We start from the raw sequence: 144,179 nt of genomic DNA, 5'->3' as shown, positions 1-144,179 counted from the left end.
CCATCTGTAAATAGCCCATCCAACTACCTCATCCCAATCCTGTTATTTATTTATTTGCTCCTTTGCACCCCAGTATCTCTACTTGCACATTCATCTTCTGCACATATATCACTCCAGTGTTTAATTGCTAAATTGTAATTATTTCGCCACTATGGCCTATTTATTGCCTTACCTCCCTTATCTTACCTCATTTGCACACACTGTATATAGTCTTTTTTTCTATTGTGTTATTGACTGTGTGTTTGTTTATTCCATGTGTAACTCTGTGCTCTTCTCTGTGTCACGGAGGCTCTCCGCACTGCTAAAGCTAATTCTCTCCTCTGCTCTCATCCTTCTAGACCTATCTGCTGCCTTTGATACTGTGAACCATCAGATCCTCCTCTCCACCCTCTCCGAGTTGGGCATCTCCAGCGCGGCTCACTCTTGGATTGCATCCAATCTGACAGGTCGCTCCTACCAGGTGGCGTGGCGAGAATCCGTCTCCGCACAACGTGCTCTCACCACTGGTGTCCCCCAGGGCTCAGTTCTAGGCCCTCTCCTATTCTCGCTATACACCAAGTCACTTGGCTCTGTCATATCCTCACATGGTCTCTCCTATCATTGCTACGCAGACGACACACAATTAATCTTCTCCTTTCCCCCTTCTGATAACCAGGTGGCGAATCGCATCTCTGCATGTCTGGCAGACATATCAGTGTGGATGACGGATCACCACCTCAAGCTGAACCTCGGCAAGACGGAGCTGCTCTTCCTCCCTGGAAAGGTCTGCCCGTTCCATGATTTCGCCATCACGGTTGACAACTCCATTGTGTCCTCCTCCCAGAGTGCTAAGAGCCTTGGCGTAACCCTGGACAACACCCTGTCGTTCTCCGCTAACATCAAGGCGGTGACCCGATCCTGTAGGTTCATGCTCTACAACATTCGCAGAGTACGACCCTGCCTCACACAGGGAGCGGCGCAGGTCCTAATCCAGGCACTTGTCATCTCCCGTCTGGATTACTGCAACTCGCTGTTGGCGGGGCTCCCTGCCTGTGCCATCAAACCCCTACAACTCATCCAGAATGCCGCAGCCCGTCTGGTGTTCAACCTTCCCAAGTTCTCTCACGTCACCCCGCTCCTCCGCACACTCCACTGGCTTCCAGTTGAAGCTCGCATCTGCTACAAGACCATGGTGCTTGCCTACGGAGCTGTGAGGGGAACGGCACTTCCGTACCTTCAGGCTTTGATCAGTCCCTACACCCAAAGAAGGGCACTGCGTTCATCCACCTCTGGCCTGCTCGCCTCCCTACCTCTGCGGAAGCACACTTCCCGCTCAGCCCAGTCAAAACTGTTCGCTGCTCTGGCACCCCAATGGTGGAACAAGCTCCCTCACGACGCCAGGACAGCGGAGTCAATCACCACCTTCCGGAGACACTGTCACGTCCTGACCAGTATTAGGGATTATTTGTAATTGTAGTTTGGTCAGGACGTGGCAGTGGGTATTTGTTCTATGTGGTCCGGGGGTTATGTGTAGGTTAGAAGGGTGTTATATTTATGTGTTCCGGGGTTTGGGTGTATGTTCTGGTTTTTGGTTGTCTAGGGGTTTTCTGGTTTGTGTATTTCTTTGTTGTCTGTGTGGCTCTCGATCAGGAACAGCTGTACTTCGTTGTTCCTGATTGAGAGTCATATATTAGGAGCTTGTTTTCACCTGGGGTTTTGTGGGTAGTTGATTTTGCACTGCTGTGATATAGCCTGTAAAACTGTCGGTTTGTCCTTCGTTGTTTTCTTGTTTTTCCGTGTTCTCATTATTGAAATAAATATGATGTTGAGCACGCAACACCCCAGGGAGCTGTGACGGTGGTGCCAGAGCCCTGCCCCATGGGACAGTGTAAGACAAAACAAATAGCATATTGTGCCTTGAATAACATACACGAGTCTAAATGTAACCTATAATCTCCATTATAAACTGGATGGTTCGAGCCCGGCTGATCGGTATTTTATTAGGATCCCCATTAGCTGTTGCAAAAGCAGTAGCTACTCTTATTTGTGCCCACACAAAACAGGACATAATACAGAACCTTAATAGACAAGAACAGCTCAAGGACAGAACTACATACATCGATTTTTTTAAATGCACACATAGCCTGCATATCAATACATACAAACTATCTAGATCAAACAGGGAAGAGGCATTGTGCCGTGAGGTGTTGCTTTCTGTTTTTTGAAACCAGAATTGCTGTTTATTTGAGCAACATGAGATGGCACAGAGTTCCATGCAATAATGGCTCTATGTAATGCTGTACGCTTTCTTGAATTTGTTCTGGATTTGGGGACTGTGAAAAGAACCCTGGTGGCATGTCTGGTGGGGTAAGTGTGTGTGTCAGAGCTGTGTGTAAGTTGACTACGCAAACAACTTGGGATTTTCAACACATTCATGTTTCTTACAAAAAGAAGCGATGCAGTCAGTCTCTCCTCAACTCGTAGCCAAGAGAGACTGGCATAGTATTTATATCAGCCCTCTGATTACAATGAAGAGCAAGACATGCAGCTCTGTTCTGGGCCAACTGTAGCTTAGCTGTCTTTCCCTGCAGCACTCGACCACACAACCTGACAATAATTAAGATTAGACAAAACTAGAGCCTGCATAACTTGCTTTTTTGGAGTGTGGTGTTAAAAAAAGCAGAGCATCTCTTTATTACAGACAGACCTCTCCCCATCTTTACAACCATTGAATATATATGTTTTGACCATGACAGTTTACAATCTAAGCTAACGCCAAGTAATTTAGTCTCCTCAACTTGTTCAACAGCCACACCATTCATCACCAGATTCAGCTGAGGTCTAGAACAGCCCTTAGCCGCGGTATATTGGCCATATACCACACCCCCTCAGGCCTTATTTCTTAACTATAGCTTGTACAATCTGTTCTGTGGGACAAGGAAATGTCATCATTCATCGACCCAGACCTCTTCCAGTCAATCATCGCCATCTAGTACCTCAGCAGTGAATTTGAATAATTTAGCTAAAAGAGAAAAAAAAGAATGACAGTTTAATTAAATAAATTACAACCCATCACATGTCCATCATTGTACTAAAGGGATATACTTTATTAAAAAATATACATAATTCACTCTTCAGAAGCAAGCAAGAAAAAACTATTTGATTATGATAAAAAAGACCCAAACTTAGATGTTTATCAAACATTTTTAAAGCAATTATTGAGCTTGTTAATTAATCTCAGTTAACAAAAAAATCCTAAGGCTGATTTAGCTTTCAGTAAAATAAATGTCATGCTTACGGATAGTCTTTATAGGGAGAACCTAATAGGCTTGTTCTGAGCTAGTCTGGTGAGTCCCTTTCACCGGGTCATCCTCGCCACCTCGTCATAGTAGTAGATGACATCGTCCTCCTGAGGCTCCTTCTCACCACCTCTCTTCCTCAGGAACATGAGCAGCAGAAGAGACAACACTGGAGCACAACATAAACACAGGGCTTTAACACACTAGCACTTCACTGTGTATTAACAATTACATATGTACGCGTCGAGGACAGCATTTACTAAACACATTAGTGCCGGGTTAAACAAATTGACAACTTACATAGGAGTAGTAAGACTGCTCCTAGAATTCCCAGAATGCTAGATGCCGAAGCCTGCTACAGCTTTATCGGTGCACTGGACATCCGCTCCTTTGCAGTCACAGACGGAGGCCTGGATGGTGCTGTCATGGTGCAGGCCCTGGTTGTCAGACACTCTCAGGACAACCGTGTAATCTCCACTGTCCAACATAGTCTTCAGAGTCAGGATAATACCAGTCTCTGAAATGGAAAATGGGTAACATTTAACAACACAATTGTTTTAAAAGGGGGAATAGTACTGTAGTTCTGGGAAAAATCAATGCATACTTGTGTCGTTCATTCTGGCAGTCCAGCTAGAATCGGACGACCCCTGAAGCTGTACGGTGAACGGAGCAGCGAAGCCCGCACCGTCTTTATCAGTGACTGACAGCAGCTGTGGGGAGGACTCCTTGTTGCAGACCCTGATCACACTCTCGTCAATGGTTGGAGCATTATCATTCACATCCTCCAGCTCTATGATAAGGGTGCCAGTGCCAGTTGCTGGAATTTCATCTGCAAATCCAAATTAGAGCACTGTCACTCAAAGGGTCAAGTTCAGGGTGTGGTCATTTACTAAATTTTAAATATTAACATTAGAAAAAGGGAACATTTAAATACCGTTGTCGATGCCCAGAACAATAACAGAGTATTTGTTGTCTTGGACAAAAGTGGATTCTCTGTCCATGAGGCTCTTGACTTTGATCAGCCCAGTGTCTTTGTTGATACTGAGCCATCCAGCATTATCATTGCGTATCTTGTATCTGTGTAGTAAATATATAAAAAAAGAGCATTGCTTACAACCTTTACAGTCATCACTTGAAAAAAAAATTCCTCTTCAAATCTTACAAAACATAAGAAATTGTAAATGAAGTTCTAATCTTACGTGACTTTCTGATTCCTTGCAGTGTCTGGGTCTGTGGCTGTGTACAGAACCAGGTCACTGTCAACAGGGAGGTCCTCAGGTTTCCTGATAATCTTCTCCACTGGGGTGAAGACTGGAGCTTCATTCACATCCTCCACATTCACTACAACAGTAGCAGTGGAGGTGGGCATGCTGATTGTGAATGGGACTTCATTCTGCACAGTGACCAGCAGAGTGTACTTGTTGTTCTTCTCAAAGTCAAGCGGCTGTGTTGAAAGAATAGAAAAGCCCATCAACATAGGAATCCTTCAGACATTATAGAATCAGGATAATGGCGTTTATATCTACAAGCATACTCTCCCCTACACATTTATATGGACAGCGTAGCCAAAACATTTTATTTTGCTCTATACTCCAGCATTTTAGATCAAATGTTTCATATGAAGCGACGGTACATACTGAAACTTTTATTTTAGGCTCTTTTCATAAATATGTTTTACCGTTTATAAAATGTAAGCACTTTATGTATCTAGTCCCCCCATTTGAAGGTGTCATAGGTATAAGGACAAATTCACATAGTGTATTCAACTTGTCATAAGTATAGTATTTGGTTTCATTTTCCTAGCACGCAATGACTACATCAAGCTTGCGACTACAAACTCGTTGGATGCATTTTCAGTGTGTTGGTTTTGTATTGGATTATGTTGTGCCCAATAGCAATTAATGGTAAATAAGAAATCACTTTTATTGTAAATAAAAAAAATTCTGAACAATATTACATTAATGTGGATGCTACCATGATTACGGATAATCCTGAATAAATCGTGAATAATGATATGAGTGAGAAACATAAAGACATTACCCCCAAAACATTCTAATCTGACTAGGCATCCCCCTTTCTTTTCTATTCTTTAACGTCTCACCATTACCAATAATAACAGGGGAGGTTATACTTTTTTTGAGGGGGGTATGAGGGGTATGATATTGAACTCTCACTCAAGGGGATTCAAGATTTAGTCATGATTATCCACAATAATGGTACCATCCACATTAATGTAGAAGCGTTCTATTCTCATTTACAATAGACTCATAAATGACAATACATTACTTACCATTCATTTCTATAGACCCCTTCGGGCTTCAGGCAGCCTAGTGGTTAGAGCGTTGCTGGACTGAATCCCTGAGCTGACAAGGTAAAAATCTGCTGTTCTGCACCTGAGCAAGGGAGTTAACCCACTGTTCCCCAGGCACCGAAGACATGGATGTTGATTAAGGCAGCCCCCGCACCTCTCTGATTCAGAGGGGTTGGGTTAAATGCGGAAGACACATTTCAGTTGAATGCATTCAGTTGTACAACTGACTAGTATCCCCCTTTCCCTGTTTGCCAACATTGTTGCACATGTGCGATGCGTGCAAGTTGGTGGCAGAACAAGGGGGAGTTCTTATAGAACGACAGCAAAAAAAGCATCTCTACATGTTGCTTACGAGTGCAATTCACACTACTTTTGGATTATAATTGGACTCGTAGGAATGCCTGCTTAATATGTTTGTGTCATCATCGCAAATCAACTGCATTATACTTTTTTTTAAAAACACTTAAAACGTCAACCAGTAAAATGGCTCTTTGGCTAGCTTTTGCTACAGCCTATATCAATAAGCGTTAGCATTCTAGCTAACAACTGCTGCATCCAAAATAGATAATTTTGCAAAGACCACAATCAAATATAACCTTAACGACTGTCCAAGCAAGACAGTGTTTATTTTTTTGGCTTGCCTGTTTTGCACTTTATTATGACATTAATACGTGTAACATATCAGTTTGTAAACAATGTAAAAAAAATCTAATTGATTTCTTTTCTTGAGTAAGGCAGCTCCAAAATGCAGGTGTTCCTGCCTAGCTCAGTGCTTTCTGCGGTGGTGGGGCAGCCAATGGAAAATACAGAGCGTAAAGTAGGTGTTGGTAATGTTCTCTAGTTGTGCCGTGATTGGCTCAGTGTTCGGTCACTAATGGGGAAACTACGTCACCTCCAAGTCTAAGGGTAGAGCTCGAAAATTCAAGCCCCTTGGGGTGCTGCCATAGAGTTACATTAGAAGTGTCCATCCAAGCAAGCTCAAGGTCATTGGCCATTTGATAAATGACGTCAAATCATGTTATATCTACAGTAGCTTTGATTGGACTGATTATACTTACAAAATCTTAGCTAGCGGTCATCATCATGAATCAAGTTGACAATTTACTGGCAAATCCTTTTTAATCCTTGTCATATGAAGGGAAATTACAGATAAAACGTATCGGTGCTCATCGGCCAAACATTACACAACAAGTTGAAATGGCAAATTCAACAATGAGTGGTTTGGAAGGAATCAGTGGCTAACTGCAAGCATTACAAAGCAATCACTAGCCTGCTATTCAGTGGAGTGTCTGTGTGGTCTCAAGTCTAGGATTAAGGGTTTCTTTTCCAAGCTTAAAAAGATAAACATTCAACATTGGCCATGCTGTCAATGAAGCATGATTTGTGCCACGCTCAAAACTGTTAACTCGCTAAAGTGAAATTTGACTTTAGTGATTTCAAGACAACTAGGAAGTTGGGGGGGAAAAAACAGCTCCGACTGGGAAAATACGTTTTTTTACGGTCATCCAACTCGGAAATGTAAATCTGGAACTTTGGTCTATTTTCACCTCTTATTTTTGACTACTGTTCTGACTTGGTGGTGCACATGTAGCCTATAACCTGTTTTAGAGAAATGTAATCATTGAATATTATAAGAGCTTTCATTGTCTGCTTATATGCCCCTTTTATTTATCATTCGGTTCTGACTTGGTGTACAGGAACAACACTATAAGAACGGCCCATGTTCTGAAATCTGTCGCTGTACATTTAAAAAGTGCTGATCAAATAGTTATATTGACTATGTCCGTCCTAGCTTGCTCGTTCATGTCTTAATCAAAATTACGGATTGCTTCTTATCTGCTTGTCATCCCCTTATGCCATAGTTTGTACATCTCAATTGTCAGTCGAAACCACATTTGTTTAAGCAAGTCAGCCTGATTTTTTTTAAAGGCAGTAAATGTGGCTGAATGAACTGTTCGCTGCCAGACAAGGCTCCACTGATAGCCAGGTGTAGCAGTGATAAGGTGTTGGGACTGCTGATGGCACTCTGCTGTTGGAACAGCTTTATGTAGGCCCTAACAACATGGTCACCGTTATAGCACAATTCATGTATTGTGTTGTGTAGTTGCTTTGCTGGCATGTATCCCACATTTTTGTTTTGATTGCCCACCAAGATGTACATGCTAAAATCGCCACTAATTGTAAGCGTATGAGAACCCCAAAACGTGATTTTGTTTAGAAGTAATAAAAATGTAAATCTAGGCCATGTTGAATTGGCACAGATGGCGATGACTTTCTTACTGCCGCCAAGAGTCGCGCGCAACTCAAGGGTCTATTGGGCACAACATAATCAGAAACAATGAAAACAAAGTAGAGTCAAACTTAATGTAATTATTGCGTGCTAGGAATATGGGACCAAAATACTAAACTTTTGACTACTTTAATACACCATTAGTGAATTTGTCCAAATACTTACTACACCTTCAAAATGGGGGGGACTAGAAACATAAAGTACTTTCATTTCTAAATGTTAAAACAGATATGTATGAAAATACCCTCAAATAAAAAGGTCACATTGTGTACTGTCGCTTCACAAAACATTGGATCTCAAATAAAAAAATGCTATAGTATAAAGCCAAATTAAAATGTTTCAGCCTTACAGTCCAAATAAATACGAAGGGGAGTGCAAGATAATTCCTTCAGGAAATCATTCCAGAGTAGCAGCTAAAAAGCTACATTGACAGGCTGCTTTTGCTACGCCTCCAGAGTAGCAGCTCAATTATATCTATAGGAAAGGATTTCAACATACCTTGGCTGTTGTAATGATGCCCTCCAGCTTGCTAGGGCCTGTGCTCACACTGAAAATGCCTTGAGGGTCCCCGTCAACTATCTTGTAGGTGGTGGAACAGGTAGAGGAGTGAGGCTCATCTCCATTGTCATTGCTGTCCGTTACTGTAATGATGGCTTTGCCAAAGCTGGTAAGGCCATTTCCCTCCATATCGACAGCTTGGATTGCCAAAGTATATTTGGGAATTTTCTGAAACAAATTAAGTAGCAAATTAAGTCAGGGTCACAAATGTAATGCAAGTAGAATGTACACAATGAATAATAAATGATCGACAAGACTAATGATTTGATAGGAGACCAACCTCTCTGTCCAACCCAGGTGCATTAACCCGAATCCCTCCAGTCACAGGGTTGATGACAAACATGTTGGGGCTTGGTAGTGGAGGCTCCTGACTGAGAATGGTGTATCTGACATCAGAATTGACAGAGCCCTCCTCATCAGCATCAAGGGCAGTTACCCGCATGACCTCGTCACCTGAACAGAGTGAAAATAATTATAGCAAAATCTAGCATCATTTTCCTTCAAAAACATCACATCATTAAGTATTGTAAATACTGAGTGTGTGTGAACAACATACCTGGTTTTGATGCTTCAGGAACTGTTCCCATAAATGGATCTTGGGTAAATACAGGTTTGTTGTCATTCATATCGATGACTTTCACAATGATCTCCATGGGCTCCTCAGCTATACCTGCACCCACTGCAACAGCATGGGCTAGGAGCTAGAGAGAAAGGTAACGACAAACAGTTTAAAACTACATATAAATCAGTTTTCAATTAAGTCAAGGGAAGAAAATTAGGATACACAAACCGTACAATGTATTTGTCTTTTTTCTCCCTGTCCAAGGGCTCGGTCACATAGAGATTCCCAGAGTTTTTGTCCACAGTGAAGATTCCCACAGGAGGTAGGTCTGCCCCAGTGCCAGTGATGCTGTACTGGATCTTCACCTCTTTATCATTGTTGGACCTGATCTGGTTTACAAGGATAATAGAACTCACGTCAATGACGAAATATCCAACACTGATATTAGAGTAACGGAAAAACGATCCTTAACCTACAAGACACTTACCTGCACCATAATCTTGGGGAAGGGGCCTCGGTCATTCTCTGGGAAGTTGATGGGAGGAATGACCCAGTCCCTCTTCCTTCTTTTCAGACCTCCTGAAGACTTGGGGAAGTTCAGAACAGGTAGAGACAGACTTGCTCCAGGCTGTGGAATTGAAACAAACCATGAAATATCAAGTCTTTGGTTTTACAAGCACCAAAATACATACATGGAGCATTTTACAAAAACTGCCATCAAACATCATACCTTAACATCAAAAAATAAATACAAAATAAATAAGTTTCAATGACAGAATATTTCCAGCTATTTTGCAATGACCACAACCAAATATAACCTTAGCGACTGTTCAAGCAAGAATCAAAACATCATTGTAAGCGTATGAGAACCTCAAAAAGTGATTTTGTATAGAAGTAATAAAAATTTAAATCTAGGCTGAGGAATGGGCGCAGAAGGCGATGGCTTTCTCTGCCGCCAAGAGTCGCGCGCAACTGTGTGTGACGTCAGTGTGTCATGAACTGGAAAAGGGTCTATTGGGCACAACATAATCAGAAACAACGAAAACAAAGTAGATTCAAACTTGATGTAGTCATTGCGTGCTAGGAATACGGGACTAAACTTTTGACTACTTTAATACACCATTAGTGAATTTGTCCAAATACTTATGACACCTTCAAAATGGGGGGACTAGAAACATAAAGTACTTTCATTTCTAAACGTTAAAACAGATATATATGAAAATACCCTCAAATAAAAAGGTGACATTATGTGCTGTCGCCTCATAAAACATTGGATCTCAAGTAAAAAATGCTAGAGTATAGAGTCAAATTAAAACGTTTTAGCGTCACTGTCCAAATAAATACGAAGGGGAGTGAAAATTGCTTCTTCCAGGACAACATTCCAGAGTAGCAGCTAAAAAGCTATATTAACAGGTTGCTTTTGCTACGCCTCCAGTGTAGCAGCTCAAATATATCTATAGGAGAGGATTTCAACATACTTTTACTGTCTTAATGATGCCCTCCAGCTTGCTAGGGCCTGTGCACACTTTGAAAAAGCCTTGAGGGTCCCCGTCAACTATCTTGTAGGTGGTGGCCCAGGCAGAGGAGTGAGGCTCATCTCCATCAGTCACTGGCATTTTCACCACCAAGGCATCCACTTTATTCTCTGGGACTGACACGGTGTACTGCAAAGGAGAGAAGCATGATTATAAAGCAACAAAGAAAGGGCAATTCCATTGCGTGTTAAAACAGTTGTTAGTCTTCAATTTTAAATCGTCTTCAGAAATGTGCTTACCGAAGGCGTCACAAACTGTGGCGCGTTGTCATTGCTGTCCGTTACTGTAATGATGGCTTTGCCAAAGCTGGTAAGGCCATTTCCCTCCATATCGGCAGCTTGGATTGCCAAAGTATATTTGGGAATTTTCTGAAACAAATTAAGTAGCAAATTAAGTCAGGGTCACAAATGTAACGCAAGTAGAATGTACACAATGAATAAATTATTGACAAGACTATTGATTTGAAAAGAGACCAACCTCTCTGTCCAACCCAGGTGCATTAACCCGAATCCCTCCAGTCACAGAGTTGATGACAAACATGTTGGGGCTTGGTAGTGGAGGCTCCTGACTGAGAATGGTGTATCTGACATCAGAATTGGCAGAGCCCTCCTCATCAGCATCAGGGGCCGTTACCTGCATGACCTCGTCACCTGAACAGAGTGAAAATAATTATAGCATAATCTAGCATACTTTTCCTTCAAAAACATCACATCATTAAGTATTGTAAATACTGAGTGTGTGTGAACAACATACCTGGTTTTGATGCTTCAGGAACTGTTCCCATAAATGGATCTTGGGTAAATACAGGTTTGTTGTCATTCATATCGATGACTTTCACAATGATCTCCATGGGATCCTCAGCTATACCTGCACCCACTGCAACAGCATGGGCTAGGAGCTATAGAGAAAGGTAACGACAAACAGTTTAAAACTACATATAAATCAGTTTTCAATTAAGTCAAGGGAAGAAAATTAGGATACACAAACCGTACAATGTATTTGTCTTTTTTCTCCCTGTCCAAGGGCTCGGTCACATAGAGATTCCCAGAGTTTTTGTCCACAGTGAAGATTCCCACAGGAGGTAGGTCTGCCCCAGTGCCAGTGATGCTGTACTGGATCTTCACCTCTTTATCATTGTTGGACCTGATCTGGTTTACAAGGATAATAGAACTCACGTCAATGACGAAATATCCAACACTGATATTAGAGTAACGGAAAAACGATCCTTAACCTACAAGACACTTACCTGCACCATAATCTTGGGGAAGGGGCCTCGGTCATTCTCTGGGAAGTTGATGGGAGGAATGACCCAGTCCCTCTTCCTTCTTTTCAGACCTCCTGAAGACTTGGGGAAGTTCAGAACAGGTAGAGACAGACTTGCTCCAGGCTGTGGAATTGAAACAAACCATGAAATATCAAGTCTTTGGTTTTACAAGCACCAAAATACATACATGGAGCATTTTACAAAAACTGCCATCAAACATCATACCTTAACATCAAAAAATAAATACAAAATAAATAAGTTTCAATGACAGAATATTTCCAGCTATTTTGCAATGACCACAACCAAATATAACCTTAGCGACTGTTCAAGCAAGAATCAAAACATCATTGTAAGCGTATGAGAACCTCAAAAAGTGATTTTGTATAGAAGTAATAAAAATTTAAATCTAGGCTGAGGAATGGGCGCAGAAGGCGATGGCTTTCTCTGCCGCCAAGAGTCGCGCGCAACTGTGTGTGACGTCAGTGTGTCATGAACTGGAAAAGGGTCTATTGGGCACAACATAATCAGAAACAACGAAAACAAAGTAGATTCAAACTTGATGTAGTCATTGCGTGCTAGGAATACGGGACTAAACTTTTGACTACTTTAATACACCATTAGTGAATTTGTCCAAATACTTATGACACCTTCAAAATGGGGGGACTAGAAACATAAAGTACTTTCATTTCTAAACGTTAAAACAGATATATATGAAAATACCCTCAAATAAAAAGGTGACATTATGTGCTGTCGCCTCATAAAACATTGGATCTCAAGTAAAAAATGCTAGAGTATAGAGTCAAATTAAAACGTTTTAGCGTCACTGTCCAAATAAATACGAAGGGGAGTGAAAATTGCTTCTTCCAGGACAACATTCCAGAGTAGCAGCTAAAAAGCTATATTAACAGGTTGCTTTTGCTACGCCTCCAGTGTAGCAGCTCAAATATATCTATAGGAGAGGATTTCAACATACTTTTACTGTCTTAATGATGCCCTCCAGCTTGCTAGGGCCTGTGCACACTTTGAAAAAGCCTTGAGGGTCCCCGTCAACTATCTTGTAGGTGGTGGCCCAGGCAGAGGAGTGAGGCTCATCTCCATCAGTCACTGGCATTTTCACCACCAAGGCATCCACTTTATTCTCTGGGACTGACACGGTGTACTGCAAAGGAGAGAAGCATGATTATAAAGCAACAAAGAAAGGGCAATTCCATTGCGTGTTAAAACAGTTGTTAGTCTTCAATTTTAAATCGTCTTCAGAAATGTGCTTACCGAAGGCGTCACAAACTGTGGCGCGTTGTCATTGCTGTCCGTTACTGTAATGATGGCTTTGCCAAAGCTGGTAAGGCCATTTCCCTCCATATCGGCAGCTTGGATTGCCAAAGTATATTTGGGAATTTTCTGAAACAAATTAAGTAGCAAATTAAGTCAGGGTCACAAATGTAACGCAAGTAGAATGTACACAATGAATAAATTATTGACAAGACTATTGATTTGAAAAGAGACCAACCTCTCTGTCCAACCCAGGTGCATTAACCCGAATCCCTCCAGTCACAGGGTTGATGACAAACATGTTGGGGCTTGGTAGTGGAGGCTCCTGACTGAGAATGGTGTATCTGACATCAGAATTGGCAGAGCCCTCCTCATCAGCATCAGGGGCCGTTACCTGCATGACCTCGTCACCTGAACAGAGTGAAAATAATTATAGCATAATCTAGCATACTTTTCCTTCAAAAACATCACATCATTAAGTATTGTAAATACTGAGTGTGTGTGAACAACATACCTGGTTTTGATGCTTCAGGAACTGTTCCCATAAATGGATCTTGGGTAAATACAGGTTTGTTGTCATTCATATCGATGACTTTCACAATGATCTCTATGGGAATCTCAGCTTTACCGGCACCCACTGCAACAGCATGGGCTAGGAGCTAGAGAGAAAAGTAACGACAAACATTAGTTTAAAACTACATATAAATCAGTTTTCAATTAAGTCAAGGGAAGAAAATTAGGATACACAAACCGTACAATGTATTTGTCTTTTTTCTCCCTGTCCAAGGGCTCGGTCACATAGAGATTCCCAGAGTTTTTGTCCACAGTGAAGATTCCCACAGGAGGTAGGTCTGCCCCAGTGCCAGTGATGCTGTACTGGATCTTCACCTCTTTATCATTGTTGGACCTGATCTGGTTTACAAGGATAATAGAACTCACGTCAATGACGAAATATCCAACACTGATATTAGAGTAACGGAAAAACGATCCTTAACCTACAAGACACTTACCTGCACCATAATCTTGGGGAAGGGGCCTCGGTCATTCTCTGGGAAGTTGATGGGAGGAATGACCCAGTCCCTCTTCCTTCTTTTCAGACCTCCTGAAGACTTGGGGAAGTTCAGAACAGGTAGAGACAGACTTGCTCCTGGCTGTGGAATTGAAACAAACCATGAAATATCAAGTCCATGGTTTGACAAGCACCAAAATACATACATAGAGTATTTTATAAAAACTGCCATCAAACTTCAATTGACCTGAAAAAAAAAAAATCTGTTTAAATTACAGAATATTTCCAGCTATTCATGTCATTGAAACACTTCCAGAGATGCAGTTTCCCATCTATCCACTAGAGGACACCATAGTCTCATTAATTTAACCAGTCGTATACCTTGGGCTGGGTGGTCATCTCATGGTGATTGTGGTGGTGGCCATGTCTGGCCTCATGCAGCACTCTGACTGGAACCGTGATCTTCTTGCCCTTGGACTGGGTAGAGACATAGAACTCCTTATGTCCATTATGCAGAGTCAGCCCCCTCTCCAGTTTCAGCGTCCCGTCGCCATCTACTTTGAAGTGTGAATCCTCGGAGTGAAAGAGAAAGCTGGTAAGGCTGGTGCAGTCATCAAAAACCACTGCAAGGTCAAAGAGAAAGGTGGTCAGAGGATATCATTTAAAAAATAATATCGCAACCATAATACATGTGGGCCTAAAAAGTAACCATTGAAAGCAATTCAAATACAGGAGCAGATTTAAAGCACTGTTGCATTAATTTCAAATTCATAACAGGAGCCTTATTCCATCGGTGCCACAGACTCTCTCAGTAAATGTATAAATGGAATACTGGTCATAGTAACAAAGCAGCAAAATGGCCTTCTAAAAAAAACATAGGCCTAGTCGCCTCATGATCGCAGTCCTGATCTGCTGCAAAGACATAATGCAGGGCTTATTAGTACAACAACAAAAAAATGCATTGTATGAAATGTATGTATTCGCTACTGTAAGTCGCTCTGGATAAGAGCGTCTGCTAAATGACTGAAATGTAAATGAAATATTATTTGCACAATGTAAAATCCCACAACATGTCGGACTTGCAAAGGAGTAAATTGACCCATATCCTCATGTATCTATTAACATGACATGTATAACTAGTACTGTGCAACTTAGAACAATATACAATGTACCAGGTAGAGATTAAGCTGTCATGGTATACAAGTAGTCTACCAGAATCATCCTGTGTGGACAGAGAGCAGAGTTGACTTGCCCAGCCCTGGGTTGAGACTCAAGGACAGGCAGGCAGCAACATCTGGTTTCACATGACTACTATAAACATCCTGAGGCATAGGCCTAGCTCTACAAAGAGGTCTGAATGTCTCATTATGCCCCTAATATTTCTGCTTTCTGCTCATTATATTGATACAGTGGCTTGCGAAAGTATTCACCCCCCTTGGCATTTTTCCTATTTTGTCGCCTTATAACATGGAATTAAAATGGTATTTTAGGGGGTTTGATTTACACAACATGCCTTCTGCTTTCAAGATCCAAAATATTTTTTATTGTAAAACAAAGAAGAAATGAGACAAAAAAAACTGAACTTGAGCGTGCATAACTATTTACCCCCCGCCCCCTTAAGTCATACCACAAATTCTCAATTGGATTTAGGTCTGGGCTTTGACTATGCCATTCCAAGATATTTAAATGTTTCCCCTTAAACCACTCGAGTGTTGCTTTAGCAGTATGCTTAGGGACATTGTCCCTAAGCATACTGATTTAGATGCACTATTGTAAAGTGGCTGTTCCACTGGATATCATAAGGTGAATCTACCAATTTGTAAGTCGCTCTGGATAAGAGCGTCTGCTAAATGACTTAAATGTAAATGTAAATGTAAATGTCCTGCTGGAAGGTGAATCTCCAGCCCAGTCTCAAATCTCTGGCAGACTGAAACAGGTTTCACTCAAGAATTTCCCTGTATTTAGCGACATCCGTCATTCTTTCAATTCTGACCAGTTTCCCAGTCCCTGCCGATGATGTTCTTGGAGTGATGAGAGATGTTGGGTTTGCACCAGACAAAGCGTTCTCCTTGATGGCCACTATGCTCAATTTTAGTCTCATCTGACCAGAGTACCTTCTTCCATATGTTTGGGGAGTCTCCCCCATGCCTTTGGCAAACACCAAATGTGTTTGCTTATTTTATTCTTTAAGCAATGGCTTTTTTTCTGGCCACTCTTCCTTAAAGCCCAGCTCTGTGGAGTGTACGGCTTAAAGTGGTCCTATAGACAGATACTCCAATCTCCACTGTGGAGCTTTGCAGCTCCTTCAGGGTTATCTTTGGTGTCTTTGTTGCCTCTCTGATTAATGCCCTCCTTGCCTGGTCCGTGAGTTCTGGTGGGTGGCCCTCTCTTGGCAGGTTTGTTGTGTTGCCATGTTCTTTCCATTTTGTAATAATAGATTTAATGGTGTTGCGTGGGATGTTCAAAGTTTCTAATATTTTTTTTATAACCCAACCCTGATATGTACTTCTCCACAACTTTGTCCCAGACCTGTTTGGAGAGCTCCTTGGTCTTCATGGTGCCGCTTGCTTGGTGGTGCCCCTTGCCAAGTGGTGTTGCAGACTCTGGGGCCTTACAGAACAGGTGTATATATACTGAGATCATGTGACAGATCATGTGACACTTAGATTGCACACAGGTGGACTTTAAATAATTATGTGACTTCTGAAGGTAATTGGTTGCACCAGATCTTAGTTAGGGGCTTCATAGCAAAGAGGGTGAATACATATGCACGCACCACTTCTGTTTTCTTTTTTCTTTTTTTGAAACAAGTAATTTTTTTCATTTTACCAATTTGGACTATTTTGCATATGTCCATTACATGAAATCCAAATAAAAGTCTATTTAAATTACAGGTTGTCATGCAACAAAATAGGAAAAACACCAAGGGGGATGAATACTTTTGCAAGGCACTGTAGTTAGGTACTAGAGAATCAGGTAGGTAGAGGTACAGCAACTACCACTCTTTAGGCAAGATGGAGGTCGTCAAAGATTTGAACCAATTAAAGAAAGCTGCTGGTGGTAAAGCGGAAGTCCAGAGCAACAAATAATCAGGCCACCTGTCACAAAAACATTTGTTTTACAACTGGCTGTCTCGTCGATGTTGGTAAAACAGGCCTAACACTGTTGTTGTGTCTGCAAACTCGATGATTGAGTTGGAGATGTGCATGGCCACGCAGTCATGGGTGAACAGGAAGAACAGGAGGGCGATAAATGGAGATTACAGTGACTCAACGGTCAGGTGGAGCGCGGTCATCTCACTGCCGGTAATACGATCACCACTACAGCCTTAGGTATAGACTACTCACCATATAAACTTGTTTCCTGAAAATATCTTCGGTACATAATTAGTCTAGCCTATACTCCAAAATTAAACAAATTCTAGTAATCGTGTGGACTGTATTATTATGCGAAGTGGATGGACTGGCTACCTTATGTTACACTCCAAACTTTCTATCCATGACTCAAGGAGAGAACGTAAAGGCCTAAGTGATGAATAGCCTCGTAACAGGGCATTTTCATAAACAATAGCCTGACATTAACTTTAGCTACAGAATCTCACTGTGCATTTCCATCTCCTCCCCTCTCATTGATTTCATTCTCGAGCGTGCATAGAGAGGGGCTGTCAACAGTTTAATGAAATATGTTTTGTTATGAAAACATTTTACTGTCGATGTTCCCAAACAGATTTCACTTGTTTCCAAAATTAAGCACTAGGGAGCTGCAGGAGCTGGGTTGGAAAGCCCATGGCAGAAAGTTTGGGCGGAATATCACCTGTCGCACAGCAAAAGGCTGCATGCTCCTCAAACAGTGACTGTTGCAGAGTGAAACTAGTGTTCTTATAAACCCAGACATTTCTATATGCAATCACATGTGAAAGCAGAGTTGGTTGACGCTAAAAACAGGACGATCCCAGCTGCTACTATATGTATTTCTCAGCTGCTAATATTAAGCCGGAGCAGACTACCTGGCAGGAGTGAAAAACGAACTGCGGGAAAGTGGCCTCCAGTCACTATTCAAGTGCATACAGATGACATCTATTTTTTCTCCTGCCAATTTGATAATGAACCATTCTAAAGCAAAACAAATTTGACATATTTGTAAAAGACAAGATTAAATTGAGAATAGTCTGATGGGTGAAAATATGATCTCTTGAGAGAACAGTGTGTGCAGCCAGAGGAAAGCTTTTTAGGACTTTATCAAATAATTAATAGCCTATAGTCGCATCAGGGGTCGATTTAGAGTTCAGAAGTCTGCATATTCAAAACGCAGACCATCAACAAACAAAAAAACTTGCATTTTAAACCATGTCACCTGCATTTTATATTGAAAGTCAGTGTTTTTTGCTACAATAGAGTGATCAGGGACGTGCAACTATAGTTTTCATTCACAGAAAACTGTCACGTCCTGACCAGCAGATGGAGCTGTTGTAGTAGTTTGGGGGTCAGGACGTGGCAGTCTTGTGTGTGTGTTTGATTGTTCTGTGTGTCTTGTGACTCCTGATCAGGAACAGCTGGGGATCGTTGTTCCTGATTGGGAGTCATATATGTAGGAGTTGTTTGTCACTGGGGTTTGTGGGTGGTTGTTCTTGCACTGCGTTTTGTATGCATGTAAGACTGTCCCTGGTGTGTTTATTGGTTTTTCAGTGGATGCTTTACTCCTTTTTTTGAAAATTAAAATATGAGTTTCCATATTCCCGCTGCGCCTTGGTCCTCCTTTCAACAGCACGAAGGATTTTGTGACAAAAACACAGTGTCACACGACAGAATATACTTTCATTTTGATCAGATGAGAACAGAAGTGCAATGCTATTTGGCTAGCAGCCATATAAGTAAATGAGCTTACAATTAAAAAGCAAGGACGATGCATGGCCATCATATATAAGATATTTATCATAGAATGTAGCCAGCTACATTTAATGTTTTGCTTGAAGTTAATCTTGCATTTAAGACAAAGTAGGCTACAATGAGAAACGAACTGGAGAAAAGTAGCTACACAGTAAAATAACCGTTTGTGAATTCTCACTGGAGTGGAGAAGTGCAAAGGAAGCACAAAATTAGTCTGATGCCGAGCAGAAATGACAAAAATAACAATTTTAGATCTGCGTTTACAAAACGCAGCAAGATACTTAAGCATTCTTTTTTTCCTGGTGTGAAAAATGCATAATTCTGCACTGAGACCCCTGATCATGCAGCCCATAAAAAAGAAACATCCACTCACTGTCAACTGCATTTATTTTCAAACTTACATGTGTAAATATTTGTATGAACATAACAATATTCAACAGACATAAACTGAACAAGTTCCACAGACATGTGACTAACAGAAACGGAATAATGTGTCCCAGAACAAAAGAGGGGAGGGGTCAAAATCAAAAGTAACAGTCAGTATCTGGTGTGGCCACCAGCTGCATTAAGTACAACAGTGCATCTCCTCCTCATGGACTGCACCAGATTTGCCAGTTCTTGCTGTGAGATGTTACCCCACTCTTCCATAATGGCACCTGCAAGTTCCCGGACATTTCTGGGTGGAATGGCCCTAGCCCTCACCCTCCGATCCAACAGGTCCCAGACGTGCTCAATGGGATTGAGATCCGGGCTCCTCGCTGGCCATGGCAGAACACTGACATTCCTGTCTTGCAGGAAATCACGCACAGAACGAGCAGTATGGCTGGTGGCATTGTCAAGCTGGAGGGTCATGTTAGGATGAGCCTGCAGGAAGGTTACCACATGAGGGAGGAGGATGTCTTCCCTGTAACACACAGTGTTGAGATTGCCTGCAATGACAACAAGCTCAGTCCGATGATGCTGTGACACACCGCCTCAGACCATGACGGACCCCCACATCCAAATCGATCCCATTCCAGAGAGTACAGGCAAGCGCGAATCCGACCATCACCCCTGGTGAGACAAAACCGCGACTCGTCAGTGAAGAGCACTTTTTGCCAGTCCTGTCTGGTCCAGCGATGGTGGGTTTGTGCCCATAGGCGACGTTGTTGCCGGTGATGTCTGGTAAGGACCTGCCGTACAACAAGCCTACAAGCCCTCAGTCCAGCCTCTCTCAACCTGTTGCGGACAGTCTGAGCACTGATGGAGGGATTGTGCGTTCCTGGTGTAACTCGGGCAGTTGTTGTTGCCATCATGTACCTGTCCAGCAGGTGTGATGTTTGGATGTACTGATCCTGTGCAGGTGTTGTTACACGTGGTCTGCCATTGTGAGGACGATCAGCTGTCTGTCCTGTCTCCCTGTAGCGCTGTCTGACGCGTCTCACACTACGGACATTGCAATTTATTGCCCTGGCCACATCCGCAGTCCTCATGCCTCCTTGCAGCATGCCTAAGGCACGTTCATGCAGATGAGCAGGAACCCTGGGCATCTTTCTTTTGGTGTTTCTCAGAGTCAGTAGAAAGGCGTCTTTAGTGTCCTAAGTTTTTATAACTGTGACCTTAATTGCCTGCCGTCTGTAAGCGTCTTAATGACCGTTCCACAGGTGCATGTTCATTAATTGTTTATGGTTCATTGAACAAGCATGGGAAACAGTGATTAAACCCTTTACAATGAAGATCTGTGAAGTTATTTGGATTTTTACAAATTATCTTTGAAAGACAGGGTCCTGAAAAAGGGACATTTCTTTTTTTGCTCAGTTTATATGTTTGATTTCTAAGACATTCTAAAAGGTTTGTATCATTCACAACTAAGTTACCAAATAAATCTAAATCTATCGTATAGGACTGGTTTCAAATGATCACTTTTACGCTCAACATAGCCACTTCATATGCGAAAATCAGTCCAGAATGGGAAAAGTATCCTTTCTATTTTATTCAGCTGAGCTCAATCACACTCACCAGTTTATTTGGTACATCTAGTACCAGGTCAGACCCCCCCTTTCTTCCAGAACAGCATGAATTATTCGGGGCAATTTTTTGTTGAAGGTTCAAATAGATATTTCCCAGTCGGAGCTTGTTTTTTTCCCCAAGTTTTGAACGCACTGAAGTCGGAGATTTCCGAGTTCTCAGTTGTTTTGAACGTGATGTTAGCATAAGACAGGGCAAAAATGTATGACAGTTAGGAAGCTACCATTAGTTAGTTCTTACCTTTTCCAAGACTCCGGCCACTTTGTAAGTGATTTCTTTCCACTTTGAAAATGTACATTTCTGAATTGAAACCTGGAGCACATTTTGACTCCTCGGACAACCCTGGTTTGATAGCCTTACAAAAGGAAAAAAGCAAATAAACATCAGTTTTATTATTTACAATCAACTGCACAAAGATTTCCATAGAAATGCAATTATACTATCACAATGACCATATTACAGATGCATATTTCCCTCAGATTACACAGACCCACAAAGAATTCTAAAACAAATCCAATTGGGATAAACTCCCATATCTATTGGGTGAAATACCACAGTGTGCAATCACAGCAGCAATATTTGTGACCTGTTGCCACAAGAAAAGGGCAACCAGTGAAGAACAAACACCAATGTAAATACAACCTATATTTATTTATTTTCCCATTTGTACTTTAACTATTTGCAAATCATTACAACACTGTATATAGACATAATGACATTTGAAATGTCATTATTCTTTTGGAACTTCTGTAAGTGTAATGTTAACTGTTAATTTTTTGTTTATTTCACTTTTGTTTAGTATTTATTTCCCTTGCTTTGGCAATGTAAACATATGTTTCCCATGCCAATAAAGCCCCTTAAATTGAAATTGAACTGTAGCCAATGTATTCCCAGGTAAATGGCATAGCCTACATTACGTGTTACTTTTAAAGTAGAATCAAAACAATCTTACCTGGAGAAATAATATTAATACGCACAACTCCACGAACCAAGATGCCCCCATTTGTTTTGAATAATTTCTGACCAGTCGTTCCACCAACAGTAAAAAGTAATCAGTTTACGCGTAGAGGGGAAACGTCTCTCTCGTTCAAATGTATGCTTTCTGGGTTGTCGCTTAAATAAGAGAAATGAGCTTCAGGAGGTAGTGATGTATGCAGGCAGGAGACCTCGCCCATCCATTCGCTCCAAGTATGGGCATGGTGAAGAACGGCTCCTTATACCCGCACCTGTGAAACACAGGTATTGTGATAATCCAGAAACCCACAGCAGGGTCCTATGTGCCAAATAATTACACAATAATGTGAGAATTCCGATCGAGAGGAAAAGCACTGATGAGGAAGAATGGGTTCAGGATCAAACACGGATGTCAGTCATTCCATTTCATGATCAAAGTAGTTTAAAATAAAACAGTCAGCAACACTGACAATTTGTCAAAAGCTATAATTTGTCAAAATAAGCTTTACATTTTAACAAATGACTGATAAATACATATATTTTAATCATGGTAAAACATTTTTTTTTTTACCATCACTCCATTTAGCCTAGTTGAAATAAATGCTTTAGATATTCTTCACCATACACTTCCTCAGCTTGTAGTAAAGTCTGTGTGTCAATGTGAGAGACCCTGTACTATCTCTCAAAGGAACCATTCATTTTGCTAGTTTGACCACAGACTGCATGATCCCAAAGCATGTCCAGTTGGGGAATGAGACTGGGACACTTTATTAAAAACAACCCAATTTCAAAAATACATCATAGTACTTGAATACTATTTATGTTGATCTCACTTTTACTCCTCAACGCTCATGCTGCTGTACTGTAGTTTACATGGCTGCCCTACACAACTAAACAGAATCATAATGAGTAGCCTAAACATCTCCAGTCAGCAGAACATATCAGTACTAAAATGATGTATTGTTGATGGGCTTTACCACCTGAGGTTTTCTGTGGATCCGATTGGCTACAAATACAGGTAAAATTGCATCAGTAAGTCCTCCATGCATCCTCTTTATCACATCTCCATCATCCTCACCTCAAACATGGTGGCAGAACAATATTACAGATCCTGCTTGTTTTGGATTCCCAGCAGCCTTGTGAAGCAATGGTTGAATGATAAGGGATGCGAGTTGACTTATAAGTCTATGGTGTTACCTTGTAGAAACAAATACGTCCTATAGACCTAGTCTTCGGTAGTAAGTAACCTATATAATATCAATCAAATTATTAAGATATGGAGAGACCGGCCTGTTGGAGAAAATAAAAGTGCTTGAGGGTTCCAAAGAGAAGGGAAACTATGACATGCAAGATATTTCTTTATCCATTCAGTCAGTGACCTTAGAGTACAGATAATATTGTGGATCATGAGTTTCAAATGTGATCAGTTCATGACCCACATCCAAACATCACTTCCTTCACTTTAAAGGCTTTTACTCATGATCCACAATATTGGTATGCATTGCTAGCTAGCATAATCATAACCTCCAAAGTTGTTTTGTCACACCCTGATCTGTTTCACCTGTCTTTGTGTTTGTCTCCACCCCCCACCGGGTGTCTTTCATCTCCCCTCATTATCCCCTGTGTATTTATACTGGTGTTCTCTGTTTGTCTGTTGCCAGTTGGTTTTGTTCATCAAGCCTAACAGCGTTTTTCCCCCCTTGCTCCGGTCTGTTCCTAGTTTTCCCGGTTTTGACCATTCTGCCTGCTCTGACCCTGCCTGCCGTCCTGTACCTTGTCCCACCACACTGGATTATTGACCTCTGCCTGCCCTGACCCTGAGACTGCCTGCCGTTCTGTACCTTTTGGACTCTGATCTGGATTACTGACCTTTGCCTGCCCTTGACCTGTTGTTTTGCCTGCCCCCTGTTCTAGTAATAAACTTTTGTTACTTCGATACTGTCTGCATCTGGGTCTTCCCTAAAACGTGATAGTACTACTGGCCATGACCGACCCAGCAGACTCAGAACAGCATCACAATGCTGTCTCCCTGTAAGGAGCCACCATTGGATGACACGAGGAGTTACTGCAATGTGTTATGGAGGGACTCCATACCCTGGCTGAATGCCATGACAAGGCGTTCGAGACTTGCTGGAGCAGCCTACCCCAGTGTCCCGAGAACTTCACTTACCTCCTCCAGAGTGCTGCGCTGGAGATTCCGGAACCTGCCGGATTCTCTCTCACAGTGCTCCCTCATTTTCAGGCTGCGGTCTTCTTCGTTCCCCTCGAGGATAGCGTACATCATAACACTGATGTCCGGGAGAGCACTCGCCTGGGCTACGGCGGTGTGGGAGCAACAGTCCGCCGTCTGCCTCAGTCTAGAGGAGTTTGTGAGGTGGTCAAAGATGAGCTTGCAGCCCCAGAACTGCCCATGGACATTAACTTCCTCATAGCCTAGACCATCCGGATCAATGGGCGGCTTCGAGAATGTAGGAGGGAGAGGGAATCTGTGCCCTGCCACACTTGTTCGCTCTCGATTCCAACCTTGCCCCACAAAGAATCCCGTAGACCCCCGAAGTCTAAATGTCAGAGTAAACCCAACGTCAACCGAGTTCTCTCGGGAATCCCTGAGGGCTGCCGACTCGCCTCCTTCGGAGTCCAGGCACATGGGCAGGGCTAGATTGACTCCGCTTATGCCAACTCCACACCCAGAGCTGTCTATATTGTGGCGCTACGGGACATTTCGTAGCTACCTGCCCATTAAAAAACAAGGCTCAGCAAGAAGGGGCGAGTACTCTGGTAGGCCTTATGGAGAACTTTTCCTCTCCCCTTACTCACACCCCTTTCCATGCCATCCTACTGTGGGGGAACCAGTTGAAATCTCTCCGGGTACTCATCGACTCTGGGGCCGATTAGTTTTTTTGGACGCTACCCTGGTGTCTGAGCTGGGCATTCCCACTCAGCCCCTCTCCATTCCCATGGACGTTAGAGTGCTGGACAGGCACTCTATAGGCCAGGTCACTCACATCAACCTACGAGTGTCAGAGAACCACAGCGAGGCAATCCAATTTATGCTGATTAAGTCTCCTCAGGTTCCCGTGGTATTGGGATTATTTTGGCTCCAGCGACCCAATCCCATCACAGACTGGACTGCTGATGCCATTATGGGTTGGAGCCCGTTCTGCCACGCCCATTGTCTGAAGTCAGCGTAGCCTGCCCCGGGATGTCTTTGCTTCTGCCGCACTGACCCTATGACCGCGGGATCGAGCTTCTCCCAGGCACCACTCCCCCCCGTGATGACTGTACTCAATGTTTCCTGGGATTCTGCAACTTTTATCGCCGCTTTATCCGGGGTTACAGCACCCTGGCTTCCCCCTGTCTGCACTCACCTCTCCCAAAGTTCCGTTCACATGGTCCCCAGCTGCTGACTGGGTGTTCCGGGATCTCAAACACAGTTTCACCACAGCTCACATCTTGGTTCATCCTGACCCAACCCACCAGTTCATGGTGGATTCAGACGCTTCAGATGTCGGAGTGGGGGCTGTCCTGTCCCAGCGTTCTGCCCTGGACCTCAAGTTACATTCCTTCTCCCATTGCCTTAACGCCATGGAGAGGAACTACGATGTGGGGAATTGTGAGCTACTCGTGGTGAAAATTGCGTTGGAGGAGTGGAGGCACTAGCTGGAGGGGGCGGAACATCCGTTCATTGTGTGGACCGACCACAAGAACATGGAATATCTCCGCACAGCAAAGCGTCTCAATTCCAGGCGAGCTAGGGGGGCCCTGCTCTTCACCCAGTTAACCTGTTGGGGTGTAGGGGGTCAGTATTTTCACGGCCGGATGAAAAAACGTACCCAAATTAAACTGGTTACTACTCTTGCCCAGAAACTAGAATATGCATATTATTAGTAGATTTGGATAGAAAACACTCTGAAGTAGTTTCTAAAACTGTTTGAATGGTGTCTGTGAGTGTAACAGAACTCATATGGCAGGCAAAAACCTGAGAAAAATCCAACCAGGAAGTGGAAAGTCTGAGAATTGTAGTTCTTCTTTTGATTCTCTATCGAAACTACAGTTTCTGTGGGGTCACGTTGCACTTCCTAAGGCTTCCATTGGCTGTCAACAGCCTTCAGAAAGTGGTTTGAGCATTCTCCTGTCACTGGGCAGATAATAGGAGCTCAGTTACTGAGTGGACTGCCTGGCAACAAAGGGATTGGATATGCTCGATCCCGCGAGCACGCCGTTCCTTCTTTTTCTTGTTGAATGAATATGCTATTGTCCGGTTGGAATATTATCGCAATTTTACCTTAAAAATACCATAAAGATTGATTTTAAACAGCGTTTGACATGCTTCTAAGTACGGTAATGGAACATTTTGACTTTTCTGTCTCTGGTTCTGCGCTCGCGCTTTATGCCTTTGGATAAGTGATCTGTACGCACGAACAAAACGGAGGTATTTGGACATAAATATGGATTATTTTGAACAAAAACAACATTTCTTGTGGAAGTAGAAGTCCTGGGAGTGCATTCTGACGAAGATCAGCAAAGGTAAGAGAATATTTCTAATACTAATTCTGAGTTTAGGTGGCCCCGAACTTGGCGGGTGTCTGTATAGCTTGCTGTGATGGCTGAGCTATGTACTCAGAATATTAAAAAATGTGCTTTCTCCGTAAAGCTATTTTAAAATCTGACACAGCGGTTGCATCCAGGAGTAGTCTATAATTCTTTAAATAATTGTTATTTATTTTGTCAATGTTTATGATGAGTATTTTTGTAAATTGATGTGCACATTCACCGGGGGTTTTGGTGGGAATACATTTTCTGAACATCACGCGCCAATGTAAAATGCTGTTTTTGGATATAAATATGAACTTTATCGAACAAAACATACATGTATTGTGTAACATAATGTCCTAGGAGTGTCATCTGATGAAGATCGTCAAAGGTTAGTGCTTCATTTAGCTGTGTTTTTGGTTTTATTGACACATGTCCTTGCTTGGCAAATGGCTGTGTGATTTTGTTTGTATTTGTACTCTCCTAACATAATCTAATGTTTTGCTTTCGCTGTAAAGCCTTTTTGAAATCGGACAATGTGGTTACATCAAGGAGAAGTGTATCTTTAAAATGGTGTCCCACGTAGCCCGTAGAAGTTAAACTTCTCCCTCTCCTACCGACCAGGATCCAAGAACATCAAGCCGGATGCCCTGCCCCGCAGCTACACCCTCGGACCCCGAAACCATCCTTCCTCGTGTATGGCAACGATACTCTGGGGGGGGGGGGCAGATAACCAGATGTTTGTGCCTGGCACTGTCCGCTCCTTGGTCCTTCAGTGGGCCCACTCCTCCAGGCTTGCCTGCCACCCGGGCTCCCGTCGCACTCTGGCCTTTGTGCGTCATCGCTTTGGTGGCCTAGCGTGGTCCTGGACATCTCTGCCTTAATCGCCGCCTGCACGGTCTGTGCGCAGAACAAGACTCCTCGGCAAGCTCGGTTCGTCTTCTTCAACCATTGCCTGTCCCTCACCGTCCCTGGTCTCACATATCCCTGGACTTTGTCACGGGTCTTCTCCCATCTGATGGCAACACCGCCATCCTGACAGTAGTGAACCGGTTTTCCAAAGCCCCAAGTAACCCTTTGCCAAAGAGATGGCCCAGCACGTCTTCCCGATCCATGGACTCCTGGTGGACATGGTCTCCGACCGGGGTCCTCAGTTCTCGTTCCGGTTCTGGAAGGCATTCTGCATGCTCATTGAGTCATCGGCCAGTCTGTCCTCCGGGTTCCACCCCCAGTCCAATGGCCAGTCGGAGCGAGCCAACCAAGTCTTGGAAACGACTCTTTGCTGCCTGGTCTCCACCAATCCCACCACCTGGAGCCAGCTACTAGTGTGGGTCGAATACCCCTGCAACACCCTTCCTTGCTCTGCCACAGGTCTCTCGCCCTTTGAGTGTTCTCTGGGCTATCAGGCCCCGCTCTTCCTCGAGGAAGAGGTCGGCATGCTGTCGGCCCAGATGTTTGTCCGCCGCTGTCATGGTACCTGGAAGAGAGCTCGGTTGGCCCTTCTCAAAACCACAACCAGGTATCGATAACAAGCGGACCGCCACTGGACCCCGGCATCGTCTCGGCCAGAAGGTATTGCTGTCCACCCGGGATCTGCCCCTCCGGGTGGAGTCCCGTAAACTTTTCCCGGTTTATCTTCCCTTTCTCCAAGGTCATTAGCCCCTCTGATGTTCGTCTTCTGTTGCACCGTACCCTCCCACTTTTCATGTGTCAAAAATCAAACCTATGTCTCACAGCCCTTTGTCTGCCCCCTGTTCTAGTAATACACTTTTGTTACTTCGACACTGTCTGCATCTGGGTCTTCCCTAAAATGTTATAGTTTAGCAGTCCCTCCCTGATAATCCATGATTGCCATGGCATAAGTAGAGGTACAAAACCTACGAACAAAACTACTGACAACCCAGTCTCTCATTATGTACTATATGTACAAAGAAGCACGTTTTAATGTACTAATAGCACAAACGTATGGCGCATCAAACTTAACACCAGATACCTCTGATGCCACACCCCTTCTGAATCATTTTAAACTTGATGCGCCCTGAATTTGTGCTATTAGTACAAATAAACATAACTGCTTATTAGGTTGAAGCTAACCAGCTATTTTACATTGAGAACGATGTAATTTATTGGACAAGAAATGACAAATAATGTAGTGTTTTCTATATTTCGGCCCGCATAATTCTAAACTCTTTTATTTCAAATCAGTTACGTATATTGGTTCATTTTGTAGACAGGAAGTGATATTTATTCGCTCTGGCCAACAGTATCTTGTATGCTAGGTTCCTGCAGGTTGCAACACCAGTGAACATTGGGCCTTTTTAGCTAGCTGCTCGCTGTTATTAATTATGTAAAAAGACAATATCAATCATGTGAGCACATGGAAACGCTTTAGTGAATTATTGAGGTATTTATTTCATGATTTAAAAGTGTCTGGAAGTGAGTGACGGACTGTGAAACACAATCTCCCATGATTCCGTAGTACCGGAACTGACGTTTTATAATTTGTACCGGGAACTGACCGTTGTGTTCCTTCTTATTGTACCTGTGGTTGCGTTGAATACCGCTCCCAACTTAAAATAAACAAACAGTTACTCTGCATAGAATACATAACATAACAGAATAAACTATTTTGCTTTTTAAATTAGATCTTTGACGGCGTAGCTAGTTTATCTAGTTCATAAATAATAATAGCATCTTTGTTCGCACCTGAGATGTTAATGAATTAAAGCAGATAATAACAAAAACCTTTGAGTGTTATGTCACGACCTGACCATAGTAAGATGTTATTTTCTATGGTAGAGTAGGTCAGGGGGTGTTTTGTGTTTTTCTATGTTTTGTATATCTATGTTTAGTTCTAGTTTTCTATTTCTATGTTGTTTTTTGGGATGATCTCCAATTAGAGGCAGATGGTACTCGTCTCTAATTGGAGATCATACTTAAGTAGGGTTTTTTTCCACCTGTGTTTGTGGGTAGTTGTCTTCTGTGTAGTTTATGTACCTGACAGAACTGTGCGCTTTCGTTTTCCCTTTGTTATTTTTCCTGTAGTGTTTTGAGTTATAATAAATATTAATCATGAGCAATCAACACGCTACGCTTTGGTCCCCTCTCTACGACAGCCGTTACATGTTAACTGTGGAGGCCTTGCCTTTTGTTTTGCACAATATAACACACTTCCCACGATAATGAAAATCAACCATCCACAATGTATACCAATTTGCCTCTATCATGTGTGAATCTATATATATATATATATATATATATAAAATTGTGTCTCACAGTATAATAACACACATTGTTACTGTTTTTCTATGTTAACATACAATAATGTTTATGTTCAACCAAATAGAGAAATGAGCTTGAGCAAAGAGCAGGATGTGGCACGGGTGACATTTGAGGAGGCTCTTAGAGAAAGCTATCGCACAGCATTAAAATTTCAACATATGTGATATTGCTTCCCATTCCTGCAGTATATTTTTAGGGAAGTTGAATTGTGGGTACATACAACAATGTTGTTGTGTTAGAATGGGAATCTGTCTGTGATTAAAATTATATGTTTGATTTGAATAAATACTTTAGGATCAGAAGGAGGGAGCTGCAAAGTGACAGTCACCTGCTCCTACCACTAGTCTTGCCCCTGTCCAATGGATAGAGAGGGACAACATAATTCACAAAAAACCTGGACAAAAAAGGTCTAAGAAGACCTCACGACATGGTAAGTTCTATGTACCTGTAACCCTCTCACCAGGCTCGAATTTGACTCTCACGATATTACCTTACGTAGAATCTCTCAACTACATGGGATGTTAGCTGAGAAGGACATCTCCAATAAGAATCCCTATTGTAAACTCTTTAAGGTGATGACAAATAGGCCATTAACTTCAGATGGAATGATTATCAATTTTTGTTATTGTATAAGGATATGCTTTCCCATGCATTAAATGAAATTGAAACAGGAAATGACTCCACCAAGGCAACATACATAAGGTTCAAGATGTGTATTATTACATTTTCAATGCACCACAAAATATAAATAATAAACCCCAATGAGTCGTGCACAACCCATGTCCAAATTATTTCAAGCTTGCTTAACCACGTTGGCGCACATTGGAGCTCAAAAAAATAAATAATTACGACACACAAAGTCCCGAAGCACCCCACCGTTGTGGTTACTCACTACTCGTAGATATTCCCTCAGCGAAGTATAGCAGTTCCGTGCAGGTTTCCTCACAAGAGCCACAGCAAGCACAGCTATCAATGCAGACAGTACTCCTTAGCAGTAACCGATATCCCATGGAAACATGAACTCGTAAATCTTCCCCAAGCAATTCTCTCGGTGTTGCACGATGCTAGGCTAACCTCAAGGCTGTCAAATACCTCCACGGTGAGACGGTAGCTTCAGTTTTTACTAAATCTTTAACAAAATGATAATAACTCTTATAAAATAAACTCTGTATTTCCCTTCAAAACTCATTAGGTATGGGTTTTGTTCTTTTTTTATCGTCTTCTTTTATAATTTTTCTTCACCAACGGTCATAATATAAATGTACATCCTTTTCTCAATGTCTCTATCCCTCTCTTTTTTCCCCAGGCCTTCCGTTAACCAGGTCAACTCTCCCATTGGCCACAGCGACCTTATTGGTCAAAACTTAAACTTGAAAGTAAACCAACCTATTCACTTGTACATTACCAATTAATTATAACAAATAAACTCAATACTTGGTTCTACCAAGGGTATTACATACCTATTTAGTTGTGTGTTTGTTTACGCATGTAAAGTGTAACAATTTTTTCTAAATCGATAACATATGCCAGTCCTGGCTGATTCATGTTAATTGTATATTGTTGTCATCAAAAGTCACAGTGGAGGACATGGACCTTACCGGAACAGGTGACCATATTGCAGCTAATGGCGAAGGTGAGTACCGCCTTAAATAGAGCTTGACCCTGGAGCATCTGACCGTAAAACAGGGTTTCCCAACCATCTCCACTGGCCCTCCTCAGAAGTTTCACATTTTAGTTTTAACCCTAAATTGCCACACCTGGTTTAGTTAGTGAAAGGCTTGATGATTAGTTGAATAATTCAACTTCCTGAACATTCGAGACGTGTAGTCCACTTGTCATTCCAATCTCCTTTGCATTAGCGTAGCCTCTTCTGTAGCTTGTCTACTATGTGTCTGTCTATCCCTGTTCTCTCTCCTCTGCACAGGCCATACAAACGCTCCACACCGCGTGGCCGCTGCCACTCTAACCTGGTGGTCCCAGCACGCACGACCCACGTGGAGTTCCAGGTCTCCGGCAGCCTCTGGAACTGCCGGTCTGCGGCCAACAAGGCTGAGTTCATCTCAGCCTATGCTACCCTCCAGTCCCTAGACTTCCTGGCGCTGACGGAAACATGGATTACCACAGATAACACTGCTACTCCTACTGCTCTCTCCTCGTCTGACTACGTGTTCTCGCATACCCCTAGAGCATCGAGCCAGCGGGGTGGTGGCACTGGAATCCTCATCTCTCCCAAGTGGACATTCTCTCTTTCTCCCCTGACCCATCTGTCTATCTCCTCATTTGAATTCCATGCTGTCACAGTTACCAGCCCTTTCAAGCTTAACATCCTTATCATTTATCGCCCTCCAGGTTCCCTTGGAGAGTTCATCAATGAGCTTGACGCCTTGATAAGTTCCTTTCCTGAGGATGGCTCACCTCTCACAGTTCTGGGTGACTTTAACCTCCCCACGTCTACCTTCGACTCATTCCTCTCTGCCTCCTTCTTTCCACTCCTCTCCTCTTTCGACCTCACCCTCTCACCTTCCCCCCCTACTCACAAGGCAGGCAATACGCTTGACCTCATCTTTACTAGATGCTGTTCTTCCACTAATCTCATTGCAACTCCCCTCCAAGTCTCCGACCACTACCTTGTATCCTTTTCCCTCTCGCTCTCATCCAACACTTCTCACTCTGCCCCTACTCGGATGGTATTGCGCCGTCCCAACCTTCGCTCTCTCTCTCCCGCTACTCTCTCCTCTTCCATCCTATCATCTCTTCCCTCTGCTCAAACCTTCTCCAACCTATCTCCTGATTCTGCCTCCTCAACCCTCCTCTCCTCCCTCTCTGCATCCTTTGATTTCCTCTGTCCCCTATCCTCCAGGCCGGCTCGGTCCTCCCCTCCTGCTCCGTGGCTCGACGACTCACTGAGAGCTCACAAAACAGGGCTCCGGGCAGCCGAACGGAAGTGGAGGAAAACTCGCCTCCCTGCGGACCTGGCATCCTTTCACTCCCTCCTCTCTACATTTTCCTCTTCTGTCTCTGCTGCTAAAGCCACTTTCTACCACTCTAAACTCCAAGCATCTGCCTCTAACCCTAGGAAGCTCTTTGCTACCTTCTCCTCCCTCCTGAATTCTCCTCCCCCTCCCCCCTCCCCCCCTCCTCCCTCTCTGCGGATGACTTCGTCAACCATTTTGAAAAGAAGGTTGACGACATCCGATCCTCGTTTGCTAAGTCAAACGACACTGCTGGTCCTGCTCACACTGCCCTACCCTGTGCTTTGACCTCTTTCTCCCCTCTCTCTCCAGATGAAATCTCGCGTCTTGTGACGGCCGGCCGCCCAACAACCTGCCCACTTGACCCTATCCCCTCCTCTCTTCTCCAGACCATTTCCGGAGACCTTCTCCCCTACCTCACCTCGCTCATCAACTCATCCTTGACCGCTGGCTACGTCCCTTCCGTCTTCAAGAGAGCGAGAGTTGTACCCCTTCTGAAAAAACCTACACTCGATCCCTCCGATGTCAACAACTACAGACCAGTATCCCTTCCTTCCTTTCTCTCCAAAACTCTTGAACGCGCCGTCCTTGGCCAGCTCTCTTGCGATCTCTCTCAGAATGACCTTCTTGATCCTAATCAGTCAGGTTTCAAGACTGGGCATTCAACTGAGACTGCTCTTCTCTGTGTCACGGAGGCTCTCCGCACTGCTAAAGCTAACTCTCTCTCCTCTGCTCTCATCCTTCTAGACCTATCTGCTGCCTTTGATACCGTGAACCATCAGATCCTCCTCTCCACCCTCTCCGAGCTGGGCATCTCCGGCGCCGCCCACGCTTGGATTGCGTCCTACCTGACAGGTCGCTCCTACCAGGTGGCGTGGCGAGAATCTGTCTCCGCACCACGTGCTCTCACCACTGGTGTCCCCCAGGGCTCTGTTCTTGGCCCACTCCTATTCTCGCTATACACCAAGTCACTTGGCTCTGTCATATCCTCACATGGTCTCTCATATCATTGCTATGCAGATGACACACAATTAATCTTCTCCTTTCCCCCGTCTGACAACCAGGTGGCGAATCGCATCTCTGCATGTCTGGCAGACATATCAATGTGGATGACGGATCACCACCTCAAGCTGAACCTCGGCAAGACGGAGCTGCTCTTCCTCCCGGGGAAGGACTGCCCGTTCCATGATCTCGCCATCACGGTTGACAACTCCCTTGTGTCCTCCTCCCAGAGTGCTAAGAGCCTTGGCGTGACCCTGGACAACACCCTGTCGTTCTCCACCAACATCAAGGCGGTGACCCGATCCTGTAGGTTCATGCTCTACAACATTCGCAGAGTACGACCCTGCCTCACACAGGAAGCGGCGCAGGTCCTAATCCAGGCACTTGTCATCTCCCATCTGGATTATTGCAACTCGCTGTTGGCTGGGCTCCCTGCCTGTGCCATTAAACCCCTACAACTCATCCAGAACGCCGCAGCCCGTCTGGTGTTCAACCTTCCCAAGTTCTCTCACGTCACCCCGCTCCTCCGCTCTCTCCACTGGCTTCCAGTCGAAGCTCGCATCCGCTACAAGACCATGGTGCTTGCCTACGGAGCTGTGAGGGGAACGGCACCTCCGTACCTTCAGGCTCTGATCAGGCCTACACCCAAACAAGGGCACTCCGTTCATCCACCTCTGGCCTGCTCGCCTCCCTACCTCTGAGGAAGCACAGTTCCCTCTCAGCCCAGTCAAAACTGTTCGCTGCTCTGGCACCCCAATGGTGGAACAAGCTCCCTCACGACGCCAGGACAGCGGAGTCAATCACCACCTTCCGGAGACACCTGAAACCCCACCTCTTCAAGGAATACCTGGGATAGGATAAAGTAATCCTTCTAACCCCCCCCTTAAAAGATTTAGATGCACTATTGTAAAGTGGTTGTTCCACTGGATATTATAAGGTGAATGCACCAATTTGTAAGTCGCTCTGGATAAGAGCGTCTGCTAAATGACTTAAATGTAAATGTAAATGTAAATAATTGAACCATGTGTGCCAGTTAAGGGTTAAAACTCAAATGTGAAATGTCTGGAGGGGCCGAGGAGAGGTTTTGGAAACCCTGCCCTAAAGGAACCCCAACGGAGATGCCAAGAGTGAGATCTCCCTTGGGGGATTTCTTAATAGACTTATCAAGGCTAGAATCGTTACACTACTCCCTTGGTTCAGAAAACACAACCGGTGCTTCTCTATCACAATTCCCTCACGCCTTCATAGGATTTGCTTTTGACCCTCATACACTATCCTACTTCTGCTCATTTGACCTGAGGTAGGCTTGAAGCCAGGTCGCTTGACCCTAAGGCAATCACTACACACAACAACCCCCACTCCACACAACAACCCCAATAGAGTAAGGGCCTCATCAAGGCTAGAGTCGTTCAACTTGTCAGGCAGCATGACTACCATTTAGGCCATTTCTAACTAGTACTAAATGCAGTTGCAATATACTTACCAATTTTAGCTGGCTCATTGGCTTTCATTTCAATGTGGGATTGAATACAAAATGGTGGTATACAACTGATTGACTGTAACCTAAGCCTTTGTCTTGCAGGCATGAACTCTTAGGTTGCATGTATTGAAAATAGATTCAAAATCCTCCTGCAATACCCATGCTCCTGCACCTATCCCCCCATGATACAGGTACAGTATGCTAGAACACCAAACAAATACCGTGCCAACCTTAAAATGTAATACAGCCAAGCTATTATTTTCATGAGTTCTCCCTGATGCAGGACCTACAGGAGCTGATAGGGAGTTTCACAGGGTCAGATTGTCATGTAACTCCAAAGGTGACTTGGGCAGAGGGGCAGGCCTTGTGTGCATACAAGTGGCGGGGAAAGAGAGAGGCAATGGTGGACAGCATGCTTTCTGCTGAAGGTACTGTTTTGGGCCAGTGTCAGTATTGCAATAGTGAGGATGCGGTTGTGCAAGAGATGACTGCCCAGGCATCTTCTCTCTGCCACGTGACAGCCACCCACAGCACCAAGGTTTTGTACAACAGAGAGTCTCTGTTTGAAGGGTTTGATTGCCCCTTGTCCCCAACCACCGTAATTCATCAAGATGATGAGTGGTCCCTTACCTTCCAGGAGCAAGGTGTGCGTTTATAGTTTTGCTGTTTCAAATTAAATCTGATAGCACCTCCTGCAATACCAACTTTTTTGTCATGCTGCACAATTTAATGCATCAGTCCAAATATATAGAACAATTTACTTGTGATTTTTTGGTGTCACATTTTGGTTTCTAGTTTGTCTTTTGCCACAGCTGTGTGGTTGTGCCCCCAGTGCCCTGACAGTGATGAGTGGCAAACAGGTCATCTTGATTGGAATAAAATGGTAAGTATGTGGTTTTTAAGGACTTTAATTCTATTCACATGTTATTAAAGAACATAATTAATTACTTCCTAATAATTACTCCTGACTCAGGGAACTACAACCTGTCCCTTTCTGCTCTGAACTGCTCTGGGTGTCTGAGATATTGGACAGTGGGGGTGGACGAACTTGAAAAGAGTGGCTACTGGCCAGCCACCATGACACACCGGACCATCTTCACAGTGGACCTCTTCAAGTCCTTTGAAGACATGAAGGTGCTGGCCCCAGGATGCGCCCGTCAAGCCTTTGTGGGACTGCTTGACGGAAGAACAAAGCACTTTGGTAGAGTAAGTGTGTATATACTAATCAAATTATAATTTGAATGAGTCGTTAATATTGCCCTTTACTTATACCTCTACGTTTTGCATGTTATTAGAGTGGAAAGATGTGTCGACACATTCCAGAAGGCATTCCCTGAATGGATGTATGGGCGGTTGGAAATAGACAAGCTTTGTGTAAGCGATCTCCTCTATTGTCCTGCCTGCTGTCATGACTGTCCTGTGAGGATCCAAATAGGTCAGATCAGCTTTGCAATAAATAACTTCAGCCAGACCCCCTTTCACCCGCAGAGGAGTGAGAAGGGAGCTGGTGGCGGTTGACAGCTCACGCCCTGCTGTAAATCAAGGACAGAACATTCAGCTCTCTCGCGCTCCAAATTCACCGGAGGAGTGTGCCTTTGTTTCACAGATTTTCCCACCGAAACTCTAACACGTTTTAAAGCGAATACTGGAACATTATTTATAATATAGAATGAGAGGAATGGTCAGAGGCGACCTAAAAGAACACGGATGTTGGTCTGGTTGTTATTTTGTGATGTCATTAAAAACAATTATAAAGGAAATACTGTATACACACTACATGTACGAAGATCCCATCCTCTACGTTGTGCATGAAATATGAAAACATTTTGTTAAGAGAGGGACATGATTTTAAGAGTCTGAAATCTCAACACGAGGTAGAGGCGATAAAGTCAGCTCCAGGACAAATCACTGGTACGGCTGATTAGCTGGCCTAAGTAAAGTACCTAGAAACATTTATTTAAGTGGGACCATTCTATTAGTCTGTTCAAACCATCATAATCTACTACTTTCATCAACCCCCTGGGAACTATCTTCAAAGAAGCATCTTCCAAAGCGAATGGAAATAGAATAAACTCTGTTGTTCTGTTCAGGACTACACGACAAGTCACTGGATACCGGACGACTGCAGAGGAGAACAACATTAGAAGACGGGTGGGGACCCCTCTAGGACAATCAGAGCCTTACAAGCGTGCCGCAAAAAGGCCCAACACCCTTTCCAAAAAGGCCATGTAAAGAGAGAAACCAAGGATTTTCACATAAATAAATTAATGATCTCTTACTCCAAGCAGGCAGTGGTTCGTGTGCAAAGTGAAAGTAGTCTGTAAATGTAACAAAATTAAGTGTCTGTCCCTCCCTCGCTTTCCCTCCATGTACTTTTGTAACAAGCAGCCATATTGTCAGTCTGCTAGGGACCGGTTTCTAATGTATTAAGTGTATATGTTTATGTTAACATTTAGTTAGCTAGTAAATAAATAATTCAACCAATTTGTGTAGTACTGAATCATAAGGCTCAGGTTTTCACATATGCCGGAGGTTACAACTGTTCAGAATGATGATATGAGGTTATGATTAATAAGTTGTTTATAGATGAAATAGGTAAAGACCTTGAGTTTAATTTGGGAGATGGTAACTCTTTAAAGAACTGCTCTCGTGGTGCCCCAAATCCTAATGGGTTAATTGTTACATAATTTCAAATCAGGTAACAACTAAACATAGTTAGTTGATTAGATAAATAAGTCAGATTAAATGTTAAAGTAAAGTCTCCGCACTGCTCACGGGAGATGCATGCTATATCAGTGGGTAGGAATCGCAAGCAATACTACTTCCGGAAAGCCTCAGGGTTTGTACTACCTTCTGTGTTGATGTTTTGTTCAGGGTATAATTACACCTTCTTAAAGTGCATGCTGGTCTTCTTTTTGTTATGAAGTATATGTTTGTGATGTTATATTGTGGGACAGTGATTTGTCTTTTTGCTTTATCTATATCCCTCCGAGACACACACACACACACACACACACACACACACACACACACACACACACACACACACAGAGGTTGGAGCAACACAATCAGATGTCTGGGACTTGAACCAGCAACCCACCTCTCTAGGCTACTTGCCACACCCTGGCGGTTTGGTTTTATGTATAATTTTGTGATGTAATCTTGCAGTCTGACTCTCTATTTAATGTTGAGAAGGGCTTCTATGATGTTGTCTTTCTGGTGAAAGACGATGTGTCATCCTTCGTCAAACATGTCCATACAAAGACCAATCCCAGTTTCTAAAGCATAGCTTAATGTCACCTAGTTTAGAACTTGTTTATTTTAAGTTAATCTCTGCACCACTGTGATTTTCATGTTGTAGACGCCAGGCAAAGGAGTGTGTGGCACGTCAGAGTGGACAGCAGCCAAAGAGACTTCGGGAAAATCATCTGCCAAAGTAGATGAGGGCCTAGAGATAGCAGTTTGCCACACGGCATGCTCCTTAAGGCCCTCAATATGTACAGAGGCGAAATATATGCCTAAGCAATGTACTTGCAGAAGGAGCGGTCTTCTACTGGCATGGTGGGCTTTTTCTGCTGCGATGTTGCATGCAAATACTGGCTATACTTGCAGAAAGTTGTGCAGGCATGCCCAGAGTTAGAGGATCTTCTAAAAATGCACCCTCTCCGTTCTGCATGTGACTGGGTGGAATTGCCACCTTGCATGTCTAAGATAAACACTCTGTTGTTATGCAGAAACACAATAAGTTCCTCTCACTGGTGTTGTCAAGGCCTGCCTAAGTCTAGGACCCTCATGGGCATGGAAGTGTGTGTGTGGAATAGGACTGTAGTCAGATGCTGCCCCCCCCAGCGTCTTCTCTCTTTAACTGCTGACCTTATCTCAAGTTGATTTCCACATCCCTCATTGTCCTAGTTCCACAGAAACTGGCCTGCCTTATCAGGAACTGAAACCAAACTGCTACCCTTTGCCTCCTTCCTTAGAAATATTAATATTCAGCAATAAAATGTTTGAACAGAATATGAACTTCCTGCACTTCCCCCTGTCTTACTCAGCAACTTTCTATACCCAAAGTTCCTATTCACCCTTCATTAACCCCTAAAATATACATTTCTTATACCTGTAAAGTAATCAATACTTTCTAATATGATGATAGGAATTAGTATATTTCAAGCCAGATTCCAACAGGTAGAAAAGGGAATGTTTCTCTGACTCAACTTCATAATTGCATTGATGTCAGTGGATTCATGTTTGTAATTTGCCCTGTTTGACAGTCACACTTCAGACAGGGCAGACGGAGCATCTCCAGAAGAGGTTTGAGTGGCTTTACCTCAGTGTGAAACAGAGGAAACACTACCTCTACCGTTTGATAATGAATTAAGCACTAACAGCTGTGTGTGTTTCAATCGATTACATAGTATGAATGTATTATTGATGTAATAAAGTGTTGGTGCAGCATGTTGTAAGTCATTGCTACCCCTTGCATCATTGTAAGTACAACATCTTTCTAATCTGATATTGAGTGGAAGGTACTGTTGCCCAACCCATATAAACTCAGCAAAAAAAAGAAACATCCCTTTCAGGACCCTGTCTTTCAAAGATAATTCGTAAAAATCCAAATAACTTCACAGATCTTCATTGTAAAAGGTTTCATCACTTGTTTCCCATGCTTGTTCAATGAACCATAAACAATTAATGAACATGCACCTGTGGAACGGTCATTAAGACGCTTACAGACGGCAGGCAATTAAGGTCACAGTTATGAAAACTTAGGACACTAAAGAGGCCTTTCTACTGACTCTGAAAAACACCAAATGAAAGATGCCCAGGGTCCCTGCTCATCTGCGTTAAAGTGCCTTAGGCATGCTGCAAGGAGGCATGAGGACTGCAGATGTGGCCAGGGCAATAAAATGCAATGTCCGTTGTGTGAGACGCCTAAGACAGCGCTACAGGGGAGACAGGACGGACAGCTGATCGTCCTCACAGTGGCAAACCACATGTACCCATCCTGTGCAGGTGTTACATGCGAACATCACACCTGCGGGACAGGTACATGATGGCAAGAACAACTGCCCGAGTTACACCAGGAACGCACAATCCCTCCATCAGTGCTCAGACTGTCCGCAACAGGTTGAGAGAGGCTGGACTGAGGGCTTGTAGGCTTGTTGTACGGCAGGTCTTTACCAGACATCACCGGCAACAACGTCGCCTATGGGCACAAACCCACATACTCCTCCCTCATGTGGTAACCTTTCCTGCAGGCTCATCCTGACTTGACCCTCCAGCATGACAATGCCACCAGCCATACTGCACAGAACGAGCATAATTCCCTGCAAGACAGGAATGTCATTGTTCTGAAAGAGAGCCAGGATCTCAATCCCATTGAGCACGTCTGGGACCTGTTGGATCGGAGGTTGAGGGCTAGGGCCATTCCCCCCAGAAATGTCCAGGAACTTGCAGGTGCCTTGGTGGAAAAGTGGGGTAACATCTCACAGCAAGAACGGGTAAATCTGGTACAGTCCATGATGAGGAGATGCACTGCTGTACTTAATGCAGCACGTGGCCACACCAGCTACTGACTGTTACTTTTGATCCCCTTTTGTTCAGGGACACATTATTCAATGTCTTAGTCAGATGTCTGTGGAACTTGTTCAGTTTGTCTCAGTTGTTGAATCTTATGTTCATACAAATATTTACCCTTGTTAAGTTTGCTGATAAATAAAACGCAGTTGACAGTGAGGGCGTTTGTTTTTTTGCTGTGTTTAATTCGCACTGCATCCTACACTATCATGTGTCATGTTAAAGCTTAGTGTCTGATGACGAAAAATAACGTAGCATGACTATTTATAGCAGCATATGATTTAATAGTTGTTTCACCATAACAAATTGATGTCAATTGATATATTCATGGTATAAAAAATATAATTTTACATTAGAAAGTTCAAACTATAGCCTACTAAGAGGCACCTGGCGCAAAGCTAATTGATATACGGTGCAAGAAAAAGTGTGAACCCTTTGTTAATTACCTGGATTTCTGCATAAATTGATCAAACTTGATCTAACCATCTGGGTTGATAAATTGGATTTCCATTGATTATTTTTGTGTGATTTTGTTGTCAGCACATTCAACTATGTAAAGAAAAAAGTATTTAATAAGATTATTTCATTCATTCAGATCTAGGATGTGTTATTTTAGTGTTCCCTTTATTTTTTTGAGCAGTGTATATATATATATATATATATATATATATATACTACCATGCTATTATGTTTATTACCTCACGTTCATTATTTTGTAGGCTACCACTGCATCACATTGACATACGGCATATTTTCCTACAAGTACGTTTATCTGCTTGGGTTCTGTGGGCAACTTAAAGGGACATATTTTCTGAAGGTGAAAGCCAAATCATGGCACAGCTGCTCTATTTGGCTAGGCAGTGAGAAGTCAGCGCATTATTGTCTTGCTTATCAGAAATATGCTGTGCTGAAGACCATGGTAACAGGTGTGGTTATGGCCATTATGCGAATAATGGGTATAGAGGTTAAACGGCCATATAAAGAGTGTAGAATGTTTAAATAGTATATTTCCGAGGATCTCAATGCTCCAATATCAAGATAAAAAATGTATAAACATTTACAAACACTTGTTCTGCCATGATGCTCTATACACTGCTAGAAAACCATATTTTTTAACAAGCCATGTCTGGTCATGGAATCCCCAAAATTGTATTTTGGGGTTTTGGTAGCTCAGACTATATTTGTGGTGAAACAGACATTTGTGCAGTCCCATACCCCTGGTGGCCATGGGGTGCTCAGTAGTAACCCCCCAAAGGTGCAATTTATCCAAACTTGAATGATTCATTAGTCAAGAACAGATGAACATATTCAAACATTATTTGACATGAAGGTTTACTAAGGGACCCTAATTAAATCATGAGGTTCCCCATTAAGATTAAAATGTGTTTGTCCTTCAAATGTAAAAAGTGCACTACTTTAAACATCGAGCTGGCATGTGCTGATGCAGCACAGCATTATGTAGGTTTTAATGAAGATACATATCAATTTACAGGCATATTATGATACGAAGCCAATTAGGGTTAGGAAAAGACACTATAAGAAGTAAGCATATTTGTAGTTCACAACTTATTCGGTTTAGGGAAGAAAATGTGCCATTATTCTTACATAAATGAATTCAGAAAAATGGATATTGCATAAGCAAACATCAACGCGATTCAAAATAAAGACCGATGCAATTACTGCATCCAAATTATCACAGCAGTTTAGAAACTGCAGTAAAAGTGCATTAACTGCAGTCGGTCTGTCTTGTGTTTGTTTATTCCCTTGCCTGCTGAAAAGCCAATAACGAAAGAGGAAGTTGTACATTTGGTGTGCAAGCCACCCTTCATTGTATATTGGTTTAACACAGCAACATTTTGAGAGCGAAGTTAGATAACCTTTGGGTAGTGCAACATCATTGGTTATAAGCTAAGTAAAGAATATTTGTGTTAATCTGCATCCATCCCTTATGGCACATTTCCTTATAGAGTCATATGTCTGTAAAATGCTATGTTCTCATTGCAATATGACATGTATACACTTGCATTCTTAAAACACATGGGAAACAGAGTTGCGGTTCTTGACACTCACACCCGTGCACCTGGCATCCTGTTTAAAGGCACTTCAATATTTTATCTTCTCAATAAGGGATCATAGCTTTCACCTGGATTTACTTGGTCAGTCTGTCAAGGAAAGAACAAGTATTCAAAATGATATTACACTGATTGTACAAAACAAGTATACTTACAGTAGAGTAACTTCTCAAACACAAATCTAAGGCCAGTGTGAGCCACCGTCTCCTCCTCTGACAGGTCCCTAGAGGTGGTGAGGACCTGGGCTTTAAACCGCCCCAATGTGCATCTTTAGAATCTGTCAATATGAACACAAAATCATAGGCTAATTGTTTAATATCATAAGAATTCCAGAATGAAGTAGTAAGTAGAGGGTTATTTTGGATATTAAATTGCCCACATCAGGAACAAGATCAATAAACTGATTAAGGCTGATTCAGTTACTGGCCTGACTAGACTCTGGAGGTCATGACATAGCAGAAAACCAGATAGAAACTGGATCTGTATAGTACTTCAAATGACCCTAGGAGTACTTTTAACTGGTTTGTAATGCCAAAGTGCTCAGAAAGATTTATGAGGTCCGTTTTACCTAATGCAATAGTTTATGTTTCTATGGCCGTACTTGAGGATCACGCACACACGCGCTAGATCATAAAGGAACAATTGTCCAGAGTATTGAGCTTACGAATTCACAGTTTGTTAACCACTCCACACAGGCTACTGTTTGGCTGTAGCCCATGCCAAATAAATGAAGGATACCCGTATAAAACAACCTTGACCATCCTTATTTAGACCAGTCATAAGATTGTTCTCTATGGCTAAACATGTGTCACGTCCTGACCAGCAGAGGGAGTAGTTGTTTAGTATTTGGTCAGGACGTGGCAGAAGTTGTGTGTTGTATGTAGTTTCTAGTTGTTCTGTTTCTGTGTTAGTCTGTGTGACTCCCGATCAGGAACAGCTTGATATCATTGTTCCTGATTGGGAGTCATATATTAGGTGTGTGTTTTTCTCCTGGGGTTGTGGGTTGTTTATTTTACACTGCTAAAGTATCTGTATAGCCTGTAAAACTGTTACTAGTCGTTATTGTTTTCCCGTGTTCACTTTATTCAAATATAATTAAAGATGAGCATACATATCTCGGCTGTGTTTTGGTCTATTCAACACGGCTACATTCGTGACAACAAGGCCTTAAACTTGCGATTGCCCCCCCCCCCTTCAAAATCTGACTTCAAATGATTTTGAATTATTATTTATCAGCAATTTCTGATAATCCATGATATATTCTGATCAACTGGCTTGTTATTGTGTCAGGAAACCATTACAACAGATCAAAGATGCTTTACCAAATTCATAGTTACTGTATTTTGCCTTCGTAGGGCAGTCTTGCAAAGTAGTATAGTTTTATTGTTTGCACTATTGCTGGATCACATCTCTGATGCCCCTGTAGACTTGGACAGTGAGCCTTCCCAGTCTTCCCATACAAATGGCGCCCCAAAGTACTTATTTTTGAGTGTACTACTAAGGCGCAAAGGATTTCCTGTTTTTTTTCTTTTTTCTGATCAGTTTAATGTTGTGCAGACAGGACATAACCCATTTTTTTTTAATGGACACATGCTGGCCAATAAATTAACTTGATACACTGTCAGATCTAATTAAATTGTAAAATACAAGTGTTTCTTCTATTATATGCAGAGTAATAGTTTTTCCTTAAAATTAAGTTCGGTGCGAAATAAAACAAATGTATTAATTATATGGTCAGTTCCGGTACTATGGAATCATGGTCCGTCACTCACAGCACACCACTTAAATCATGTGTCAAATAATTCATTTTCTAAAGACTATTTCCATGTGCTTACACAATTGATATTGATTGATGAGAACCTCACAAGTGTCTTCTAGTCCAGTGACTGGAGTTAACTGTCCCTCCAGTCTGACGCAGATGGTTTGGGTCTTTGATATTTATTATAATCCAAGAGAATGGTCATGGACAAGCAAAAGGTCAAAACCAGTTCAGAGTGCAGGAGGTACAGAGTGGCCGGCAGAATGGTCAGGCAGGCGGGTACAGAAACAGGCAAGGGTCAAAACCGTGAGGACCAGCAAAAAGAGAATAGAAAAAGCAGGTGCATGGGAAAAACACACTGGTTGACTTGAACATACAAGACAAACTGGAACAGAGAGACAAGAAACACAGGGATAAATACACCGGGGAAATAAGCGACACCTGGAGGGGGTGGAGACAATCACAAGGACAGGTGAAACAGATCAGGGTGTGATACCAACTTGTTAGGCAATCACATGTACCTACGGGGGAAGGATGGCCAGCCACACAGGAGGGTGATTTTCAAGAAGTAAATTTGCACTGCTGTCTTTCTCTTTCTGTTTCTCACACTCTCCATCTCCCTGTCTTTCACTCTCTTCCCACCTCTCTCTCTCCATGGCAGGTCTATGCACAAGGACTACTTTTAACAATTTCCACAGAAAAGTTTACAAAAACACATTTACTTGAAGATCAGTACAGATACAAGGTTTGGTAACAGAAGAACGATTTGTGCTTTTTTTGCTGTAATTCTCTTGCGAACCTTGGGTTGTTTAACTTTTCAATCGTTGAGTTTTGTTTTACATACATCTTCAAGTGAAATATCTGAGTGTCAGCCTCACTCAGTTATTATGGAATTGCCCCTAACTAAACCCTTTGTTTTTGCTTTGTTCCAGTCAACAAACAGCTGGCAGACGAAGAGAGAGTGGCCGCTGCACTCGAGAACTCCCAGCTTCTGGAGGTGGTCAACCAGTGTCTGCTATCCAATGCAAGGACACGCTAACCCTCCTGATGGACCAATAGAAAATTCTCCTTAGTCCAGGAGTAGGCTTAATGTTTCTCTCCTGATATGCTAACTGGACTGGTTGTTCAGTTTATGTTGAGTAAATGGCAAATGTATCACCTATGCTGCCATTGTATTATTTTCATCTAACAGAATTCCCTTGTATCATGTTTGAGTCCATGATGAAGGCAGAAATACTAAAAACACACTATAGTTATATCTTCACTAGATTCCTGACATCTTCAGTTTTACACAATTATAGACAAGCATTGTATCCTTTATTATACAAGTAAAGCAATAAAATATACTTATTCTGCCATTGAAAATATATCTGATATTAATGGTATTTGCAAAGAGAACCAAGAAAATGCATACATCTCTAATAAATGAAGTGATCTCAAAGTACACGCCAAAAGACTGGGGAAGTGGCCCTGACACTGAATGAGAAAGGCCTTAGATAGTATAATACTTGCACCATTTGGATTTCCTTCAAATACTTTATTACATGTTTTTCATAAATACAGTAAAATATGTGAATCTGCATTTGAGTTGTTTTTTTCTCACTTATCTTTCATGTGGTTCAAAAGAAAATAAATGACTTGATTTAAAAACTATTTTTATTTTAGACAAATGAATAAGGTAGTTTAATGATGTACATTTTGTCATTAGATTTGTCTATACTTATTTTACTATGGCAGTGGAAGGAGTATTGTTATTTTCAAAATCTCCTCAAGGAGCCAATAAGAACTTCGTTGTATACACCATAAACTCATCCGACATGATCAAAAGCTACATTTCAAATACTACATCCCCTCCACCGCTTACCAGATAGCAGAGTGGCGCAGCGGAAGCGTGCTGGGCCCATAACCCAGAGGTCGATGGATCGAAACCATCCTCTGCTATGTGTTTTACATGTGGACAATTCAGCGAAGGAAAAACACAAAGAAGGTAATATAAAAAGCCTTTATGCAATAGAAATGATACCTACATACAGTTATGATTAGACAAAATAAAAGGATAACTTTGTTTTCAAAGAATGCGTTAAAATGGTATTTTTAAGCAATACTATAACTTATATAATATATCAACTATAAAGAATGAATGGGTGAGTTAGACCACATTAATATTGCATCATCCTGAAGGGTAAATACCACCTTCTCATGGACAATGGATGAAATAACAGGTCATTTTATCTGAGTAGTTCTAGAACTTCCATTACACATTGAGAGCCTGTGTCTGTTAGCAAGAAGACTCCAGATCAACTGAGGCTCATTTTCGTGCCTGTCGTCAGTAATTGGGTTAGCCTAATTTGAACAAAAATTCTAACTAAAAGTATGTGTGAGTTTGTCAGGGGACCAGCAGGTGGACGCATTGTCTTTCTAGCAGTTTGACAAAGAACGTGTGTGTGATTATTCTATCCATGTGGGGGCATTTGTCACTCGCTGTTGGAGAAAGATTAATAGAAAATATTCATGATCCTAAAATCAACTGAATACACCAGACAGCCAACCACACACACTCGTTAGAATAGTTTTTGGTCAAATCAATCAGGGCGGCCGAAATAGCTCAGTTGGGAGAGCGTTAGACTGAAGATCTAAAGGTCCCTGGTTCGATCCCGGGTTTCGGCAGGAACTCATTTTGCGAGAGTTCGATATTCGGCCAGGACAACGGAAGGTTGCAGATTTGAAACAGGTTCAATGGGAAAATATCGGTTGGACAAAAGGCCAAACCCTCCTCAACTCCTCCATTTTTTCTCTGTGACCCAACCTGTACTCAGAGCATTTCATATTATTCTGTATGTATATCGAAGATACTCCATTTAGTATGATATGTTACGTTTCATATTGTATGTATTATTTGGGAATGTCCATCATCCATTTCGTATGATATGTTATGAATTACAATTCGTATGATGTTACGAATTTCCGAAACGTACTATACATTATGAATTAACAAAATGTACAATATGTTAAGATTTTGCTAAACGTATGATATGTTACGAATTCCAATATGTCTTTCACAACTGACTTAATTTGTTTTTATGACTTTACACATTTATTTTGGGATCCAACACTGTAAACGTAATTTGCCTGATGACGCGCGAGTGGAGAAGGAGCTTCTCATTACAAACAAACATATTGTCGTCCACGTTGACTCTCCTTGCCGCCACTCCTCGATTAAGTTTGACCTTTTCCCAAAGGAGGCGAGAGAGGACACAGAAGAGAGAACGCAGGACTTGAGCAAATCTAATTGAGAAAAGGCCAATTAGTTATTAGGCGAACGGAGGAGTGCTCTCGCCTTCTCGATTGCCTCCTCAAGAGTATCCTACCTGAGTCCTTCGCGGAAGAGTTTTGAGATCCGCTACACCCTCTTTGAATCAGCTGTTGTTTACTGGGAGGAGAAAAGCACACACATATTTTAAAACAATATACTACTTATCCTTTTATCTATAAAATGTCTAGCAAAACTAGCTACATGTATTTTTACAACTTTACACATAACATTTGTGATTAAACCCTTGTAGCCTAAACGTAATTTGCATGATGACGCTTGAGTGAAGGAGTCTAATTTCCTACAAGAACATTTGTTTCCACATTTCCTCTCCTCCTCTCCTTGGCTATCTTTGACATTTTTTCAAAAGGAGGCGAGGAGAGAATGGAGGAGTACAGCAAACCAACTGAGAATTCAAAGACTGACATTAATAGATCAAAATGTAATTAGAGCATTCAGATAAGGGCTTTTGTGAGTGAATTAAGAGGAAGGAGAGAATACTGTTGAGTAATAAATACATGAAAAATTATACTGTATAAGCATGAAAAATAGTAATACAGTTAAATAAACACCACAAAGGGGCAAACAAAATGAACACAAATAATTACAATGATATATAATTAACTGAAAATGGGGAGACTGATTGCTGGCTCTGCCAGGCCATAAGAAGGACTAGGGGCTGACTGAGGGACAGCCGAGCATAGTATTAATTTGTGGATGTCTATCATCCATTTCGAATGATGTGTTACGAATTACAATTCGTAAGATATGTTACGAATTTCAGTTCATACAATTTGTTATGAATTGCAATTCGTGCAATAAGTTTCAAATTTGCAAAATGTACAATATGTTACGAATTTTAAAAACGTATGTTATATTACAAATTAAAATTTGTTGTGGCTAACGTTAGCTAGCTGGCTAACATTAGCTAGGGGTTGGGAATTAGGGTTAAGGTTAGGAGTTAGGTTGAAGGTTTAAGGTTAGGGTTAGCTAAAAGCGTTAAGGTTAGGTTTAGGGTAAGTAGCTAAAAAGTAGTAAGATTCTAATTAGCTAAAGTTGTCCGTGATGAGATTCGAACACGCAACCTTTGGGTTGGTAGACGTTCGTAACCTTATGTCTTATGTAACCATACTAAATGTAACATACTCGTTTGTGTTTCCCTGATTTATGTTTACCATGTTATGTCTGGTCTATGAGACCAGTCTGCAGACAGACGCCCAGCTGGGCACAGATGTCGAGAGCACGGACCAAGAGGCCCAGCTGGGCACAGATGTCGAGAGCACGGACCAAGAGGCCCAGCTGGGCACAGGTGTCGAGAGCACGGACCAAGAGGCCCAGCTGGGCACAGGTGCTGAGGGCACGGACAGGGCCGATTAATTTCTGCTATTGAAATAAGGGCGAAAGTTTGTAATTACGGCTATAAGATGTAACATTTCATCACAGTGAACAGATCGGATGTATAGATGGAACATTAAATTAATAGTGTATAACCTTTAGCTAACATCTAAACTTGCTCAGCACATTAGAACACACACACAAGCATACGCAAGTGCATGTGTATTCAATATCAACAGCTAGCTAGCTGTAGCATTTGTGAAGTAATTTTTAAGTATCTAATGTTAGCTAGCTGGGTGTGACAAAACATAGGCCTACTATAAAATCACACAATGCTTTTTGCCTAGTATGGAAATATTGGGGCAGCCAAAATAAAATCAAATTTCATGAGTCACATATGCCGAATACAACAGGTGTAGACCCTACAGAGAAATGCTTACTTACGAGCCCCAAACCAACAATGCAGTTTCAAAAAAATACGGATAAGAATAAGAGATTAAAGTAACAAGTAATTAAAGAGCAGCAGTAAAATAAGAGTCAATTTGCGGGGGCACTGGTTAGTTGAGGTAGTATGTACATGTAGGTAGAGTTATTAAAGTGACTATGCATACATGACAACAGAGAGTAGCAGTGGTGTAAAGGGGCGGGGGGGCTCCGGGCCAATTGGTGTTAAACTATGCTAGTTAGCCTACCCCTTCAACGCAGGTAGGCTATAACTTATTGAGAGTAAATGGCCGAATTACTCTGCAATATAATTACATCAGTGGCATGATGGCATCGCATTGCAGAAGAGGTGTTTCGGTCAGCTAGCGTAGATGTCACTGCAGCACATTGCTTTCTGACCCTCATGTCCACACTGACCAGCTGTCCTTCTAGGTATGTTGCTGGACATGATTGGCATCCTGCTAGTGTCTGGAAACTGGGCCTCAGACTTTGGAGCTATATTCACACACACAACAACACACCATCAGTGTGTGTCTGGCAATGTTTGTATGCATACCCATGTTGTTTCCATTATGGCTCCTACAAAACGTGTGTTTTCTCCCTGCCTGCAGCAATATTCCAAACCGCTCCACCTTTTCATGCCCATTCTGTGGAGCCCGCAATCTGGATCAACAGGAGCTGGTCAAACACTGTATGGAGAACCACCGCAACGATCCCAACAAAGTGGTCAGTCTGCTATGTTATAGTCTGAACTGAGTTCACTGTCCTAGTCTGAACTGAGTACACTGTCCTAGTCTGAACTGAGCACACTGTCCTAGTCTGAACTGAGCACACTGTCCTAGTCTGAACTGAGTTCACTGTCCTAGTCTGAACTGAGTACACTGTCCTAGTCTGAACTGAGCACACTGTCCTAGTCTGAACTGAGTTCACTGTCCTAGTCTGAACTGAGTTCACTGTCCTAGTCTGAACTGAGCACACTGTCCTAGTCTGAACTGAGCACACTGTCCTAGTCTGAACTGAGTACACTGTCCTAGTCTGAACTGAGCACACTGTCCTAGTCTGAACTGAGTACACTGTCCTAGTCTGAACTGAGTTCACTGTCCTAGTCTGAACATGGACACTTTCCTAGTTTGAACATGGACACTTTCCTAGTCTGAACTTGGACACTGTCCTAGTCTGAACATGGAAACTGTCCTAGTCTGTTCATGGCCACTGTTCTAGTCTGAATTTCCTCAAGCATTTCTGTGCTGATATGAAGTGTTATGCGACGTTGACGTCACTGCATGAAAGTGTATCCTAAACCAACAGAGATTCTACTGCATTCTGATTTGGTGTACTAGTGATGTAATGGCAGAGTTGTTGATTGGTTGGTATGCTTCCAGGTGTGTCCTGTATGTTCAGCCATGCCTTGGGGGGACCCCAGCTACAAGAGCTCCAACTTCCTCCAGCACCTGCTTCACCGGCACAAGTTCTCCTATGACACGTTTGTGGTGAGGATAAGGGTTGGGGTCTGGGCTCTGTGTCATCTGTTCTTTTGTCAATAATCATATTGTCTCAGCCAGCAGCAGCAGCCTCTTCACTTCCTGTATACTAGGGAGGAGGGGAGCTTGGCCTCCAATAAATGTTGCAATTCAAAATCACTGCAATGCAAACCAATGGCCATTTTTATTATTCGCCAGAAAGCATGAAGGTTCCCAAAAATAAGGATTTAAGGTATTTTCTTTGACTATATTTTCACTGTTCAAATTAAACGTTTTCAAACTCCAGGAAAAAGCCATCACATTACACACGTTCTGGTAAAAGTGGCACAGATTAGTTCTGTTAAAGTTTATTCTCAAGTGCATCGTTTGATGGCTTTTTGATTAAGAGGGACTACAGTTGAATGGCTAGACCTCATTCTCAGTGTGATAACCTTACCACTAGGTGACAGTCTAGACCTGACCAGTTAAACACAGAGAGTGAGGTCATTCTTACATCCCCATCATGACAACAACACACTAACATTTGCAACGCGAATCAAAACAAACTTTCAAATATCGCCTTTTTGTATTCAGAGTTCTTCTAAATACTTGCACTTGTCACATTTTTCTACATAATTGAACTATAGATTGTTCTTATTTCATAGTTAAGAAACAGAATTATAGTACTGCATTTATTCTTCACACGCTGTTACTCTGCTGATATTTTTATGAAGCACCAAACAAGATAAAATATATTTTTGGAAAATGTTTCTGTTTCAAATGGTGTACAAATAATAAGAAACATGTTTATTGGAGATATGTTTGTGGTTTTAGCACCTTTTTCAAAGTACCCATTGGTACTGTACTGCTGGCATCAAACAGTTGTTTGCAGGATTTTAGGGCCTATGTGTAATACACTGTCTCAAACACAAGAGGGCACCCCAGTCTCAAAATAGACCGGGCACATGTCAATAGTCATTCAAAGCCGTGTTCTTCAGTCAGTGTTACTCCAAGTCATCATGTTTATACCCATGCACAGTATTGTGAAAAATGCCCATGTGTTGCCTAAATGTATGACCTGTTTGGTTTAGTGCCCACTAGGAGAAGTGCAAAAAGTGAAATATTATGACGTGAGTATTGTTGGATAAGTCTATCCTTGTGGTGGAATTGTTTGCTGCCCCATAAGAGTCCAGTTTTATGTTAATTATTGTCTTGAACACCAATGTTGGTCTGATAGTAAAATGCAAATGTAAAAGTGTACATTGCTACACTGTACAGAATCAGTGCAATATTGCTAGGCCATTTACCTTCCAGGATCCACACTGCTCCTGTCTCAGTGGGGTCTCCCCAAAACCCATTGGTCAGAGCTGTGAAAATATGTTTGAATATACCATACACATTCCAGGCCTGTTACAATCAATATGTTCCAATGGCTTCTTGAGCATAGGACGGTTGAGCTAACGTAGGCTAATGCGATTAGCATGAGGTTGTAAGTAACAAGAAAATTGAAAAAAAGGGGTGCATCCTTAAGCGGTTAATTAAAGACATCCACTTTTTGATAGCGCAGTAATTATTCAAGTTGGATTTAAACAGAACTGTGCAGAATATCTGCATATTCAATCACATGACATCCATTTCTTTAAAGGCACTTTGCTTCAAAGGGATAAAATTATAAAATATGTTGCCCCAAAATAATGTCCAATTAAAAGCCATGGTTGAATAATAGTGTACCCGTTGAGCTAGCATTGATCTATAGCAGTGGAGGCTCCTCAGAGGAGGAAGGTGAGGACCATCCTCCTCAGTGAAATTTCATTTTTTTTAAATAGTGAAAAATAAAAATCATTTTTAGATAAAACTATACTAAATATATTCATATGTCACCAAATAATAGATTAAAATACACTGCTTTGCAATGAAGGCCAACAGTAATTGGGGTAGCACCACGGTGTAGCCGGAGGACAGCTAGCTTCCGACCTCCTCTGGCTACATTGACTTCAATACAAAACCTAGGAGGCTCGTAGGCCTCACCCCCTTCCATATACATACATGGTAATTATGACCACTTCCGGAGTACGTCCTCCAACCAATGAAAGCTTTTTCAGTCCATCCAATCATGCCACAGAGCATTATGGGGGGTTCTATCTATTGAGAAGCTTGGTGACATTGTTGGAAAGAGATTAAGAGTGATATTTCAGCATTTTGGGATATTATTAAATTCTAATTTGTTTTTTTCAAATTACTGGAGATGAAGGAGGTATATTATACATTGTTTTCTTGGTTTTAGAACTTTCTTTTTGTGTCCAGTTAGTGCAATTTATTTACATTTGCCCTGCAAAACAAAAGCAGGGAGCATATAAATGCCCACATCAGATTCAAGCTTCTGGGAAAAAGATTATGACAAAGGTCTGCGTATTCAAACTTCGCAACACAATGAGAAAATAAGAAGAAACAGGGATGTTCTCAAGTGGCTTATCAACACCACTGCGTTTTTGGGCATGCAAGAATTTGCTTTTAGAGAACACAACGAGCGGGATAGTTCCACCAACAAGGGCAAATATAAGGAGCTTACAGAGGTAATTGCGCGTTACGATGCTTTACTTGCTGAACATATCGAACTTTCGAATGGGATGTCGAAAACAATTCTGAATGATTTGATAGCTTCCATCGCATCATCCATTAAAAGTTAGGCTCTGACTGCGTAAAATGACATACCCAAATCTAACTGCCTGTAGCTCAGGACCTGACGCAAGGATATGCATATTCTTCATACCGTTTGAAAGGAAACACTTTGAAGTTTGTGGAAATGTGATGTAGGATAATATGAATGTAATGAAATGAATGTAAGATAATATAACACATTAGATCTGGTAAAAGATAATACAAAGAAAAAAACGTGCATTTAAAAAAAAAGATTTGTACAATTATCTTTGAAATGCAAGAGAAAGGCCATCATGTATTATTCCAGCCCAGGCACAATTTAGATTTTGGCCACTAGATGGCAGCGGTGTATGTGCAAAGTTTTAGACTGATCCAATGAACCATTGCATATCTGTTCAAAATGTTGTATCAAGACTGCCCAAATGTGCCTAATTGGTTTATTAATACATTTTCAAGTTCATAATTGTGCACTCTCCTCAAACAATAGCATGTATTATTTCACTGTAATAGCTACTGTAAATTGGACAGTGCAGTTAGATGAACAAGAATTTAAGCTTTCTGCCCATATCAGATATGTCTATGTCCTGGGAAATCACATTAGCCTACGTTAGCTCAAGCATCCTGCGGGCGGGACACCGATCACATAGATGTTAAAGAGCCTCCCGAGTGGCGCAGTAGTCTAAGGCACTGCATTGCAGTTGTGCCACTAGACATCCTGGTTGGAGTCCAGGCTCTGTCGCAGCTGGCTGCAACCGGGAGACCCGTGGGCGGTGCACAATTGGCCCCGCGTTGTTCAGGTTAGAGGAGGGTTTGGCCGGCAGGGATATTCTTGTTCCATCGCGCACTAGTGACTCCTTTGGCGGGCCGGGCGCAATTCACGCTGACACGGTTTCCAGGTGTATGGTGTTTTCTCCAACACATTGGTGCGGCTGGCTTCCGGGTTAAGAGCGCATTGTGTCAAGAAGCAGTGCGGATTGGCTGGGTTGTGTTTCGGAGGATGCACGGGAGTTGCAGCGATGGGACAAGACTGTAAACTACCAATTCAATACCATGAAAGAGGGCAAAAAAAAAACGTTAGATTAAAGAGAGAGGTTCGCGTGTGCTTAAGTAGGCTTTCTACTTTCCTCCGTTTTATTTAGCAAAGATGATAACACGTAATCAGACACAAGCAAAAACTCATGAAGTGTTGCAGCAGCCTAGCCTACACCTTATCATTAGAAATCTGACATGCTTTATGGGATGAAAACGAGACAATTTTTCAGTCTGGTCATCTGTAGGATACTAATAAGAGCACCTGCATTCAGCGTATGCGCCCTGTCCATCTGGTCAGGGTGAACTAATTGGTAACGTTATGTATTTATAGTCCATTTGTGTGTCAGGAGAAAATGTGAATGTGATCAAATTTAGTTTATATTCAAAATTGGGCTGGCTAGGCTGCCTATACGTTTTTAATCCAAAATTATTAACGGGAATTAATCAATTAACATAATAGTGATGACAGATGTGAGTGCATTTTTTATGCAAACATGCATAAAGCAAGCTCAGCACTGTAAGTTCTATTATCTATCAGTTGTTGTCTGGGTAGAGGAAATCCCCCTCCTAATTCTAGTCTAAATATAATTTATATTAAGAAATATAAGGTAGCTGCAGTTGGACTGGGTTTTCATTCTCCTCAGAGCCAGGAGTTTTTTTCAGGAGTTTTTTAAAACCATGTGACCTGATTAGGAAAAACTGGTCCCATCATAGCCCATATAAAACCTTTTTACAACTGATTAATCACTGTCATTCCTTATAGGGTCCAGAGTTTTCCTAGTTAGGTTAACGAATAAGGAAAAAGTCCAGGCCCCAGGGGCTAAAAATTGCCCCACCGCTCTGGGACCTATGGTGCCACCAGTCTGCTTGCAGTTGTCCGTTATTGTCAGGTATGTGGATGATCAGGTCTTTTTTCAGGAACGTTTCTTGGGCCACTTTGATGTGTCAAGTGGGCGAGATGCGCAGTCTGTGTTTGACTTTATGAATTTTGAGATGTCTGAGTTTAAGTTCATAGAGAAACTCGTTGTCCCAACCTAAGATGGTGCAGCTGTAATGGAATGTATCTGCTATTTGTATTTCCAGCTAAGTCCCCTTCTGTTCCCTGATTAAGAGGTGATGACTACTCCACTCCACTACCATTATCAACTTTCTCCTGACATGATCTGAAGCCTCGTCTCATGTGCCCACTCATCCACTGGCACATTGAATATTTCCCCTCCAAGCACTGTGAGTACCCCTATCAATTTTCTCTCGTTACTGTATGTAGAGTCAATCACATACACATTCATATTATTACACATCAATGATTATACTCCTTGCTTGGACTAAATCATTCTTAGACAAAAGAGCTAACTGTGTAGTGTGTTGTGTTATTGTTTTTTGTCTTCCCAGTCAAATCCTGTCCTGCACTGGTCAAGCCTGTGAACACCTCAACTCATGCCTCATTCAATCACTGCTGTGATCCCTTTCCAACACTGTGTAAGTAGCCGTCTCATTCCCATTCCCCATAATATTGTACTATAAATGTCTTTATTAAATGCTTTAGCTTAAAATAATTAGTCTTTGATGATTTTTTAAACACTTTGTCATCACCGTGGGTCTCCCATCCTCCTCAATTTGTCAAGTCAACAGCCTCCATTGCCAAACAAGTTGCCACATTGCCAAACAAAGAAGACAAGAGTTGTTGAAATACTGAAGTCTAAGTACATTTGCACTGCTGTCTTTCTGGTAGAAGAATTTCTATGTTTAAAGAGAATGATTAAATAATTCTACCCTGAAACCTAATTATTAGTGATATGGTTTATGTAGCCTGTATAATGAGTAACTAAAATGTTCAGCATAAATCTAACTAGGTTGGACTGGGGAAGAGAGGAATGTTGGTCTGTGTGTTTAAGTAAACACCAAGAATCATTAAACTGTGGTTGACCTGCCCTAGCTTGAACTCTGAGGGTTTAAGATTTGAGAGGGAGGACCCCTCAAGGTTTCCCTAATCTCAGAGGAATTAAACTGTCGGCTGGGTAATGATCTACAGTGTTGAGGGTTCTGGGGGAGAAGATAACAAACTCTCCTTAATGTTCGTGTGTATGTGTGTGCGTAAATAAGGAGCCTAGTATATAATAGATGTCTTTGTACAATGGACTTCAGAGCGCCCTCGTGAATAAACATTTTTGACTATTGTAAACTGGGAATTCTGTCTGTTTTATTTAAACCAGAACTTTACGAACTCTGAGTTGCAGACGGAGTATTTTAATTGAAGTTAACATTGAGAACATAATTCTCTTAACACTTTCTCTTTCTGTTTCTCTCGCTCTCCATCTCTCTCTGTCACATTTACATTTACATTTAAGTCATTTAGCAGACGCTCTTATCCAGAGCGACTTACAAATTGGTGCATTCACCTTATAATATCCAGTGGAACAACCACTTTACAATAGTGCATCTAAATATTTTAAGGGGGGGGTTAGAAGGATTACTTTATCCTATCCCAGGTATTCCTGTCATTCACTCTCTTCCCACCTCTCTCTCTCTCTCTCTCTCTCTCTCTCTCTCTCTCTCCATGACAGGTCTATGTACAACTCTATGCACAAGGATTACTTTTAACAATTTCCACAGAAAATTTTACAAAAACAAATTTACTTGAAGATCAGTGCAGATGCAAAGTTTGGTAACAGAAGGACGATTTGTACTTTTTTTGTCGTCATTCTGTTACGAAACTTTGAGTTGTATGGGTTGTTTAACTTGGGCAATCATTGGGTTTTGTTTTACATATATCTTAAAGTGACTGATATCCAATGCAAGGACAGGCTGATCTTCCTGATGGACCAATAGAAAATTCTCCTTAGTCCAGGAGTAGGCTTAATGTTTCTCTCCTGACATGCTAACTGGACTGGTTGCTCTGTTTATGTTGAGTAAATGGCAAATGTATCACCTATGCTGCCATTGTATTATTTTCATCTAACAGAATTCCCTTGTATCATGTTTGAGTCCATGATGTAGGCAGAAATACTAAACACACACTATAGTTACATCTTCACTAGATTCCTGACATCTTCAGTTTTACACTATAATATACAAGCATTCTATCCTTTATTATACAGGTAAAGCAATAAAATACTGGGTAATGTCTTATTATGTAATTGAAAATATACCTGATATTAATGGCATTTGCAAAGAGAACTAAGAAAATGCATACATCTCTAGTAAATGATGTGATCTCAAAGTACGCAATGACATATAAGCCCAAAGACTGGGGAAGTGGCCCTGACACTGAATGAGAAAGGCCTTAGTTTATATATAACCTGTACAAAAAAAATGGGGGCGGTGGGTGATAGATAGTATAATACTTGTGCCGTTGGATTTCCATCAGATGCTTTATTTCATATTTTTTAAATACAATAAAATATGTGAATCATCATTTGAGTCGTTTTTTTTCTCACTTTCATGTGGTTGTAAATAAAATAAATGACTTGATTTAAAAACAATTTTTTTTTTTTTGACAGAAAATGAATGAGTTAGTTTAATGATATACATTCTATCATTAGATTTGTCTATACTTATTTTACTATGGCAGTGGAAGGAGTATGGTTATTTTCAAATTCTCTTCAAGGAGCCGATAAGATCTTCGCTGTATACACCATAAATTCATCCGACATGATCAAAAGCTACATTTCGAATACTACATCCCCTCTACCACTTACCAGATAGCAGAGTGGCGCAGCGGAAGCGTGCTGGGCCCATAACCCAGAGGTCGATGGATCGAAACCATCCTCTGCTATGTGTTTTACATGTGGACAATTCAGCGAAGGAAAAACACGAATTAAAAATATTATATAAAAGCCTTTATGCAATAGAAATGATACCTACATACAGTTATGATTATACAAAATAAAAGGATAACTTTGTTTTCAAAGAATGTGTTAAAATGGTGTTTGTAAGCAATACTATAACATATAATACATAAACTATAACTAATTGAATGGTTGAGTAAGACCACATTAATATTGCGTCATCCTGAAGGGTAAATACCATCTTCTCATGAACAATGGATGAAATAACAGGTCATTTTATCTGAGCAGTTCTAGAACTTCCATTACACATTGAGAGCCTGTGTCTGTTAGCAAGAAGACTCCAGATCAACTGAGGCACATTTTCGTACATATAGTCAGTAAAAGGTTAGCCTAATAAAATTCTAACTAAAAGTACGTGTGAGTTTGTCATGGAACCAGCAGGTGGAAGCATTGTCTTCTAGCAGTTTGAAAAAGGGTTTCGGCAGGTGTTCATTTTGCGAGACTTCTAAATTTGACCTGAAAATGTAGGGCTGCTGGTTTGAAACACTGGTCGGGAGATTATGGGTTGGACAAAAGCCCAAACTCTCCTCAACTCCTCCATCCTTTCTCCATGACCCAACCTGTACTCAGAGCATTTCATATTATTCTGTATGTATATCAAAGATACTCCATTTAATATGATGTTACATTTCATATTGTATGTATTATTTAGGAATGTCCATCATCCATTTCATATGATATGAATTACAATTTGTATGACGTTAAGGATTTCCAAAACGTACTATACATTACAAATTAGCAAAATGTACAATATGTTAAGATTTTGCTAAACGTATATGTTACGAATTCCAATTTGTCTTTCACGTCTGACTCAATTTGTTTTAATGACTTTACACATTTATTTTGGGATCCAACACTGTAAACGTAATTTTACCTTTTTCAAAAGAAGGCGACAGAGGACACAGAAGAGAGGACCCAGGACTTGAGCAAATCTAATTGAGAAAAGGCCAACAGAGTAGTGGCCTTACCTTCTCGATAGCCTCCTCCCAGAGAGGAAGCACAAGAGTATCCTACCTGAGTCCTTCGCAGAAGAGGTTTGAGATCCGCTACACCCCCTTTGAATCAGCTGTTTTTTACTGGGAGGAGAAAAGCATGCAAATATTTAAAAACAATATGCTACTTATCCTTTTATCTATAAAATGTAGCTACTGTACATGTATTTCTACTAGCTACTGTACATGTATTTTTACTACTTTACACATTTAATTTGTGATTAATCCCTTGTAGCCTAAATGTAATTTGCATAATGATGCTTGAGTGAAGGAATCTCATTTCCTTCAAGCGCATTTGTTTCCACATTGTTTCCACATTTCCTGCTCTCCTTGACAGATGATCGGAATAGTTTGTCACATTATCATCAAAATAGTCTGTCAGCCCCAATATTTCCATACTAGGCTGAAATCATCGTGTGATTTTATAGTAGGCCTATGTTTTCACACCCAGCTAGCTAAAATTAGATAGTTTGAAATTACTTCACAAACGCTACAGCTAGCTAGCTGTTGATATTGAATAAACATGCACTTGCTTATGCTTGTGTGTGTGTGTGTGCGTTCTAATGTGCTGAGCATGTTGAGATGTTAGCTAAAGGTTAAACACTATTCATTTAATGTTCCATCTATACATCCGATCTGCTCACGGTGATTAAATGTTACATGTTATAGTCATAATTACAAATAGCAGACATGAAGCGGCCCACCTTCAAAAAGTTGCCAGATAGGAGCCTTGTCCTGAAAGACACCAGCCTTTATCCGTTGTACGTGCCCTCAACACCTGTGTCGGGCTGGGCGTCTGTCTGCAGACTGGTCTCATAGACCAGACGTAACATGGTAACCATAAATCAGGGATACTCAAATGAGTATGTTATATTTAGTATGGTTACATAGACATAAGGTTAAGAACTTCTACCAACCCAAAAGTTGCGTGTTTGAATCTCATCACGGACGTAACTTCTTACTACTCATCACGTAACTTCTTACTACTTTTTAGCTACTTACCCTAAACCTAAGCTAGCCCTTTAATCTAACCCTTACCTTAAACCTTCAGCCTAACTCCTAACCTTAACCCTAACTTTAATTCCTAACCCCTAGCTAATGTTAGCCAGCTCACTAACATTTGTAACTTTTGTATGAACTGTAATTCGTAACATATCATTTGAAATGGATGATATACATCCAAAGAAGAATACCAAATAGATGTACCAGATTTACGCACAGAATAATATGAAATGCTCTGAGACCATGTTGCTGTCTGTGATCTCCACACATGTGCCAGGTTGGGCCTCTGTCCATCCTCCATGACTATGCTCGGCTGTCCCTCAGTCAGCCCCCAGTCCTCCTTATGGGCTGGGCAATCTGATGGAGCCAGCGATCAGTACCTCCCCATTTTAAGTTAATTATATATCATTGCAATTATTTGTGTTCAATTTGTTTGCACCTCTGTGGTGTTTTTTAACTGTATTACTATTTTTGAAGCTTATACAGTATAATTTTTCATGTATTTATTACTCAACAGTATTCTCTCCTTCCTCTTAATTCACTCACAAAAGCCCTTATCTGAATGCTCTAATTACATTTTGATCTATTAATGTCAGTCTTTGAATGCTCAATTGTATAAACTACACTGAATAATAATATAAATGCAACATGCAACAATTTCTAAGATTTTACTGAGTTACAGTTCATATAAGGAAATCAGTCCATTTAAATAAATGCATTAGGCCCTAAGGTAGGAGCATGGATCTGAAAACCAGTCAGTATCTGGGGTGCAGCGCGACACATCTCCTTCGCATAGAGTTGATCAGGCTATGGCCTGTGGAATGTTGTCCCACTCCTCTTTAATGGCTTTGTGAAGTTACTGGATATTGGCGGGAACTGTAACACGTTGTCGTACACGTTGATCCAGAGCATCCCATTCACGCTAAATGGTGACATGTCTGGTGAGTATGCAGGCCATGGAAGACCTGGACCATTTTCAGCTTCCAGGAATGGTGTACAGATTCTTGCGACATGGGACCCTGAATTATCATGCTGAAACATGAGGTGATGGCGGCAGATGAATGGCACGACAATGGGCCTCAGGATCTTGTCACGTTATCTCTATGCATTCAAATTGTCATCAATAAAATGCAATTGTGTTCGTTGTCCATAGTTTATGCCTGCCCATACCATAACCCCCACCGCCACTATGGGGCGGTGGGGGTTATGTCAACGTTGTTGACATCAGCAAACCCCTTGCCCACACGACACGATACACGCTGTGTATCGAAGGTGAGCATTTGCCCACTGAAGTCGGTTACAATGCCAAGCTGCAGTCAGGTCAAGACCTTGGGGAGGACGATAAGCACAAAGATGAGCTTCCCTGAGATGGTTTCTGACAGTTTGTGCAGAATTTCTTCAGTTGTGGAAACCCACGTTTTCATAAGCTGTACGGGTGGCTGGTCTCAGACGATCCCGCAGGTGAAGAACCCAGATGTGGGGGTCTTGGGCGGTCATGGTTACACATGTTCTGCAGTTGTGAGGCCGGTTGGACGTACTGCCAAATTCTCTAGAACGACGTTGGAGGCGGCTTATGGTAGAGAAATTAACATTTAATTATCGACAGCTCTGGTGGACATTACTGCAGTCAGCATGCTCCCTAAACTTGAGACATCTGTGGTATTGTGTTGTGTGACAAAACTGCACATTTTAGAGTGGCTTTTTTATTGTTCCCAGCACAAGGTGCACTGCACAAGGTGTAATGATCATGCTGTTTAATCAGCTTCTTGATATGCCACACTTGTCAAGTGGATGGATTATCTTGGCAAAGGAGAGATGCTCACTAACAGGTATGTAAACAAATTTGTGCACAAAATGTGAGAGAAATACACTTTTTGTGCATATGGACATTCTGGGTTTTATTTCAGCTCATGAAACATGGGACCAACACTTTACATGTTGCGTTCATATTTCTGTGTGCTATGTGCACCGATTTCAAACAATTTGAGTATATTTGTCATTGTCACGGCTTCAATTACTTCCTTGGTTTACATTCAAAACAATTTCGCTAACATTAAGTTTCGGTGTGAAAATGATCTTAAATGTATAGATTAAGCCCTTTCTCTTAATTTAAATAAACAAGATTGAACTCCTGTGGTGTTTAGGCTTAACACATTTACCCTTTAACAAGTTTGAATCCTGACGAGGGAGAGCAGTTTGATGAAAATAAACAGGTTTTCATATTTAAAAAGTTATGGATGATGATGACAGATTTACGGGGTAAGAGTCGCGAGAATTGTCAGAAGAAGCCCAATGCTTTTCTACTGTCAGATTTTCACAGTAGGAAAAGAAAGCATAAAAAACAAAGATTCAAGTCTAAATACAGCAGCAGTGTCGGGATTCGATACAGGGTCGGCATCGGCGAGTATATCCATTCTTGGTAGAAAATACCCCCTGAATTCGCAACACTTGTAAATTCCTGGTGGCAAAACCTTGTCTAATGAGCGATATCATTGGCGCAGTAGGGCGTTAGACTGAAGATCTAATGGTCTCTGGTTCGGTTTTGGCAGGTAGCATTTTTCAGGCAGCAGCAACCTCAAGGGTTGCAGGTTTGAATCCCAGGCCCAAAGGGAAAATCTGGTGGGGAGCAATCCTAGACCTAGATGCCATCTCCTGACAATTGAAACGTAAAACAAGACACATTTCTGTTTTCTGTAAACACGGGCAATAAAGTATTCTTCTTTTAAGATGTTACACTGAGGATAAAGTAAACCATACCTTTTAACATTGCATGCTATGTTATTTAGAGATACATGCAGTAGTTAATTTAGAACTAGCCTACTATGATTAATAAAATGTGTGATATAATTTGTTTGAAACAAAGCAAAATTAAATGAAGTTGTAGAAATATTCTGGAGTTATTATCCCCGGAGACTTCTCTCAGTTACCACTCAAATCTGCTGCCATTGCTGTGTATTAAAAATGGATGAGTGATACGGTTTCTTCTAACTGTAACAGAACACTTTTCCAATGCTGTTCCATTTTGCCCATTTAAAGACCATCTGCAATTCCCTGAGGGTTGTCAGTGCCTTCCACCAATATAGCACCAAATCTATGCTGTTACCGATACACACAACCAAGCTATTTGTCTGAAGTCATTTACCCATATAGAAGTTCACTAGTTTGTGTTCACCTGAAAGGCTGTTTGTGTGAAGGGTCATCAGAGGTCAGGAGGGGGTCAGTGTGGCGGGCTAAGGTGTGGAATTTAAAGGTTACCATTGCCAATACATTGTCAGCTAACATGTGGTGTCTCAGATTGGGGACCAGAGAAGAGTTGTTTCAGACTCCAATAGATACAATCTGCCTGATCTGAAGTAGTCTCCTCATTGCATTGGAGATGACTGTGGTACCCTATCCAAGCAGCATTGGATGAGTAGCATTGAACAAAAGCAACATGAAGATTTCTTATATACAGCTGTCAAGGGTACTCAAGGAAGCAGGAGGGGTGAAGTCAGGCGCAGGAGACTAATGTCCTTGAACACACGTTTAATAGGCACAATCCACAACTGCAAAAAACAGGTAAGGCAGGGCATCAATACAAATAACGGAATGAGCCCGAAAACAGAGTAGGGGCGCAGCCCAGAACTCGCAGCCTTACAAACACAAAGGCAGAGGAAAAAAAACACCTAACCCCAGCCTAACAAACCTGACGAAAACAATCACGCACAAACCCAAACCTAAACAGAAAGACTAAATAACCCCCCCCACTAATGAACTAACACAATACAGGTGCAAACCTAAACTAGACCTAACCAAAAGAAAATGAACAGAGGATCGGTGGCAGCTAGTAGGCCGGCGACGACGACCGCCGAGCGCTCCCTGAACGAGGAGAGGCGCCACCTTCAGTCGACGTTGTGACAACAGCATAGCTGTGTTCGAATTCTCATACTAACCGCACTAACCGTACTATTTGTGACGTGAATTGAGTATAGAGTATTCTTATTGGTCATAGTATGGATATAGTTAGTACGCCAAAAGTTCCCGGATGTCGTACTAAATTCGCCAAAATATGAAGTATACATGCAGAGGACACTATTTTCGTACTGTAGGGCCCATAATGCAATTCTTCAGGAAATGAACATTCGGGTGCTTTCGTAAATTCGCTCTGGCTATCTACTCCGATTTTAGAGCACTCTGTCTGAGTGTACCAGAGTGCAGAATAATGAATATACGAGCACTCAACACCCGTTGAATACGGCCGGTGTGAGTAAATATCTGCAAAACAGTGTAATTAAATTGTTGCTAGCAGCACAGTTACTGTCACCAATGCACTGGATAACATGAAAACAGCCTAACCAGCTCTGCTAGGGTGAGTAAAATGGTCAGAGTAGTCTCATTTGTGTCTGGAAGTAGCTAGCAAGCTAGCCAACATTAGCTTGGGTGCTTGACTGCCGTTGTAAGGTCAGAATGCTCAAATCAACCCTACTCTTCGGCATGAGCGCCCAGTGTGCGCGCCAAGAGCGAAACGCTCTGAATTTACAAACAGACAATCTGACAATGCTCTGAATTTAGGAGCGCACTCTGGCACTCCACATTGAATTTAAGAACACACCCCAAGTCGTAAAATGTCTAACTAGTAATTTGTTAAGCTAACTAGCTAGCAAGAGGTTGCATAGCAACAGCATCAACTTCCAGTAGACAGGCGAAAAGCTAGTACGCTCAACTGAAAGCACACTGTTCGTTTATAGTATACTAAAATGAACTAATAGTATATAGTATGTAGTATATAGTCATTAAGTGTGTAGCATACAGTATGTTAGTATGGGTATTTGAACACAGCTCATGTCTCAGTGGAGATGACTATTCCTTGCACTTACTTACTCCTCTTCATTCCCTATGGAACATTTAAGTACATAAGACTTTTCCTTGTGACATTGGTTATTATTGTGTCATTACCATTTTACCATTTATTTTTTAAGTAAATACCTGACAATTCCAGAGCCAGGCTGCAGAGCCTTATACTACGAATGTAGTTTGAGGAGTTAGCGAGGTAACTTTGGTCAACTCTGAGTTCAACTTGGGATAACTGCTACCAATAAAGTGGCTCTCCTTTTAGCCAGGTAAATGTAAATGTCACTGTAATCTTCAGAACTAACCTGCTCCAGGGCAGGCTAACTCAGGGCTAACTACATGTATCATGAATGAAGTGTCTGAGCCACAAGTTGAGGACCAATTAAATCAGATTTCCCCACTCTCACAAAGATTGCGTTGTTTTTGTGTGCTAAAACATAGTAATGTTAAAATACCGATGACATTACACATTTAGTAATGACAAATGCATTTGAAACTTCACACACAGTAAAACTTTTGTACAACTTAATACAATTATTTTATCATAGGAGAGGGAAAAAAGGTGCTAGTGCATTGATAACCACACCAAAGTAATAAAATAAAGACGACACTTCTAAACGTCTATTTCACACGATAGCCTGCTGAATTTGCAAGATAACTTATTTTAATTTCAATTTCGGCACAAATTAAAATGTGCCCCTGACTTGCCCATGGTTTGAAGTTTCAGCATTGTTTCAATGAAGAGTTCGGCGTTGGACTAGCCAGCCACGTGCGATATGCACGCGCAGTTACAATCCTGCTAGAGTTAGCGGCAGGCAGACGAGCAATATCCACCGTTGTAGCGCAGATAGAACAATGACACAGATATTTCACCGGATGTATAAATGTGAAGAATCCGCTTGGCGTTTCTACTCACTACCAAATATGGTAGTGAAGGTAACCCAGTGCCGGCCGTGGGAGAAGATGGAACGAGATGGATTTTGGCCGACAATTTTCTCATCGATGAAACATTTGATCTCAATACAGATTTCTGTTCCCAAAACTAGAATATGTTTCGAGCAGAGTGGACTAAGATGTGTTATTTAGGAGTGCGTGGTTTAGGAGTGCAAAGGCGAATTGTGATATTGCACACGCACACTTCACAGAGTAGGCGTTTCCTAACGGAAATATGCAAATGTATTTCTGTAAATAACAACAGCCCACAATCAGTGAACATCACTCAGACCACTCAGCAGGCTTCAGTAGGCTACGTAAACACTGACTGATCTATTATTCAATGTTAAAAATGTTATGCTAATGAAACTACAGGAGCAACCCAATATAACTAGTGAGTCACTGAGGACAAAACAGCTGGTAGCGTAATGTGGACTTTGTTTATAAGAATGGAGAAAAACATCTCCACCTCCACACTGTTCTGCATGTGTATGTGAGTGATGGAGACAGAAGATAAAAAGTGCAAGCTACCACTGAGTCAGAGCCACCCAGTGAGTCAAACACGTTTCGTAGACCACCAAAAGAAGCCCCGACAACAAAGAAAAACATCAATCAATGAAAAGATCTTACCAATATATGTTTTTGGAAACATTGTGCTATTCAACTGAAAACCTTTGGTAACTGTGTGAAAGTCAATGTCACTTGAGAAGGCGTTTAACATTAGTCTGTCCACCAATACACCACCCAATGACTTTATGCATTGAGCATTGTCTCCAATCATGAGGAATGAGGCTTGCCAACTTGCCAGAGATAATAATGAAGTAAGCTTGAAATTCTTCCTTTGTCACTGGTCTTCTCTCCTTCTCAGGAAGCAGAATGGTAAAAGACAGACCTTGCAGTCCCAGGAGCCTACTATAACATTGTGCATTTCACATAACCACCATCAGATGGCGACTACAGACTAGGTTAACTAACCTCAATCAGACTGGTGCAGGTGAAATCATGATTATTTTGGATCGCAATGGTTTTCTTTCATAGTCTTTCTTTCCTGTCGCCTGCTGAGTCCTTTGGGATACATGTGGCCCCAGTGATATGTCTAGGCGTAGTTTTAAGTAATAATGTGTCTTATTTCTGTGGTGAACAGCTGCTTTTTTCACATTAGCCTCATTCACAATTCGTGTCACCAAGGCTACGCGACCTATGGGCCGAAATGCTGAGAAGCATCCATTAGAAATGCTTGATGTCGAAGATGCTCTTGGCTAATCCACGGACAATTTGTAGCAGATCATTTATCAATTACAAACAAATCGTGTTATTTAAAAGTATTGATTGAATATGGTAAACCTTGCGAATGGCTGGGAACACCACACCTGTCCATATACATTGTGGCGCGCGCCATCACAAAGCACGGAAGCCCGTGTCAGGTCAACTCTCCATGGCTCTGGGCCAACTGTGGTTAACACTATGCTAGTTAGCCTACACTTTCAACGCAGGTAGGTTATAACTTATTGAGAGTAAATGGCCGAATTACTCTGCAAAATAATTACATCACTGGCATGATGGCATTGCATTGCAGGAGGGGAGAATCCCTCTGCCCGCCCGCGCATCATTTCCAATCACGTTTCTGTGGAGCGGTCCTCACTTCCTCCCCTCCCTCCCTGGCATGGTGTTACGTACCACTATAATGAGAAGAGACGTGACTCTCAGAGGCAAACCTCATGGTGACGTCACTCGCTCGGCAACTAGATAAATATGGAGACCCGTACAGTTCACTGGATCAAACCGAAACTTCCCTTCACCGAGTGACCACGCGAAGGAAAGGATAGATCACAAGTGGATTGTCTAATTCAGGATTTTGGAATACCACAGACGCACATCAAATGTAAGTTTGCTTATGGAATTCAATGATTTTGCAGTCGTGATATTACATTAAGGCTATGGCTGTTTCAAATCATTTGCGTTCAACTTACATTTTAACATTGCTCAATGCTCCATCAAACCGTAATTAATATTATAGGATACAAGCACATGATTGTATTAAATGAATTTGTTCAAATAAATATGACACAAAAGTTCATATAAGCTGTGGCCTAATAAATGATTTTTAAAAACTCAACATCTAGGCGTTGTGATAAGAAATGCATTCTTTGTCAGAGTTGGCTGCTTTTCATGTTAACCGCAGAATCTTACTAAAGAGCGCATCTATTTCACAGACCAAAAAAATCATGACTTTGAACAAAGGTGACAAATTGCGGAACATGGACAAAAGGAGAGGGAGCATGCCGTTTCCTATGCACCTGCAGAACCTTCACAGAAGGAGCATGCCAGTGGACGACCGCGAGATGCGCAAGGTGCAAACTGGAGAGCTGTCCAACCTCATGCGCTGCACGTCCTACACCCCCGGTGAGCCTCACCGAGACAGCTGTGTATCAGACTCGTCCGATTCCGTTATCTCCTCCGGCAGCGACTCCGAGGGACATGTGTACAAGGTGGTTCTCCTCGGCGAGCAGGGTGTCGGCAAGTCTAGCCTGGCACGTATTTTCGGTGGAGTCGAGGATGGTCACGACTGCGACGAGGCAGGTGTGTACACGTCTGATGACGGTTATTGAAGATGATGGTGTTGAAGTTTATATAGCATTGAGAATACACCAAAAAGCAATACTTTTTTTTAAACAAAGAAAATAACTGTTTGACTGTGGCTGTTCTCAGCACCCCATTAGAGCTAATGCACATACTAAGTAAATATAGGATTGGTTTCCATATCATCTTGGCACACAAGCTGAAGTACATTGATTATTGCTATTTCCATCCAGTCAGTAAGGCGCCACATATATCAAAGTACTGCTGTTGACATATACAGCCACAGAGGTAGTGGATGGGAGATATGAAAATCAATGACTGAGGGAAGGAGACAGTAATGCACAGTAGTACCCATCACAGATATAGGTTAATTGAGAGTTAATAAGCTGTACTAAAGGCATCATGAAATGGGCAATAGAAATGGGCAATAGTGAGTGAGACTTCACACTCGACCAAGTTAGCGGGTTTATAGGATTTTGGCCAGGAGTATTTATCTGTCTGCTTGCGTTTGTTTCAGGAAACACATATGACCGATCGATCGAGGTGGACGAGGAGGAGGCGTCCATCTTGTTGTACGACATTTGGGAACAGGTGAGGCATATAATGCAAATCATGCAATTTCAGTTTGACCCTCAGTAAATAGCATATAATTTGATGTAATGTGTAGTGCTCTAATGCTGGTGTATAATATCATATCTCACTATAATACTTTTTATTTGAGCACCTGTAGCTTTTGATTAGATAAGCAATGTGGCTAATCTAATACTATTTCTCTTCGCCTACAGGATAACAGTCAGTGGCTGAAGGAACAGTGCATGAGGATAGGTGACGCCTACATCATCGTCTACTCAGTGACAGACAAGTCCAGCTTTGAGAAGGCGTCAGAGCTACGCATCCAGCTACGCAGAGCTCGCCAGTCTGAAAACATTCCCATCATCCTTGTGGGTAATAAGAGCGACCTGGTGCGGTCCAGAGAAGTCTCTGTGGATGGTAAGTGACGGTGATCTCTTCTGTCCAAGGCATCTCTGTATTTGCATAGTGCTACTTATTTTAGAATGTTAAAGCTAGTATCAAAGTGTTATGCAAAGGCATAATGGTGAGGGTGAAGTCACTGTCCCCAGGGAACACTATAGATACTCACCTGCGCCTCCCCTCTTTTGTTTTTAGAGGGCAGTGCCTGCGCTGTGGTGTTTGACTGCAAGTTCATCGAGACCTCAGCCAATCTCCACCACAACGTCAGGGACCTGTTCGAGGGCATCGTCCGGCAGATCCGACTGCGCAAAGACAGCAAGGAGGAGAATGCTCGCCGTATGGCCAACTGCAAACGACGCGAGAGCATTGGCAAGAAGGCCAAGCGTTTCCTGGGCCGTATGGTGGCCCGGAAGAACAAGAAGATGGCCTTCAGACAGAAGTCCAAGTCCTGCCATGACCTCTCGGTCCTCTGAGAGTACAGTATCTGGACTGCTGTTTTCTCTTTGGCCTTCAAGACCAGACGCTGTGTGTTTTTATCACTAACCCCAAGGACTGTTAGAGTTGTACAGAAATTATATATTTTATTATATTAATTAAACACAACAGACATGTTCATGTTAATGATCTGCATGAGGTTAAAACATTTTTGGGTCTGCCTTATGTATATTAAATCCACCAAGGCTTGTTATTTTAAACCATGAGTTGTAAGATTGCCTTGATAATGGGGGACAGTGTGTTTGGTTCTACTCCATTTAGTGTTGGTAGTGTTGTGTATATAGCCCTCATGAAATATTAGATTATGGTACACTGTCCTGAATAGCAATGGAACTGTAAGCACTATGAGTGACTCATTTTTACTTGAAACTGGGTACGCAGGTTCGTACTTTGGCCATGATACTGAGCACATGAATAATGTGTAATGGGGTTTAGGCCAGGTTTTGAAAAAAAATATTATTCTATTGTCCTTACCTTCAGTCCAGATGTGAATGAAGAAAGCAATAATAAGTTATATTTGTGTGAATTGAATGTTTTGCTTTAAATACAGTTGATTTGCACTTCCTTTTAATATTTAATAATTTTGTTATGTTTACATTTGAATTTTTTTAATAAAAAAATGAAATACAACTATTCCATATTTTTTTCTTACCCAGATCATAAAACAATTAGGCTACACCAAAAACGAAAGTTAAATATATTTAAAACAGACCTCCTTGTTACTTGATTTATGTCCTCATAAATATTCATTCATTAGATTGTTCAGTGGACTGGAGTCTTGTTGACCAACAGAATTACTGGAAGGAAACAAGGTAGTAAAACATTAAACTGGAGAGTCCTGCAAACGCACTTCGTTTTTCCACACTATTCAAACCGTTCTCCCACCTTCATAGGGAACACGCACATGATTGAGAGAAGGTAAGACAAAAGAAATATGACGTTTTCGAATGAAAATTGAATTATAAAAATGACCGTGGAGTGTTAGATAACTAAGTGATGTTTGCCAATCATTTATTCAGATTTTGTGAGGTATAGACTTATTCTGGCCTACAGGTTGAGAGAGTGAGTTTGTTTTCATTCGCCGGTCTCTGTAAATCATAATAAGACATGTAAATATTGTTCCAAGCGAATGGCCCATGGGTGTTGTGAATTGCTGTCTGCGGCGCGATGGGCCATCAGAGAGGCACAGAGGTTCCTACGACTTGTACCCAGCATAATTTTATTTTGGGGTGATTTATTGGAATGCGAAATCTCATCCTTAACTCTTTCTTGTGCCAATTGCCTTCTCCTTTGTGACCATATAACACATACTATAAATTCATACTATTTATTTATTTATTCTTGTTGAGAGAACAATTCATTGCTAGGCTGTTTTGTGTCGCAGGTGTAATCGTATGCTGGAAACAGAGAGTGCAGCCTGGTCTCATAGACTAGACGTGACATAGTACACTCAAAATAGTATGGTTTCGGTATGGTTACACAAGACAGAAGGCTACTTAAGGCAAAAACTATATGAGGGTTGTTGGTTGGGTGTATAACTTTGTAACATACTTACTACTTTTTTGTGACTTTGCAACTACTTAGCATGTTAGCTAACCCTTCCCCTAACCCTTAACCCCTAACCTAGCTAATGTTAGCCACCTAGCGAACGTTAGTGTTAGCCACCTAGCTAACGTTAGCCAAAACAAATTGGAATTCGTAACATATCATTCAAATTTGAAACATATTGAACAAATTGTAATTCCTAAAATATCACACAAATTGTAATTTGTAACATATAGAAATTGTAATTTGAAACATATCATACTAATTTGAGTGAACCAGATTTTAATTTACTATGTTACGTCTACCCTTGAGTCCAGGTTGCAGGGTTAGTTAAGCTTTTAAGTCTGTGAATGTGATGAGACATTAATGTACCGTGTAGGCCTACTGCCTGTGGCTACTGAGTATATGTTTAACCTAACAGGCATTTAAATGCAACATTTTCTTGCACAGGTGTAGGCCTATTGAAGTTGTATTTACATTTTACAGATGGTTGATTCCGCAGATTGGCAGGTCTAGTTTTTTTTAAACAATTTAAAATATTAGTGAAATAGAATAGTTGCACATGCAGCATTCACACAGTTTTTTTCTCTGTCGTTCTCTTTCTCCATCTTTCGTTCTCTGCTTTATAACAGTGAGAATCAATCAGTAACAAGACAGAAATGATAGAAACCATGTGTACCCAAACGTAAAAGATAACCACTGTTTGACTGGAAATGTTGTGCATCCTGACTTTACAGATATACAGTTACAGAAACACATGACTAGAAGATAAGTTATGTCCATCTTTATCATAACACTGACTGTAAGTATGCTTCCTTTGAATGTGGCCTTCACAAGTTATTACAGCAATCTCAGATTATTACAAAAAATGTATACTGTTTTTGTGAAAACAAACTTCAACTAAATTATTGAAATTCATGCTGTCCTTTGTCTCCTTGGAATTGTGTAGTTGGTGGTACTTCAGACTCCTGCACAGTGCTCAGGGGCCAATCTTAAAATTGGCGTCCCAGAAAACTATGATGGTATTTTCCCATGGTACCTGGCTAAGGTAAGACTTTTCAGTTAGATTGACCATTTATGCAACAAAAAAAACAACATTTACAACAAAGCAGCTTGCTTATTGGGAAATAATAATGAAGGAATAATTCTCTCCATATTGCTGCCAGTCTGTGTGATGCATCATACCCTGGGCCTGCTGAGATCGATGTATTAATGGCTGTATGCAAGTTAAAGAGAGAGAAGGGCCATAAAAAGTTTCGCTCTTGCACTACACTCAGTGCTCAAGATATAATTATGACGGAGCTACTCCCGCATAGCCCCCTCATCACTAGACAAAAATTGGAACGGATCTGGCTGTCTGCTCAATGCTAGACCATCAGCCCTGCATTCATGGCAGGAGGATTCTTTTCAAAATGGCACTTACAAATCATCAGGTTTGTCCTGGCTGTGCATGTGTTTGACACTGTAATTGGACGCCTTTTGAAGCTGCGTAGTCCAGTCAATGTTCTTCCCTTTTGCATGATGTATGATCAAAAACACACCTCAGATTCACTCTAATGGTGGACATGGTGGAGGTCGGATAATTGGCACGACTTTGTGTTAGGGTGGAAAGGACAACATTATTACTTAAAAATATATGTTCTTGAGCAGAAACGGCACTGTCAAGAGTTTTACTATTTGAACGGCTCTGAACTTCTCAGATATTCTGCTCTGGCACATGATAGCTGTTTTGTTTTATTATAACATGAAAGTAAGAATTAAAAATAGTGCATTTCTGTCATGAAAACATTTGCATTTCATGCCAACACATTAGAGGCATAACCAGAGAATGTTTGGTGTGAACGATTAGCTACTTTGTCAACCACTGCATAGCCTTAAATATAAACTTTTCAGCCTGTTGGTCTAAAATTAGGTTATGGAGCAGTCAAAAAATAAGTTTCCCAGGCCAAATCAAAACGTTGGGTTCTCGGGAGTTAAATGCATGCTGAGATCATTGGCACGGCTGTGGCGGCTGAGAGCCAGTTGCTATGTGGTATGTGAAGCCGTAAAACATGCAGTGCTGATTGGAAACACGAGATCACCAGCATGCTGCTGTTTCATAGGCTGCTCTAGCCATGCAACAATAACACCATACCAGGCCAGGCTGCATGACAGTCCTCTACGGCAGACAGTCACACAGCACCATGACTAGGATACCCATTCATACCTGACCACGGCCGGGCCAGACACAGGCATTGTGGGTCTGAACCAGAGGGCGTCTGTTTCGTGACAGCCCCTCTGCCAGCAGCTTGTGACACCCTTGAGAACAAACTGTCAGCGGTGAACACGTTTTCCATAAGGGGGAAAATATCAACGGTCATTATGACACATAACCGCTCACTCAAAAGATTCAAAAAGATTGCCAGATGGAGCTATACATACACATACTCAACCATTTACACATCATAGAATGGGTGAATGTTCAATTGACCTTATATGAGCAGAGCAAAAATACATTACACAAGGCCCAGAGATCTCCTGTGCTTGAGGTGACATATAGTTATCTTTTCAACTTTGATGTAAAAGGTCAACATTTGCCCACACACAGTAAGCAGAAGTTTTATTTTAGCTGCACATGTGACTCTTGCCGAAAATACTAAAGTTAAAGTCTAATTGTATTGAAGATATCAAGTCACAAGGCGAGACCCAGATGCATACACAGGAGGCAGATGGTTGGAGTCTTACAATGTTTATTAATCCAAAGGGGTAGGCAACAGAATGGTCGTGGACAGGCAAAAAGGTCAAAACCAGATCAGAGTCTAATAGGTACTGAAGGGCAGGCAGATTCAAGGTCAGGGCAGGCAGGATGATCAGGCAGGCAGAAAAGTAGTCCAGAGTCAGGCAGGGGTCAGAACCGGGAGGACTATAAAAAGAGAACAGAAAAGGAGTACAGGAAAAACACGCTGATTGACTTGACAAAACATACAAGACGATCTGGCACTGAGAGAAAGGAAACACAGGGATAAATACACTGGGGAAAATAAGCAACACCTGGAGGGGGTGGCTACAATCACAGGAACAGGTGAAACAGATCAGGGCGTGACAGAAGAGGGAATTGTAGATTTAATTCATATTTTTGTACTTGTCCAACACAGCTCCCTAACCTCCCAGCTACCTCCACTGACGTGGTGGTGACAGGGGACGATGAGGGGATCTTTGGAGTTGAGGCAGGATTTCTTTACGCCTTGAAGCCTCTGGACAGAGAGAAGCAGCCATCTTACTCTCTGCAGGTTGACAGTCACACATTTATGGCATTATCTAAGCATGTAGGGATATGTTTACAATACATATGATTATGACCTATGAGACTGCATGGATGGAACGATATTGTCATCATCCTCATCAAAAATACCATAAAATTGAATGCAATATATTGCAATGATTTGTTTTAATTGGGGTGTATTATCTCTGGCTTGAGAGAAACAATGTCCTCAAACAATGTACTGTCTCGCAACACCAAATGAGACATAGACTCCTTAGTTAATTCCAATCAAATTAGATCTTCAGGCTATGTGTCTTTATTAACTTATATTCGCCCTTCATACTTACAGATGCATTTACTTTAAGCTGGAAGTGAGTTTTTTTCCCCCAACTTCTCAGCTGTAATTGCCACTCGAGAAATTAATTAGCACAGGAAGTCAAGTAATGTCACCCACGTTAGCCCAGGACTGAGTGACAGGCATAGCCAGCCATTACAGGAACGGAAGACAGACCTAAATTAGGAAGTCAATATTTTCCATTTGAGTAGCAGTCTGAGTGAAAGAATGCTATTACCTCCATGCTTAATTTAGATCTCTGTACGACATTCCTAATATAATCTTTCAATTTTAGATTGGAGGAGATTGGTGAGAAATATTGTATATGTAAAAGTGAGAGACTACAATGTCTTCATATAGCATTGGAGACATCTTTAGCGGGTTATGAGGGGCACGTTTAGATACAAAGTGCTTGAAACCTTGTGTGCTTTTCGCAGGTGTCCTTCTCAGCATCCGTGCAGTCTCAGAGCTTTATGGTAGAAGTATGCGTCATAGACAAAAACGACAACGTGCCTGTGTTTATCGAGGAGAGCATGAGAGGCAGTGTGCAGCTGGGACTTCTGAAAGGTTGGTTGTACTTGCCAGAACATAGAGCCCATCCACCATTCAGGAGAAAACAAATACCGGAGTTCACAGAAGGGATTTTAATTTGTGACACATTCATGAGTTTATTTCTCAATACATACTGATGAGTGATGTTTGCATTGTCTGAATCTTTATGACTTATACAGAAATAGTATCACCTGAACTATCCGCATGGCTCTAGTGAAGGACATGTACGGTATGTGTATTAGAAGTAGAGGTGATGTGCTTAATCTTTTTTCATTGAAGTCTTACTACATTCTGACCTTGGGCTATTGTGGGGTAGTTCTTTGAGTTTTTGCGTCAGAGATGACTCAAGCGTCTGGATTTATGTCACTGAGGGGACTCGTGTTTGAGCGGAGGGAGCTGTGTGCGTGTGTGAGCATCACACCACCAGATAATAGTGGGTTACCATTGATTACATTGTGACATGACCTTCAGGAAATTATAGAGCAGACTTTACATTGAGAGGATATTATATTAATAACCCCATAAAGTGTGCCTCTATTCAAATGAACTACAGTAGATACGAATATGTTAACAACTAATGTTTTTACCAAATGTAAAGTTATGTAAAATTATGTTAGAATAAAGTCAGAAGGTTATCATAATTAAATCAAGATTGTCCAGGAGGAATACTAGTATTTGAACTGAGTAAGGATGTTTCACTATAAGAAATAGGCATTGTCATCCTAGTCAAATCATAGTGTGAATGTACACAGCTGTACAGAAGCTTGTCTATCGTTCTCTTGGCTAGGGATCTCATTCATGCAGGTGGGGGCGTCTGACCGTGACGACCGTAACACAGCCCATGCTGACCTGCGCTTCAGCCTGATGGACCAGACCCCCAGGATCCCCTCCAGTCACATGTTCTTCATAGACTCTGTGACCGGCGAGGTGTCTCTCACTGAGGACGGTGAGTTACAGGCCCCTCACTCAACTGCCCTGTTTTATTCTACATGGTATTGTCTTACTTTTCTCTGTTCACTGTTAAATGAATTACTTAGTACACCCCTTCTCAATCCACATACACACACACGCATGTACACACGCACATTCCCGTACACACACACACACACACACACACACACACACACACACACACACACACACACACACACACACACACACACACACACACACACACACACACACACACCACACACACACACACACACGCACGCTCACACACACCCCCCCCCCTCACCACACCCGTACACCAGTTAACTCTGATTTTAAAAAGTCCCAATTTGGACAGTGCTGGTGTTATTTCTGGATTTATTGACTATTTCTGCACGGTGCTGGTGCCCTTGTGTTACAGCTTGACTGAAGCTAGACAACACTAACAACCCCAATCCACCCCATTGGCTGCCGCTATAGGGCCATTTAACTGTGAAATTGCCTAATTACATCATTATGATGTACTTGTCAGTGGATTATTAACAATGTTTTCCCACTTTTTTCAACGTGCTGTCTGTGAACAACGTAATGCAGCTCTCTGATTGTAATATATTGATGTGTGTGTGTGTGTGTGTGTGTGTTCCAGGGGCTTCCACCCTGGACCCAGAGATGTGTGGCCGCTACAAGCTGTCAGTGATGGTGAAGGACATGGGGGGGAAACCCAACGCTTTCTTCTCCACGGGCATCGTGACAGTGGAGGTGACGGGGAACACCTGGGCGTCACCGGACCCTGTTCGCCTCCAGGAGAACCTCCCTGGCCCCTACCCCATCCCCATCTCACAGGTAGAACCTCCCTGGCCCCTATCCCATCCCCATCTCACAGGTAGAACCTCCCTGGCCCCTACCCCATCCCCATCTCACAGGTAGAACCTCCCTGGCCCCTATCCCATCCCCATCTCACAGGTACCTCCCTGGCCCCTACCCCATCCCCATCTCACAAGTACCTCCCTGGCCCCTACCCCATCCCATCTCACAGGTAGAACCTACCTGGCCCCTATCCCATCCCCATCTCACAGGTAGAACCTCCCTGGCCCCCACCCCATCCCCATATCACAGGTATAACCTCCCTGGCCCCCACCCCATCCCCATATCACAGGTAGAACCTCCCTGGCCCCTATCCCATCCCCATCTCACAGGTATAACCTCCCTGGCCCCTACCCCATCCCCATATCACAGGTAGAACCTCCCTGGCCCCCACCCCATCCCCATATCACAGGTAGAACCTCCCTGGCCCCTACCCCATCCCCATATCACAGGTAGATAATCCCTGGCCCCTATCCCATCCCCATCTCACAGGTATAACCTCCCTGGCCCCCACCCCATCCCCATATCACAGGTAGAACCTCCCTGGCCCCTATCCCATCCCCATATCACAGGTATAACCTCCCTGGCCCCTACCCCATCCCCATATAACAGGTAGAACCTCCCTGGCCCCTATCCCATCCCCATCTCACAGGTATAACCTCCCTGGCCCCTACCCCATCCCCATATCACAGGTATAACCTCCCTGGCCCCTACCCCATCCACATCTCACAGGTAGAACCTCCCTGGACCCTACCCCATTCCCATCTCACAGGTAGAACCTCCCTGGACCCTATCCCATTCCAATCTCACAGGTAGAAACTCCCTGGCCCCTACCCCATCTTACAGGTGACACACAGTGATGCTTTCAGGGATCACAGAGATATCTGTATATTCCTGCATACATTAATACTCAGGTGACCTTTGCCTCTTGCATAGAATAATGGAAAGGGGTCATCTGACAAATGTCAAACACTGTGAACTTTCATCCAATATTTTATTTGACCGTTCATTGTAAAATGTAATTATGTAATGGAATGGAATGGGTGAAGCAGGTATAATAAGGATACTGCAGTTGTGTTGTTGTCTTTTTAGTCCGCCCCCCCGTCCCCCCTGGGCTTTCCTAAGAGACCAAGGTGTGCATTATTAATGTCATTCATACCTCTAGGCTTTCCCCTGCCTGAGTCACTGCAGCCTGAGGTTCCGTTCCCGCTGTTGGTGTGTGTGTGTCTGTGTGTGTGTGTCCATAATGTTGACGATTGTTCAATCAAACCTCACACTTTGTTTCTGACTTAGCGGTTGTGATTGAATAGGGATCAGTCTCTGTGTGGGGCCAGTGTCTCTGTATCTGCACCTGGTCTCCTTTACAGTCTGACCTTTAGCTTGTTATTCAACATTTATAATATTAGCCACAGCCCAGTGCTTGCATCAGCACCAAATCACTAAAGCTGTGTAAATAACTGGAAACATCTGACATTATCAGAAAGAGGGAAACAGGATGTTCTGTAACTGCTCAGTAGTATGGATCTTCTCTGCATCTCTATCAACATTTATTAGTCGGGAAAACAATAGTCTGTTTTCTATATATAGGTGCTTACAACAATGGAACATGGTCAGAAATGCAAACCCAAGACCTCAAGACAGTAACGCAAACTCGAGAACATAAAGTCATGATTTGCTGCGAATATGTGCATTTCTACATTTCAGTGTGGTCTGTGGGTGTCGCCACAGTAACTCCCCTCCTCCTCCTCCTCTTCCCCCTCTCCTCCTCCTTTCCTCCTCTCACTCACGCCAGTGCCATCCGCCCACTGAAAACGTGTGGACTCAAAACGTGGGCAGATTTGATCTTTTTCACATTTTCCATGCCAATTTACCATCATAAAATAAAATCTATCCGAATGTGGACAGGCAAAATCTCAAGCAAATCCTACTAATCTCTGCCGGAACATAAATGTGTGTGTCTGTGTGTGTTTGTGAGAGAGATAGAGAGAGAATGTGCTAGAGGTTGTACTCCAGAGCTCTTCACAGCTCAGAGGCAGGGTCGGGGAGGTGGGCTGCTGACAGAAAAGCATGGCTCAGGTTTAAAGTATAAGATGACTCTCTTCTTGAGATTCTCAAACCCTCATAAAACTGTAAGCTTTTTTAAAATCTGATTGCAAAATAATAATTATATATGCCATTCAGCAGACACTTTTATCCACTGTCATGCGTGCATATATTTTATGGATGGGTGGTCGCGGGAATCAAACCCACTACGCTGGTGTTACAAGCGTCATGCTCTACCAACTGAGCCAAGAGCTACAAAGGACCACAAATCATCATGATGTATACTATTTTATACTGCGATGTAAAGATTATATTGGCTATTTCTTGTGTTTGTTTTGTGCATTTACTTAGTAGGAATCTGTTTGTCAACATGCTATTACTATATTACAATTATAGTTGTCGGGGCAGCACATAACACCACATCTGCATGTCCAGATGTACATGTACTGTGCCTACATGATGGGAAAAGCCTCTCTCCACCCACTCTGCATTTACCACCATGTGTATGTAGGCGGTAGGACTCACAGCTGTGCTGTTACCAAGCAGATGGGGAGGTCATGTTGAAAGACTGAGTATGGCTGGGAGCCCTTTACTATCAGCAGCATGGAAAGTCATGTTTCTACTCAGTAAAATGTTGTGAGACACATAAAGCGTTATGCTGATGGGTTTTTCTTCTATTTATGCATTTTTCTTTCAAAATATTTTCCTTCAGTCATTGATATTGATATAGGTGCACTTTGGTTGTTGATCTCAAGAAGCATTGCTCCTCTTTGGTCGTTTTCGGGTCTTTTTCCAAAATAACAATTAGACTAAATCAAGGCAGGAGAATTCCACATTGTGCATACTTCTTATACATGTAAGTCAGATTTGTGAAATAAAATGTATCTATTAGAAATACAGTAGTTGTGCACTTAAAGGGCAATTACCCCATTTTCAACCTTATTTTCATTATCTCCAGCACAATACCAGTGTCTACAAATGTGAAAACGGCGCATTTCTACGTTTTGAAGAAAAATATACAAAGTTACAAAGTTCTACCCGATGACATCATCAAAAGTGAAAACATAAAAAAAATTGTGATTTTCAAACACACTATGAGAATTTCTTTGTGACGTGAGGAGCAAGAAAATACCCTCCCTCTGGCTAGAAACTCGTTGCAGGTTTTGAAAATCACTGATGTCACAGATACATTTTTAGGACCTTTCTTCTTATCTTTTTAACCACAGATCATAGAAACGCACCGTTTTCCCCATATGTAGACACCGGTATGGTGCTGGAGATAATGAATATGAGGTTGAAAAGTGGCGGCATTACCCTTTAAGACTGCTTATTCACAAGGTGACATAGAAGACAGAGCGTGCATCGCAAGCTGTTAAAAAAAGCACAGAAAGCAAAACATTACATCAGCTACAGTGTACTCTACTCATATCCATTTTTAGAACAACCAAGTCATTAATCACATTGTTATATACTACATCTATTCAAAGCACTGAGGCCCTGAAATACCATGACACTCGGAGGACGGCAGTCGTGAGAAGAGGGGCTTGTGTATACACAGCCTCAGCGTTTGGGGAGCCAGCTCCAAAACAATGGAGTGGAGTGTGACAGTGTGTTGAGGAGATGCACATGCCCCCTGTGTCTCTGCCGGCGACCTCTCCTTCTTGGGCGCTGTTTCATGGGGTCCTCTGAGCCAATCATACAGCTCCCTGTCTGGCCCTGTGCTTTAAATCAGTGGAAGCTCCCCATCCAATATGTATGAGCTTTTGCTTTGGCTGAGGTCTCTGGTCCTCATCACTTCCTGTACATTGACTCAGCACTTTATCATTTAAACACCTCACAGGTATTTACTAAAGGTCAGGGTTTCCCTCTCTAGTAAAGCCTAGGTACATGCGAGACAGACAGAGAGTGGGAACAGCGGAATGGGGGGCTCAATCCTACAATCCCGCAGTGCAGAGAGAACGTTGAATTGACCATGTTCAGTTTATGAGCTGTTCTGTGCCTTCCCTGCTTCCCTATGCTGTGTCTAGGTGAAGTGGAGTGGAGGTCTGGTAGAGTATAGCCTGGAGGGGGAATTCCCAGAGATGCTGTTCACTGTCAGCAGAGAGGGAGTCATCTCTCTCAACGCCCCACTAGACAGAGAGACTCAGGACCAGGTGAGTGACCACACAGTTTTCATTAATATTGTATCATACCTCCTGTCTTTATCATATAGTAAGGACGTGTTAGGGCTGTGAACGCATAGTCATGTCATGTGATGTACAACATTACACTGTAAGGACAGAGGAAAATCGGGGTAAACAAGAAAAGGAGCGTCATGATTCAAATCCCAACGTGTCTTTTTTCCTCCTCTGCAGTTTGCCAAGAAGCTAAGCTCCAAAGCTGTACAGGATTAGATAAACATCACTTTTTGGCACAGGTTGACTTTGGGGTCATTCTGCAGAGTAGCAAGCAACGTGTCTGGCCAGAGACCGTACTGCTCACTGGTCTGACACAAGGAGAAATCCGTCACTGTATTGGATGTGCTGTTTCTACGAGAACTATACCTATAGAACAGTAATTATAAAGCCAGATACACCCCCTCTTCCCTCTTTCTCCTCTCTCCCTACCTGGCAGTGACTGTCACCTATCATGATGGAGTTGTCATGTTCCAGCATGCATCACACTGAGTCACAGCCTATCGATCCACCTCCTCACACAACACAACACAACACAACACGAGTGAGGCAGTCCAGGTTCCCTGATTGCGATGGTTCCCCGCTGACTGACTGAGACTCATATGTCAGCGACATGTGACTCTTACAGCTGATGGAGGGAAGAGGAAGGAGAGGAGGAAGGGGATGCATGCACATATGTACAGTACCTCTCGCTTGGTGTTGACAGAGTTGCGTGCCCGTATAGGGTGCAGAGATGAGGAATCATCTCTGGATGTGTCAAAAAAGGCGCTATACAAGCAAAATGCCTCAGTTCTGTGAGCTGAGTAGCAGTCCAGGAATCAATGGACACGCTGAGTGTTAGCACTGTCACTGCCTATCGTTAACCTAATGGCTTCATCTTCTAAAGACAGGTCGGAGTGAAAGGGGGAGGGGGGGAGCAATCTGCACTCTAAAAAAGCAACAACTTGTTTAATTCACACACATACACCCCACACACCTCCCACCCCCCATCTATTCTAAGAAAGCTCAATAAATAATGAATACAAAATTGTTGTGGCTTCATCTCAGACTGTGGTCCCAGTGTGTAATTGTGCCATGTTCAATGCAGAACATGAAGATCTTTCCTGGCTGAGAGCTGGCGCTTTGTGTTATTCCAGTGTGTCTGTCTGTGGTCTCACTGTGTGTCCAGACAGGGAGATTTGATCTGGACACTTTGTAAAAGCACATGACCCCATGTGGCTCTGTCTGTTAGTTCCAGATCAGCATCGTGGTGGAGCGTCCGGACGGCAGGGAGATCGCCAAGCCTGTGGAGCTGAGGGTGATGGTGGGCGATGCCAACGACAACAGGCCCACGTTCCCTACTACACAGTACCACACCGTGGTCAAGGAGCTCGCCCCACGGGGTGAGGCACAACCCTCAGAACACTCATATAACACACTCCTACAGACAACTCCGGAACATACTGGATCACAAAGGCCTTTTGTTTACGCTTGAAACGAAAACCTCCAAAAATAAAAAACCATGGAGATATTCATCAGTACGCTCGAAATAGGATTCTGTGTTTCTCACTTGAGGGTTCAAAGAAAATGTGCTTTTTCCCACACACTAATCTGTGAGGACTTTGCTCTTTTCCCAGGGACGGAAATCCTCACAGTTCAAGCAGCCGACAACGATGATCCGAAAACAGATAACGTGAGGATCTTCTACCGGCTGGTTGGCCAGATCCCAGAGAGCCCTCGTGCCTTGTTCCGGGTGGACCGTGACTCTGGGGTCATCTCAGTGCAGGCAGACAACCTTGAGGGAGCCGCCCCACAGTACACACTGACCATCACTGCTGAGGACGCTAAAGGTGACCAACAGTACTGCATGGCAATGTGGTTCTGTGGTGTTAGGGAGAGGGGTGAGGGATTAATTCCACAAAGATAATGTATACATAGTACAATGTAAAGATAATCCAGAGATACTCTATAGTAGTAACCTATTGTGATATGTAGACACGGGTGCAGTGGTAGTGTAAATGAGTTTTAGACTAGCAGATGCAACGTTGGAGGTTTTCCCTCTGCTTCCTTTGAGGAGAATATTGTTTAAATATGACACTACAGTGACTGATGATCATGATTAAGACTGAGGGCAGCAGTATGAAAGAGGCATGCCAAACTAAGTGACTCACTAATGGAGCCTATCTCTCTCTGATGATGATTTCATTTGCAGGCTTAAACAGCTCCTGTACTGTGGTTGTGACAGTGCAGGACGAGAACAACAACCCGCCCGTCTTCACTCCACACGAGGTACCTTTACACAGGCTGAAGAGGGAACTGACAGTGTGATTTTGGGGTTTGGGGGATAGAAGTGATTCAGAGCACTCATTGCACATCTCTCTCTTATTCAGTATATTAGATGTTTCTCTTCCGTTGGATGGCTGCTGTGTGAACTCTCCCTCCAGGTCACTGATTTGATTTCCCAGAGGGGAGCGAGATGGAGTGCTTTGAGGGGGATCCAAGCTTTAATCTCAGGCAAATACAAATGTAGGACCTTCATTTGAGCCAGTTTGCTACAGCAGGAAAGTAATCCTTCAGCAACAGAAAATGTGAATTATTATGTGGATTATAATTAATGGACAATTTTTCGTAAGGGAAAATCAAGTCTGAAATTTCAAAGTGGAAATTACAAACTTCAGAAGCATTTTTAAACCTCAAATACACTACACGTTTTACATTTCCTGCATTGCAGGAAAGTTCTCCTACAACAGGGTGATCAAATTAATATCCTACAACTTTAAAGATGGAACCATATTATTGTAGGGTTTTTTCTCATTGTGCTCCAAATGGACAATGTTCTCTGAGTTAATCTGAATAAGCCTCAGATGAGGCCTGTGAGAATCCTTTATTTATAGAATAGGCAAATCCACAGCGTCGCCATATAAAAGCTCTAAATGATATCCCTCACACATACAGCCGTCGGAACATTTCACATCTTTATAGAAAAATCATCGCACTGAGCAATATTTACTATTATGTCTGAGCTGACTGGTTCAAAAAAGCAGTTCTAGATTAAATATGAAATACTTTGTTAAAAGTGAAAAATGCATCCCTTCTAGTACAGAAATGAACTGCGTTGTTCTGGAATTTGTCATTAAAAAGCCCTTAGAAGTGACTCATAAGAGATCTCATTAGCCGCACAGTGTCGTCATCTCCTCTGTGCCTACTAATGAAAGGGACCTTAGTCTTAACATAAACACTATTTTTGATCTATGAGAGCATCTTTGGGGACAGTCAGTGTTTCCAGCAATCTTTTCCATAGTCGATCCTCATGAATAATGAAGTCACCGCTGAGGTGACAATGAGACAACATTGGGTTAGCGCTGGCCTCAAGGTATGCAGTATACGGGCCAAAGATAGACCATTTTCTCACATACTGTTCCAGAATGGAAAACAGTCTACACCCACACCTCCTGAATAATGCAGGAGACAGGATAGTTGTGAAAGATGTGGGAGCAAATCGTCATCTTAAGATGGGGACATGTGACAATGAAGCACAAAGCTCTTGTTGTCCTCACTGGTGCTAGACTAAGTCAATGTAAACCCCAACTGTGCTTATTATGTTTAGATGCTCTCGGAGTGAGAGAAGGTACTGTTAAGATACAGGAGATATATTAATATTCTATTGTTATTCCAGAGTCATCCAGTTTGTTCCTCATTGGGTTCAAGCCATGCCAAAAGATTTACAGCCATTCTCATTTTGTATTCTCTATGCACCTCAACAATGCTGTCAATCATTTTTTGAGTCGATGCCAGCCCCAGGCTCATATTCTCTCACTCTGGCACACACACACACACGTACACGCACACACACACACACACACACACTGAGGTGGAAAAAGCTCTTGAGTGGGTCACGCCAGAGTGCCCATGCTTTTTCCAGCAACATGTGAACGGGTTTGTAGGGAGCTGGCAGGTGAGTGGTGAGACCCATGGTATCAGCGACCCTCTAGCCCGGGCAGGCAGATCAGAGACACAGCCGTTTCAGTGGAGGGCCACAGTGAGTGGCTGATTAAAGGACTCCCAAGCAGAGAGATAGGAGGTATGTGAATGAAGGTCAACAACACAGGGCCACAGGGGACATGCCTGCATACACACACCAGACCTGGGTCAAATACATAACCTAGATTATGTCAAATATGTTCAAATATTTGAAATGCACTTGATATAGTTAGCTAGTCAGCCTGGAACAATGGAACCAATGGAGTAGTCCCAAAAGTGTAAATTCCAAGCTAAATCAATCTAATTCTAAATAATACACTTTTCAACTATTTCACACTCAATCACATTTATTTTATAAAGCTCTTTTCAACAGTTGTCACAAAGTGCTTTACAGATACCCATCCTAAAACCCCAGAGATATTTTATTTTTATTTTTTTAACTAGGCAAGTCAGTTAAGAACAAATTCTTATTTACAATGACAGCCTACGCTGGGTCAATTGAGCACCGGACTCCCAATCACGGACCATTGTGATACAGCCTGGAATCAAACCAGCGTCTGTAGTGACGCCTCTAGCACTGAGATGCAGTGCCTTAGACCGTTGCGCCACTCGGGAGCCCAAAAGAAAGCTACGCAGATGTAGTAGCCCCTGCTTCATTATCTTTTTCTTCTCCCTGTCCTCATCCCCCCCTCCTCGCTCCCTTTCTCCTCTCACCTTTCTCTCTCCCTTCTCCCCTTCTCTCTTAGTACGGCCCCTTCCACCTGGCAGAGGATGCTCCTTTGGGAGCCACGGTAACGGCGGTGTCAGCGTGGGATGCTGATGAGAGGGGAGGAGACAGCTGGCAGGTGAATTACAGGCTGGAGTCTGGCAACGAGGAGGAGGTGTTCACGCTGGTCACAGACAAGCAGACCAATGAAGTTTCACTCATCCTCTCCAAGGTATGGCAATCGCCTTCATTCAACAGTCTCTATTCTCTCTTGTTCATTCACAAATAAGACACAACCCAGAGAGCCCTAGACGTCGATGAACAGGATGCATTTTAACATGATCTTAACGTGGTAATAATATCTTCATAGAAATACGCAATATTGACTCTAATAATTATGCATTTCGTTAAGTAACCATAAGGAAAAGATACATGCATATCGAATCTTACTTTGTATATCACTTTCCATGTCTTTTCATACACACACACATGGGTATTTCAATGACACGTGTCCCAAAAATAAGCCATGACAAAAATAATAGTTTATCCCCAAAATAATCTGAGCCCATCTCTGGGGTGTCTCTTTGGCTCTTCCCTGGTCTCCTGTAATCCCCTCCACCCTCCCAGCCCCGCCCTGCCCCAGCTATCTCCCCTGGCCTGGACAGGAGGGCTTTGGAGACAAAGAGGGAGTGTTTGTCATTGTTTGTGTCCCCATTCTCTGGAAGCGGGGCAACTACGTTCTACCTCTCTATGGGAGTAGAGGAATGTTACCTATATTCCACAGAGGTAAACCAGGAGTTGCCTCCGGTATGGTCTAAACTAATACAGGACTGGAGCACATCCCCTTTGCATTGTGTCTGATGAACCCTGCCATACAGGAATGATATGCCGTATAGGGCTCTGACATAGGCCTACTGTAGCTCATTTTGAAGCACCACATATGGTGTATATTTAGTGCAGCAGTTACAGGCTCAAAGCCAGCCAACGACCGTCCTGCTGATAAAATAGCTTGTAAGTACACCAGAGCCTGCTCACTAATATGTGATCTTGTGGCGAGACTGAGTCAACCCAGAGGGTAATCTCGTTGTCTCAATAACAGCAGCTTGCACAAAGTCTAATTCATAATTACACAGTGCCATTAGTCTGTAGAAAGTAATTACAGTTTACTCACCATATAAACCACATAGGCAAGGCACCGCTAACTAAAGACTAGCTAATCTGTCTCTCTGGTGCTGTGCAACAGTTGTTGTGAGAGCATGAGGATAATGTCACAGAGAATATTCAGCTCCTGCTGTGCTGTAGGCGGATGTGTCTGAGGTTGTGTGTAGCGTGCTAATCCATGTGACCGGATCAGGAAAAACTCCAGGCCTTTTACCAGACCCATGTCAAGCATGTGTTCTGTTGAAATGTCTCCTACATGCAGTACCTGCCGTCATGAATGGTGAATGAGAGAGGACGGCGTAAAGAAGTGTGTGGTCAGTCGCCTTGAGCTGGGTGGCAGGTGCACATAGCTGATTCCATCCTTTTCAGGGGGAAGAATAGAGATTACAGACAAACACACACACACATACCATACACACACACGCACACGAACACACACGCACACACACCCACATGCTGGACTAATGCTTTGATCTTATTATGATCTTGCGATGAAAGAGGGGATCACAGGTAATCGTCTCCTTCTTTTTAAACCCATTCAGCTGGAGACTATCATGCTTCAAGTGTCCCCATTTAACCTAGTGGGCCGCCCTCCACACAGCAACTTAAGGCCAGCAACAGCAGCTGAGTGGTGGTTGGATTCTTCTGGTTGTTGCCTGATACAAACCTGCACTTCACTTCCAGTCAACACCATTAGTCACTCCAACACTGAACAACGTCTGTGTTTTCTCTCTGGCAACAGAGGTAGCTATTTGGGCCAGGCGACATGTTATTAGCAACAGCAATCGCTTCATTTCACCCGAACGTAGACAACACAGGGGATACAATCACGGGCTGTGAACTCACAGAGTAAGCATAGCAACGGCTGTCCACTAACGGGATTCTCTGTCACAGGCAGGATTCATGTCAGGTGACACGTGAATCAAATGGCCGTCCCTGTCATTCCAGTTTGTTTTACAATGGAAATAAAACTCCTCTCTGCCGGTAAATCAGCTTGTCTCACATGCAGGTGACGGTATTATAGAGGCCTTTTTTAGAGTCACTGTGCAGTGTTCTACAACCCTCTCCTTTCCAGTAGGATCAGCCTGTAAATCTGTGGAACACGTAGATTCCCAGCAGATATATACTGGCTCTTTCTGACCTCCTGTGTTTGCTCCATGAGCGTAATACAATCCCATGCCTCTGTTGGAGGGGGCGGTTGGATATGCTGCTCAGTCTAAATGAGCAGCCTGTGCGTCTCATGGAGTGCTGAAATGGCACATTCACAACACATTCACTGACTGCTTTTATGCTCTTTAGATAAAGTCTGCTATTTTCTGGGAAATGTTAGTAAATCCCTCCCATGATTATTTTCCTGGTGTTCATTCTTGCCCTGTAGAACACTACGTTCCCATGTTTCACAGCTATTCGAACACTACATGTATGTAGTTGCATGCCCTTCCATATGAGCAGCATTTCTATGGCAACCTGTATGCATGCAGGTGCTGGACTTTGAGCGGGAGAGCGAGTACATCCTGGTCCTTAGTGCTCAAAACCCAGTGGCCCTGGTACGAGGGAGGTATGGCCCAGCGTCCACGGCAACCGTCTCCATCTATGTGGACGATATCAACGAGGGCCCCATCCTGTCCCAGAGCCACTACGAAGTCACCGTCAGAGAGGGGGAGGAGCCAGGACGGGTTATTGCCACTATTCGTGGATATGACCCAGACTCACACCCAATCAGGTGAAACATCGTTCATTGGAAATAATATAAAAATAAACATTAATTCACAGTTTAAAGGCATGGATCATTGTGTTATCCCACCCCGTCTATACTTTGAAGGAATACGTACTAATGGTTTGGGTTTTGTTTTTGTCCAGATACTCGCTCAGAGGAGACACAAAGAGGTATTTCTCCATTGGGAAGTACTCAGGTGAGCTGAAGACCGTCCAGGCCTTGGACAGAGAGGAAAACAGCACCTACACCATGGAGGTCATGGCTGAAGATGGTCGTAAGATGGTTTTCTGAGAATAATGTCTACTTCTATAGCTTTCCAGACAGAGGGTCCAGGGCAGCTTAGACCTCGGCCTTCTGTTTGTCCCAGGGGGTTTCAACTGTAATAAGGCAAGGCTAAAGCAATACTTACATTGAGAATTCAAGACCACGCAGTATTCACTGACAATGTAATAAGCAGGGAGTGAGTCATGCGAAGTGACAGCCAGTGTGTAGCTAGCTAGCTGGTGGGTGTAGAGTGGGAAGTGAAGAGGGGGTGTATGTTGTATAGAAAACTCCAATCCAATCCTCCCCCACACTAGTTAAGCACGACTCAGAACAGAAGACAGACTTGCAGAGTCTGAGAGCTGCACACGGCACCTCTCCAATTACCCGCTGCCCTTATCCCTCGCATGCACTTATCATTTCGAGTAAAAAATCTATTCAAATGGGCCCATTACCCACAGAATGGGGGCTCTGACTCACATCTTGAATCCACACCTATAGAGGTTAGAGAGGACATTGGTGTTAATTGGTGGAGGAGATAATGTATTATGTTGGTTGGATCAAAGTGTACAGGTATCAGAAAGATTTTAAAATAGGCTTTTAATGTCCCTCTGTGCTTGTCAAAGCCAGGCCAGCAGCACCCAATACGGTACAACATGAGGACTGTTGTTACCAATGATTCAATGGGTACTAATGTTTATCAAAACTGTACTGTTTGCCTCCCAGGGAACTCTTCTCTGTCAGCTTCAACACTGGTCACAGTCCATATCCTGGATGTGAATGACAACAGTCCTGTGTTGGTGGGAGACTACTCCTGGAAGTATCTGTGTACCCCTCGCTGGGAGGACCAGGCCTTGGTGCTGGCATCCCGGGACAGTGATGGTCCCCAGCACGGTGGCAGGCTCAACTTCTCCCTCCGCAGTGACGCCACCGTGCGCGGCAACTGGAAACTCACCCCCATCAATGGTCTGCCTCATCATCCAGATAAACTATCTTCCATTTTTTCACTAACACATTTGTATTTTATCTTGACAAACAGAAAGATCAACACACGCTCAAACCAACCTCTTAGCCCATCAGATACTTTCGTAACCAATCCAGCAGTGGAAATTGTTGTGACTATTGCCATGACAATACTGTAGGTGTAGTCACTGTAGTAGCGACATGGTGACTCAACGCTATGACATTGTAGGCTAGCACCATACTGTAGGAACTAGGACCCAGGAAACATTAACCTCTCTGCAGGATCAATCCAGATCGAGGTGTTGGATTGGTTGAGTCATGTCTGTGTAAGAACCACTACCAGACAGCTAAATTAAAGTACCAAATCAGACCACTTATTCTATTTGAGTCGTCACGGTGACGTTAGACCTGACACTCTCACTGTGGTTACCTGTGTATATGGTAACGTCATTGACGATCAAAAGGTTTTCAAAATAGAAAGCGTGTACGTGCAATGACATTGGAACGAGAACAATCCAGGGTGTTTTGCTACAGTGTGATGAACGGTGAATAGGATGCAATTCAGGGATCCATTCAGACCACCTGTTGATCCACAGACACGTGTAGAGAGGATTGGAGTGAGTGGCACTGAGACACTGACTGGCAGTGGAAGTAAATTGCCCCCATCCTTTCTTCTGAGGCTCTCTGACTAGGCAATGTCACTAATACGCCTAATGGCCCTCTTCCTGTCGCTGTGCCTGTCTGTAATGTGTCAGGCTGACACATTAATCAGACGTGTCGACTTGGCTGTGCTGACATAGTCTCTCTATTGATTCACTGTGACAACCTTTTCTCTTGAGTTTTTTTCTCTATCCATTTCTCTCTGACGCGTTATTATTGGAAGCTGCGGAGGCCGGCTATAATTATATTTCCCTTTTAATTTGTGTGATGTCACAGCTGGGGCCTGCCAGGCTGAAAGGCTAAGAGGCTAAAAGTGTACTTTTTCCCAGCAGCACTCAGCAGCTGCAAGACGCGTCCCTAATAACACCTGCTGCAGACGTGCCGTGGCGCACCTATTTACCTCACCTTTGTGGCTCTTAGCCCTCCTCCCTGACAACTGGAGAGGCTGGAGAGAGTGACGGAGGTGTGACGCAGCCTTTGTCTTTGAGAAGCTCACATAGTCTGCTGTGCCGTGCTTGTCCTAAGAGGGTACCAGTAGATTCCACTGTTCCTGTCCACCACAGAACAGGCAGTCAGTGAAATCTAATTAATCATAAATAGATACAGCAATGATTTACCTCTATATTTCCCATTATTCCTGGACTGTGATAAAACCAGATATATATTTTTTTTTAACTCTCACATACACTATTCCTGTCAATGATGACATCAAAGAAAAGTCACAATAAGAACCATTGAGGATGCGGAAGACCAAGGGCTCCTCTACTGTTTATGTCACTGACGCCTGTCCCTTACCTAATAAGATGATATACAGTGCATTCGGAAAGTATTCAGACCCCATGACTTTTTCCACATTTTGTTACCTTACAGCCTTATTCTAAAATTGATTAAATCGTTTTTTCCCCCTCATCAAAATACACAAAATACCCCATAATGACAAAGCAAAAACAAGTTTTTAGAAATGTTTGCAAATGTATATATAAAAAGTTTATATCACATTTACATACAGTACCAGTCAAAAGTTTGGACACACCTACTCATTCAAGGGTTTTTCTTTATTATTACTATTTTCTACATTGCAGAATAATAGTGAAGAAATCAAAACTATGAAATGACACATATGTAATCATGTAGTAACCAAAGAAGTGTTGAACAAATCAAAATATATTTTATATTTGAGATTCTTCAAAGTAGCCACCCTTTGCCTTGATGACAGCTTTGCACACTTTGCGCAAAACTGAAAGCGCGAACCACTGCTTTTAATCAGGGCAAGGAGACCGGAAACATGACTGAATACAAACATTGTAGCTTTTCCCTCCGTAAGGCAGTCAAACAAGCTAAGCGTCAGTATAGAGACAAAGTAGAGTCGCAATCCAACGGCTCAGACACGAGAGGAATGTGGCAGGGTCTACAGTCAATCATGGACTACAGAAAGAAAACCAGCCCCGTCGTGGACCCTGATGTCTTGCTCCCAGACAAACTAAACAACTTCTTTGCTCGCTTTGAGGACAATACAGTGCCACTGACATGGCTCGCTACCAAAACCTGCGGACTCTCCTTCACCGCAGCCACCGTGAGTAAAACATTTAAATGTGTTAACCCTCGCAAGTCTGCCGGCCCTGACGGGATCCCTAGCCGCATCCTCAGAGCATGTGCAGACCAGCTGGCTGGTGTGTTTACGGACATATTCAATCAATCCCTATCCCAGTCTGCTGTTCCCACATGCTTCAAGAGGGCCACCATTGTTCCTGTTCCCAAGAAAGTTAAGGTAAACGACTATCGCCCCGTAGCACTCACTTCCGTCATCATGAAGTGCTTTGAGAGACTAGTCAAGGATCATATCACCTTCACCCTACCTGACACCCTAGACCCACTCCAATTTGCTTAGGTCCACAGACGACGCAATTGCAATCACACTGTACACTGCCCTGACCCATCTGGACAAGAGGAATACCTATGTGAGAATGCTGTTCATCGACTACAGCTCAGCATTTAACACCATAGTACCCTCCAAACTCGTCATTAAGCTCTTAACCCTGGGTCTCGACCCCGCCCTATGCAACTGGGTCCTGGACTTTCTGACGGGCCACCCTCAGGTGATCAGGGTAGGAAACAACATCTCCACCCCGCTGATCCTCAACAATGGGGCCCCACAAGGGTGCGTTCTTAGCCCTCTCCTGTACTCCCTGTTCACCCATGACTGCGTGGCCGTGCATGCCTCCAACTCAATTTATCAAGTTTGCAGACGACACTACAGTGGTAGGCTTGATTACCAATAACGACGAGACGGCCTACAGGGAGGAGGTGAGGGCCCTTGGAGTGTGGTGTCAGGAAAACAACCTCACACTCAACATCAACAAAACAAAGGAGATGATCGTGGACTTCAGGAAACTGCAGAGGGAGCACCCCCTATCCACATTGACGGGACAGTAGTGGAGAAGGTGGAAAGTTTTAAGTTCCTCTGCGTACACATCACGGACAAACTAAAGTGGTCCACCCACACAGACAGTGTGGTGAAGAAGGCACAACAGCACCTCTTCAACCTCAGGAGGCTGAAGAAATTTGGCTTGTCACCAAAAACACTCACAAACTTTTACAGATGCACAATCGAGAGCATCCTGTCGGGCTGTATCACCGCCTGGTACAGCAACTGCTCCCCCCACAACCACAAGGCTCTCCAGAGGGTAGTGAGGTCTGCACAATGCAACACCGGGGGCAAACTACCTGCCCTCCAAGACACCTACACCACCCGATGTCACAGGAAGGCCAAAAATATCATCAAGGACAACAACCACCCGAGCCACTGCCTGTTCACCCCGCTATCATCCAGAAGGCGAGGTCAGTACAGGTGCATCAAAGCTGGGACCGAGAGACTGAAAAACAGCTTCTATCTCAAGGCCATCAGACTGTTAAAACCTCTCTAGGGTACGTGGGACGGTAGCGTCTCACCTGGCCAACATCCAGTGAAATTGCAGAGCGCGAAATTCAAAAATACTAAATTCAAATATTTAACATTCTTGAAAATATATGTGTTATACATCAATATAAAGCTTAACTTCTTGTTAATCCAGCCAAGGTGTCAGATTTCAACAAAGGCTTTACGGCGAAAGCAAACCATGCGATTATCTGAGGACTGCGCCCTGCATACAAATGTATGACAAATCATTTTCAACCAGGCAGTTGTGACACGAAAGTCAGAAATAGCGATATAATATATGCCTTACCTTTGAAGATCTTCTTCTGTTGGCACTCCAAAAGGTCTCAGTTACATTATATCCATAAAAACTCAGTTTAGCTGGCACACTTCAGTCAATAATCCACTCAGTTTCCCTCCATCAAAATGCATAAAAAATTAATCCCAAATGTTACTAATAAACTTTTCCAACCAAGTCTAACAACGTTTATAATTAAACCTTAGGTATCCTAATACGCAAATAAATGATCAAATTTAAGACAGAGAATACTATGTTCATTACCGGAGATAAATAAGAAAGAACGCGCTTTCCTCTACTGGAAGCCCTAGGAACTGCAATCTGGGAGGAGTTGGCCTTATTATTAAAATACTAGCCATTGAAAATTGTGGTAAGCTGACATTTTTTTGGGGGGGGATGGTTTGTCCTCGGGGTTTCGCCTGCCATATCAGTTCTGTTATACTCACAGACATTATTTTAACAGTTTTAGAAACTTCAGAGTGTTTTCTATCCAAATCTACCAATTATATGCATATCCTGGGACTGAGTAACAGGCAGTTTACTTTGGGCATGCTTTTCATCCGGAGGTGAAAATAGTGCTCCCTACCCTAATGAAGTTAAACAGCCATCACTAACATTGAGTGGCTGCTGCCAACATACTGACTCAAATCTCTAGCCACTTTAATAATAAAAAATTGCATGTAATAAATGTATCACTAGTCACTTTAAACAATGCCACTTTTTTGGCCTTCCCTGTGGCTCAGTTGGTAGAGCATGGTGTGTGCAACGCCAGGGTTGTGGGTTCGATTCCCACGGGGGGCCAGTACAACAAAAAAAAAATAATGCATGAAATGAAATGTATGCATTCACTACTGTAAGTCGCTCTGGATAAGAGCGTTTGCTAAATGACTAAAATGTATATAATGTTTACATACCCTACATTACTCATCTCATATGTATATACTGTACTCTATACCATCTACTGCATCTTGCCTATGCCGTTCGGCCATCGCTCATCCATATATTTATATGTACATATTCTTATTCATTCCTTACACTTGTGTGTGTGTATAAGGTAGTTGTTGTGAAATTGTTAGATTACTTGTTAGATATTACTGCATGGTCGGAACTAGAAGCACAAGCATTTCGCTACACTCGCATTAACATCTGCTAACCATGTGTATGTGACCAATAAAATGTGATTTGATTTAATTGGTGGAGTGCTGCAGAGATGGATGTCCTTCTGGAAGGTTCTCCCATCTCAACAGAGGAACTCTGGTGCTCTGTCAGAGTGACCATCGGGTTATTGGTCACCTCCCTGACCAAGGTCCTTCTCCCCCGATTGCTCAGTTTGGCCGGGTGCCAGCTCTAGGAAGAGTCTTGGTGGTTCCAAACTTCTTCCATTTAAGAATGATGGAGGCCACTGTGTTCTTGGGGACATTCAATGCTGCAGAATGTTTTTGGTACCCTTCCCCAGATCTGTGCCTCGACACAATCCTGTCTTGGAGCGCTATGGACAATTCTTTCGACTTCATGGCTTGGTTTTTGCTCTGACATGGACTGTCAACCGTGGCACCTTATCAAGTTGTAGAAACATCTCAAGGATGATCAATGGAAACAGGATGCACTTGAGCTCAATTTCGAGTCTCATAGCAAATGTATTTCAATTTTTTTAACATTTCTAAAAACCTGTTTTAGCTTTGTCATTATGCAGTATTGTGTGTAGATTGATGAGGAAAAAAATAAGAATTTAATCAATTTTAGAAAAAGGCTGTAACGTAACAAAATGTGGAAAAAGGGAAGGGGTTTGAATACTTTACGAATGTACTGTACATCTGACATAACATACGGTACATAATGACCAGTCAAACTGTCAGGCTGTGTAATGTGTGATATACTGTATGTCACACCTGAGGACCTGTAGTGATAATAGTAGAAGATAGAAGAAGATAAGAATGTCCTTTGTGTTGGTCCAGAGGTGCGTCACAGTCTCTCCGTCTCTTTCAGAACAGAGGCACATGAAGGGGAGCAGTGTCAGGGGCTAGCCAGGGGCTTTTGGACCCCCGGATAACAGCTAACAGTCTGATAGTAAACCCTCTGTTATACACTGCTGTATTTTGTATTCGTTTATAGATTAGATAAAGTATCAGTGCATTTGCACTGGAACCAACCTTCATCACCCCTTGGCCAGTGTGTTTGTTTTGCGTCACAGAGGGTCTACCAGACACAAGTGACAGGGTCCCTCACACATAGGGTATGTGTATGATAAACCGACCTAGGTCTTTCCTCTATCAGAATAATGTTGATGTGGGCTGTTGATCATGCCAGTATTTTACTAATGTTCACCAAAACCTAGCATTACCAATGAATTGGCCAGTATCCCAGACTCTTTACTGAGTACAAGCAGATGTTTAAAAATATATTTGAGGTAATGTTTTTCATTCTTGGACAGGCTTTGGAGCTTTTGGAATTTCCCTCTGATGTTTACTTTGCTTTTAGACGCTAGCCAAAATGGACAAAATTGTTCTGTGTACCGTCAGTCAAATTGGTCTTAAAATTACACTACATGACCAAAAGTATGTGGACACCTGCTCGTCGAACATCTCATTCCAAAATCATGGTCATTAATATGGAGTTGTCCCCCCTTTGCTGCTATAATAGCCTCCAGTTTTCTTGGGAGGCTTTCCACTAGATGTTGTAACATTGCTGCGAGGACTTGCTTCCATTCTGCCACAAGAGCATTAGTGAGGTCGAGCACTGATGTTGGGCAATTAGGCCTGGCTCGCAGTCGGTGTTCCAATTCATCCCAAAGGTGTTCGATGGGGTTGAGGTCAGGGCTCTGTGCGGGACAGTCAAGTTCTTCCACACCAATCTCGACAATCCATTTCTGTATGGACCTCGCTTTGTGCACGGGGGCATTGTCATGCTGAAACAGTAAAGTGCCTTCCCCAAACTGTTGCCACAAAGTTGGAAGCACAGAATTGTCTAGATTGTCATTGCATGCTGTAGCGTTAAGATTTCCCTTCACTGGAACTAAGGGGCCTAGCCCGAACCATGAAAAACAGCCCCAGACCATTATTCCTCCTCCACCAAACTGTACAGTTGGCACTATGTATTGGGGCAGGTAGCGTTTTCCTGGCATCCGCCAAACCCAGATTAGTCTGTTGTACTGCCAGATGGTGAAGCGTGATTCATCACTCCAGAGAATGATGGAAACCCATTTCATGAAGCTCCAGACGAACAGTTCTTGTGCTGACATTGCTTCCAGAGGCAATTTGGAACTCGGGAGTGAGTGTTGCAACAAAGGACACAATAATAGATGGCCATTATTTTTCATCCATTCATTTCAGTAGAATATACATTTCTGTCAGGACAACCATTGTTTGCTCTGGTAGCTGTGCTGTTATTACAGTCATGTCGATGGACAATTGAACTATCAAAAGAAACATGCAGTGTTTACAATCAATGTCCCTTCTGTGCTTTCCTTTCACGCTGGGATGTTGCAGCTGTTATTACTCTGTAATTAATGTCTGTCCTTTCTCTGAAAACAAATAAGAGTGGATTTGGCATATGCTGGGTCTGTGTTCATGTGTTTTCTCCTTGCCCTCCCACCCCTCAGAATATCTCCACAACTCAATCTGGTTGACAGCATCTGCTCTGTAAATAGAAAAGGACATCTAATAGATCCCTGTAGATTTGTTTCCCTGATGTTTGGCAGCATGTTGCCTGATGTTTGGCAGCATGTTGGAATAGAGTACTGGTCATCCTGAGACATTGTGTTCAGACTGACTCAGTCTCAGGGTAGGATGGGCCGCAGGTGCACCCTCTCCCCCTGTCGCAGCATGGTCTCAGCCCAGTCTGCCTGGTGATCCCCCATCTACAGAGGACAGACAAATTTGATGTGTTATGCGCTTCAGTACTCGGCCGTCCCGTTCTGTGAGCTTGTGTGGCCTACCACATCGAGGCTGAGCTGTTGTTGCTCCTAGAGGTTTCCACTTCACAATATCAGCACTTACATTTGACCTGGGGAGCTCTAGCAGGGCAGAAATTTGATGAACTGTCTTGTTGGAAAGGTGGCATCCTATGACAGTGCCACGTTGAAAGTCACTGAGCTCTTCAGTAAGGCCATTCTACTGCTAATGTTTGTGTATGGAGATCGCATGGCTGTATGCTAAATTTTTTACACCGGTCAGCAACAGGTGTGGCTGACATTGCAGAATCCACTCATTTGAAGGGGTGTCCACATACTTTTGTATATATAGTGTATGATTCTAGGAAAGGTTATGTGAACAATTATTTAATTTGACCAAGAATACGTGCAGAAAATGTAAAAGTTATGGAGCCCAATAAACTTTTGTCCTAAAGGTTTACCATAGGCTACCAATGTAATATCTGTCTTTCCCCAGACACCCATACCAACCTGTCCCTGAACATCCCATACCTGTCTCCTGAGGTCTACACGGTCCCCTTCACCATCTCTGACAGCAGCTCTCCTCCCAGGAGCACCTTCATCAACCTGCCAGGTGACGCATGTTGATACAGTCGACGTCGGAAGTCTACATACACCTTAGCCAAATATATTTAAACTCAGTTTTTCACACTTCCTGACATTTAATCCTAGTAAAATTCCCTGTTTTAGGTCAGTTAAGAATGTGAAATGTCAGAATAATAGTAGAGAGAATGATTTATTTCAGCTTTTATTTCTTTCATCACATTCCCAGTGGGCCAGAAGTTTACATACACTCAATTAGTATTTGTTAGCATTGACTTTAAATTGTTAAACTTGGGTCAAACGTTTCGGGTAGCCTTCCACAAGCTTCCCACAATAAGTTGGGTGAATTTTGGCCCATTCCTCCTGACAGAGCTGGTGTAACTGAGTCAGGTTTGTAGGCCTCCTTGCTCGCGCACACTTTTTCAGTTCTGCCCACAAATGTTCTATAGGATTGGTTGAAAAACGAGTTTTAATGACTCCAACCTAAGTGTATGTAAACTTCCGACTTCAACTGTATGGTTGAACCAGAATATATTGCTCTACGCAGTATAATTTCTCATGTATTACAACTGTAACTTTGATTTTGTCACAATAATAGATGGCCATTATTTGTTGTCTTTTCCTTTCAGTAGAATATACATTTCTGTCAGCACCACCATTGTTTGCTCTGGTAGCTGTGCTGTTATTACAGTCATGTCGATGGACAATTGAACTATCAAAAGAAACATGCAGTGTTTACAATCAATGTCACTACTGGGCATTCCTTTCACACTGGGATGTTGCAGCTGTAATTACTCTGTAATTAATGTCTGTCCTTTCTCTGAAAACAAATAGGAGTGGGTTGGGCATACAGTATGTTGGGTCTGTGTTCATGTGTTTACTCCTGGCCCTACCACCCCTCAGAATATCTCCACAACTCAATCTGGTTGACAGCATCTGCTCTGGGGTGGCAGGGTAGCCTAGTGGTTAGAGCGTTGGACTAGTAACCGAAGTGTTGCAATATCAAATCCCTGAGCTGACAAGGTAAAAATATGTCGTTCTGCCCCTGAACAAGGCAGTTAAACCCACTGTTCCTAGGCCATCATTGAAAATAAGAATTTGTTCTTAACTGACTTGCCTAGTAAATTAAAATAGAAAAGGACATCTCATAGATCCCTGTAGATGTGTTTCCCTATATGCCTGATGAATGGCAGCATGTTGGAAGAGAGTACTGGTCATCCTGAGACATTGTGTTCAGACTGACTCAGTCTCATGACAGGATGTACCGCAGGTCCATCCTTTCCCCCTGTCTCTGCCTAGTGATCCCCCTCTACAGCACACCGAACTGATTTAGTAAAACCCTGAGGCCTCAGGGGCATAGAGATGTTCTCTCCCTGTCATCGTGGTCTGCTCAGGGTATCTGTAATGTGCTTACGAGTGCTGAATATGTCCCTGTACTTTGTGAGTTGTGTTGACTATGTCTTAAATCACAGTGACGGTGTGTCCATGCAATGTGAGAGGAAACTGCAGGACCGCCGCTAAGCAGCTGCAAGGCATGCCAACCGTCCAGTCCACCGTCGGCATCCTACTGGGAACCCTGGGGGTCATAGGTAAGAGTAGCTGCTGTTGGATTGTAGACTGAACACCTTTAATTAAGCTACCAAGTTAAAATGGCCAAGTCAATCAATCAATCAAATGTATTTCTAAAGCGCGTTTTACATCAGCAGTTGTCACAAAGTGCTTGTACAGAAACCGAGCCTGAAGTATAAGCAAAATGGTCCTTTGTGTAATTTTGGGTCAAGATGATCTGAGTTCACTTAGGATCTTTTTCAGGATCTTACATTTGAGTTAGTCATGGGATATTTTAGTATGTATGGCCTAATTTTATCTTTCTTATTTGTCCCAGGAATCATTCTAATCGTTGTGTTTGTGAGGCTGTCCTACCAGAACCCTAAACCGCCGAACAAAACCAATCAGGAGAGAGAACCCCTGAGGATCTCACTGTGAGGGTACTGCCTGCATATGTCTCCGACTTTGCCCATATGGACAGGGCCATGATAGTAGAGCAATGATATAGTGAGAATGTTTATTCAGTACTGTGCATAGTATTTACCTAGTGGGTAGTTCTTATATTGCGGTGGTATTTGGGCAGAGCATTTGGGAAAAAATGCACTTCATTTTTCTAGATTTTTTTTTATTTATAGTAAATGTATTTGGGCACATCTTCCCAGTATAAATCAACTAATGGCAGCTTAATGACATTAAATAATTTTCACCATTATGATAACATTGTACCATCAGTAGGAGTAGTAACACCAATCACGATAACACCAATGATACATTTGAGGTAAATGAGGATTTTCTGAAATGGAGGCCATGTATACTAAAATCTAAGGCCATTAACCCTTTAAAAATCACTTACTAAAGTGATATGAGTAATAATTCTGCTCACAATGTAATTTTCCTTCATTTAAATCGAGTAACACCAAGCAAGACTTTGGATTTAGATACATCAAATGATCAATGGAATCCTCAAATGTATGATATACTAAAAGGGTATGATTGTAATGTTATTTAATAGACCACTCCCCCGTTTACAGTTTGCCACTGGAGGGAATGCTCACTAGAGGGAATACGCTTGTGTGTCGTGGAACACACCTTCCAAGTTGTTCATTATTTTGCGTAGAACGCATGCCTCTCGTTGATTATCCCTTACGTAATGAATGATTTTCGAGGCAGTAACACCAATGACATAAAACTGAGGGAGGGTCACATTATATTAGTAAAAAACGTTTTTTTTTAATATCCTACTGTTTTTATAGATCTTTACAGTATGTTTAATACTTTTGTTTACTTTCTAGCATTCAAAATAATAGATAGATATCTCTAAATCCCCCAAAACATGTCACAACAACCAGAGCCATACAGTATACTGTATATAGCGAGAGTTTGGCCAATGTAATTTCTGTCGGAACGCTCTGAGAGAGACACTTTTTGCTCCATAGCCATTGCTAAGTGATAATCAACGCTTTCACGTTGTAATGTTTATTTCTGATAGTTTTTAAAAACCTATGAAGATGTCCAGCGAAAGCGGATATGCAATTTGCTGACACCACAACACAGTAAAGACTTGGATACACATTATTCAGAATGCTAATAATTAAAAACGTCTGTGAAAATTGCTGCTCTGTTTTGCTTGTTTACAGATCCCTCGTGAAAAAGTACTACTGAATTACTACACAAAACCTACTGATTTTACTACTTGATTGCTATTGAGATGTGTAGTAAACCAGTAGTGATTTATGTAGTAATTTAAGTAGTAATGAGTGATAAATTGGGACGTTTCATGACTGGTGAACACAACATATTTCCTACTCAAATCACTACATAATTCTCTCTTAATGACTACTGTGTAACTACTGAGCTTTTGGGTATCTATTACACAACAGTTTCTAAATGTAGTTATATCATCAAACAATTATATATACATTTTGTATTTGTATTACATTAATTACATATTAAATTACACATTTACACTTTTTTGTTAATCCATTTGAGGCCTTGTCTTCATTCAGCGTTGACTTAACTATCTTCAGATCCTCTTTTTTTGTTGCAGCAACATTTCTCCACCCCGTAACCTTTTAGAAAATACAGACAAGCAGAAGAGACAACCAATTATAAGCCATTATCAATCATCAGCTAACAGGGGTCACATAAGACAACACAGAAAAACATTTGATAAACGATGTTAATTTTACCAACAATGGTCTCCAGTCTTCTTATGTCAAAATAGTTAAGTAGAATGGGTAAGTATACCAATATGAACATACCCAACATTTGCATACAAACACACATACTAATTAACTAGCATGACAAAAACAGAGGCTACATATCTACATTTCAATGTGGCTAGCAAACAACTAGGCTAAACTCAATACATCTCTATGACAATGGCTAATGGCTAATACGGCTAGCAATCTTTTTGATGTAGTAAAAAGTTATATAAATGGCTAAACAACGACATGAACGTTTTCATAAAATATAAAAGATGGTGCCAGCATAACGGCTATGAAAGACTGGATTACGAAGGGTGGAAGATGATTACATTCGGGATTGTCAAAAACAGTAGCTACGACTTCCTGTTTTGTCTTCTTTTGCGGTCGCGAAAAACCGGGGTAGTCTGGTTGTAGTGTTGTGATACTTATTCATTACCAACATCAAGTTGTAAAAACTCTACTTGACTGCTATAGACAAGCCTGTGTAGTAAAGCTGTAATGTTTTGACTACTTATTTATCAACATCAAGTAGTAAAAATGTATACCTGATTACTACTGGAAACACTACTGTTTTCCTACTGAATACTACAAAACTCTACTTGTGTATCTTGAGTAGTGCATAGTCTACACATTCACTACACACTCCCTACAAGACTCTACATAGTCACTACTGCACAAATAGGTTTTGTGTAGTAATTCAGTAGTACTTTGTCATGAGGGGTGGGTCATTTCATAGGGAATTGTCGGAGATGCTCTCGTATAGTTACATCACCAAAATATTGTGAATAAAGGCGCTAACGAGTATGTTGTTGGACAATGTATATTATGTATAACATGCGTATCCCATACATACGACTAAGAAAACTGGAAAGTTGAAACAAACATGGCGTCCGTTCTAAAAACCTGTCTGAACTCCCTTAATATATGACTCTGACTGCAACTCTACTGGGTCACAACTGGGACAAGGCAATTTGCTAGCCCTAAATACTTTAAACAATGCATAAACATAAAGGCAGTATAAATGGCTTGTATTATATGTTATCATTGACAAAAACATGTTTGAAATGTAACTATTCGTCATTTTAAAGTGTTTATGATGGTTTTAAATGCCACCGCAATTCAAGAACCACCCAAGTTGTAGAATTTTGGCATTGCTTATCTACAGCATTTATGAGACATTTGTTGCATTTTAGTTATAATATCTGTCATATTTTGTAACACACACAATACTTAGTTTTTCTCGCAATTACAATATTATCATTAATTAAGATTGCGTCATACTGCTATGCATTATAGGGATGTTACATGTAGTTATTTTAGCATGTAGCTATTTTATCTATTTCAAATATTGACATGTAATGATTTGTAAGAATCAGTAGGTTTTTCCTGTTTAATGTTGATTTTAAACCTTGTAATTAAAATGCACGATGCCAAATTTTTATCTATTCTTCGCACCATATCATTCCATTGATCACATTTCACATTGTAATAAAACTATTGAAAAGAGAAGCCTACTGTTCATTCACAATGCTTTTTAGAAGGCTTAACCACATCGAGGTTGATGTATTGTTAAAGCAATCCCAGGTTTAATACCCTGTACGTACCTTACTTTTATGGTTTTCTAATAAAATGGCATAAAATAACAAAAATAGCTTCTTAGTAAAGAGCAATTTTTCAAGCAAGAATTTTGCTAGGACTGTCAGAGTGGTCTGAGTGGGGAGGGGATAACTGAAAAGTAGTTATTATTGGCAGAGAGGTTTGGAATTCTCTTTCTTATTGGTCTATTAACTAATTAACCCACCAAAACAAGCTGAAATTTCAGGGGTCTTTTTTAACAGCTCTAGAAACCACTAAAATGGCATTATCATCATTTTCACAATTTCACAGTATTATTCCAACCCTATAGTGTGGAAATGTATATAAAACACAGGAAATCACGTTTTTGAATGCACTGGGCCTTTAATCATTCCATCCCCTGTGGATCTATAATAACCACCTCAAAATGGTTATACATGTAAGAGGACAGCCAGGATTATCCAGAGAGCAGTCTTAATCCCATTTAGCAAGGTGCCTCCAATTTACAGGATGATGACAATAGCATACGTGAACTTGATGACCTGACAAGCGTCCTGGGCTATAAATAGACCCGGGGGATGCCATAAATAGCCCAATGCTCAAGGTCCACTGAATGACGCCCAGCGGCAACCAACATAATTTTATACTAAAAAGGAAAGATGTCTAGCCAAGTCGATGCATTATGGTTTTCTAATGGTGCATTTTCCCTTGGGGCAATTGGCCCAAGCTCCGTTGGCGGCCCTTAAAACAAAGACCAGCAGCCACATTATTCCCTGTCATGCATCTGGTTTATGTGGACACTGAGACAATAGCTATTCATGTATACATCTGTGTGCAGGTCAGCAGATGGGTTAGCGATATAATCTCCCAAGCAGGGTTAATGGGCTGTGGTGTATCAAAGCAGGAAGGAGTTCACAGGCACTCTGCTCAGCCGTGTTCCACAATGCTCCACAGGCGTACTAGGCTGTACTAGGAAAAACACAATAACAACAACAGGAAAGCCGTTTAAAAAAAAGACGTTTAAAAATAACATTTCAATCCAGTGTACCATATATACAACAGGTAGGCAAGATGCTCCTCCATGTTGTCTTCTAATAGTAGCCAACAGTACATGTGCATGGAATAATACACAAGGGAATTACACTGGAACTAATACACGTGACCCAGCTAAAAACAGCATACGCTTACGTACTTCGGAATCAGAATAACCACAAAAGCCCTGTAGAAAAGGCCCAACGAGCCTGCTTTTGACATAGGGTCAAGCTTTAGTATGGCTGTGAGGGACTGTTGCTCTATTATTAGCCTCTCTGTGCCCAGATTCTGCGTCTCTGTGGACCAGAGTGGTTCAGCTGGCTATGGGGCAGGGACATGTATGAAGGAGACATTTTTTGACCTGTCCCCGCCAACTGGCTCAAGGAAAATGAGAGGTAATGCACCACATATGGATGCTTTGTGACTTTGCTTGCATTCTGTACTGTTTCCATTGCTGGGTCACTTAACCCCTATTTTAAAAAGTATATTTTGAATTCTCTCAGTGAGCAATTTGACTTTGGTCAAACATGATAATGTGCTCACCTGTAATGGGGGTTATTTGTATTTCAGCAGCATGTAGGAAAGTTCAGTGCTCAACTTGAGCAGGAGCTCACCAGAGGTGAGTACCGGCACCTCAAATGTTCTACTGCTTGAACTCCTGTTCCTCTTATAAAATATTAGCTCAAAAGTATTGTGGAGCTCCTGCACCTAAATATAAACAGTACCGTAAACCAAAATGAGTCCCGGAACCTATTTCAGTCCAAGTCAAGCACTGGGAAAGTTTGACATCACAGTACCATTATAGAACCTAACAAGTGTTCCTGAGACAGTTTAAAAGCTGCCATACTGAATGTTTCGTTAGGGAATCCCTGGGGTACCTCTGCTGGGCTTTACCTCTGCCATGAGTGGGGGACCCACTTCTACTGTCTATCTGCTGCCCTGTTCAGTTGGTAAGAGCAGGAAGTGAATGACCTTAAAGGGATGCCATGCCAGCCTTGGCAGCAGCGTGAAAATTAGCTGCTCTCACCGCTGCCAATTCTGACAAAACTCTGGACAGATAGAAAGTTACACACTTGGAAGGAATTTACCATCACCGCCTATTTATAAACCCACTTAATCTCTCAGAAAGAGAGGGCCGCTGCCTTGATTAATTTAATAGGGCTTTGGCCACTTAGCCCCTCTCCACCTACCTCCACTGCACCGGCCTGTTTACAACGGGCAAGATTACAGAAGTCGACTGAAGGTTAGAAGACAGAATATGAAAAGCATTTCTCTCTCTACCAGGAAACCTGTAATTTCCCTGATCTGATGGATATTTAATCATCTCCTGTGGGTTTGTGAAAGGGACAATTTTGGGGTTGTGATTTGGGTCTGCTCTGCAACACACAGAATATGTCTGCAGAAAATAACTACTCTCCTTCAAATGTGTCTGCGTTTTATTAGTCTCATTTGAATACAATTCAAAACAAGAAACATGAAATCAAGAAACAGGTTGTCTGAATTTTAGCATTTTGATTACAACATGATTGGATTCGCTGACAAAACACCTAGTTATAATTGATCCTCTTCTTATTCCTATTAGTGTCCTACCTATGAGAAGCCCTGGCTATTCAAGGTCTTTCCAGATTAACTTGTAAACACTCAGTGACAGGAAACATTGAAAAAGTTACTGAGGTATTGGATTGCATGATAGTGAACCTCATGCTCCAGCTGGCTGCCTCTGCTCTCTGGTAGACTAACTGTTGTTGTGCTGCATTGAACTATATCCAACATATCCCGCTGTCCCCAGCTGCTCCTCACAACGTCATAGCCTTCCCAGAAACAGAAAGGCATGGTTTGGCTCCAATAAGGTCCAATTTAGCGACAGAAACGGATTCTGCCTAAGGGGGCTGGGCACTGGCACAGGAGGGGTTTACTCCAGAAACCAGGTCGGTGTCCTGCCCTCATACAACAATATCAAAGTAGCCTAAAACCATTGCTATCACCACTTCTGAAGAAAACGACAGGCAAAAGAATGTATACTACAAGAATATGTACACTCCAAATTATGGATTTGTATTTCGTAATGATTTTACAGTCATTTCCACGGCGCCCGTTCACGTAACATTGCATGTGACGTTTGCATTGTGCTACAGTAGAGCAAGGTCATCACTTCATCAAAGCACAGAGGTGTGTAAGTAGGCAGCTAAAGAAAAGGCACTCTCCAGTCTCCAGACCCACTTTAGGCATTATTTGCCAAGCAACAGAGAAGGAGCAGAAAGTATTTTGAAAAGAGAGAAGTACATTACTGCCTGTTAGACCGCTGAAGAACACTTAGGAACAGCTTGTACGAACTTTATGTCTGAGTCCGTGTGATTTCTTTTCACTCTTTGTGTATGAAAAATAACCAATTTGGAGGTTTGTTTCTGGAAGTAAGCAACAGGTTAGACAAGGTCTGTGCGTCACTCATGCTATCTGCGGGATGGCGATGTGGTGGACGAGATGTGGATGGTGCTCTTAATTCATTTGGATCTTGAAGCCTTTTGACTTGTGACGTAGTACAGGATAATTCACAGAGAGGCAGAGACGTTTAAATTCATATAGCAGATAATGGCCTCTGCATCTTCCCTATCAAAGTAGTGTTGCAGGCGTGGGCTATGGAATAGACCTTTGTGTAATTGCATTAAGGCAGTCAGTATTGGCCACCCTGTGAGAATGCTACTGCTTGGCTTTGCTAATACAATTAGCTTAGCTTTTGGTCTAGCACTTCTTATTGTACTCAGTCAGATGAATAGTAGAACATGGAAAAAGCCACTGTGATGAGCTACAACATCTCACAACATACAATATAATGTTGTGATAGGTAAAAGGTTACAGATAATCGTGATCCATGATTATTTCCAGTGAAATAAGTGGGATGAATACATGGAGAGCGTTTTGGTTTGTTGTTTGATTATTGTAACCCTCCTGTAGATCACATAATGCCTTAATTGTATGCCATGACAAGCCTTTTTCTCCTCAGTCAACTACTACAGTCGTGGCCAAAAGTTTTGAGAATGACACAAATATAAATTTTCACAAAGTCTGCTGCCTCAGTTTGTATGATGGCAATTTGCATATACTCCAGAATGTTATGAAGAGTGATCAGATGAATTGATATTAATTGCAAAGTCCCTCTTTGCCATGCAAATGAAGTGAATCGCCCAAAAACATTTCCACTGCATTTCAGCCAAAAAAGGACCAGCTGATTCTCTCGTTAACACAGGTGTGAGTGTTGACGAGGACAAGGCTGGAGATCACTCTGTCATGCTGATTGAGTTTGAATAACAGACTGGAGGCTTCAAAAGGAGGGTGGTGCTTGGAATCATTGTTCTTCCTCTGTCAACCATGGTTACCTGCAAGGAAACACATGACATCATCATTGCTTTGCACAAAAAGAGCTTCACAGGCAAGGATATTGCTGCCAGTAAGATTGCACCTAAATCAACCATATATTGGATCATCAAGAAGTTCAAAGAGAGCGGTTCAATTGTTGTGAAGAAGGCTTCAGGGTGCCCAAAGTCCAGCAAGCGCCAGGACCGTCTCCTAAAGTTGATTCAGCTGCGGGATCGGGGCACCACCAGTACAGAGCTTTCTCAGGAATGGTAGCAGGCAGGTGTGAGTGCATCTGCATGCACAGTGAGGTGAAGACTTTTGGGGGATGGCTGGTGTCAAGAAGGGCAGCAAAGAAGCCAATTCTCTCCTGGAAAAACATCAGGGACAGACTGATATTCTGCAAAAGGTACAGGGATTGGACTGCTGAGGACTGGGGTAAAGTCATTTTCTCTGATGAATCCCCTTTCCGATTGTTTGGGGCATCCGGAAAAAAGCTTGTCCGGAGAAGACAAGGTGAGCGCTACCATCAGTCCTGTGTCATGCCAACAGTAAAGCATCCTGAGACCATTCATGTGTGGGGTTGCTTCTCAGCCAAGGGAGTGGGCTCAGTCAAAATGTTGCCTAAGAACACAGCCATGAATAAAGAATGGTACCAACACATCCTCCGAGAGCAACTTCTCCCAACCATCCAGGAACAGTTTGGTGGCGAACAATGCCTTTTCCAGCATGATGGAGCACCTTGCCATAAGGCAAAAGTTATAACTTGGGTCCATGGCCAGGAAACTCCCCAGACCTTAATCCCATTGAGAACTTGCGGTCAATGCTCAAGAGGCGGGTGGACAAACAAAAACCCACAAAATCTGACAAACTCCAAGCATTGATTATGCAAGAATGAGCTGCCATCAGTCAGGATGTGGCCCAGAAGTTAATTGACAGCATGCCAGGGCGGATTGCAGAGGTCTTGAAAAAGAAGGGTCAACACTGCAAATATTGACTCTTTGCATCAACTTCATTTAATTGTCAATAAAAGCCTTTGACACTTATGGAATTGTTTGTAATTATACTTCAGTATTCCATAGTAACATCTGACAAAAATATCTAAAGACACTGAAGCAGTAAACTTTGTGAAAATTAATATTTGTGTCATTCTCAAAACTTTTGGCCACGACTGTACATAATGCCAAGAAGAGTATCATTCATATTTTTTCTTAAAAATCACGCCGCTCTTTTGTGATATTTTCACTTCACAAAAGAGCGGCGTGATTACATGGCAGGGAGGGAAGAAAGTAGGCCTACCCGTGTGATTCACAGCTAGGTGGAGAGAGAAGAGGAGAGGAGTGGAGGGCTGTGGAGAGAGGGAAGGTTGTTCAGGGACAATGGTTTCATTAAATCACATGGCTCACATTAGGATGGGGACATTGTGAGCTAAGCAGCTTTCTTTGGGAAGCCAGAACAATGCTCTGAATGGGTGCTATGAAAAGAATCATGAGCATGAGAAGGGACCTCAGCAAGGCTAGCTTTTGCCGGCATGTCCAACACATACCACATACAGTACAACATGCAGTATGTGTATGTCTGTAATTTAGCGATCTCTGCACCCAGACCCGTATTCCATGTGCGCTGGTCTGGCCATCTACTCAATGTTGCGTCTGTCAAGAAAGAATCGTAATTTAGTGAGACAACCCCCAGTAAAACAGAAAATCCATTTTAGATTCCTCCCATCTGCTCCTATAGTAACAGACAGAGGTTTGGACTTCACTAGAAAGGAAAGCAGTCAGTGCAATTCATCATAATGAGAGCATGCTGTGGGAACACAACACATGTGACTGTGCACTATCACTCATTAAATGCTGCACTCCGCATGGCCTGCCGCTGTTCTTTTAAAACACTGAACAAAACCTAGAATTGTCCCACAACACTCATAATGCTTTTTGTCTCCAATTATGAATAACCATGTTAATTACAATCTTTCTTTCTTTTTTCCCCCCATATTATTCCCATATTATGCCCATTCCCATCACCGTCATCGATAATTGCCTAGAACAAAACACAGCACATAAATTGATTTCAAGCACTACAAACACCCTGAACAGTCACTTGCTGCCTACACAACCTGCCTACACAAACCCCTCTCTCCTAGTCCCACACGTACTCCTTTGCAGTGCACTGTCACCCACAGAGTCAGTCTCCACAGTCACTCACATCTCCTCTCAAGGCTTACTGATGGCTCAACTCAGCTCAGCCACACTACAAAAGAGCAAGAGTTGCTCATTTTATCCAACATGGCCGCCCACTCTTCCCAGCACCTCCAGCTCACTCGTTCAGTATGTGATAGTAGAAGAGTAACACCTGAGCTAAGCTGCTCCACAGTCACACTGACATACAGTAGTATCCCACACTATTCGCCCACTGTCTGAGTCTGTGGAGTGTGTAGTGCCCACCAGTGGAGTGCCAACATGTAAGATCACAAGGAGAAGCAGCCTTGAGCTGTGTGGGATGTGATGCTTTGTCTCTGTGTGGGCAATTCCACTCAGAACAAGGCACAGGCAGTCTGTATGATATTTCAACTCCTACTACAAGGGAAATTCAAGATAGGCCAGCCCAGGGGCGAAAATCTGATATCAACTTTGGAGGGGACAATTACATGAAATTTTCTCAAGAGCAATTCCTGAGGGGGACACCAAAAGTAGTGCTGTAACACATAGCCTACGTTTAATATGGTAAATGTATATTGAGGAACCAAAGAAATAAGGTGTTTGCCGTACTCCTAACTACCGGTACCCAAAACTACACAACTAATCACAACAGCAATACCATTGCCTTTAACAAATCTTAGTTCAGTCACCAGTTTAAGTTGAGAGTGGGGGTATCCATGGCATTTTCCAATTATGTTCCTATTTTACAAGTAAAAAAAATTGAGAACCTTTCATAATGTTGCCAAACAAAGACTCAACAAACTTACCTGAGACTCCCTGTCTCTGCCAGTCTGTCCCTGCATATCTGTCCCCAACTCTGCTGTCTGTGTGCCATCTGTTGCCTGCTCTGCCTAATGACATCATTGTGAAACATTTCCATTAGAATTTCATTTCTTTCTTATGAACATTTTATCAACTAGTCTTTGAGATATTAGGCTACGAGGGTTCTTACTTTGCGTTTTGGTGTACTGAAAAATACTCTGATGTCCGTCTTTTTTCTGCCATTTTTCTGCCATTTTTCTACCTGGTTGGCTACACACACACAGTATGTAGGTTATTTACAGTAGGAGATGGGCTTCTATCATCTTATTTTCTATCATTCTATATGGGCTTCGATCTAAAAGGTAGCTAGCAAATGTGAAACGGATTGCAGTGACAAGAGTTGACAGCTGTATGAGTTCACCATTTACACAACATATGCTGCAACCTTTTGTAATTTTAATCGTTTGTTTCATATTGGCTGGCTTCTAACAATAGCTGAATTTGCAAAGCTAGCGAGCACCAATTCAGTGGTGTTTGCTATAATCTTTGCTACCCGGGTTAAATAAAGGTGAAATAAAATATATAAATAAAAGTTCCCTTGCGACAATTTAGCTTTTGCAACGAGACTATTAAATATATTTAAAACAATGGTAGAAGAGAGTGTAGTTCTGTTCAGTTTATCGCTAACCTTATCACAGGGACTTTGAAGCACTAACTTACATGCATGCTGATCTTGGAATAAATTGACGATAGCAAAGATTCCATCTTTGACGACGCCACATAAATGGAATAGGTACTAGCTAGCTTAATAGTTAATATTTGCGCGCTAGCTCTGCATATTCAGCTAGTGTGTGTGCGCGATTGACTGGATTAACCTCACGTCAGTTACGTGCATTGAGTGCCTTTCAGACAGTAGATACGACCTCTACGTTACCTCGCAAGCTAAGGAACTGGCAGTGGATCAAACCATTGTGAGGCAAAGGGTGGGGGGGTCGCAATCTTTTGAAACTTAAAAACGAGCTATTAAGTGTCTATAATCAGCACAATTGCTTTCATTGCGTATTATTAATATTATTTAAATTACATAGTTATGTTTCAGTGATATATTGGGGGGGACAAATCATATTTTTCCCAGGATGGGGGAGCGGCCAGGCATAAGGCTTCAAGGTTCATACTGATCAGCCTTCCCTGTAGCTCAGTTGGTAGAGCGTGGTGTTTGCAACACCAGGGTTGTGGGTTCGATTCCCACGGGGGGCCAGCAAAAAAATTATGAAATGTATGCATTCACTACTGTAAGTCGCTCTGGATAAGAGCGTCTGCTAAATGACAAAAATGTAAAAAAATGTACTATGCATGCAATCAATGCATACACTTCAAACTACAGTACACCTGGCTACATGAATATGATATTGCTTGATATCATCATAATGGGAGCTATAGTAGGTCGGTCTATTTGACTGACTAAAAAAGATTAGAGGCAAAGCAGACAGCGAAGACTCTTCCTTACTCATCTGTTTGTTTTGGGATATGAGCGAGAGAGAGAGAACCTAGTTGCGTCATTTGAAATGACAAATGCAGATCTTGAACTCACTTTTTCCATTTACACAAGCCCCCTCTTTAAACCCCTCGCTCCCTCACCCTCTGACCCCCTTTCCAACGGCTCTTTAATTTGAAAGACCAAGCTTCACAGTACCTCTCACAGTGAGGGGACTATCGGTGGTTCTAATCTGATGGCTCTGTCCCAGTAACAACAGAAGCACAGATAGCTCCATTAAAAGTTGAGCCTGGCAGTTGTGAAGGCTGCCGCTGCTCAGATCTCCTTCAAATCTTTCTCCCTTTCCTCTGCTGACATCATGGAGCTACGCCGGTCCTGACAGAAGCTCTCCCTTCACAGAGCCCTGTGGGCCACAGTCTGTGCACATCCAAAAACATTATGCCCAAATGCAAAGATACACACAGGGATGAGCACACGCACAGACAGATGTTGACAGAGGTGGATGTACTATACATCACAATAATGAAGGCTTTTAAAACAATTGAAGAGCAGATGGACCAATAATGACAATAACAAAATTAAAACAGGCAAAACAACGCTGAAGGTTACACAAACTAAAACTATTACAAAGAGCGAGATGTCACCTAGAGTATCCAATGTCGTGTCACATGTCCACAAAGCTGCTTTGTTTTGAATGTTAGTCACATTGAGATTTCCATCTCTTTTTCAAGTGAGCCCTGGCCAAGAGAGCAGCATACATGTATTTACAAAATAGATACAACAACACATACAACTTAACAACTAATGGAAGTTAAAACATTGCCAATTGCATAAGAGAGCTTAAAAGAGCAGGTTTTAAAACACGTGCAGTCAGTAGTCCTCCAATCCAGGATTTAAAATCATCAATCAGAATAAAATGATCCAATTTTAAGTCCTTCTGCAAAGTGTTCCAAGATGATGGGGCAGCAAAGCTCAAAGCACTCTTAAAGCCTGTCATATGGTTCCCAGTCTAAACATTTTGTGCATATATTATGATTACATTTTGTGACGTTTTTGTTCATTTTGGTATTCTGCAGGTTTTTTTTACGACTGTTCCCCCCCCACACAAAACATTTTATTGATGCGTTGAAGTTCAGTAGCCGAAGTCTACCCCATCGTCGGTGATTGGCCAACAGTATTACTCTTACTAGGAGTTGGAACAATGAATGGGATTCTTCAATTAAGTGTTTGTGGTCATTCACCGGGAGACAACTAATACTGCACCAAACATTTTAGTTGGATGTAAAATTACGTGACTAGGACCTCCTTTGCTAAAATGTCCAAATGAATTACAGATTTCTAGATTGATCTTAGATCCATTCTGTCTATTTTGAGGATGTTTTACTGGGTATGTTGTTGCTACAGCGTCTCAGGAGGCACATCCAGTAATATTGCCGATTTTTAAAAGTGTTTTTTAAGGGAGTATGCGAGGCACAGACATTCGCTTCGCCTAGCCAAGTTCTGCTAGGAGCAAACCGAACCTTGAATACGGGCGCCTTTACAGTTCTGTGATCTCAGACAGTACTGTCCATGACTCTGTAGGGTAAAGTGCTTAAATATATTGGCAGCTGCACTAAGATGGCGTTATAGACAAACATTGTTGTAACATGCATACAGTTGAAGTTGGAAGTTTACATACACCTTAGCCAAATACATTTAAACTCAGTTTTTCACAATTCCTGACATTTAATCCTAGTGAAAATTCCCTTTCTTGGGTCACCACTTCCTTTTTAGAATATGAAATGTCAGAATAATAGTAGAGAGAATGATTTATTTCAGCTTTTATTTATTTCATCACATTCCCAGTGGGTCAGAAGTTGACATACACTCAATTAGTTCTTTGATAGCATTGCCTTTAAATTATTTAACTTGGGTCAAACGTTTCGGGCAGCCTTCCACAAGCTTCCCACAATAAGTTGGGTGAATTTTGGCCCATTCCTCCTGACAGAGCTGGTGTAACTGAGTCAGGTTTATAGGCCTACTTGCTCACACACACTTTTTCAGTTCTGCCCACAAATTTTCTAAAGGCTTGAGCTCAGGGCTTTGTGATGGCCACTCCAATACCTTGACTTTGTTGTCCTTAAGCCATTTTGCCACAACTTTGGAAGTATGCTTGGGGTCAATGTCCATTTGGAAGACCCATTTGCGACCACAGCTTTAACTTCCTGACTGATGTCTTGAGATGTTGCTTTAATATATCCACAGAATTTTTCCTCCTCATGATGCCATTTATTTTGTGAAGTGCACAAGTCCATCCTGCAGCAAAGCACCCCCACAACACTATGCTGCCACCCCCATGCTTCACGGTTGGGATGGAGTTCTTCAGCTTGCAAGCCTCCCCCTTTTTCCTCCAAACATAACGATGGTCATTATGGCCAAACAGTTCTATTTTTGTTTCATCAGGCCAGAGGACATTTCTCAAAAAGGTACGATCTTTGTCCCCATGTGCAGTTGCAAAACGTAGTCTGGCTTTTTTTAATGGCGGTTTTGGAGCAGTGGCTTCTTCCTTGCTGAGTGGCCTTTCAGGTTATGTTGATATAGGACTCGTTTTTACTGTGGATATACAGAGAAATGTTGTACCCGTTTCCTCCAGCATCTTCACAAGGCCTTTTGCTGCTGTTCTGGGATTGATTGGCACTTTTTACACCAAAGTACGTTCATCTCTAGGAGACAGAACGCGTCTCCTTCCTGAGCTGGTATGACGGCTGCGTGGTCCCATGGTGTTTATACTTGTGTACTATTGTTTGTACAGATGAACGTGGTACCTTCAGGCATTTGGAAATTGCTCCCAAGGATGAACCAGACTTGTGGAGGTCCACAATTTTTTTTCTGAGGTCTTGGCTGATTTCTTTTGATTTTCTCATGATGTCAAGGAGAGGCACTGAGTTTGAAGGTAGGCCTTGAAATACATCCACAGATACACCTCCAATTTACTCAAATTATGTAAATTAGCCTATCAGAAGCTTCTAAAGACATGACATAATTTTCTGGAATTTTTCACGCTGTTTAAAGGCACAGGCAACTTAGTGTATGTAAACATCTGACCCACTGGAATTGTGATACAGTGAATTATAAGTGAAATAATCTGTCTGTAAACAATTGTTGGAAAAATAACTTGTGTCATGCACAAAGTATATGTCCTAACTGACTTGCCAAAACTTTAGTTTGTTAACAAGAAATTTGTGGAGTGGTTGAAAAATGAGTTTTAATAACCTAAGTGTACGTAAACTTCCGACTTCAACTGTATTTATATTTCTTTACCTTTATTTAACTAGGCAAGTCAGTTAAGTTCAAATCCTTATTTTACAATGACTGCCTTCCCCGGCCAAACCCTCCCCTAACCCGGACGATGCTGGGCCAATTGTGCGCCACCCTATGGGATTCCCTGCTGCTACGTTATCAAGCATGTTTCCTGGAAACTTGGAGAGGGACTTTACGTCCCTGGCCTCAGGGAAACAGGCCTGTCAAGGCTCCTGCGTGAGTGTAAGGCAGTCCTTGGTGCCAGCCCTCAGTGCTCTCTGCAAAGCCAGCTGAAGGCTTCAGCTGTTTCCCTCACTGAGCACATTACGTTGTCCAGTTTCTTATATAGAACATCTTTAGTCATTAAGATGTTTACTTTATATTTTATATTTTTGGACAAAGGACAAACTTGTACAGCATGCCAAAAAGTTGTAATGGAAAACTGTATGGAGTCATCCGCAATCACCTCTTTTGGACATTGTTTCTCTAGGCCTAGTCCAGTCAAAAACGTGATTTCCTTATGTTTTATATATATTTCCACACTATGAGGTTGGAATAATACTGTGAAATTGTGAAAATGATAATGCTCTTTTAGTGTAAGATCTGTTTTAAAAGACGTCCCGTTAACTTCTCTGGGCTAGGTGGGACGTGACCGTCCCGACATTATTCAACAGCCAGTGAAATTGCATGGCGCGAAATACAAAACAGCAAAAATCTCATAATTTCATTTTCTCAAACAATCAACTATTTTACACCATTTTAAAGATAAGACTCTCGTTAATCTAACCACATTGTCCGATTTCAAAAAGGCTTTACGGCGAAAGCATAAAATTAGATTATGTTAGGACATAAACTTCACAAGAAAATCCACACAGCCATTTTCCAAGTGAGGACATGCATCACAAAAACCAAAAGTACAGCTAAAATATTCACTAACCTTTGATGATCTTCATCAGATGGCACTCATAGGACTTCATGTTATACAATACATGTATGTTTTGTTCGATAAAGTTCATATTTATATCCAAAAACAGCATTTTACATTGGCGCGTGATGTTCAGAAAATGTATTCCCACCAAAACCTACGGTGAAGGTGCACATCAATTTACAAAAATACTCATCATAAACGTTGATAAAATTTACAACAGTTATTGAAAGAATTATAGATACACTACTCCTTGACGCAACCGCTTCGTCAGATTTCAAAATAACTTTACGGAGAAAGCACATTGTTCAATATTCTGAGTACATAGCTCAGCCATCGAAGGCAAGCTATACAGCTACCCGCCAAGTTCTGGCATCAACAAAACTCTGAATTAGTATTATAAATATTCTCTTACCTTTGCTGATCTTCGTCAGAATGCACTCCGAGGACTCCTACTTCCACAATAAATTTTATTTTTGTTTGAAATAATCCATATTTATGTCCAAATACCTCCGTTTTGTTCGTGCGTTCAGATCACTATCCAAAGGCATAAAGCGCGAGCCCAGTACCAGAGACGAAAAGTCAAATAGTTCCATTACCGTTCGTAGAAACATATCAAACGTTGTTTACAACCAATCGCTTCACGGCCCCCGGGTATTTTTAACATAAAACGTCGATAACATTCCAACCGGACAATAGCGTATTCATTCAAGAAGAAAAAGAAGGAGGGGTGCGCTTTCGGGCTCGCCCATCACCAAGTCCTTTGTCCATAGGCAGTCCACTCATTGACTGAACTCCTATTCTCTGCCCGAGTTACAGGAGAATGATGGAAAAACTTTCTGAAGGCTGTTGACAGCCAATGGAAGCCTTAGGAAGTGCAACGTGACCTCACAGACACTGTAGTTTCGATAGGGATTCAAAAGAAGAACTACAATTCTCAGATTTCCACACTTCCTGGTTGGATTTTTCTCAGGTTTTTGCCTGCCATATGAGTTCTGTTATACTCACAGACATCATTCAAACAGTTTTAGAACTTCAGAGTGTTTTCTATCCAAATCTACTAACAATATGCAAATATTTGACTCTGGGCCCGAGTATTAGGCCGTTTACTCTGGGCACGCTTTTCATCCGAAATCGAAAATACTGCCCCCTATATCTTGACAGGTTAAATGTCAATTTGTTTTGGTTGGTTGGAGTTCTCTGACCTACCAGGCAGTCAAACATTAGTAGACTAATAAGGAGAGTTCCAAACCTCTCTGCCAATAACAGCTAGTTTGTTTTCCCCCTCACCTCTCAGACCACTCAGACAGTCCTAACAAAACTCTTGCTTGAGAAATTGCTCTTGCTAAGAAGCTATTTTTGTTTCTTTTTGACCATTTTGATTGAAAACAATCACAGTAAGGTCCTAAATTGTTACCCAGAAATGATTTGATATTGAGATACAAACAGCTGTATTGGCCTTTGACATTAATTTAGCATATTTCGAGTAATAGATACCAGACAAAATATATACAAACTTGTATAGTCATGGCAAATCCCCTATGGAGGAATTTTATAGCCTTTACATAAAATATACTGAACAAAAATATAAACGCAACAATTTCAACGATTTTACTGAGTTACATTTCATATAAGGAAATCAGTCAATTGAAATAAATAAATTAGGACCTTATCTACGGATTTCACATGACAGGGCATGGGCGCAGCCATGGGTATGCCTGGGAGGGCATAGGCCCACCCACCCACTTGGGAGCCAAGCCCACCCACTGGGGAACCAGGCCCAGCCAATCAGGGCCCGGGGCCGAAGGAGGTTTTTTTTCCTACAAAGGGTTTTTATTATAGACAGAAATACCCCTCAGTTTCATTAGGTGTCCGGGTGGCTGATTTCAGACGATCCCGCAGGTGAAGAAGCCGGATGTGGAGGTCCTGGGCTGGCGTGGCTACACGTGGTCCGCGGTTGTGAGGCCGGTTGGATTTACTGACAAATTCTCTAAAACGGCTTATGGTAGAGAAATGAACATTAAATTCTCTGGCAACAGCTCTGGTGCCCATTCCTGCAGTCAGTGTGCCAATTGCACACTCCCTCAAATCTTGAGACATCTGTGGCATTGTGTTGTGTAACAAAACTACACATTTTAGAGTGGGCTTGTATTGTCCCCAGCACAAGGTGCACCTGTGTAATGATCATGTTGTTTAATAAGCTTTTTGATATGCCACACCTGTCAGGTGGATGGATTATATTGGCAAAGGAGAAATGCTCACTAACAGGGACGTAAACAAATATGTGCACAACATTTGAGAGAAAAAACGTTTTGTGCTTATGGAACATTTTTTTTACATTTTATTTCAGGTCATGAAACATGGGACCAACACTTTACGTACATGTTGCGTTTATATTTTTGTTCAGTATAGTATAAATGATGACCATAACACCGTCAATCATGTTTTTACGACAGAGGTGCTTCTCTCATATCAATAAAGTAACCTAAAAAAGGTAAGTAGGAGGAAAGAATATGAGGACAAGAATATTGTTAATATAATGATGAGAGCTATAGCTGCAGGCGGTATTGCTGTAAGACAGCCTGGCTGGCCTGTTTTCAATAGACGGTGCTTCCCAGCAACGAGGGCTTACCGACATGTGACCTATTGAACGGTGACTGGAAAGCTTGCAAGTGGTGCTGTCAACAGCAGGACATAAATAAAGCTAAAGATAGGGCAATGTGGCTGAGGCTGCTGGTCAGCCCACTGCTTTTTATAGATACACTTTGATTTATAAAAGGCAATGGGGACTATTTTTGACCTTGGGTCTTGGATAATGTCTAATGATCTCTGGGTGTGTGATTGACCCCCCTAGACCTAAGCGTGGTGGGTTCAGGAGATTGCAGATGTGGCGAGTGACGAGCCAACCTTAACCATGTTGGTTGAAGTCCATGCAGTAGGAGATATTGTTGGTCATCCATTTGATGACTTTCCTTGAACCCAGAAGCAGGCCACCCTGTCTGATGATCACATACTAGAGAGGAGGTGACTAGGGTCATGTGGAGAGAAGGAGTGAGGGTTTACTACTTCACTCTCAAATAGCGCGATAATATTTCAGGTTAACTGCTGAGTTATGCAACCCTGTCAATCCTGTTGGCTGGTGTCATTGCTAGGGTCAGGGGTCAACATGTTGGCATGTTCCAAGAGGAATCCGCTGTAGAACACAGACCAAGGACAAGGAGGTCTGTCCGGACTGGAGTCTGGTCGAGTGGGTAACACTCCTGCCTCCGGAACCCCCCTGCGGTGGGGATCCCTGTTCGATCCCTGCATGAGCCCTAGGTTTTCTATGTCCTCTAATCTGTCTCTTGCTTCTGCTCCTATAAAAATACGTAAGTAGTTTGGAATTCTGTTCTCCTAAAAATAAGAGGCAGCTCTGCAGTGGTCACTAGCTAGCACAGCCACAAAGCCAATCTGATTTAAACCTGACCCTAACCTTAACCCAGGCCTGGGCAATTATTTTCCGTAGAGGGCCACATTAGAATATATTTTTGCCATCGTGGGCCAGAATCATATTACAGGATAATACATCATGTGTATGACTGTGTTGACAGATATATCTACTGTAAATCACGTCCAGATATGCTACTTATTTTACGTTTTTAACATGCACAGAAATAAACCACATCCATGTTCTCCTTTTGGTAGGTATTTTCATTATTAAACATGCAATGAACTACACGGAGGGAAAAGTACACTGCATTCAGCACCACGGACATAACTCTTGTTAACTCTTGTTGATCTGTGCCTTGACTTGTTATATTTCCATCACTGAAAATATCTGTTCACATACATAGGTTGACCCAAACAGTACAAACATCTTCTGAGCATGACTCCTAATCTTTGGAAACTTGTGTTCATCGAGAGATGCATAGAACCTCGTCAGTGACATTGTTTTGAATATTTCTCTAATCACTGCATCAGTCTGAAAGATCGATAAGCTCAAGTTGCAGGTCAGTGGGAGCGTTATTCACATTGAAAGTGAAAGGAGAGGAAACCAACAGCATGTCATTTTCCAACACTTTGAAATCCTCAAAACAACAAGAAAACTAACTGTTCAAAGCACACAGCAGTGATGTATAATTCTCCCGCTGGTCATCTGATAGGGAACAGACTAGTAGTGTTGGAAGGTGGGTGAGATTGTTGGCTTCTACTTGGCGGGTTAGGAGGAGTAATTTTCCCTTGAAGTCTTTGACAAGGCTGTACATCTGATGTGCAAAAAGGCCCTTCACTTGTAGTTTGGAATTCAGTTCATTCATGGAGGGCCACGATGTCCACGGTGAAGGCAAAAATCAGCCAACCATTCTTTATCTTTCAGTTGAGGGAAATCCACATATATTCCTTTCATTTGCAAAAACTCTACAATCTCCAACTTCAGATCCCACACCCTTTTAAGCACCTTCCCCAAACTCAGCCATCTCACATGTGTGGTAGGGGAGATCTGCATGACCCGACTGTCTCTTCCAACAGTCAGACAAACTGCCTGTGGCTTAAAGAATTTGCCCTTATGAAGTTTACCACTTTTGTGATGGTCTCCAAAACATGGCTCATTTTCAGAACACATTTACAGAGCACCTCCTGATGAATAATGCAATGCAGGAAAATAATTTTTTGATCTGGGTTCAGCTCATCTACTTGATCTTGTATCCTTTTCAAAAGGCCAACAGTTTTTTCCTGTCAAGTTTGGGCATCCATCAGTGGTCACACTGGATAACTTTTCAAAACTCAGTCCCAGCTTTGCCACACACTTATTACCCTCCTCCAATAAATCTTTCCCTGTGGTTGTGCTCTTCATTGACTGCACTGAAGCAAGCTCCTCTATAATTTCAAAGTCTGGGGTTATGCCTCGTAAGAATATCAACAACTGTGCCGTGTCACGTGCATCACTGCTCTCATCTAGGGCCAAGGAGAAATAGGTGAACTCCTTTACCTTGTCTTTCAACTGTTGTTCCATATTCTCTGCAATGTCCTCAACACGCAGCGTCACTGTGTTGTGCCTTTCATCCTCCGCCTTCCCCTCATGTTTCAGCATGATAATGCATGGCCCCATGTCGGGAAGATCTGTACACAATTCCCAGAAGCTGAAAATGTCCCAGTTGTTTCATGGCCTGCATACTCACCAGACATGTCAACCATTGAGCATGTTTGGGATGCTCTGGATCAACATGTACGACAGCATGTTCCAGTTCCCGCCAATATCCAGCAACTTCACACAACCATTGAAGAGGAGTGGGACAACATTCACAGCCTGATCAACTCTATGCAAAGGAGATGTGTCTCACTGCATGACGCAAATGGTGGTCACACCAGATACTGACTGTGACCAACAGATGCATATCTGTATTGCCAGTCATGTGAAATCCATAGGATTAGGGCCTAATTAATTTATTTCAATAGACTTATTTCCTTAAATGAACTGTAATTCACTAAAATCTTTGAAATTGTTGCATGTTGCGTTTATATTTTAGTTCAGTATATGACCAAAAAGCTGTGGGGGAAAAAAACATTAATTTTTACAATATAGCCAATTCTGACTTTTCAGGTGGCCTAAGGGGAAATCGCACAGTTCTGCCTCCAAAACAAGACTCATGACAATAAAAGTAAAAAAAAAGCCGTTCTGTCCAATATCCCACGGCAGTTTGACATTTCTCTGGATGGTATTCATGGTGGGGCTGGGGACATTGGAAAAAGGCAGTAAATTGAAAGGCAGTTACTGTATATTCCGGTGATCTCTCAGAGCTCTTAGTTATTCTCTCTGGGAAGGAGAGGGGAAAGCCCATTACCAGCATCAGCCCTGTGAGCATGTCATCTCTCTCAAACTAATCATGTGGAAGGCATCTGGCTAGACATCTCACTCCCATTGGCACTATTTCACATGTCAGTGCTCCCAGTCAGGACTAGCTCAGCATAGCCAAGAGCAGACGTGGACAGTGCGGAGTAGGCTACTCATGTTCTGTCACCAGTACTGTTGTAGCAACACTATGGAAGCAAATCAGATCACCATGCACTGAATCAGTGTGCATTTAGGGTCACTCCGTCTCCTGTTTCCGGTGGTTCCCTTAAGGTTGTCTGTGTAGGTTCTGCCAGCCTGCATAAACCATGTGACCTCACACCAGTGGTGTCACATGATGTGTAGGTGAATGAACCATAAAGACCAAGGTAAAGTGCATGTACTCCATTTTGCCAATCTATCTATGATATGTCAGGGACACACAGATACAAATACTTGTTGTGTATTAGACCATTTATCAATTAAGATGTTATTTTTTTTAGAACAATATTCCATAAATCATCGTGGGAGTGATTTATGTCTGCTGCCAGGGCCGGTATTACAGTCCATGACCCTCAGTGTAGGTTGTGTGAAGAGGGTACCCACCATGTGCTTTACACTGCTTTATGTGTAAAGGGTATTGTGATAGGAACCTGCAGTCAGGTGATCACACTAAAGGAACATCCATTAGGATGTTCCTTGAGCTGGTTATGGGATGAGAGACCCTGGTCTGCCATGTAGTCAGTGAAGCTGCACGTCTATAGGAACCCTACACTGAGAACCGCACATCGACGCCTACACACTGCTAAATATAGATACCAACACATACAGTAAAACGTGTATTTTAGGAAGCGTCGATGCAGTGCTCCCAAGTATTTGGGGAGGCAGGCGTGAGATATTTTGGGACGGCATCCTTTATTTTCTGGCGGGTGACAGCGATTGATCACTTGTTCAAAGGCAAGTGGGGGAGATACACGACGGGCTTGTGTTGGGTTGTGTTGTTTGTAGCCATGGTAACTGTGACATGTCAACTGATGAAGAAGAGAAAGTTAGTGCCTATTATTGCCTATAACAGTCTTCAAGGCCTGACATATTGAGTAACAAAACTTGATTTAGGACCCTTTTCCACTTTGCGGATGTCATTTGAGAATTAAATCCGAAGAAAAACATACAAATGTAGTCTGTGTAGTAGTACTCACTGTAAGGGTTACGTAAATAAGAGATAAGACAGTGTACAAACAAACAAAATTGAAGACATCAGTCCAATGTGCAGTGAAGGAAAAAAGTCTTAAAAACTAAACCGCTAAACTCCATTACTATTCAATCTCAAAGCAATTACCAAAGTACTATGTAACAGCAACGTTGTTACTATATAAATTACAGCGTTACCACACAAGTATACAAGCGACTTAATGTAAAGTGTTACCTAAATGGTCAATAGAAAGACAACCGGGCAGTGTGCTCAAGCACAAAGACACAACGGTGTATCGTCCTACAGATAGTAGATTGATTGGGTTCATATTTCTAAGGCTGGTCAGATGCTGCCGTGTCAGAGAACCATCAGTAGAAATAACAGACATCCTGATGCCAAAAATATATCTGACAGGACCTATTTTGGAAGACTAAATGCAGTTTCAATTACACAGCACATTGATTGTGCTCATCAATGATTTGCTTGCTCAGGTATCCCCAGGCTTAAGAAAGCTCATTGGATGCTAACTTTGGAGGGTTATGTCAGAAGATATGTTAAATATACACTACGCACCCAGTTTCATTCATTATTCATGTACCTGCAAACAGAATATTTCCATAGATGTTACTGCTCAGTTGACAAGTGAGACCAGTTAAGAAACACGGGAGAGTATCAGAATTCTTCAAATCAACAAAATGACTGACCGACCATTCTTTATGTGAAATGAATCCAATATAGCCTACTCAGACAAAGACATGTCTATTTAGAGAAGTACTATCACTTACAAATAGTTTGATGTTGGTCAAGTAATAACCCCTACAGAAAATACTGTAGTAGACTACATATTACAGTTTATTTGTGAGTTATTTTTTTCACTTCAGACCGTTGTCACGGTTTGCAATACTGGGGCAGAAAACATGTTCATGATGCAGTGAAACCTGAGGTAAAATATGGTATCTTAGTATAAAGCTTTACATGGCATCACAGGCTCTTCAAACTCAAATCACTCTCAAAGTCTAGTTGGAGCACTACTGTTGAATATGATGGTAAATGCTGCCACCATGTGGACATCTTTAAACTTGCCTACAAATTTTGTAGTGGTAGGCTTGCTGGGTCCCAGTCTCCCGAGGTAGACGGATTGCCTCCCACAATGTTCAGCATACTAGCGCTGTTGCCCTAGGTCTGGGTTTCCAGAGATTAGGTTCCAATTACAGCTTCTACTGGTAACTGGATGTAAATTGGGAGTCGAGAGTTAAGAGATGTTACCAGGGTCATAAAGTAGTAACAGGATAGATACATGCAAGAGGCACCCTGCACCATGATCATTATCAATGCAGCCCTGCAGCCCACACAGACGCTGCAACTCCCCAACGGGCTCGGGAGGCGAAGGTCGAGTCATGCGTCCTCCAAAACATGACCCGCAAAACCGCGCTTCATAACAACCTCCCGCTTAAACTCGGAAGCCAGCCGCACAAATGTGTCAGAGGAAACACCGTTCACCTGACGACCGAGGTCAGCCTGCAGGCGCCCGGCCCCCACAAGGAGTCGCTAGAGCGCAATGAGCCAAGTAAAGCCCCCCAGCCAAACCCTCCCCTAACCCGGACGACGCTGGGCCAATTTCACACCGCTCTATGGGACACCCGATCACGGCTGGTTGTGATACAGCCCAGGATGGAACCCGGGTCTGTAGTGACACCTCTAGCACTGCAGTACCTTAGACAGCTGCGCCACTCGGGAGGCCTAAGACAGCCTGTTTCTGTCTGCAGTAAGGTGGTGTTACGGTGTGTTAAATCCCCTGTCCTGCACTGAGCCTGGTGCGGCTGAAGCATTAGTCCATGGTTGTTGTGCAACGCTGGTTATGGAAATGAAGGTGGCAGAGTGACAGCCTGGCTCAAGGCAAACAGTAAGAGCCCTCCCAGTACGTTCATTAGCAGGTGTCTGGGAGAGATGAAATGAGCCTTGGGGTGATTACTAAATGGAGGGCCTGAGTGTTTTGAATATCCCTCACACAGCACAATCACTCAGGAGTAAGCTCTTTGCCAGATGCCTCTAGCACCCTGGGGCTACGCAAGTAATCACAACTGTGTGCTGTGCTCCTCATATCAGTGAACAAGCACGTCAATCACTCACCTTTGTTCTCTCACCCCTGGGCTGAGGGGCGCACTGATTACATGTACATATCCTCACTGCTTCTGATTAGGGAGGCCGAGTTGAAACATTGAGAGTCTTGAGAAGCTTTTTCTTTTAACACGTTCACACACACCACCGTTCAAAAGTTTGGGGTCACTTAGAAATGTCCTTGTTTTTGAAAAAAAAGCAGTATATAGCCATTAAAATAACATCAAATTGATCAGAAATACAGTGTAGACATTGTTAATGTTGTGAATGACTTTTGTAGCTGGACACAGCTGATCTTTTATGGAATATCTACAGGCGTACAGAGGCCCATTATCAGCAACCATCAGTCCTGTGTTCCAATGGCATGTTGTGTTAGCTAATCCAAGTTTATCATTTTAAAAGGCTAATTGATCATTAGAACACACTTTTGGCAGCTTCAGCTTAATTAAATAGTACCCACAAAACACCAGTCTCAACGTCAACAGTGAAGAGGCGACTCCTGGATGCTGGCCTTCTAGGAAGAGTTCCTCTATCCAGTGTCTGTGTTATTTGTGGCCATCTTAATCTTTTATTTTTATTGGCCAGTCTGAGATATGGCTTTTTCTTTGCAACTCTGCCTAGAAGGCCAGCATCCCGGAGTCGCCTCTTCTCTGTTGACGTTGAGGCTGGTGTTTTGCGGGTCCTATTTAATGAAGCTGCCAGTTGAGGACTTGTGAGGCATCTGTTTCTCAAACTAGACACGCTAATGTACTTGTCCTCTTGCTCAGTTGTGCACTGGGGCCTACCATTCCTCTTTCTATTCTGGTTAGAGCCAGTTTGCGCTGTTCTGTGAAGGGAGTAGTACACAGCGTTGTACAAGATCTTCAGTTTCTTGGCAATTTCTTGCATGGAATAGCCTCCATTTCTCAGAACAAGAATAGACTGACGAGTTTCAGAAGAAAGGTTTTTGTTTCTGGCCATTTTGAGCCTGTAATCGAACCCACAAATGTTGATGCTCCAGATACTCAACTAGTCTAAAGGACAGTTTTATTGCTTCTTTAAATCAGAGCAACAGTTTTCATCTGTGCTAACATAATTGCTAAAGGGTTTTCTAATGATCAATTAGCCTTTTAAATGATAAACTTGGATTAGCTAACACAACGTGCCATTGGAACACAGGAGTGATGGTTGCTGATAACGGGCCTCTGTACGTCTATGTAGACATACAATTAAAAAATATATATATTTCTTAAATCACCTATTTTCAGCTACAATAATCATTTACAACATTAAGGATGTCTACACTGTATTTCTGATCAATTTGATGCTATTTGAAAAATGGACAAAACAAATTATTAATTGCTTTTCTTTCAAAAACAAGGAGATTTCTAAGTGACCCCAAACTTTTGAAGGGTAGTGTACATTTGTACCAGGTTACATTTACATTTTAGTCATTTAGCAAACGCTCTTATCCAGAGCGACTTACATTAGTGAATGCATACATTTCACACATTTTTTTATTTATTTTTTTCATACTGGTCCCCTGTGGGAATCGAACCCACAACCCTGGCGTTGCAAACACCATGCTCTACCAACTGAGCCACACGGGACCGTTCAATGTATATTGAAATTCCTCACAAATCAATAGGTGTCAAGAAAATCAGTGATCATGTAAACTGTTGTGTTAACTGATTTCAGTGGACTGAAATGTTTCTGATGAGTCAGGAATGGACAGCAAAAACTATACATGTTGGGTTTAAAAGTTATCCACTAATGCATTTTGTACTTGCATGGGGCTCATTAGGAACTGTTTCCAAACGCTTACTTCTCAGCTCTCTGTTAGACTACACAGTGGCAACAGTGACTTATGCTTAGAGACTGCAGCAGTCACCATTGTGATAACTAATTCTGGGACCCACACTTGAACTAGTCATAAACATACTTTTACAAGGTAATCTGTATACCCCACATAAGCCTTTTAATGGCAACAAAAAGTTTGATAGATTTCCTTTAATCTCATCTTTTGCTTCTGAAATTACAGTACTGAATCAATCTAATATTATTGAAGAACTACAATTTACAAAACAAACAAGTCAATTAAATTGTCACCAGTTCATGCAAAATGATTCACATAGTAAATATTGAATAAATAATGTTTCTGATATTGTATAATATCAATTGTTTGAAATAGATAGCTCAAGTGCCAGTTCCAGGCCTTAATTCCCATGTGTGGGACTAGGCAGAGGAGTGTCCCCCTACCAGTTTGTCCATATGGGTAAAGTCCACCTCTATCTATGGAACAGCATTATGTAAAACTACTCAAACACACAGAGGCCTGGCAGACTTTCATTAGGAATTACATAGTGTACCGAGGAGCAATCTCTCTTACAACTGTCGCTACAGTGGGGCTCTATTAATCATTATGACCATCACTTACTGAGACCTTCCATTATCTTAAAAGGACTGGAGCGTCACCCTGCCTGCAACAACGTACCATACAGTAGTGTAGGAACCGACTGTAGGGAGGAGGCACAGGAGAAATGAGCAGCACACAAAGACATGGACATAAACCCATTACAGAAGTGTCTCATTTCCATACAGAATGTACTGTATGTGTACGCCCTCTCCTTCATTTCTCGAAAGTTGAACTATTTTGACCCAACATGAACACAATACTCTATTCAGCAAATGCTTGGCATCTTTAAAGCTGATGTACAGCTGAGAGAGTGCCCTAGTGCCATTCCATCAATCACTGGGCTGTCAGGGCACAGGGGAAGTACGGAGTAAACTCTTCATTTACAGTTGAGCAATTGAAATTTGGCAGCCGCTCGCTAATCCAATTCCACCTCCAGTTGTGTGTGTTGGGTTAAAGGATCTATGGCAACTACTGTAGGACGACATGGATCCTGCTGCAATAGCCCATCTAAATATGGATCAACATAGACTACCACCAAGAGGCCGTCAGGATTCAGACAACACGTTACAGAGCACTGGCATCATCTTCCATTGGTAGATAAGGTGCGGCTAAACCCTTGGGAAGAAGATATAGCACCTTGCATAGAAACAATAGCAGCCTAAACAGCAACAATCCACTGGGTGGACGGAAAATGGTATGTGTACGTTTGTGTGCGTGCGTTTGGGGTGGAGGGGGACTGTTCATTGACTTAAACGCTTTTCACTACACCCATGAGGCCACGTTGACTTTTGTTTGAAAAAGGTACAATCAGATAAAAATAAATAAAAAATCCCTACAGAGTTACATACATTACGCTGTTTTCTGTTAAGGCAATGTCTGGGTGGCTGTGTGAGCAATATCTTTCACTTCAGAAAAATGTTACAGATCACTACTATGTTTAAAAATAGAGAACTGTGCAGAGGGCACATAGTAGTCATTATGACTGATTCAAACGTCGATATCTGCGTCTGACATTCAATTAAAGTGCGGTTGAAAGTAATTGACCAGTAGAGGGAGATGTGATGTTTCATACCCCTTGTTCTATATTCATCATCAGTAGCAAAACTATTCAAGGTTGAGAAGAAACTCTATTCAGACATTCACTCTGACATATAATAGACCATACGTTAGGCTATGCCACCTGGAGGTTATTTGCAGTCAAGTTAGTCAAAGGATGCTAGCACCTTCCGGCCTTTCAGGGGTTGAGGGGGTCGGAAGTTGTTCTCCATGCGTTTCCTGCCCTCTTCCTCCTCTCCGCTGAAGAGCAGCATCCTGAACTTTCCCATCTGTGGAGAGATGTTTGGAAACAGACAGAAATACCTTATAGTCCCTGGCTGCAGTGTCTGAGGGAGGAAAAACAAAATAGCTTCTTATGTAAGAAGGGCTTTTCCCTGCTGAGTATCCCCAAAGAATTTCACAATTAAAAAGGCCAAAAACGTTTCCGTCCATGACGTTAATCAGCTCCCAGGGATCAAAGGATTGTGCCCTGGAGTCCTACACTAAGGGCAGCGAAGGAGCAGGCTCCCAGGCCCATCACAGTCAGCCAGGCCAGGAACAGAAGTATGCAGACAGCATGCCGATGGGCCAAAGGTGACTTTAATTACGTTTCCCAGTGCCATCGCAAAAAGGCTGAGAACACAAAACAGGGCCTGCCCAGGAGGGGACCTGGAAGGCATGCAGTCACCTCCCTGGTAAACAGCCTGTTATAATGGCAGTGGTGTAAAGTACCTAAGTAAAAATAGTTTAAAGTACTACTAAAGTAGTTTTTTGGGGTATCTGTACTTTACTATTTTTGACAACTTTTACTTCACTACATTCATAAAGGAAATAATGTATTTTTTACTCAATACATTTCCCTTGACACCCAAAAGTACCCGTTACATTTCCAATGCTTAGCAGAACAGGAAAATAGTCAAATTCACACACTTATTTACATTTACATTTAAGTCATTTAGCAGACGCTCTTATCCAGAGCGACTTACAAATTGGTGCATTCACCTTATAATATCCAGTGGAACAACCACTTTACAATAGTGCATCTAAATCTTTTAAGGGGGGGGGGTTAGAAGGATTACTTTATCAACAGAACATCCCTGGTCATCCATACTGCCACGCATGCTTCGTTTGTAAATGATGTCTGAATGTTGGAGTGTGCCCCTGGCTTTCCATACATTTTAAAAACAAGAAAATGGTGCCACCTGGTTTGCGTAATATAAGGATTTTCTTAGTATTTATACTTTTACTTTTGATACGTAAGTATATTTTAAACCAAATACTTTTAGACTTTTACTCAAGTAGTATTTTACTGGGTGACTGCCTTTTACTTGAATCATTTTCTATTAAGGTATCTTTACTTTTACTCAAGTATGACAGTTGGGTACTTTTTCCACCACTGTATAATGGAGCAGAGCTGGGCATGCACCCCGACTTCAAACAGTCTACTTCTCCACATCCATAATACAAGATCCCTGACACAGTACTCACTTATTGCCCTAAAGCTGTAGCCTGCTTTCTTGATGATAAAAAAAAACAAGAAAAGACGAGATAATCTCTCTGAGTTAATAAATGGGTCTTCAATTAGCCATTTAGCTATAGAAGACTGTGGTTTGAACTAATTATAACTACTAAGCATTAAGTAAATATTTTAAATTAATGAAATGGTCTAATAGCCAATTCCACCATTAGAGTAGACGGACTCACCTCTTTTTTCAAGCTATATGAGCACGTGCAAGGGATAATCTAGCCTATAGTAATTCAGAGAATATGCACTGCACAGCTACATAGTAAAGGATATCGATGTTTGCGTGACTGTCAAGAGCTCGGGGGTAATGCCAACTGTTTGAATGGAGCTTAAGCTGTGACACCTGGATCCACAAAGAGGTCTTTCACATCTAGGGTTCCCACTTGGATTTCAGCAGGCCATTGAAAATATCTGATGTGATTGGTCAAAAGACCAATTAGTGGGAAAAATATCACATTTGGGCTGCCTGTGTAAACGCAGCCATAGTGTTGCAAGTGAGCCATCAAAGTGAACCTTGACATACTTTTCCTTATCAATTTCAGTGGTTCAGAAGAATAAACTCAACAGACACTCCAAAATAAATCAGTAACAATCTCAGTGCATTTTTCTTTCTTGAACTTTTCTCTGGTGTTAATGGAGGAAGGGCAGATGAAGGGCAGAACTCCCACCATCAGGGCAGACGCCTGTCATTCAAATGGTTCATCATTTACATCATGACAAACACAGTGGTTCACTGTGGTTTCCCTAAGCAAAGACCCCACATTTCCATAAGCAGATATATCTCCATATTGGTTAGGCCCAGGTAGTACTGATTCACCCCTACCCAGATGGTGAGGGCTCCCACCTGTTTCTCTGAGACTATGATTGGCTCCTTCAGAACGATCCAGGTGACACTCTCGTGAAGAGGGGGCGTGGTCAGGGAACCCGGGTATGTCCAGAAGTGTAAGCTGTTAGGTAGGAGGCACTTTGGATTGAAACCTTTGAAATCTGCAACGCTTCCCTGGGTGCAAATAGAACAAAGAATAGCATGACAAATATGGATTATGCTACACTTAAGATGAGTCTTTTATCAGAGTACCAACATATCTTTCAAATGCCCTGTTGAATCATTCGAGTCACTCGTCGGGTGATTCATTCTTTTGCATTCTGGCTTACCTTAAACTTCACCATGTATAAAGCATCTGTTATCTTGTGTAAACCTCTGTGTTCATCTCCGATCTGTAAATAAAACAGGTTCCCTTTTTATCGCAACCTTCTAACATTAGCCCAAACAGATTGTCATGAAAAAATATGATGCTTCCCATTAACATTCTAAATATATACACACATTGCCACAATGATATATTGATATGTTTTTTTGACCATCATGTACTGTATGCATACTCTGAGTGCACAAAACATAAGGAACACCTTCCTAATATTGAGTTGCACCCCCTTTTGCCTCCACTGCCATACCCCATTCAAAGGCACTTAAATATTGTCTTGCCCTTCCACAGTCAATCGCACATACACAATCCATATCTCAATTGTATCAAGCAGGGGCGGAAATCCCAGGGGGGACGGGGGGGACACGACCCCCCCATCCTGGGAAAAACATGATTTGTCCCCCCCAATATATCACTGTAAACATAACTATGTAATTTAAATAATATTAATAATACGCAATGAAAGCAATTGTGCTGATTATAGACACTTGATAGCGCGTTTTTAAGTTTCAAAAGATTGCGACCCCCCCGCCCTTTGCCTCACAATGGTTTGATCCACTGCCAGTTCCTTAGTTGTCAATGTAACAGAGTGTAGTATCTACTGTCTGAAAGGCACTCAATGCACGTAACTGACGTGAGGTTAATCCAGTCAATCGCGCCAGGGTTCACACACACCCTAGCTGAATTTGCAGAGCTAGCGTGTCGTCGTCAAAGATGGAATCTTTGCTATCGTCAATTTATTCCAAGATCAGCATGCATGTAAGTTAGTGTGATAAGTCCCTGTGATAAGGTTAGCGATAAACTGAACAGAACTACACTCTCTTCTACCATTGTTTTAAATATATTTAATGGTCTCGTTGCAAAAGCTAAATTGTCGCAAGGGAACTTTTATTTATTTATTTTATTTCACCTTTATTTAACCCGGGTAGCAAAGATTATAGCAAACACCACTGAATTGGTGCTTGCTAGCTTTGCAAATTCAGCTATTGTTGGAAGCCAGCCAATATGAAGCAAACGATTAAAATTACAAAAGGTTGCAGCATATGTTGTGTAAATGGTGAACTCATACAGCTGTCAACTCTTGTCACTGCAATTCGTTTCACATTTGCTAGCTACCTTTTAGAACGAAGCCCATATAGAATGATAGAAGATAAGATGATAGAAGCCCATCTCCTACTGTAAATAACCTACATACTGTGTGTGTGTAGCCAGCCAGGTAGAAAAATGGCAGAAAAAAGACGGACATCAGAGTATTTTTCAGTACACCAAAACGCAAAGTAAGAACACTTGTAGCCTAATATCTCAGACTAGTTGATAAAATGTTCATAAGAAAGAAGTGAAATGCTAATGGAAATGTTTCACAATGATGTCATTAGGCAGAGCAGGCAACAGATGGCACACAGACAGCAGAGTTGGGGACAGATATGCAGGGACAGACTGGCAGAGACAGGGAGTCTCAGGTAAGTTTGTTGAGTCTTTGTTTGGCAACATTATGAAAGGTTCTCAATTTTTTTTACTTGTAAAATAGGAACATAATTGGAAAATGCCATGGATACCCCCACTCTCAACTTAAACTGGTGACTGAACTAAGATTTGTTAAAGGCAATGGTATTGCTGTTGTGATTAGTTGTGTAGTTTTGGGTACCGGTAGTTAGGAGTACGGCAAACACCTTATTTCTTTGGTTCCTCAATATACATTTACCATATTAGAACGTAGGCTATGTGTTACAGCACTACTTTTGGTGTCCCCCTCAGGAATTGCTCTTGAGAAAATTTCATGTAATTGTCCCCTCCAAAGTTGATATCAGATTTTCGCCCCTGGTATCAAGGCTTTAAAATCTTTCTTTAACCTGTCTCCTCCCCTTCATCTACACTGATTGAAGTGGATTTAACAAGTGACATCAATAAGGGATCATAGCTTTCACCTGGATTCACCTGGTCAGTCTCATGGAAAGAGCAGGTGTTCCTAATGTTTTGTATAGTCAGTGTCTACATCAATGTGTTATCAATAAGATATATTTCATCAACACATAAATTATATACTTTGTATGATTTAAATACATTGTCTATAAAAGTGCGCGCCACATATTTTCCACATGGTCCTGGTATGATTGAACAATTTGCAACACAAACACGTGTGAAATGTTTTTGTCCTCTCTTTTCAGACATAATATCATAACATGTTTTTACATTGACCCATCAGTGATTGCTGGTCTCCAGTCTGATCCCTGTTAAACAGCCCTGGTGAAGCAGAAAGAGATTCAATTCCAAAGCAATTGACTGGCTGACAGATGAACAGCTGCTGGCTGGTACCGGGGGGAGATCCTCTCACCTCTAAAAAGATGCCAAGGACAGCCAGGCCATCGGGGGCTGCCGCTGCCTCCCCAAATGTCTTGTACTTGTCTGCGTTCCAGTGCACCAGATGAAGCTGAATGAGGAAACAGGGAGGAGGGGCAGCAGGGTTAGGGACAAGCCTGAGACAAGCACCCACATTCAGGGAAACACTGCTTCTTTGTCTCAGGTACTAAACAAACCAGTTACCTAGTATAGAGGTCAACCGAACCAGAGAAGGGAAAACTACTTCTTGGCAAATATAGACGCATGTGTACAACGCATTCAGAAGGTATTCAGACCCTTGACTTGATCCACATTTTGTTACGTTACAGCATTATTCTAAAATATATATTTTTTTAAAGTCCTAAATCTACACACAATACCCTATAATGACAAAGCACATTTTTGCAAATGTATTAAAAATCTAAAACAGAAATACCTTATTTACATAAGTATTCAGACCCTTTGCTAGGAGAATCGAAATTGAGCTCAGGTGTATCCTGTTTCCATTGATCATCCTTGAGATGTTTCTACAACTTGATTGGAGTCCACCTGTGGTAAATTAAATTGATTGGACATGATTTTAAAAGGCATACCTGTCTATAAGGTCCCACAGTTGACAGTGCATGTCAGAGCAAAAACCAAGCAATGAGGTCGAAGGAATTGTCTGTAGGGTTCTGAGACAGGATTGTGTCGAGGCACAGATCTGAGGAAGGGTACCAAAACATTTATGCAGCATTGAAGGTCCCCAAGAACACAGCAGCCTTCATCATTCTTAAATGGAAGAAGTGTGGAACCACCAATACTCTTCCTAGAGCTGGTTACCTGGCCAAACTGAGCAATCGGGGAAGAAGGGCCTTGGTCAGGGAGGTGACCAAGAACTCGATGGTCACTCTGACAGAGCTCCAGAGTTCCTCTGTGGAGATGGGAGAACCTTCCAGAAGGACAACCATCTCTGCAGCACTCCACCAATCAGGCATTTATGGTAGAGTGGCCAGATGGCAGCCACTTCTCAGTAAAAGGCACATGACAGCCCGCTTGGAGTTTGCTAAAAGGCACCTAAAGGACTCTGTCAATGAGAAACAACTCTTTAGCCTAAATGCAAAGCGTCACGTCTGGAGGAAACCTGGCACCAATCCCTACGGTGAAGCATGGTGGTGGCAGCATCATGCTGTGGGGATGTTTTTCAGCGGCAGGGACTGGGAGACTAGACAGGATCAAGGGAAAGATGAACGGGGCAAAGTACAAAGAGATCCTTGATGAAAACCTGCTCAAGAGCGCGCAGGACCTCAGACTGGGGTGAAGGTTCACCTGCCAACAGGACAACGGCCCTAAGCACACAGCCAAGATAAACGCAGGAGTGGCTTCGGGACAAGTCTCTGAATGTCCTTGATTGGCCCAGCCAGAGCCTGGACTTGAACCCGAACAAACATTGCGAGAGACCTGAAAACCTGACAGAGCTTGAGAGGATCTGCAGAGAAGAACGGGAGAAACTCTCCAAATACAGGTGTGCCAAGCTTGTAGCGTCATACCCAAGAAGACTCAAGGCTGTAATCGCTGCCAAAGGTGCTTCAACAAAGTACTGAGTAAAGGGTCTGAATACCTATGTAAATTTGATATTTCCATTTTTTTTTTATAACATTTGCAAAAAAAAATAAAAAATTGTAAAAAGTTATGTCATTATTAAGAAATTGTGTGCAACGTAACAAAATGCGTAAAAGGTCAAGAGGTCTGAATACTTTCCGAATGCACTGTATGTCAGGGAAAATGGGGTTAGGGGGAAACACTCACCTCTGAAGCGTAGGTCTTCCCTCCGACGGTGTGCTCTGAGCCGTGGCTGCCCTTCCCGCCCCAGTGGAAGTGGAACTGTTTCAGCCGATAGGCGTTGTCAAGTGGGCCTGCCCTGATTACTGTCAGGGCAGAGGACAAGAGAAATCAGTCATCCACTGCCACGCCTCTATGCTCCTACGCCTCGTGCCTAGCATGGTACCACTGCAGAGCACGACACACCAGACAGGCAGGCAAGAACCACCACACACTATGCCTGGAAGAGCAACTCAACATGGCAACACCTGCCACTGCTCATTAAATCACTCTCACTAAGCTGACAGACAGCGGACACTAACAGACACATAAGGCGCCTTGCCCCACAACCACACTGTTTTACTACTCTTCCTAATAACTATTTACCTACAGTACTAGAGAGCATTTGGCTAAACAGGTACTGTATTAAAACAACTATGTCCTCATGAAGGCCTTACTTTACTTGACATAAGTCAAATGAGAGTATTTTGAGCGTGCGTCCTAATATGCCTAGGATTTGTCCCGTCACTAACTGATCTAATTGGGGTGGTGCTGGGGATAAGGTCCCTAGGAGAGACAGTGTCTGGGATGGGCTCTGTTAGTGACAGTGTAGGACAGTTTGTCGCTTTAACTGAAGAGTTCCAGGGAGGTCAGGGCAGTAGGTGACAAATTCTGTCTGATACCACTGGAGCCAAGCACACACACAGGTTCACACAGTCTACCCATATATATATATACACACACACACACACACACACACACACACACACACACACACACACACACACACACACACACACACACACACACACACACGAGATCTTTGTGATGGCAGATGAAGAGAACGCCGGAGAGTGGAGTGTCACAAGCTAGGTTTCCTTCCATCTAATTGGCAACGGATTTTTATGCTAATATTCTAAAATAATTTCCCCACCAAACAGACTTATTGTATTTGTGATGACGTAGTGCACATAAAAATGACTTCTGCAGTTAAATTCCCCATGTACCAAATAAAAAACTACAAGTTAAATGGGTTTCCATTCTCCTGATGGTTTGTCACAAAAGTTGTTGCGTTATATAGCAAATGTGCCACTCTGGTCTGGGCATGTGTGCTCTAGGCAACAGCTCACAGACACAGTGCTACCTACATGAGATTATTATGGATAAGAGCGAGATTACTTTTATTTGTCAAAAAGCAACCAAGCGTCGAATCATCATGTCACCAGAATAAGACCCTCAATATTTATTGGAAATGAGCATCAAGCTTAGTGTTGCAAAGGCAAGGCATATTACCAGCATGTGTGTATCTTGCAAGGATTTGATGTAATCGATCACAAGACATCTAGTGGCCCTTTTGGGTACTTCAGATTTTGAGGTGTCTAATTATCGCTGGCCCTCTGTGTGACCTTATCACGTGTAAAATATATGAAATCATTTAATATGATTTACAAATAAAAACATGCAATGACAGCTGTTAAACATTATCCAAAATATAATCTGTCAATTTAGTGAATACCATTGGTGTTTAATGAGGGTTTCAGCTTGAAATATCCTTTATATATAAACTCAGCAAAAAAAGAAACGTCCTCTCACTGTCAACTGTGTTAATTTTCAGCAAACTTAACATGTGTAAATATTTCTATGAACATAACAAGATTCAACAACTGAGACATAAACTGAACAAGTTCCACAGACATGTGACTAACAGAAATTGAATAATGTGTCCCTGAACAAGGGGGGGAGGGGGGGTCAAAATCAAAAGTAACAGTCAGTATCTGGTGTGGCCACCAGCTGCATTAAGTACTGCAGTGCATCTCCTCCTCGTGGACTGCACCAGATTTGCCAGTCCTTGCTGTGAGATGTTACCCCACTCTTCCAGCAAGGCACCTGCAAGTTACCGACATTTCTGGGGGGAATGGCCCTAGCCCTCACCCTCCGATCCAACAGGTCCCAGATGTGCTCAATGGGATTGAGATCCGGGCTCTTCGCTGGCCATGGCAGAACACTAACATTCCTGTCTTGCAGGAAATCACGCACAGAACGAGCCGTATGGCTGGTGGCATTGTCATGCTGGAGGGTCATGTCAGGATGAGCCTGCAGGAAGGGTACCACATGAGGGAGGAGGATATCTTCCCTGTAACGCACAGCATTGAGATTGCCTGCAATGACAACAAGCTCAGTCCGATGATGCTGTGACACACCGCCACAGACCATGACGGACCCTCCACCTCCAAATCGATCCCGCTCCAGAGTACAGGCCTCGGTGTAACGCTCATTCCTTCAATGATAAACGTGATTCCGACCATCACCCCTGGTGAGACAAAACCACGACTCGTCAGTGAAGAGCAATTTTTGCCAGTCCTGTCTGGTCCAGCGACGGTGGGTTTGTGCCCAAAGGCGACGTTGTTACCGGTGATGTCTGGTGAGGACCTGCCTTACAACAGTCAAATCACAAATCAGTCCAGCCTCTCTCAGCCTAATGCAGACAGTCTGAGCACTGATGTAGGGATTGTGCGTTCCTGGTGTAACTCGGGCAGTTGTTGTTGCCATCCTGTACCTGTCCCGCAGGTGTGATGTTTGGATGTACCGATCCTGTGCAGGTGTTGTTACATGTGGTTTGCCACTGCGAGGATGACCAGCTGTCCGTCATGTCTCCCTGTAGCGCCGTCTTAGGCGTCTCACAATACGGACATTGCAATTTATTGCCCTGGCCACATCTGCAGTCCTCATGCCTCCTTGCAGCATGCCTAAGGCCCATTCACGCAGATGAGCAGGGACCCTGGGCTTCTTTCTTTTGGTGTTTTTCAGAGTCAGTAGAAAGGCCTCTTTAGTGTCCTAAGTTTTCATAACTGTGACCTTAATTGCCTACCGTCTGTAAGCTGTTAGTGTCTTAACGACCGTTCCACAGGTGCATGTTCATTAATTGTTTATGGTTCATTGAACAAGCACGGGAAACAGTGTTTACACCCTTTACAATGAAGATCTGTGAAGTAATTTGGATTTTTACGAATTATCTTTGAAAGACACGGTCCTGAAAAAGGGATGTTTCTTTTTTTGCTGAGATATATATACACATACACACACACACACACACACACACACATATATATATATATATATATATTTTTTTTTTACACACTTATTTTGCTATGTCAGTGTGTATTTGTTGTCAATGTATTTGTCACACTGGTGACAGTTCTAAAAATAAAATAAGTAAATTATTGGATGAGTTCATAGAAAATAACATTTTTGACATTTTTCATTAATTAGGCTATTTTCTCTTGAACCTTATGGTCTATCTACTAGAAATACATGGACAATATGGAGACCGATTGTCATGTTGCGTTGTCATGTGTTGCTGCCATGCTGTTGTTGTCTTAGGTCTCTCTTTATGTAGTGTTGTGGTGTCTCTCGTCGTGATGTGTGTTTTGTCCTATATTTTTATTTCATCAGTAGCCTAATAAATTGCATGCTTTCCTGAGTTGTAGTGGGATGACCACACACCATAATATCATTGCATGACTCCAAGTTTGCTTCGATAGGATGGTTTCTAGATCAATATTTGCACAAAGATATTTCCGCCATTTCTCGCATAATACATTTGACCTACAAACAAAGATCACACCATGTCGAACGGACAAATTGTCTGTTGACATTTATAAAATTGTTCCTGCATTTCTGTTTCCATCAGCCCGTTTGTGACTCTTTTTTTTCTTTCATGAGTCGAATAATTCATTCGCATGAAATGGTTGGGTGGATAAGAATGGCACCTTGGTAATGTGTGCTTTAGAGCATGTTCATACCTTTCCTGAGTTAATGATACACTAGGCATGTATACACATGTACAAAAAGGTACACACGAGAGGACACAACCACAAATGGGAAACAGGACAAAATGGGCATGCCTAGGTGATGAAACTTCTAACCAGCTCCTGATGGTTAAAGGATAGGGAAGCCTGTCCATCATAAGACCATGTCATGCAGAATGGAACTTCTTCCTTTGGTTTCTGTGAATTTGTTTTCATAGTGATCTGAACCTTAGCCGAACAGCCGCACTTTTTTGAAACTGAAAACAAAAATCAGTTGTGGCTTGTATTTTCCTTTTGAAGAGGGCCTTTTTCAAATTAAATGGATTTGTCACATGCATCGTAAACAACAGGTGTAGACGAACAGTGAAATGCTAACTTACGGGCCTTTCCAAACAATGTAGAGAGAAAAAAAAACGGAAAAATAATAAGGAAAAACTACACGAGTAACAATAAGTTGGCTATATACACAGGGTACCGGTACCAAGTCGATGTGCAGGGGTACGAGATCACTGAGGTAGAACGCCTTTTTGTTAAGATCAAACACCTTTTTGTTGTACAGTAGGCATTCAGTTACCACTTTTCAAAATACAAGCCCCAACTTATTTGGTTGTCATTCTAATCAGACCGTTGGTTCCAATTACCTTTTCATGCCACAGAAGCAAAGCGGCTCTCCCCATTTTTTATTTGTCTGTGACTCTGTTTACTTGGACTGTCAGTTTAAAAACAGATGTGACACAACCATGAAGATTACCTGATGTGGTCAGATGTCTGCTCTGGCAGACAGACACTCCTACAGTTAAATACTGGCTTCACTATATCCACCAAAACACATCTCACTGAATCATACAGTCCACTAGGAGTGGCCTTAACGATATACAAATGTAGGTGGTCTATCCATCAACCACATTTTGACGGTGGTTGTGATGGAGTGTGCAAATCCAAAACATATTTTTGAATGGATAATATTTTACATTTGAGGTTTCCTGGCAATAAAAGTAAATGCTGGGTCATTTAGGGCATTAGGCTTCCACAGTCTACTACACTGCTCAGAATGGACGAAGGTGGAGAATCTGGTGTCACTGAACTTTAAATTGATCTGCATATGTAGGTAGGATTGATCGGCATACGTACGTAGGATTGCATCCACTAAATAAGTGTCACATGTGCATGCAAGGGTGGTGGTTATAGCATGATAGTACTACTACACAGTACCCATAACATAATGGTGTCCCCTTACCAATACAGTGGTTGTGTTGGCTAATGTCAAAGTCATGAGTGATAGAGGTGCCCAGAAACAACCACCCACCAGAGTGATATACATCAGTGATAAATACCTCCTGGGCTGGGTGACTTTCACACTCAGTCAAAGTTGAAGGGTCGATGATCGAATCTGAAACAATACTGGATCTCAATATTTATTGTATTTATGTCCGCATTTTCTCTGTGAGAGAGGATTTCCACTCAGGGATGATTATATGGTCTATAAAGGATCACCTTCCCCTCTGTTGCTGTTACCTGTTTTGTCATCGGTGTCATCAAACTCTACGGTCACAGAGTGGCCGTTGTTGCAGATGTTGATTGAGTTGCAGTGGTCGTAGGAGACGAATATGGGAGGCAGGCTGGCATCGTATACAGTGTCCTCGGGAACTATGTCTATGGGAGACTGGCGATTGCCCTGGGCGATGGGGTAGTCTTTGTGCCATGCATCTGGACCTTAGAAACAAAGATGGTTAGAGCTGGACATGACATTATGTAAAGAAAGGAGATCAGATCCATTAATTCACCATTTTATAAAAACATGACATTCTCAATTTCACACCAGGACATAACATTCTAGGTTGCTGCATCAATCAACACACTGATCATAGGTCTCAATACCTTAACAATACTGATAGACTCCTAGAACTCAAAGACTTGCTAAAACCTGCTTGTTGAATAGATGACTAAATAAGGTGGCATGCAGGTTAAAGAGAATTGGGCTAATCTCGTATTAACAGTTACTGTATCTCTCAACGTTAGCACTATTGTCTGACAATGTCAATGGGAGATCCCCACCCAGAACGCAGCAAATCAGAAAGAAATACATATTTTTTTTAATTAGCTAATCAGTCACCTGTCGATTCTTAATAAAAGGTCCGATGCAGACATAGTTCAAAACATGGATGTGATTATAGACTATTGCCAATAGAAAAGTATTTAATCAAATACGCATTCAGTCTTGCAGCGACTCATGCAGTCTTTCCCGAATGCCTATCACTCGCAGCGCACGAGCGTCCCCAAACAAGGTCAGCGCTGCGATACAGTGTGTTCTACAATAGCTTACATAGTGATGCTCTCCCAGGTTGGTAGGTTTACTTACCATCCTGCTCTCCGTATCCCCAGTGATGTCCTGTCATTGCGAGGATTCCGCTTAGATTCACCTTATCTATATACTGACTGACTCTCGACTCACATCCCAGACGGTACGAAATGATGGGATAAATGGCGTGCCAAAGATGAAGTGCTGGTGTGGGAGCAGTGTTGATGAAGACTGGGAGTGGAGGTTGGGAAGGATGATCAGGTGGCGACGAATGGCAATTGTTATGATCCTTTCTTGCCACGCCCCCTTTTCAATTACCCTGCTTGATTTCTGTTACTGTACTTCAAAACATCTAAAGAAAGACCCCCCCCCCCCACCCATTTATGATCATTTGACCAAGAACAGCAGCCAATTAAGATAGCAGACAATTCCTCTGAAGTAACGAAATAACATGTCTCACAACATGTTTTAATGATAATGCATGGCACATATTTCAATGGGTATAGTGTTGTTTTGCTTTTCCAGCTTAAACGCATAACTAATATTTATGATTATATAACCAACATTTAAAAAGTCGCTTCTAAAAGAACACATCACACCTTACTATAATATGTAATTCAATATTCAAAGTCCTTGATTAGTCGGAATGGGTGGTGCAACTGTGGCAGAATTAATGAATTACATTTCGCGCAAGTTTGAATCGATTGAATGTTCACTACTACTCCCTCTGGCGATCAACTCTAGTTAAATCGAAAGTGCAGCTTTGAATTTACAACTGCGTTCAACCACTTGTCTCTCTATCGAATCATCGAATGCAGCTATCAAATTAACCGGTGGGGTTCTCCAAGCGGACCATGGCACTTACTAAAGCTTCTAAAGAGCAGAAATACGATAGACAATTGAGGTATGTAAAGCTAGACATTCTGTGAAAATTATACAGTTATTTGTTAAACCAAAATCGTTGCATGAGTTAGATATATCTCCACTGACAAACTGCAGCT

At 42.2% G+C, this 144,179-nt stretch overlaps 7 protein-coding genes, 1 long non-coding RNA gene and 1 other non-coding gene across 11 annotated transcripts in view; 7 read left to right on the top strand and 2 right to left on the bottom strand.

Annotated features, from left to right (window-relative positions):
* Positions 1-3,060: 3,060 nt before the first annotated feature.
* LOC106587272 (uncharacterized) lies at positions 3,061-22,097 on the bottom strand. Its single transcript, XM_082969426.1, is given in 26 exon segments — positions 3,061-3,447; positions 3,579-3,619; positions 3,621-3,795; positions 3,883-4,107; positions 4,213-4,355; positions 4,478-4,722; positions 8,378-8,605; positions 8,718-8,890; positions 8,994-9,138; positions 9,233-9,388; positions 9,487-9,627; positions 10,478-10,663; positions 10,774-10,902; positions 11,012-11,184; positions 11,288-11,432; positions 11,527-11,682; positions 11,781-11,921; positions 12,772-12,957; positions 13,068-13,196; positions 13,306-13,478; positions 13,582-13,726; positions 13,824-13,979; positions 14,078-14,218; positions 14,458-14,699; positions 21,210-21,324; positions 21,922-22,097. Coding segments are annotated over 26 exon segments (4,050 nt in total). The 5' UTR covers positions 21,973-22,097; the 3' UTR covers positions 3,061-3,337.
* An 8,583-nt stretch (positions 22,098-30,680) lies between these two features.
* LOC106587273 (uncharacterized) lies at positions 30,681-36,392 on the top strand. 2 transcript variants are annotated; one of them, XR_001324398.3, is made up of 4 exons: positions 30,681-31,114; positions 31,312-31,371; positions 35,295-36,075; positions 36,166-36,392. XR_001324398.3 is itself a non-coding variant. In XM_082969425.1 (2 exons), the coding sequence occupies exon 1, from the start codon at positions 33,814-33,816 to the stop codon at positions 34,411-34,413; it is 600 nt and encodes a 199-aa protein (XP_082825551.1). In that variant the 5' UTR covers positions 32,871-33,813; the 3' UTR covers positions 34,414-36,075; positions 36,166-36,392. The 2 variants fall into 2 exon arrangements, 1 of the variants encoding a protein (XP_082825551.1); XM_082969425.1 differs by lacking the exons at positions 30,681-31,114; positions 31,312-31,371 and having other exon boundaries at positions 32,871-36,075.
* An 8,754-nt stretch (positions 36,393-45,146) lies between these two features.
* Positions 45,147-45,758, top strand: LOC145864217 (uncharacterized). The gene is made up of 2 exons (XR_014382816.1): positions 45,147-45,345; positions 45,533-45,758. It is a non-coding gene; the product is annotated as an uncharacterized LOC145864217 (long non-coding RNA).
* A 725-nt stretch (positions 45,759-46,483) lies between these two features.
* LOC106587274 (E3 ubiquitin-protein ligase RNF166) lies at positions 46,484-56,479 on the top strand. The gene is made up of 6 exons (XM_082969429.1): positions 46,484-46,587; positions 50,301-50,415; positions 51,072-51,179; positions 55,603-55,729; positions 55,923-56,066; positions 56,232-56,479. Exons 1-4 carry the CDS (start codon positions 46,541-46,543, stop codon positions 55,618-55,620), a joined length of 288 nt encoding a protein of 95 aa, XP_082825555.1. The 5' UTR covers positions 46,484-46,540; the 3' UTR covers positions 55,621-55,729; positions 55,923-56,066; positions 56,232-56,479.
* trnaf-gaa (transfer RNA phenylalanine (anticodon GAA)) lies at positions 47,195-47,267 on the top strand. The gene has a single exon. It is a non-coding gene; the product is annotated as a tRNA-Phe (tRNA).
* An 11,712-nt stretch (positions 56,480-68,191) lies between the features above and the next one.
* Positions 68,192-71,121, top strand: rrad (Ras-related associated with diabetes). The gene is made up of 5 exons (XM_014175511.3): positions 68,192-68,326; positions 68,658-69,024; positions 69,542-69,615; positions 69,810-70,014; positions 70,192-71,121. Exons 2-5 carry the CDS (start codon positions 68,670-68,672, stop codon positions 70,467-70,469), a joined length of 912 nt encoding a protein of 303 aa, XP_014030986.1. The 5' UTR covers positions 68,192-68,326; positions 68,658-68,669; the 3' UTR covers positions 70,470-71,121.
* A 185-nt stretch (positions 71,122-71,306) lies between these two features.
* Positions 71,307-104,549, top strand: cdh16 (cadherin 16, KSP-cadherin). 2 transcript variants are annotated; one of them, XM_014175512.3, is made up of 18 exons: positions 71,307-71,409; positions 72,774-72,838; positions 72,986-73,084; positions 75,171-75,305; positions 76,049-76,178; positions 76,951-77,109; positions 77,740-77,936; positions 82,028-82,153; positions 83,406-83,556; positions 83,791-84,003; positions 84,366-84,442; positions 86,881-87,072; positions 89,483-89,724; positions 89,862-89,992; positions 90,706-90,945; positions 99,200-99,316; positions 100,758-100,874; positions 101,171-104,549. In XM_014175512.3, the coding sequence occupies exons 2-18, from the start codon at positions 72,812-72,814 to the stop codon at positions 101,269-101,271; spliced, it is 2,454 nt and encodes an 817-aa protein (XP_014030987.1). In that variant the 5' UTR covers positions 71,307-71,409; positions 72,774-72,811; the 3' UTR covers positions 101,272-104,549. The 2 variants fall into 2 exon arrangements, with proteins under 2 accessions (XP_014030987.1, XP_014030988.1); XM_014175513.3 differs by lacking the exon at positions 90,706-90,945.
* Positions 104,550-130,112: 25,563 nt separating this feature from the next.
* Positions 130,113-143,465, bottom strand: ca7 (carbonic anhydrase 7). The gene is made up of 7 exons (XM_014175514.3): positions 143,239-143,465; positions 142,395-142,592; positions 137,059-137,177; positions 135,266-135,361; positions 132,884-132,946; positions 132,573-132,728; positions 130,113-130,493 (listed from the first exon to the last, which is right to left on the bottom strand). Exons 1-7 carry the CDS (start codon positions 143,273-143,275, stop codon positions 130,371-130,373), a joined length of 792 nt encoding a protein of 263 aa, XP_014030989.1. The 5' UTR covers positions 143,276-143,465; the 3' UTR covers positions 130,113-130,370.
* A 534-nt stretch (positions 143,466-143,999) lies between these two features.
* The window catches only part of nae1 (nedd8 activating enzyme E1 subunit 1), a 7,004-nt gene continuing 6,824 nt past the window's right edge, over positions 144,000-144,179 (top strand). Inside the window, 1 exon segment of the mRNA NM_001139883.1 lies at positions 144,000-144,082. Within this exon segment, the coding sequence (NP_001133355.1) occupies positions 144,033-144,082 (50 nt within the window). The 5' untranslated portion in view covers positions 144,000-144,032.

The sequence above is a fragment of the Salmo salar genome, chromosome 26 (genome assembly GCF_965601325.2).
Source record: "Salmo salar chromosome 26, fSalSal1, whole genome shotgun sequence".
NCBI lineage: Eukaryota > Metazoa > Chordata > Actinopteri > Salmoniformes > Salmonidae > Salmo > Salmo salar.
Note: the sequence above shows the minus strand (reverse complement) of the source record. Positions and strands in the feature narration are given on the sequence as shown.

Bases quoted from the DNA above. Each gene is read 5' to 3' on its own strand.
- LOC106587273 (XM_082969425.1), top strand. From the start codon at position 33,814: ATGTGGATGACGGATCACCACCTCAAGCTGAACCTCGGCAAGACGGAG.
- LOC106587274 (XM_082969429.1), top strand. From the start codon at position 46,541: ATGTGTTTTACATGTGGACAATTCAGCGAAGGAAAAACACAAAGAAG. The intron at 46,588-50,300 runs GTAATATAAAAA...CCCTGCCTGCAG, and splicing joins GAAGGAAAAACACAAAGAAG to CAATATTCCAAACCGCTCCA. The intron at 50,416-51,071 runs GTCAGTCTGCTA...GTATGCTTCCAG, and splicing joins GCAACGATCCCAACAAAGTG to GTGTGTCCTGTATGTTCAGC.
- rrad (XM_014175511.3), top strand. From the start codon at position 68,670: ATGACTTTGAACAAAGGTGACAAATTGCGGAACATGGACAAAAGGAGA. The intron at 69,025-69,541 runs GTGTGTACACGT...CGTTTGTTTCAG, and splicing joins TCACGACTGCGACGAGGCAG to GAAACACATATGACCGATCG. The intron at 70,015-70,191 runs GTAAGTGACGGT...TTTTGTTTTTAG, and splicing joins CAGAGAAGTCTCTGTGGATG to AGGGCAGTGCCTGCGCTGTG.
- cdh16 (XM_014175512.3), top strand. From the start codon at position 72,812: ATGTCCATCTTTATCATAACACTGACT. The intron at 73,085-75,170 runs GTAAGACTTTTC...TGTCCAACACAG, and splicing joins TCCCATGGTACCTGGCTAAG to CTCCCTAACCTCCCAGCTAC. The intron at 83,557-83,790 runs GTGAGGCACAAC...CTCTTTTCCCAG, and splicing joins CAAGGAGCTCGCCCCACGGG to GGACGGAAATCCTCACAGTT.
- ca7 (XM_014175514.3), bottom strand. From the start codon at position 143,275: ATGACAGGACATCACTGGGGATACGGAGAGCAGGATG. The intron at 142,593-143,238 runs GTAAGTAAACCT...TTTGTTTCTAAG, and splicing joins GGGATACGGAGAGCAGGATG to GTCCAGATGCATGGCACAAA. The intron at 132,947-135,265 runs GTGAGAGGATCT...TTTTATTTACAG, and splicing joins TCCTTGGCATCTTTTTAGAG to ATCGGAGATGAACACAGAGG.